General features: G+C 31.4%; 12 protein-coding genes, 2 long non-coding RNA genes, 4 other non-coding genes and 2 pseudogenes across 19 annotated transcripts; 9 read left to right on the top strand and 11 right to left on the bottom strand.

The window, feature by feature from the left end:
* Window positions 1–2,320: 2,320 nt before the first annotated feature.
* On the top strand, window positions 2,321–5,949 carry LOC100801447 (L-tryptophan--pyruvate aminotransferase 1). Its single transcript, XM_003517669.4, has 5 exons — window positions 2,321–2,409; window positions 2,646–2,949; window positions 4,032–4,315; window positions 4,988–5,289; window positions 5,753–5,949. Exons 1-5 carry the CDS (start codon window positions 2,321–2,323, stop codon window positions 5,947–5,949), a joined length of 1,176 nt encoding a protein of 391 aa, XP_003517717.1.
* Window positions 5,950–8,468: 2,519 nt separating this feature from the next.
* On the bottom strand, window positions 8,469–13,216 carry LOC100808175 (AP-1 complex subunit mu-2). The gene is made up of 11 exons (NM_001360370.1): window positions 13,008–13,216; window positions 12,761–12,907; window positions 12,607–12,669; window positions 12,321–12,497; window positions 12,116–12,219; window positions 10,700–10,807; window positions 10,477–10,573; window positions 10,265–10,362; window positions 9,972–10,113; window positions 9,742–9,864; window positions 8,469–8,978 (listed from the first exon to the last, which is right to left on the bottom strand). The coding sequence occupies exons 1-11, from the start codon at window positions 13,134–13,136 to the stop codon at window positions 8,880–8,882; spliced, it is 1,287 nt and encodes a 428-aa protein (NP_001347299.1). The 5' UTR covers window positions 13,137–13,216; the 3' UTR covers window positions 8,469–8,879.
* A 6,078-nt stretch (window positions 13,217–19,294) lies between these two features.
* Window positions 19,295–24,917, bottom strand: LOC100800907 (lysM domain receptor-like kinase 3). Its single transcript, XM_041017827.1, has 11 exons — window positions 24,885–24,917; window positions 23,072–23,759; window positions 22,496–22,705; window positions 21,715–21,854; window positions 21,543–21,632; window positions 21,349–21,454; window positions 21,073–21,224; window positions 20,600–20,697; window positions 20,304–20,442; window positions 19,999–20,097; window positions 19,295–19,459 (listed from the first exon to the last, which is right to left on the bottom strand). Exons 1-11 carry the CDS (start codon window positions 24,915–24,917, stop codon window positions 19,295–19,297), a joined length of 1,920 nt encoding a protein of 639 aa, XP_040873761.1.
* A 1,840-nt stretch (window positions 24,918–26,757) lies between these two features.
* On the top strand, window positions 26,758–28,966 carry LOC100802856 (peroxidase 28). Its single transcript, XM_003517518.5, has 2 exons — window positions 26,758–27,329; window positions 27,972–28,966. The coding sequence occupies exons 1-2, from the start codon at window positions 26,967–26,969 to the stop codon at window positions 28,749–28,751; spliced, it is 1,143 nt and encodes a 380-aa protein (XP_003517566.1). The 5' UTR covers window positions 26,758–26,966; the 3' UTR covers window positions 28,752–28,966.
* A 226-nt stretch (window positions 28,967–29,192) lies between these two features.
* On the bottom strand, window positions 29,193–29,388 carry LOC112997924 (U2 spliceosomal RNA). Its single transcript, XR_003262973.1, has one exon. It is a non-coding gene; the product is annotated as a U2 spliceosomal RNA (small nuclear RNA).
* A 2,570-nt stretch (window positions 29,389–31,958) lies between these two features.
* Window positions 31,959–35,335, top strand: LOC100800371 (uncharacterized). The gene is made up of 3 exons (XR_003265460.2): window positions 31,959–32,234; window positions 33,508–33,656; window positions 34,903–35,335. It is a non-coding gene; the product is annotated as an uncharacterized lncRNA (long non-coding RNA).
* Window positions 35,336–37,018: 1,683 nt separating this feature from the next.
* On the bottom strand, window positions 37,019–37,169 carry LOC112998000 (U4 spliceosomal RNA). Its single transcript, XR_003263051.1, has one exon. It is a non-coding gene; the product is annotated as a U4 spliceosomal RNA (small nuclear RNA).
* Window positions 37,170–38,010: 841 nt separating this feature from the next.
* LOC112997820 (U2 spliceosomal RNA) lies at window positions 38,011–38,206 on the bottom strand. Its single transcript, XR_003262895.1, has one exon. It is a non-coding gene; the product is annotated as a U2 spliceosomal RNA (small nuclear RNA).
* Window positions 38,207–42,055: 3,849 nt separating this feature from the next.
* Window positions 42,056–46,370, bottom strand: LOC100799836 (ribose-phosphate pyrophosphokinase 4). Its single transcript, XM_003517667.4, has 7 exons — window positions 45,889–46,370; window positions 44,576–44,891; window positions 44,341–44,436; window positions 43,883–43,951; window positions 43,585–43,713; window positions 43,359–43,458; window positions 42,056–42,578 (listed from the first exon to the last, which is right to left on the bottom strand). The coding sequence occupies exons 1-7, from the start codon at window positions 46,269–46,271 to the stop codon at window positions 42,445–42,447; spliced, it is 1,227 nt and encodes a 408-aa protein (XP_003517715.1). The 5' UTR covers window positions 46,272–46,370; the 3' UTR covers window positions 42,056–42,444.
* A 14,968-nt stretch (window positions 46,371–61,338) lies between these two features.
* On the top strand, window positions 61,339–68,846 carry ALAAT2 (alanine aminotransferase 2). Its single transcript, NM_001250638.2, has 14 exons — window positions 61,339–61,773; window positions 62,425–62,571; window positions 63,451–63,516; window positions 63,665–63,782; window positions 65,210–65,291; window positions 65,416–65,503; window positions 65,588–65,746; window positions 66,225–66,398; window positions 66,491–66,622; window positions 67,390–67,455; window positions 67,590–67,654; window positions 67,821–67,912; window positions 68,021–68,177; window positions 68,462–68,846. The coding sequence occupies exons 2-14, from the start codon at window positions 62,455–62,457 to the stop codon at window positions 68,589–68,591; spliced, it is 1,446 nt and encodes a 481-aa protein (NP_001237567.2). The 5' UTR covers window positions 61,339–61,773; window positions 62,425–62,454; the 3' UTR covers window positions 68,592–68,846.
* A 6,813-nt stretch (window positions 68,847–75,659) lies between these two features.
* On the bottom strand, window positions 75,660–79,480 carry LOC100799308 (cytochrome c oxidase assembly protein COX15-like; annotated as a pseudogene).
* Window positions 79,481–87,127: 7,647 nt separating this feature from the next.
* LOC100787501 (cyclin-dependent protein kinase inhibitor SMR6) lies at window positions 87,128–88,079 on the top strand. Its single transcript, XM_003517490.5, has one exon. The coding sequence runs from the start codon at window positions 87,492–87,494 to the stop codon at window positions 87,813–87,815; it is 324 nt and encodes a 107-aa protein (XP_003517538.1). The 5' UTR covers window positions 87,128–87,491; the 3' UTR covers window positions 87,816–88,079.
* Window positions 88,080–90,880: 2,801 nt separating this feature from the next.
* Window positions 90,881–91,479, top strand: LOC112997738 (uncharacterized; annotated as a pseudogene).
* A 6,730-nt stretch (window positions 91,480–98,209) lies between these two features.
* LOC100781817 (F-box protein At1g70590) lies at window positions 98,210–101,074 on the top strand. Its single transcript, XM_003517479.5, has 4 exons — window positions 98,210–98,827; window positions 99,324–99,460; window positions 99,669–99,851; window positions 100,446–101,074. The coding sequence occupies exons 1-4, from the start codon at window positions 98,329–98,331 to the stop codon at window positions 100,608–100,610; spliced, it is 984 nt and encodes a 327-aa protein (XP_003517527.1). The 5' UTR covers window positions 98,210–98,328; the 3' UTR covers window positions 100,611–101,074.
* Window positions 101,075–102,143: 1,069 nt separating this feature from the next.
* Window positions 102,144–104,464, bottom strand: LOC100779659 (uncharacterized). The gene has a single exon (XM_003517475.5). It carries the CDS (start codon window positions 104,238–104,240, stop codon window positions 102,405–102,407), a length of 1,836 nt encoding a protein of 611 aa, XP_003517523.1. The 5' UTR covers window positions 104,241–104,464; the 3' UTR covers window positions 102,144–102,404.
* A 2,053-nt stretch (window positions 104,465–106,517) lies between these two features.
* On the bottom strand, window positions 106,518–106,589 carry TRNAC-GCA (transfer RNA cysteine (anticodon GCA)). Its single transcript has one exon. It is a non-coding gene; the product is annotated as a tRNA-Cys (tRNA).
* A 7,858-nt stretch (window positions 106,590–114,447) lies between these two features.
* On the top strand, window positions 114,448–122,298 carry LOC100797729 (protein DETOXIFICATION 29). The gene is made up of 8 exons (XM_003517664.5): window positions 114,448–114,862; window positions 115,942–116,483; window positions 118,651–118,737; window positions 119,238–119,294; window positions 120,070–120,308; window positions 120,534–120,652; window positions 121,780–121,866; window positions 121,996–122,298. The coding sequence occupies exons 1-8, from the start codon at window positions 114,524–114,526 to the stop codon at window positions 122,080–122,082; spliced, it is 1,557 nt and encodes a 518-aa protein (XP_003517712.1). The 5' UTR covers window positions 114,448–114,523; the 3' UTR covers window positions 122,083–122,298.
* Window positions 122,299–125,165: 2,867 nt separating this feature from the next.
* Window positions 125,166–125,864, bottom strand: LOC100817971 (60S ribosomal protein L27a). The gene has a single exon (NM_001252976.2). The coding sequence runs from the start codon at window positions 125,849–125,851 to the stop codon at window positions 125,405–125,407; it is 447 nt and encodes a 148-aa protein (NP_001239905.1). The 5' UTR covers window positions 125,852–125,864; the 3' UTR covers window positions 125,166–125,404.
* Window positions 125,865–127,243: 1,379 nt separating this feature from the next.
* Window positions 127,244–128,126, bottom strand: LOC121172736 (uncharacterized). The gene is made up of 2 exons (XR_005886262.1): window positions 127,751–128,126; window positions 127,244–127,666 (listed from the first exon to the last, which is right to left on the bottom strand). It is a non-coding gene; the product is annotated as an uncharacterized lncRNA (long non-coding RNA).
* Window positions 128,127–129,012: 886 nt separating this feature from the next.
* On the top strand, window positions 129,013–137,269 carry LOC100813359 (ABC transporter B family member 26, chloroplastic). 2 transcript variants are annotated; one of them, XM_014769562.3, is made up of 18 exons: window positions 129,013–129,674; window positions 129,786–129,924; window positions 130,410–130,452; window positions 130,667–130,711; window positions 130,809–130,931; window positions 131,016–131,119; window positions 131,491–131,545; window positions 131,620–131,690; window positions 131,785–131,887; window positions 132,070–132,280; window positions 132,995–133,068; window positions 133,634–133,690; window positions 133,782–133,856; window positions 135,367–135,441; window positions 135,516–135,797; window positions 135,906–135,967; window positions 136,054–136,114; window positions 136,731–137,269. In XM_014769562.3, exons 1-18 carry the CDS (start codon window positions 129,632–129,634, stop codon window positions 136,809–136,811), a joined length of 1,704 nt encoding a protein of 567 aa, XP_014625048.1. In that variant the 5' UTR covers window positions 129,013–129,631; the 3' UTR covers window positions 136,812–137,269. The 2 variants fall into 2 exon arrangements, with proteins under 2 accessions (XP_014625048.1, XP_003517500.1); XM_003517452.5 differs by having other exon boundaries at window positions 129,014–129,674; window positions 129,786–129,913.
* The last annotated feature ends 6,910 nt before the right edge of the window (window positions 137,270–144,179 follow it).

Genomic DNA, 144,179 nt, shown 5'->3' with positions numbered 1-144,179 from the left:
GACACTATCTATTGCCAGCTTGTCGACTCACTGCAATATCTCTCTCACATGCCCTGTTAACAAGCTCTCTCAGTACATGAAGGCCCCTATTGAAATTCACATGCAAGCAGCCAAGCGAGTCCTCAGGTATCTCAAAAAACAATAGATTTTGGACTTCAACTGCGATCTTCTCCCGATCAACATCTTCGTGCCTTTTGTGATGTTAACTGGGCAGGTGACACTTCTTAAATAAGGTCCATAGGTGTTTACCTAATTTACTTTGGCCCAAATGTCATCTCCTGGAGCTGCAAGAAGCAATCCACCATTGCCAAATCTTCCACAGAAGTTGAATACCGCACAATAGCCACAACAGTCACTGAATTGCTTTGGCTACAACAACTACTCAAGGAACTTCACGTTCATCCTGATCGTTCTCCAATGGTGTATTCTGATAACATTGGAACAACGTATCTTTGTGTAAACATGGTATTTCACTCGCGTAAGAAATATCTCGCGATTGACTATCACTTTGTGTTGGATTTAGTAGCCAAAAAGAAACTTGGAGTCTCACATGTTCCATCCAGTCATTAGCATGATGACCTCCTCATCAAAGCTCTTGTGTCTTCACATCATAAATTTCTGATGAACAAGATTGTTGTTGTTTCTGTCACCACCATTTTGTAGAAGCGTATTGGGCTATTAACATGATAATTCAAGTTTATCTTTTAGTTTTTTGTCACTTAAATTCAAACTTAATTTAAGTTATAGATAATTTAATAGATAACTTAGGGTTATGTTATTCTCTTGTACTATATATATACACCTTTTGTACATATACTGAACTGTTGAATAAAACTAAATTTTATCTTGTTTGTAGTCTTTGACTCTCTAAATATTTTGAGTTAAGTTGTCATTTGTTGCAACTAGGACCGCGACAAGACAATGAAAAGAAAATTTAAAACAAAGAGTTGCAGTCTGTTTATTTTTTAGAAAACTTTTTTTTTTGGTAAAACCTTGCAAAGAGAAGATAGTTTTTGAAATCAAATTTTGAGTTGGGGAATCAATTTTATGTTGAGAAGGTTTAATACTCTATGACATTTGTCATAAAGACAATTATCTCTAATTAAATGTTCTTAAATAACCTAACTTTAAAAGTATATATATTAAAATTGAGGTAATATATACTTTTAAAATATAAAAAAAATGCAATATTTTAATATATATATACATAAATATACATCTTTTTTATAATACACTAATATATGTATATATAATTTTTTTAAAATAAACTAAAAGGTTAAACACTTTTAAAGAAACCTACCTAATTTAATATAACTATGCAATTAATGAATTAAGAGGAGAGAATTCTTTCTAAATGATGATACTATAACTAGCTTGACAACCGTTCATGAATTCCTTAATATTGTTAATTTTTACTGGGAAATTTATTTTACTTTCCTCTCAGTAGCTAGTCAAATAAGGAAGTTTTCAGGTTGTCTTTAATTAAAAAATTCAAAAAGACATCAGATGTAGTTTAGGGTGATGATTTTGTAACTACCCTCACCTCCTCTTCAAACTATCCTTAAGAGGATAGTTTAGGTTGATCTGTTTATGTTTATTTCCCATGAATAATAATAATAATAATAATAATAATAATAATAATAATATGAATAATAATAATAATAATAATAATAATAATAATAATAATAATAATAATAATAATAATAATAATAATAATAATAATAATAACATAAACAAAAAGAAAAATATGTATTAATTATTAATTTCTCTCTTAATTGTTAATTTTTTATTTGTTTCCTTAGCCTAATTTATAATATAATTAATCCTATTAATATATATATATATATATATATATATATATATATATATATATATATATATATATATATATATATATATATATAACATTTTAAATGATAAACTTCATAAAAGTATCGTATGCTTCTTTCTCGTTACTCTTTTTAATAGGCCATTCCAACCGTTTCATTCAAAAGATTTACAAATTGAAAATAAATAAAATATTACCTAAAATGTAGGTTATTTCAAGAAAATATTAAATAAATTGCCCTTATTAATTATGGAAAAAGAAAAACGAAATGCATTTGTATCGCAGAATGCATGTTCAAATTAAAAGTTAAATCTTTTTAATAAATATTTTATAATAGTTAGAAGTTAGCTACCCATATTTCTCCTGGTGTATATAAGCACACATCCTAGCCAAGAAGCAGTCACAATCCAAGGTCAAGGGAGAAACAAAGTGTGAGAGAGTGAAGCATTCTTTGTGTTTGTGATCAAAACAAGAGGTAGCATATATTCAATCATGGTGGTGGCAACAAACAGCTTCCCTTCTTCCAGTGTCACAATTCCCCCAACAAATATCTCACCTAATGCCATCCTACCTCTTGAGAGGTATATGACCTCTTTTAATTTTCTTTTTTCTTTTTAGTCTGATTGTCATGTTCTTAATTTCCTGTTATAAATATTGATTTGATGTCACGTTGAAACTCGTGCTGGCACTCTGATGGTTTCAGATGATATCTTCAAGCCACAAAGTCGCGAGAGAAAAAGTGAGAATATTATTAGTTATTGTTATTGTTATGATACGAGACTAACTATGGTTTTGAGGTTGTGACCTTAATTGGCAGGGGTGATCCAATAGTGTTTGGTGAATACTGGAAAAAGATGAGTGAGACTTGCACCGTAGTTATCAAAGGGTGGGAGCTTATGAGCTATCTGAGTGACATGAACAACGTGTGCTGGTACATGTTACCAGAGACGAAGGAAGCCATTAAAAGGCTCCACCACGTGGTGGGAAATGCTGTTACCGAAGACAGATACATTGTGGTGGGGAATGGAGCCACACAACTCCTCCAGGGTGCTGTTTTTGCTCTCACTCCTTCAGAGGCTTCTAAACCCATCAACGTTGTGGTTGCTGCTCCATACTACTCGGTGATTATACCCTTTTGCTCTCCTTATAGTCATATATACAACCTCTTAATTTCTGTCTCCTATGTGTTTTTTATCTCCTTGCAATGAGACATCATTAGAAACTAACGTTTTCTTTGTTAGAGTTAATCAATTAATTAATGACATCGTTGATGATTATTTGACGTTTTCTTCAAATATTAACAAGTATTTTTTTTTTGTATAATGTGACACTGAAACTAGAATATATATATTTAGTATATTTTGCACAAATGTTAACAAGCATTGATTTGTATAATTTGCACAAATCAATTTTCCCTCTCTTTTTATATATATTTAGTATATTAAGATTATTCTTACAAACATGAAACGATTGGCACAAAAAAGAAAGAAAGAAATTAAGAGAAAACTTGATAATATGAAATGCTTCCTTCAATTATTTCAATTATATTTATGTAGTTAAATATTTATTCATGTATGAGTTACATTCATATAATTTTTTTAATATATATACACACACGTTTGAATTTAATGTGCTTTAACTAGGATACATTTAATTGGACTTTTAGGAGGTAGGACAGCCGATCTAAGAATAAGAAAAGGGGGAAAAGTATTGAAACTTAAGCATATTTTATTTATTAATAAAAAAGGATATTTTATTTGTCCAAATGTTTGAATTTTTTAATTAAAAAATCTCAAAATATTTATAAAAAATATTTTTTCAAGATCACGTATATCCTTGTTTTATGAAACTTCAAAATAAAAAAAAAATATTGAAAAGCTTCCATTATCCCATATCAAAATATTTCCTTGTATTTTTTATGATTAAAGTTTTATCAGTTCATTTATATTCCTTTTTCAAAGAAGCACTTAATTTTCAAATGGTTGACTTGATAAACTACTACTAGCTATGGTCGGGAGAGAATTGGATAGTATATGTGAGATCATAAATTTTATTCTCAGTATGATTATTGTACACACACACAAAAATGGTTGACTTGATCTAATTGAGCATGCGGCATTTGCAGATTAAGTGTGGTATCAATTAAATGATTTGATCAGTGTGTGATTAATTGAAGAATTAGTTAATAATGTGTGTTTTGCAGGAATACCAAGATGAGGTTGATATTTTGCGTTCAGGGTTGTATCAATGGGCTGGTGATGCTGCTTTGTATGAGAAAAATGAACCCTACATAGAGGTGGTAACCTCTCCAAACAACCCTGATGGGACTATGAGGGGTCCTGTGGTGAAATCTGAAGCTGAAGGGAAGCTGATTCATGATCTTGCCTATTACTGGCCACACTACACTCCCATTACTCACCAAGCTGACCATGATATCATGATCTTCACATTCTCCAAATGCACTGGTCATGCTGGTTCACGTATAGGGTGAGTCTGTGAGCTTGATCACACTTATTATATAATCATTTCATCTGTCTTTTCATATAACTTATGTTTGAGTTTGTCAATTTCATGACATGATCAAGTGATTAAAATTCCATTCTTGCCATTCATTTTTATTTTTCTTCATACAAAAGAGTAAGTGTGTTTCTGTTGATATATATTCTTTTCGAATCCAAGCACTGTTGCATGAAGGAAAGCATTAGAAATATAAATTAAACTACTTATATAAACTTAGTTTTCAACTAACACATATAGCTTAAATAGTAGTATTCTGTTTCAAGTCTAAGATATGAAGTTACATTAAATAATTAGAGAAATAATTTTATGGTTTATAAAGTCTTATTTAACCTGAATAAAATTGTTTCACTTAGAAGATATATGTAAACTTGCTCATACCAAAAACTCATAATTAGTTTGCATTACATTGTTTGCTCTCACCTTATATATATTTCTTTCTACTTTTTTTTTTATTCTTTTCTTATGATATTATTCATTATATCTAGTGTATTCTTTTTCTTTTCTTCTTATTTTTTATAATTTCTTTCTCCAAATAGTGTGTCTAATATCATTTTTCATGCAGACAAATAAGGAATTAACTAGTTCAGTACACATAGAAAACTTTATACAAAAATGCTTACTTTTGATTTTGTTATGAAGGTGGGCTATCGTGAAGGACATTGAGGTTGCTAAGAAGATGACAAGGTATGTGCAGATGAGCTCCATTGGAGTCTCAAAAGAATCCCAAACTCGAGTTGCTAAGATCATGGGAGTGATTTGCGATGGATACCAAAACTTTGAGTCCATGGAGTCTGAGCTCTTCTTTGAATATAGCAAACGCATCTTGAAGAAGAGGTGGGAGAAATTGTGGGAAGTTATTGATGAAAGCAAGGTCTTCTCTGTGGCCAAGTACCCTAAGGCCTTCTGCAACTTCACTAATGAGTCATCTGAATCATTCCCTGGTAACTAATTTTCCCACTCCTAACAGCCATTATTTCTCGAGAAAAAAAAGTTATTTATTAAAAATGTAAAATAATTTTATAATAAATACTTTAAAAAAATTATACCAATTGTGATCTGTAATTCAATAACAATATAAAATTATTTTACATATACATCATCAATAATACAAAGTCATTAAATTCTTATTATTTTATGAATGAATTTATTTAAATTTAAAAATAAGTAACTTTAAAATAAATGTTTTTTTATAAAAATATTTTTTAAAAAAATAGATATGATTTGTTTCTTAAAATAAATAAATAAAAATTACTTTTTTTAAAAGCAGAAACAATTTAGACAAATATACTTTTAAAAAATTAAAAATACTTATTTTATTAAAATAAATACATATTTTAATAAATAAGTTTAAACAAAACTGACTATATATCTTATAATTTGTACATGTATATGTATATCCTACAGGTTTTATATGGTTGAAGTGTGAGGAGGGCATAGAAGATTGTGGGAGTTATCTGCTGGAAAAATTGAAGATTCGTGCAAGAGGAGGAGAACGATTTGGTGTTAGTCCAAAGTATGCTAGAATTAGCATGATAGGAACGGATGATGAGTTCCATGAATTTTTGAATAGGGTGTCGAATGCTAAAAAAGAATGTGATTGATTAGATGTATTGGAACCATAATTTATGTAGCTCTGGTTCGAGCACCACCTTATCACAAAATTTAGAGTTTTTTTTGGGGTATAGAATTGGGTGATAAAGGATGAGTTCCATAGAAAACAGAATAAAGAATGTTGCATAGACATTTCATAAATAAGTTTAATGTTTACCGAGTTAATTTATATAACGTTCAGTTACTTATGTTCAAATTAAAATTAAGTTTTTACCTTTTTTTCTTTTTTAAATCTTAGAGTTTGATGTATGAAAAACCAAATTAGATTCTCTCCCACTGAACTGTTTTTCTCCAGCACAAAAAACAAAAGTATTAAATTTGAAAAAATGAATGAAGCACGAGTAAATGATGGAATGAGAAAGAAGAATATTGAGAGAGGTGGAGATAAAAGGCTCAATAGGAGCTACAGGAGAGGATTCACGATATCCTAAAAATCACTTTAAATTTTGATTAATTTGTTTGAGGCAAATCGGGTGTGCTCCAAATTAAGTTTTTATCTGAGACATTTATGCATGAAAGCATGGATATTATGCACCAAAAAATAAAATGCATGGATATTAAATACGAAAAAATGACCGCTAACTAGTTAAAACAGTTCTAGTACCAATTTGTTACGTACAAAGTTACATGTTTATATAGGGATTTAACTTTCAATCAGATATGAAATTATGATGCAGTTTTTGTTGGTTCAATTTGTGCAACAAATTGATAGCATTAAATATTTGTCTAATGAAAATGAATATCAAGATTTTTAATGAAAAAAGAGTTGTGAGCTAATTAGTTAGAACAGTTCTAACACAAATTTATCACAAAGTTACGTATTTATATTTTATTGGACAAAAGTTAAATTAAAAATTTAAAACGAATAAAGGATTTGACATATAAATTAAATATGAATTTGTAATATAGTTTTCATCAGTTTAATTTGTACATAGAAAATTGTACCATGGTGCATTTCTCTAATAAAAACGAAACAAAGGATTGCGTTGAACAATTCCAGTACAATTTTATTACAAAGTCACATGTTTATATTTTATTGGACAAAAGCTAAAGTAAAATAAATAAATAACGGATTTAACATAAATTGGGTATGAATTTGTGATACAGTTTTTTGTCAACTCATTTTGTACAACATGTTCGTACCATGGAATATTGTTCTAATAAAAATGACTGTCTTCATATTTGATAATTAAAATAAAAGGCGGGTAATTAGGTAGAATAGATCTGGCATCAATTTATTACAAAGATACATATTTATATTTTATTGGACAAAACTTAAATTGAAAATGAATAATGGATTTGACATAAATTAAGCAAGAATTTATAATATATTTTTCATCATATCAATTTTTACAAGAAATTGGTACCATGGCGCATTTCTCTAATGAAAATGAATGCTTCGATGTTTAATAATTAAAACAAAGTGCGACTAATTAGTTAGAACAGTTTTGAAACAAATTTATTACAAAGTTACATATATAAATTTTATTGGAGAGAAGGTAAATTTGAAATGAACAAGAGATTTCACATGAATTTGTAATAAAGTTTTCCTCAGTCCAATTTGTTAAACAAATTTGTTCCATGACTCATTTCTCTTATAAAAATGAATTCCTGAATATATTCTAAAGCAAAGTACTATTCTTAATTTAGATATTTAAAGCAAAGTACTACGGACTAGTTTTAGCAGCTCTAGTACAAAATTATTATTAGTCACGTGCTTATATTTTTTTTGGACAAAAGTTAAATTAAAAATTTGTCTAAATGCTCTAGTACAAAATCATTAAAGTATGCACAATTTCTTGGCCATTAAGCTTTCATTAGATCAGCTAATAATGACCATCGCAGGCAAACATAATTCGAATGACTAAATGCTCATTTTTCTCCCTCTAGAAATTGTAATACAAAAATGTTATTTATACAACAATTTGCATAAATAAAGCTTTACCTCTTGACATAACCCAATTACTTTACTTTAAGACTGTTGTATGAATCACACAACTCAATTATCAATCACTTTACTTCCTGAGGTATCAAATACTCAATTTGATTCTTAACATTTCTGAAATATAATTCATTTTAATAGATAATAGTAAAACAATTAACAAAAATGATACCCTTTAAAAATAAAAAATAAATAAAGATTTTACTAATTTTTTTTTAAGTTAAAAGACTGAAATGATCAACACTTGCTATTTTAAACTTTAAGGTTTACTCCCATTAAATTGCTAAATTACTCACTTTTAAATTTCAGTTGTTGCCTTTTCCAATGAAAAAAAATAATCCAAAATTCTACTTTATTTAGCTTAATATCCAGATGAGAATTATCTATATTCACTGAAATTTACCTACATGTTACATACGACTTTATAACAAAGCACAATTTTTCTTTTCTGCCATTGACCTGCAATCAACTTTTTGAATGAATGGTAAATAAAATACGCGGTTTTCGTCCCAGAAAAGGATATGGCACCATATTAATACACAAGGGTCAGGTTGTGAATAAAATAAAGAGGGGAAAAAATATTCAATCTTAGTAATACAAAAGCTAATAATTCTCTTACAAATAAATCAAATTGAAGACAATGGGAAAATATTGACAGATCATCGTAAATAAAATAGAAAACAAGAGGAAAAATAAAATCAGACATTTTGCCAACAAACAGATTCGAACAAAAGGACTTACACAGAAGATACAACCTTATACTTGCCAATTCCAGACTTGAAGTTATGAACTTTATGGACAATGAGCAACTTACGATCTGTTGCCAAAACTATCATGACGCCAGAGGAGATATGATCAGGCCAAATACTAATTTCACTCTCAAGAGTCCCTCTCCCATCCACCACTTTAAAACCATTGATCATGGAAGCTGACCCTGTTATTTGGTGGAATTCCAGCACCAAAGAAAAATACAAGTTCTTAAATAAGCCTTAATTCATACTCTCCGGCCATCGTTATGTATCTCACCCATGGAAGAGCCTGATACCCACTTTTCTCAATAACCTTCAAATATCTTACCTATAAAACCAAAACATTTACATGTTGATTACCATCAGCTAACTGAACAGCACCATCAAAATATGCGGTAAATTTTATTTATATCATGTAGCTGCACATGTTTCATTCAGATGGTCTTAGTCTTTGCATTTCACATGGACCAAACAAACTAATTTTCAAAACTATTCGTCATGGACAATGGAATAAAATCAAGTGTACCAGTTTTTTCAATATTTTTCTGATGTCCCGTTATTTTTCCACTATCAATTCTTTATTTTAATATTACTATTTATAAACATTTATTGTGAATTTCTTAATATCAACTGAATTGTGGGAATAATTTGAACTAAACCAAATTCATCTAGTTCACTACCACCCTCAATCCATTGAAATAATCAAAAGAGGAGTGCTAGCAACACACTCTTTTTAACACACTACTATTGATTAAAATTTATTGAAAACTACAAAAGTAGGAGAGAGTCATTAAATGAATTGTGGGACCCATCAAATTTGGTAATTTTCAATAAATTCCAGCAAATAATAAGAGTTTGTGTACAAGAGAGTGTGTTGCTAGCATTTCTCACAATCAAAATGTTAATAGGCAAATGGAGAGAGAAACAGAGGGAAGGGAACTAGGGAAGAGTTATATTGTTGATGTTGATTAAAATAAAGGGAAACATTCACCTAAATTTAATCAGAGATACAAACAAACTTTATTTCTTATGTTGAGAAAATAGTTTAGCAATATTCTGAATATAAGGAAACCATGTTTATGTAGCAATACCTGTATTCCAGATACAGTAAAATATGGTATTTCAAATTTTACACGTATAGGAGCTTTTCTCTCAGGAGTTGCTTCCTCATCCGTTATACTGGGAAGACGAAACTCTGCTCTTAACATATACTCCTGAAAGTATCAGAGAGGAAAACCAGATCCAATAAATCATTATCAAAACGAGGTAACAAGATGGATGTTATTTAATGATTCAATGTCAGTTCCAAGTGAACTCATACCTTGCCTCCAGGGAAGGATCTAATTTTCCAGATTAATGCATCTTTTTCAGGTGCATATGATGCAGATCCCATTGAAGTTCGAACATTAGGATTGGTTGCATCAACAGGCACAGGCAACTCAATCTCAACGTTTGTGGCAGTGCTATAAAATAAACTCTATTAGTTGGGGAAGCAAAGACAGTTGAGGCAGTCTAACTTCTAGACAGAAAAAACCTGATTTCCCTCATCTTCTATCATCTAGAGGGGTGGGGGAAGAAACATAACAAACATAAGAAAAGAAGAAATCTCACTACCTACGTTCCTTAAATTGACTCCTAGCTTTTACCATAATCTCAATCCGACTCTTTGAATGCTTTTCAACACTTGCTTCCACCCAAATTAAAGGCTTAACCTGAAAAAAGAGATGATACAATCAACAGAGACTTTAAAATGCTTTTATTCTCTCTTTCTCTGTCTTTACCGCTCAAAACAGAAACTTATGTCATATCTAGAGAAAAAGATGAACCTGTGTACTGAGCCTATATGTCATCAAATCAAATGACCCATCAGGTGGTATAAAGGAAATTGTTCGATCGTTTTCAAATCGAGCCAAACGCACGCACCTTCATAAAATGCCAGATATAATTTGAGAACTAGCATCAAGAAGAGGAAACATTCTTAAAGAAATTCTATAAAATTTTCGCTCTAAATGATCAGTTTGTAAATACAACAAGGTCAAGCATACATACTGATGAAATTTTATGTCTTCCAAGTCAATAGCCTTTCCCTTGGTTGTTCTACCTTGTGCCTCTAACAATACTCTATCATTTAAGCCAAGTTTGCACTCAGGCATACCACTGCATTAGAAAAGCCAAGAACAACACATTTGATTTTTAGATAAATACTCTAGCATATCAGTTAGAATAATAGATACTTCATGGTTAACACAGTCTTCCAAATAACTCTCAACTGTATTATTTTTAAACAACTTTTCTGCAAACTTACCCAAACAAAAAACTGATCTGATTATAATAGATTATAACAATAATCGATTATTGAAATAATCTAATTTTTGCAGCTATCCCAAACATACCCAATAAAGTAGGGAGTAAAATATGGATTCGGTGGTTGGACCAATCTGCAATATACCTAACAAGTGGGCAGTGGATATGTATTATGTTTAGCAAGAGTTGTAAAAGAAAGCCTCTGGGCTCAGGAGTAACAAATGAATAAAGGCAATGTAAAAAACCCTAGATAGCAATGTGTAGTGGCCAGCCCCAAAAACGCTACACTGGGATAGCCGTTATTTTAATTTTTTAATATAGTTTATATAATGTATAGTATACTAAATACATATAATCTCCAAAAATGATAAAAATTACTCAGAATTAATGACATCCAATTCATAATTAACAATAAAAAGTCATAGGTGTCTTAAACAAAACATTCATGTAAATAACAACTGAACTCAAATACAAGTTTCCTAGATAGGAATCATCAATTATCATCTTCAAAATATTATCCAAGTCCTTATCATTTTTCATTACTATTACAACTGTAGATTTTGTTTTTGGAAATTGAAATCCCCAAAAATAGCCCCCCCGAAAAAGCCCTAATGTCTTTGCTCAAAGGGCATTTTTGGAATCAAGACATAGTGCCACTATTCAGCCGGCTATTTGATCCGCTACGCCAGACCCTGTAGTGAGCAGGGGCCGCTCCACACTGCTATGCCACTATAGCGTGCTATTTAAAACACTGAATAAAGCTATTGACAAGCATGTGTCATCAGCATAAAGTAAAAACAGAAAAGAATGAACTCCCAAGTCCAGATTGCTAATTTCATTTACATTTTTCAAAATTTACCTATACATAATTCAAAAATAGTTTTAAAAATATTCAATATAAAAACTCAGTTTAGGCTTGGTTCTCTAATCCCTAATGCACCTCTTCAGTCCTCACCAATAACCAGCACACATGAGTGAACACGACAACAAAAGCATCCAAAACAGAAAATCAGAAAACTGAGATCACCACATGCTATCCCCTAAACCAACAGATTAGAATTTAGACAGATCAATCAATAGTAGAAAGCCAAGTCAGTTAGCAGCCCATCTCAAACCACTAGCTAGAAATTCAATAGATCTCACGGAAAGTATAAGGCAAACCTCAAATACGTTCTCATCTTCAACGCCCCAACGACGTCAGATCTAATTATTTGTCCATTGCTATTGACAAGTATATTAACACTCTCCACCACATCCAAGAAAACCTGAAAACACGACCGAAAAAGTACAAAAGTACAATTCGACCACTTAGACCATCAAATTACAATTCAAAAAGCTAGAGACTCTTCACTTTTGTAATGTCTACCTCATTTTTCTTATAGTTTATCCCTTCGCTGCGCCACGACACAGCATTAGTCACAGCCATAGGAGGTCTCTGCGTAACTTCCATTCTATAAGCATCGGTCTTAATAAACTCACTAAGAATCTGCGCCTCAGTGTACTGAGGGTAGCCAAAGTCCATAATCTCATCAAGTAGCTCATACTGCCAACGACACAACAAATCCCAAAACAACACAATTCAATTCAACGAATACATTCACACAATTATCAAAAAATATAGAAAGAACGATCTAAAATCGGCGACATTTTACCACGACGACGAAGTTGTCCCTGAGCGATTCCTCTTCCAATTCTTCAAAGTAGTGCTTGAACACCTGCGAGAAACACACGGATCGATTATTACTTATACGAACTAATAGCGAAATTCTCGATTTGGAAAGGTTTAAAGGAGAATCTTTATCGTACATCGACGATTCGGTGCAGGAAGAAGAGGAGGCTGGCGGCATTGCAGTTCTGTCTGGTGGCTATCATGAGGTACACGTTGCTGTGTTGGATGAACATGTAGGTCACGCCGTTGTCGTGCACAACCGGATCTTGAGCTTGCGGATCGGCCTTCAACAAAAAAAAAAAAAGAGCTTAGAGAATGAGAATGAGAAATTAGGTTTACGAGAGAGAGAGAGAGAGAGAGAGAGAGAGGAAAAGGTGAAGGAACCTGTTTTTCGATGAGTTTGGTGAAGAAGCGTTCGGCGTCGAGGGCGGAGACATCGCCGCGGTAGTCGCGCCAGATGAGGACGCGGCCTTTGATGTCGAGGAGGAACAGAGCAGAGGCTGCCCCTGCCATGGCTGTGATCGGATCCCAGATTCTAATCAGATCAACGCCACCGTCAACACAGAAAGAAGAAGAAGAAGAAAGACTGGTATACAACGACGCCGTTGCCACACAAGTAATTAACTAATTATTTATTTTTGCTTATTGTTTTTCAAGTGACTGAGGTTTCAAAAACTAATTAATTACAAATAAATTAGTGTGTTTATTTTTTTTTCTCGTTTTGAGAAATGTTTGAATTAGATTGTTTGGTTTTAAAAATATAAAATTTATTATGTTTTAAATTTTAATACTATTTAATGTATGCGATTTTTTAATAATTACAAGAAGTTATGAATAAGTTTTCTAATGTATTTCTGTTTTTATAATTTCCAACTCATTGAGTGTTAAAAACTAGTACTTCATTGTTATTTTCAAGATTAACAAAAAATAAAATAATAAATAAATAATTTTAAATACTAGTACTTCATTGAATTAGATTGTTTGGTTTTGAAAATATAAAATTTATTATGTTTTAATACTTTTTAATATATGTTTTTTACTACGATTTTTTAATAATTATAATCTGTTTTTTTTTTTACAAAATTATAAGCAATTATGAATACGTGTTCTAATATACCTTTCTGTTTTTTTTTTTTATAATTTTCAACTCATTGAGTGTTAATTACTTCATTCAGTTCATTGTTGATTTTAAGATTAACAAAAATAAAAGGCATAAAATAAAAAATTTAAATAATTGTGTTATACGTTGATCATCAAACAAAATACGAGACAAAAAGATCCCATGATTTAAGTAATTGTCTCATGTTGTACCTTAGTGCATATCAAACATTCTCATAGTTCCAAAAAATACTTATAAGACCTCGACAATTATTTTACAAATTGACTCTTTCAGTTTTAATTATGTCCTAATTTTGAATCCTAGATACCTCTTCTCCCATGCTTTTGGGATGGAGTTTTATTGGCCACATTAATTTATAAAAACCCATATTTGAGGAAACACTGGAACGAGCGTAGTAGCTCAACTACAATGGGCCTAGACAACCCAAGTTAATCATATAGTTTAGTTTCACTTAATCATATCCACAATGACTCCCTCCACATAAGTAATCATGTCATAAAACTCGTCATAGCTATTATGAAATAAAGTTTCTACTAAGGTGATAGCGCCAACAATCACCACTTTAATAACTAACTATCTTAATGATTCTTCAATCACCCTATATCCAACCCACATTCCTTCCTGTTTTGTAAATAAATATAGAAATATCACTTAGTAGAAAAGATCATCTTCATATATATGTATTTTGAGGCTTTCTTAAGTTGGATAAGCTAAGAAAAATTCTCTAAAATGTTTGTGAGAACAACACTAAAGATCATCTTAAATAGTATTATCAAATTATGACCGATGATTGATTCGATCAAAAATATTGTGTTACTATGGATCAGGATTTAACCTAATGAGTCAATGATTAACTCGTATGACTTGAACTATATTAAAAAATACTAAATAATTCATAATATGTAAACTTTTATGCATAAAAAACAATGTTGATTTGATGATAGTACATATATAATATTTGTTACTAGCTTGTAAATTAATTGGCTTGGTTTAGTGGTTCTACTTGTTGCAAATAGCTATAGCTGTAGGGATTGGGTTTCGAATCGCCTCCTGTGCTCTTGGTAAATTTGTTTTTGATTTCTAATACTTAAATGAATACGTGTGGATGTTAATTAGAAAGAAAATCATTCATCTTAATCTTAATAAATAAAATAGTATAACTTGAGTATCTGTTAATAAGGAAAAATCATGTATTTTAATAACTAGCAAATATTTTGTTGATCATACGAGTATTTTAAGTAAAAATAAAAGTAAAAGAACTTCTTAATAAAGTCATTGACAATTTTTTTTCTTGCGATTTTCAAATCACTAAGTGTTAAATGGCCCGTAATTAATTTTGAGATTTTTAAAGACAAATGATAAAATAATAAAATAAAACTTTTAGATATTTTTATTATCAATTTTTGGAATTTTTTTCACTTCAAATCTGTTTTTTTTTATCTATACGCTCTCTATAAGTCTATATATATTTGAAAACGATATCATGGAAAGTTTTAAGTTTGGACGAGAATCATTCTTATAAGGAATAACCTTTTCTATATCTTTTTTATTTTAACAATAAATGACTTTCTTTTCATTGTTAATTTTTTTTCAAATCCTTCTACGGTTGCATTTGGCTTTTGTTAGTAATAAAGCTATTCAATCGCTTTATCATACTTTCAAAAGAACTGTTTCCCCTTTCAAAACCTACTCGCATCTATCACTTTAAAAAGAATCCATGTTCGTCAAATACTCTATATTGTTGTGTACACCCTTTGAATCAATAATTTGCCTTTTCGTGTAACTCAAATAGTTTGGACGACGGATGCCTTTGTTTTGTGATCCTTCTCACTCGTTGCTATGTTGAAAAGGTTGGTTTGTGCATTCATACTTTGATGCCTTTATCAATATGCCTTTCTTTTTGTTTTCAGGGATGACACATGCAAAGTAGTTTATCACTAGAGAGTTTTGTAAGGGCATGGGAAAGTATGGGTTGGTCATATAGAAGCTTCGAACCTCCATTTCCAGTAGGCAAAATTGCTTTATGTTTATAAATAAGATTTATGGTGAGGTAAGTTTGTTTGAGATTTGAGTTTTTATTATTTGTTAAAAGCACCCTTGGTGGTAGGACTAGAATACCTAAATTACATTATAAAGGGAGATAATGAGAATATCACGTAATGATATAACCAACACAACAACCATTGTGTTTTCTTGTTGGCAAATTAACCATTGAATTGTTTTCTAGGGTTTGTACGCAGGTTATGGACATACTTGGTCAAAGCTTATAGGATGTATATATGGAGTTCTTTAGGCCAAGAGTTAGTATAAGCTAGCCCTTATCGTTGTATCTGTTATCTTGTTTATAGGTCTTGTGTTTTAAAATAAGAGATCTTATAAATGATTTTGTGTGTTTATAAACTTTCTTTGTGAAGGATTATATTGAAAGGAGAGGTCCATGATTACTTTCAATTTCTTCCATATGCATAGGTAACTAAATTTATTAAGTAGTGGACAAAAAGTTGGAGTTGCAATAGTAGTAGATGGTCCATTATATTAACTTCTTCGCAACATCAGCCTTAATTTGGTTTTCTTTTCTCCAAAAATATTTGTTTTGGCTTAAGCTAAATTTGATTTCCTTTTCTTTTGAAGTAAATGACCCCTTCAGTGAAGGATTGAGAAAAACGTTGCACTTACTTAAAGACCAGGTAAATAATAGTTTGTAATGAAATTTGTTTTTGGTGGTGATCGAGGCTATGATTTATTAATTTCAACAGTAGGTTGTTGCAAGTTGCTGAATTGAAGACAAGACTGAGTACTCAATCCTAGTCATTGAGTCAATTAAGCAATATACAATTTTAGATTCAAAGTTTGAAGGTTCGGAGTAATGAATAAGAACAAAAGCATCATTAAAAAGAGAATCCGTCCACATACGAAATGTCACCTTCTAAGCCTTCAAACTTTGATCATGAAATTGTAGTTGCTTAGTTGATTCAAAAACCTTGTTCCTTTGAATTGAAAACTTGAATTGAGCCCCTGGTTTTATGTTCAATTTAGTAACCTGTAACAACATCATGTTGAAATAAATTATGATATCCTTCTAAAGTGTTCATTTACATAAAAAAGGAAATCAAATTTAACTCAAGCAAAAACCATTTTTTTGAAGAAAAGAAAACCAAAGGATGACGCCACAAATAATTTAATTAATATAACAGACCATCTAGTACTATTGCAATTTCAACTTTTTTCTTCATTTATTTAGTACATTTAGTTACTCATGCATGCATATGGAAGAAATTGAAACTTAACACAAAGTCACCTCCTATCAATATAATCCTTCACAAAAAAAGCTTATAAACACACAACATCAATTATAATAACTCTAATTCAAAAACACAAGACATATAAAAAAATCAATAATAAATACAAGATTTAAATATCTTTTAGTCTTAACAATTAAGCATTTTTTTAATCCTTACAAAATTATTTTTTTATGTATAGTCCTTATAAATTATGTTTTTTTTTATTTTTTTATTTTTATGATGCTTTAGATAACATTTTTTTTTTAGTTCTTACAAATTATGTTTTTTTATGATGTTTTAGATAATACTTTTTCACTATTCAGATTATTATTTAAAATTTTAAATATAAAAAATAAAATAAATATAATTTAAAAAAGTAAAAATAAAAAATAATTTTACAAGAACAAAAAATAAAATAAAAATTATTAAATTATAAGGATAAAAAATAACTTGCATATATACCCCAAAAAACAATTCAATGGTTAAGTTGACTATGAAAAATGCAATGGTTGTGTAGTTTATACCATTACATAATACTCTCCTTATCTCATTTTAATGTACTTTAGTTATTTCAGTCTTGTCACCATAAAAACAAGGAAAGGCATAAAACTAACTTTGAATGCAAAAAAGACAACCTTTTTTCGAGTTGTAATCGAGCAAGAAGGAACGTGAAAAGAAGGTTTCCACTACCCCAATATTTTATTTGACGAACATGGATCCTTCTCAAAGCAAACAATTCAAAAGGGAAAAAAGTTTATTTTGAACGTCTAAGAGAGTGGTTGAACCTGAATTATGCCTAACAGAAGGCAATGGCAGTCGTAGGATTTGGAAAAAAGTAAAGGTGAAGAGAACGAGTTAATTATTAGCTGATAAACACATTGTTAAAATCTTTCCGAATTTAGTATGGGTATAGAAAAAAAATATTTCTTAAGAGAATGACACTTGTCCAAACTTTTCATAATATGTTTCTCAAATAAGTATAGATTTGTGATTTAAAAGTTTAAATATGGAGATTGATAAAATTTAAAGTATTGTATAAGATGTGATATTAGATTTGAGGGGGGAAAAGTCTTTTTTTTTTTTTTAGTTAAACTTTATATTTTTAGTTAGCCAATTTTAAACTAGACCGACCATTGTTTTAAGTGGGTTGATTTACGAAGTCACTCACCTAAGTTAAAATATTTAAAAATTAAAATAAATACGAAAAATATAGGAAAAATATAAATAAAAAAATTAAATAAATACTAATTCATAATAACAATAGCACAGAATAAGAAAATAAAATAAAAGCAACAAAAAAATTATAACTCAAAAAAGGGATTAAAATTGGAGATTGAGTTAGACTCAACTTAAATTTTATGAATTAAAATTTGAATCTCATCCAAAATTTTAGTTCATTTTCTAAAATCTTAAAGTCAATAATAGGGATTTAAATTTTAAAAAGTGATAGTTAATGATGCTAAGATTCACAGAGAAAGAAAAATTGCTCAGTAATTCATTTATACTAAATGAATTATAGTTTAACATATTAATTATTTTTTTAAAATAAAATAGTGTAATTTAATTATCAATTAAGAAGAAAAAAAAAGCATTTGTCTTAATAACTAGGAAATATTATGTTCATTGTACCGAGCATTTTAAGTAAAACAAAAAAAAAAAAAACCTCTTAATAAAGTCTTTCACTAACATTTATTCTTTTCTTTTAAACCATTTTCAAGCCACTAAGTGTTAAACGCCTTATTATTAATTTTAAAACTTTTAAATATAAAATGATAAAATAAAGTATTAGATGTTTCTATTATTAATTTTGCAATTTCACCTTAAATATATTTTTTTCTAAAATCTTAAAAGTCAATAATAAAGGCTCAAACCTCCAAATTAATTGTTAATAATATTAAGATTCGACTAAGAAATAGAGAAAATATTCTTTTTAATTTGTTTATGTAGCTCATTGGTGAGCCCACTAAGTTAGTGCTCAAGGGCGGGCTAGTGGCAAAATATTAGTTATATGTTTCAATTTTTTTTTCCAACATAAAGGTGTTAGCATTAACAAGTTTTTTGTACATTAATTAAGAAGTCACACTATCCCGATTTAACCCTATAATCTTCTGTTCAAAATCTCTCTCTCTCTGTATATATATACACCCCCAACAACTAGAGCAAAAACTCTAAATGGTATAGTAGCATGATACAACTGATTAATAAGTATATTATAACAGCAAATAAGGAAAGGATTATTATACAATTCATTCCCAAGTAACAAAGAGTCTTCATCTTCCATCAAGTACCCCGCTGAAGACCTCTCTGTCTCCACCTAGTGATGCTTCCCATTCTGTGGAGGACATCACAATCTGTGACAATGCCACAACAATCTCCCTCATCTCAGGCCTGACATTTGGATCTTCGCACAAGCACCAATGAGCTAGTTCTGCCATCTGCAAGATTGATATGGAAGGAAAACACTATGTTGGCGCTTATGTACATAATAATACAGAAGAGTAATGCTATTCTCACTAACACTTTTACCACAAGAAAGAAGATAGGAAGAGAAGAGAGAAAAATATGAGATGAAATGATTGATGTGTTAGATAGAAAAAAAAAAAACTATTGTAGAAAAGTGTGGTATCAAATTTAAGTGTGAATAACATTATTCTAATAAGAAAAGCAACATGTCCCCAACAATATCTAAATATTGACAATAACTTTGTTAAAGGAGTCATTAGCTTGTTCAAGCACAAAATATTTTCTGTGTTTAAACTAAATTATTTTAAAAAATAAAAAAAATAACGTACCCCAGTGCCAAATCAACCCATGACTAACCGTCACCAAGTGACAACTTTATCGTTATGCTAGAGCTCACTCTCAAACTATATTTATTTATTTATTTTAAAAAAAATCTAATTGACTCCATAAAAAGATATTTTAAGTTAAACTGGAGTATGTGAAAGAAGATAAAGATTTAGTTAAATCTAACCTTGTAGACATCTTCCATAGGATAGCTACGTTGAAGATTCCCATCTATGGCATCTGCTAAAACAGTCTCTGGGTCATCATCTTTGAATATTTGGCCAACCTGAATGTGATGAAAAGGAATATCATCTTTCTTCCTTTCAAAGAATAAACATTGTGTGAGAGTATTAAGTCTACTAGAGTTAGGTCTCTCTGAATAAAAGTGCACCAGAGAATTCTCTGGATATCATTTTCATAATACTTTCAACCTTGAATTCAATTTCTCTCCCGTCTTTTTTAAATTTTATCTCAGATATGAGTTTGACTTACAACTGAAGTAAGTGATTTCATATTGCTGGCTTCTTGGTTGTCACGAAATAGTGCACGTTTCCCTGTTATCAACTCTGCCAGAACCACACCAAATGCAAATACATCGGTTTTTATAGTCACTTGAAGCTCCTTCACAGATCTAAAAGGGTAGAAAAAGAAGCAATCATGTCAGAAGAAAAATTAACTGGGGTGTAATTTTTTTTACTTGAGTTTAATCAGATTAGTAATAGCAAGAAAATTGTTTATCTGTTTAACACACCAAGAGTGTAGTTATGATCTGAAAGCACAAAACCTACTCTGGGGGAAGGTAGCCTGGTGTTCCAACAAGCCTAGTCGCTATCAATTCTTCATCGTTGGTTCGTTCTACTAGCTTTGCAAGTCCGAAATCTGCTACCTACATTTCAAATGCCATGTTAATGGTTTGAGTTTGAACTACGAGTGAAGAGACTTTGATTTGATTCAACTTTGCTTTCTTAATTTAATTTTACAAATAAATAAATATAAGTTCATCTCCAGCAAGTTACACTTGGACTTTGAGGTCACTGGCTAGCTGAATTTCTTATAAGATATGTTACATTTAAAAGGACAGGTACAATGTTTGAATACCTTATTGTTTTGTTTTGTTAAACTACATATAACATGTTATCATATGACAACTTGAACAACTGATATAGTTTAACATCTATCTTGTGTAGAAATATCGGTAGTTGCATAATGGGGGCATTTTTGGTCAGAGAAGAAGTGAGTAAAACAAATCAAGGATAAGTACCTTGGCTCTGAGCTTCTCATCAAGAAGAATATTACTGGTCTTTATATCACGGTGCACATATCGTGCTTTTGTGTAATCATGTATATATTCAAGACCTTTTGCTGCATCCAGTGCAATTTGAATCCTAGCACACCAAGACAGTGGCTGGTGACCTGTTTCAATACCGTGGTTTAGAATTCTTGATATTATATAAATATGAGAACAAATATTTTAGAACATGTCTCATAGGTAATAGGTTTACTTTTGGCATACAAATAGATCTTGGAGTCAATATACCTTTCAGTAATGGATCATGAAGATGTTCACAGAGAGATCCATTTGGAACAAACTCATACACCAAATAAAGGTGGTCATCTCCACTAGCATATCCCAACAACTCCACCTGAAACAGTGATTATATCTATAATATAATCAAGCATCAGTTCTTTAAGACTATGCCAAAAGCTCTCTTAATCAGAAACATCACTTACAATGTTAATATGATGTATCCTGCACAAGGCCTTGAGTTCTGCATAGAATTCTTTGGATTTATTAGACCTCATCTTCTTCACAGCAACCTCCTGGAGTTAAAATAGCTATCATTCTCCAACTTGCAATTAGCACATGAAAATATGCTTCAATATCTAGGTGGGTTTTGCATACCTTCTCCTCTAACATTCCGAAATACACCGTACCGTATCCACCTACTCCAATCCTTCGGGTTTCATCAAAGTTATTTGTAGCATCTTCAATCTCCTCTAGAGCATAAATTACTGGTCTTTCTGATTCAAATGTTGTTGCATCTGCACCAATATTTGCCATGAATAAGCAACAGGTTTTCTTAGCCTCCTTGTAGAGCTATTAGCATATTACTAAAAACTTTGTTTCTTCGAAATATAAGTTGTTTTCGGGGTTAATTACGGAAATAGGGAGAATTTTTAAAAAATTATCATGATGGGTATTTTTTTAAAAAAATTACAAAAATGAGTAAACCGTATATAGGATTTCACAATGAAAAAAATCATATATTAAAATACAATTTTACCTTTCATTTGTTTAAAATATATTTTTCCTACTAAAATCCTATGCTAAAATATAATTTGAGTTTTTCTTCTTCTTTTTTCTAATGAAATCGTACGTTAAAATAAGATTTCTAAAATAATTTAAAAAAATATTGAAATCTTTTAACATAAGATTTCAACTTTTAATAATAAAAAAAAACTGAAATTATATGTATATATATGATTTCAGTGTAATAATTTTCTGAAAAGCAAAAATGTACTTTGAAGCATGATTTTTGAATAATAAAATCGTACTTTAAAACACGACTTACCTATTTTTATAATTTTTTAAAAATATATTTATTATTTAATTTTTAAAAGAAATTACACCATTATGGTGCAAGAGCCTTGTTTTTGCTTCCGAAATTTTCTTTTCAAGTTACCTTCAATATATTCTGTATGAAAGTCTCGGTTCTTTATGGAAATAGTTCTATTGGTGATTGATCTTTTAGAGACAACACTTGGATCATTTTTGGCAGTTTTATTGGCTCTGGATCTCCTAAGAACGACACTGAGAATAATCAAGGTAATAATTGAAAGTAATGTCACACCCGCTAAGATGCCAATGATTATCTCCAACTTTTGTTTCTTGTCTGCAAACAAGGGAAAACCAAACAAATACGATTAACACAGACATTAGGATATGAATATATGATCAATTTTAAAAATTACAAGACATGACACAAATATGATACAACAAATAAAATTGTGAGTAAATAATCTATGCAGTGATAATATAGAGAAATTTTATATTATTATCTAATTACAAATTTAATTACAAATTATCATGTAAAATTTTTATGCTGACAGGACAGAGTGAAACTAAACTCAAATTAATTTGAAACTAACAGAATAAAAAAAGTTTAGACATATATTCTGGGCAAAAGACTTTACACTGAAAATGTGTAAAAATCATGAATGATAGAATACAAGTGAGATTGAGGCAGAGAAATCATCACCTTTTCCTTTGGAAAGTGGTAAACCATTCAATTCCCTAGGAACATACAACACCCAAGTAACATCTATGAATGAGGGGTTCTGAGCCAGAACTTCGTTCATACTCACCATGTCATCTAACGTAGCATTTAGCAGAGCAGCAATTGATACAGGTGTATCATTCCGCTGAACCGTGTACGTGACAACAATTTGAGAATCACTTTTCTCTGAACACCCACATGGAAGATGTATTGTTAACTCCTCATTTTGGTCCAATTCTCCGTTAATAGGCCAGGCTTGACCACTGTAAACAAAGTTGTTAATATTCACAAACGTGTCATTGGACTTCACCTTGTAGGTTGTATCATAGAAATATCCGCCAAGTCCATTGGTGTCATTGCAAGAGCAAGGCACTGTTATGAGGTAATCTTGCTCGGTAGTGCGCATTATCGGTTTGATTTGGGAGGTACTAACGGAGTAAAAGGTTGCTATGTCGTCTATGTTGTTGCCGTAGCTTATGTGGTAGAGTGAGGCATTGCATGTGGTGATCTTAGGGGAGCATTTGAAAGGTTCCAAGTAAGTTGTTTTGATTGAAACTTGGAGGGAAAACACAGTTGCACTTAGACATGAAGTTGCAAGAAGAGTGAGGAGAAGAGAAAGAAGTGCCACTAGAGAAGAAGCCATGGTTGTGTGATCATGAAAATTATACTTCTTTGAAAGGGATCAGAAGTACTAGGAAAGAAAATAGTGTGGGCAGGTTAATTTCTGAGTGCATCTGTTGCATGCACTTGTCCTCATCTGGTTGTTGCTTCTCACAAGAACTAGAAACGTTCTCCACTTAGCATGATTTTACAAATTTTGATGATTATTATAAAGTTATTTGGTCCCAATCCTAATTATGGGTGGGGCATCTTTTGTGGGATCTCCGACGGCAATACTGGCCAGATGATACTTGAACATAAAAGCCAGAGACTAATTCCACCAAATAAAAAAGCTATGGTGCCATCACAGGTCACACTCTAGCTCTAGTTTAATGCCACTTGAATGTAGACGAGCGGCAAAAGTTAGTTTGTCATCTGAATTTTCTTTTTTTCTCATGTAAGTCATTTTCATTTGAAGTGTACTAACTTATATTTTTTTTTAAAAGTGTGACAAGAATCTATTTCTTGGTTATATATTATTATGTGATATTCGAAAGGAAAATGTGTGATAGACACTCAATATGTTATCCAACACTTAGAGAGAAAATTATAGATACGACAGAATATGATGTGATAGGAAGAAAGATAGAAACAAAAATGAGAGATGTTTAAATAAAATATGATTTGTGTATCATTATTCTATTCGAAATTAAGTTCCTCAAATTGATACACTATTCTGAATTGTGGTAAGCTTTCTTTAATTTTTTATTTTCGTATTTAAATTTGTAAAGAAAATTTGTTCGAATATTTTTTTTCTAGTTCTATGTTTTTAAAACCATTTAACTCGATATATTAAATACATTTTTAATTTGTTTGAGCACGAATTAAATGAGTCTTTTTGGCCCGAATTTGATCAAATCCTAATTTGAGCTTAACTTGTACAAATTGTACTTGATCTATTATATTCGAGAATTGTCTAAGATTGAACACTCACCCCTCCCCCCTTCAATGAAATGTTTAATTTGGGTTTTAAAATTTAAGCACAATTAAATCTGGACCTTTTTAGTTTGATCCAATCATAGCCTGCTTTGAGTTTAGCCCATATAGGTTGGACTTTCACCAAGTTTGGGCCTAACTTTAGAAGTCCAAATTGAATCTTAGCATTTTGCTTGAACCACTATAGCTTGCAACTAACATTAGGTCTATGAGCAGCCCAACCTGAAACCATTGGGTTGGACTTTATATTTTGAGCATAAATTAAATTAGAGCCATTTTTAGCTCAACTTGGGCAAAAAGCTCATATAAACCAAGCTTTTGCTAAGCATAAGCCTCATTTTAGAAGCAGAATTGAATTTAAACTTTTTGGCCCAATCAACATTGAGTTGTGATTGACTCAATCTGAATTTGCGCAATGAAACATAGGATTTTGGTTTTACATTTTGAACATGAATTAAATTTAGACTTTTTGGCTCGATCCACTATAGCCTATGATTGCATTGAGCCCGGGACTAGCCTAGCATGGACCTTTCCTGATAAAATCTAGGTTTGGACTTTAAAATTTGAGCACAAATTAAATTTATGTCTTTTTAACCCGATTTGATAATGACCCAATTTACATGTGAAAGAATATTGAATTCACTCATCACAACCTCATGTAAATAGTCTCCTCTTTTTAAGGAATTTTTAAAGAAAAATTATAAGATTGACAAGTTTTTAAAATTAAAAACAAAAAAAAAACTATAATTAAACTAATGAAAACTGGTTTTAATTTTTAAAAATCAAGAACTTAAAACTAACAAACACCAAAAAGGAGTTAAGTTTATGTTAAAAAGCAAAAGTTATGGCAATAGTTGTGGAGGGTGATATCCATGGCCAAAACAATTATTACAATGGTGATGCTAATAATATTGATGATTATAATGGTGGTAGGGTTGGATGACAAATAATAATAGTAATGATAAAGATGATGGTTGTGGTAGTGACATAATAGCTATGGTGATGATGACAATAAAGATCATGATGATTATTAGAATATCAAAACTTTGATCGTAGGTGATAATAATGAAAACAATCACAAGGTAAACATATAAAGGAAACACATTGTAAGTGGGAGAGTTGGAAGTAAAAAAAATATTGATAACAATATACCTATTAATCTTTAACTTCTTATTTTTTTTTTATGAATCTTGCAACATTCAATTTTTTGTTCCTTTATTATAAAAATCAACAATTTATTGATTAAAATATAAGTTTTTTAACAAAGACTAATGAGAAAGACAAAGATAAAAGAATTGAATATTATAGAGATTATAAATAAAATTAAGACTAAAAATAAAATCTAATATATTTGTAAGGATGGAAATAGAATTTAAACCAAATTTAATTATCGTATCTTACCTCTCGCGCGTTAACCTAACTTTTGGGGATAAATTTTTAACTAATAAACAATATAGACTACGCTAATAGAATAATCTAATAAAAAAATTATCCTAGCATATGAACTCACCAAAGTATATATTTAAAATAATATAGTATAGTATCCTATTCTAACCTCTTTATGTTTGCTATCAAATAGACTCTTAGTCTTTTATATATAATATGTTTGTTAGGTTCTAAGAAGTTTAAAACCGTGGTTCGGGGTGTAACTTTTGTCAAAGCCATAATTTTGGGTTCTAAAAGCTAAACTAAACATGTATTAATTTTGATAATATCATAAATAGTCAAAATTATTTTATTTAAACATTTTAATATTAATAATTTATTATGTTGCCGATTAAAATTACCTTGTATTATGAAAATATGCACTCATACAGGCTAAGATCAGGAGAAGCCATTAAACATTTTGCATATACGTGGGCTTTGTAACTAATGAATCATCAATTTTTTCTTACACTACTGGCTGGTCATTATTTTACTCTGTTTAGAACAACTAATTTCTCTCGCCATTCCTTTCTTTAACCAAATCAAGTAAGAATATAAAAGGAAAGAAAAATAGAGGTTCAGAAAGTTCTTTGACTCTAACTTTGTTCTAATTTCCCTTCCAATGGTAATGAACGAAATAAGGCCAAGGTATCCAACTACATATAGACATATCTATAACGGTGGCACCCTCAAACTGTTACATTATTCCTTGCAATCACAAGTTGTCCTAGAGCTGACCATGGCTACTTGAATCAAACACCATAACTAAGAGAAAAACAAAACATCAAGAACCATAACAAGTACCTCAAACAACAGTTTCTTTGGTGCCATAGAACATTGAGTTTTTAATCATCAGATGAAAATGACACGGATCTTCCTTACGACCCTTTCATTGTGGCTCTTGGTCCTCGCTCCTTCCAAGGCCGAGGAGGGATTTCCCGACAAACTTCCATCAACATTTCATTCTCTATTTCCGTTTCTCGGTCGTCAAGATGACCTGAACAAGCCACAAAAGGGTCCTAATGACGAGTCTCAACAACAGAACGTGCCTCAACAAGCGGCTGACCAAAATCCTCAGATACTCAGCCAAGATTTCTACATTAAGACTTGCCCTAATGCACAAAAAATCGTGGCCGATGCACTTGCCAAGATTGTTAAGACCAATCCGGGCGCACTCGGAAACTTACTCCGCCTTCAATTCCATGACTGCTTCGTTAATGTAAGTTTTCCCTAACAATTGCACACCATATAGTCTTTCTTCTCCATAATTAAACCATATCATTACCAAAGTTTATAATAGCAATACGTATAACTATAGCCCAATAATGTATATGTATATGTATATACACACTCACACGTTACAACATCAATTTGGTTCAAATATTACAAAACAAAAAAAAGCAGTTAGCCGTCATTAATCAATATGGTCATGAATTTGACATTATAGCTCAATTTAATTAATCTCTGGTTAGTGTGTTAATTCGCTCTTTAAATTGACAAAAGAACTAAATTTTAATCAATACTTGTTGTTTCAACATAATATTGGGGATTTGTTATGCATGTATATACATAATATTAATCATAATTTTTTTCATCGATCAATGACTGAGATTACTTGTCTCATCCTCTAAAGTACATTGTTCACCTTATTCGAGTGGGATCCTTTTGATCAACAACTAAAGTGACTAGTAATATTAATTTAAGGAATCAAATTGACATGTGGTTCCAATTTCATAACCAAATTGATGTTTTGCTAGTATTTATATTGGGAGTGTTTGACTGATGAGAGATAGTTATATGAAATGACATTGTGATGATGAGTTTCTAAACCGAACTTGGTCATGTGGAATCAAATAAACAGGGATGCGATGCATCCATCTTGCTAGATTACTCGCCAAGTGGCGACGCTGTGGAGAAAAGTTCAATGGTCAATGGTCTACTCCTCAAAGGAGCTGATATGATCGATGAAATAAAGTTGAAGCTGGAGGAGCAGTGTCCTCAAACCGTGTCATGCGCTGACACATTGGCATTTACAGCCAACGAGGTAATGACCATGGCGGGTTTGGCCCCTCAGAAACCCCTCGGTGGCCGTAGAGACGCGCTCGTTTCCCTTGCAACCGCTGCAGAAACCGACAACATCCCTATGCCAAACTGGACCATGGAACAAATGGTAAAACTCTTCAACAAGAAGGGTTTCAACATCGAAGAAATGGTGATCCTACTCGGTGCACACTCGATCGGCATGGCTCATTGCGACTTGTTCATTGAAAGGGCATACAACTTCCAAAACACAGGGAAACCAGACCCTTCCCTTACTGTGGAAGTGCTTGAGGAATTAAGAAAGGCATGCCCTAATCTTAATACACCTAAGTACCGGAACCCCCCAGTGAACTTTGATGCAACACCAACTGTGCTTGATAACCTCTTCTACAAGGATATGGTGGAGAGAAAGAGAACTTTGCTCATTACAGATTCGCATATATTGGAAGATCCTAGGACTTTGCCAATTGTGCAACAGTTTGCACATGACGCTAGCTTGTTCCCCAGGAGATTTCCTGAGGTCATGCTTAAGATGAGTTCTTTGAATGTGCTCACAGGGAATGAAGGTGAGGTGAGGAAGATTTGTAGGTCCACCAATTAAGCATGGCATGTATGGAGATCATGTTTAACTAAATTTGTTATTCTTTATTTTTTTTATGGGGGCATTTTCTTGATAGTGATTATGATCGGTGCCTCCTTACTTGGTTTCATTTCATGTGGAATTTCTGTCATTTATGTATTAACAGCCAACGGCATTTTATTAGTTATGAATGTGAAGCACTATAGAAGAAATATTCAAAAGCTGATTTTCATCAAGCTATGAAATGAGTATTTTATAGAAATACTTACCTTACTGTTTATTAAAAAAATATTCATAAATCATGGATATTATTAAATAATTCCAATATGCGCTAATCTTTTAATCCCCATTTTCTTTTGTTTTACGCTTCCTCAGTCAGGTTTGGGCAGATTTACGAATCAATTTTTAGCACCCAAATGTACTTAAATAAAAAAAATTACTAAGACTAGCCTCCTGTTTTGGGTGGGATGCGCCAGGCACTTGCAGTAGTGCAAGACAAGAGCGACGCTCGAGAATCCCAGTAGCAAGCTACTGTTATGGACCCTCTCCCTTAAAAAATAAATTTAATATCGTGTGGACCAATGGTCCACATATCAGATATTAAACTGATAAGAACAGATACTACACTTGATCTTAGCCAAAAGGCCGAGAAAGGTATGCTTTCAACCTTCCAAGTACTCCACTTTTATACTGTCAGCATTAGCTGATTGTCAGTGTTCTGACAAATGTGGGACTTTGTCACTGGTGTCAGATGCTCCTAAAATCTCTACACAAGAACAACATTTTCAAATTTAAATCGGCAGTTGAGTTTATCCAATATTCTTCGAACTTGAGACTAATAATTGAGTTCAAACAAGTAATCTTTCCACAGATATTTTACTTGGATGTGTTACTATTAGTTATTAAGCTGATTCTTCTCCAGGCCCTTGCTAACCATGGATGGTTCAAACTGATAAGACTTGTGATGAAGAGTGGTTAAGATGGCTAGAAGAACAAGATATGGAATCAGCAGCCACTAAATCATTTGAGAGTATTGATTTATCGGTGGTATCAACTTATTGTACCGTTGTGTTGATGTTTTGATGCTTTTTGGAAAGTGGTATTGCGAAAATGTGCAGTCTTTGGTCATGGTAATTCATCTACCTGTTGGCAACAGTCAAAGTAGGTTGTTATATTGGGACATGTTTGCTTATGGTGTGTGTATACTTTTAACAATGAAATTGGAATGACTCAATCAAGGGGTTAATAACATTAATTAGGATAATGTAGCATAGAAAGAAAAATCCTCCTGCAATTTTTAAATGTGGGATTCAGACTTTGTAGTCTGGTTTTGGGATGTGTTATACATCATGTGTATCATTAATCATAGTTGCTCTCGCTGATATATGAGCATGTGTTAATTCTTGGTATCCAAATTCCTTTGATTTGGCTTGAGTTTATTTGGCAACATCTTCACTATCTTGATATTAACATAATGTCTACTTGCCTCTGTACAAAAAGATTGAGCATTGTTGGTTTCAATATATTTAAGTTTCTGTGGGCTTCTAAAAATCATGTGAGACAGATCAAATGATGAGGGACAGTTAAATTAAACCGAGGAAAGCTGTTGATGGTTCCGATTTGTAAATATTAAACAATTCTAATGCTCCATGCCTGGGCAATTTTAATATTATTTTTCTCTTGATGGGCTCTGGTGAGGTCCTTTCTCCTAGTGAATTTGCTATACTCAGCTTGCAAGCACAAACATTGAATATTATAATTTGGATACTATTTATTATGCTATCCATAATCTTTAATCCTTTTATATTTGTATGTTATTTTTCCTCTGAATGTATTCAGCTATATGCTTCAGTCTCATCATTTTACATTTCTTTTAGTGAGAGTTCATTCTTGCAATGATGCATTGGAGTTTTTTTCCTTTTGAAATTTACTGTGTCGAAGAACATTTAATTGATTTTTAGCAGCTCTCCATTGAGAGAGGGGACCAACATACGATCAAATTATCTTGAATTCTCACTTGCTTGGTGTTGAACTGTTGATGGTGCAGAAAACATATATGTGTAGCTCTATATAAGGCCAAAGAGGTCATTGAGAGTGATCATGCTCTGAAAGGCTCCTACACTACCCAAAAAATAAAAAGATTGAATCAAACATATATATTTTTCCTAACTCTTTTTGTGACCGAGTTAAGATTATATTGAATCAAAGATAATTTTAAAAATTATAATAACTTAACATCTTATTCAACCAATTGAATTAGATTGAATTAGATCTCTTAACGATTTCTATTATATTTAATTTTTATTTAATTGGATTTTTTAATGAGTTTAATTTTTATCTAGTGTGAATATAGAAAATTTATACAATCAACATGCAAAAATTATAAATTATAATAAATATGACTTTTAAAGACGTTTATTTAAACTAAGCAAACTTATAAAATATATCAATTTTGATTTAATAATAATGCAAATACAAAAACTAAAAATTCTTCACATTGACATGATATTAGTATTTTTTTTATCATACTATCATATTGGTATGAAATAGTTCTACTAAATATTGACTAATTTTCGTTAAAAAGTATAAATACACATATGATGGGTATTTTTTTTAAACACGGTTTATTTCATTCTCAAAATCAAGATTCAAATTCTAGACCACTTAATTAAGGGAGACAAACCGTTACCACTTACATAACACTTGTTAGTATATGATATATAGTATCTATTGTTTCACTATTATCTTTTTTTCCTTTCTTTAAATGCATTCATACATTACTATGCCTAATTTTAAAAATTAGTCTTAGTCATCTCAAATTAGATTCCTTTATCTTTATTTACATAATTAATACTTAATTTTGTAATTGTCTATTTTTTAATTTACATTTTTTTATCTCCATCTCTGAATTGTATTTCAATAAAATTTTATGAACATTGTTAGTAATTAAAATAACTTTATATCACAGCTTAAATTGTCCATTGTAAATTTAATATATTCAAAAATATTTACTTTTACTAGTTATCATAAGCTTTAAATATAATCTATTTATAAAATATTTATTTATACGGACGAAAATATTAATTAAATTTGTTGTAAAATATTAATTGAATTAATAAGCTCACTCTTTAAGAAAATAATTTTTTATTCATCAGAAAGTAAAATGCAATAGAAATTTCCAGACCAAATTGTATATTTCTTCAACTAATATTAGTAATAATAATTCTAAGTGGACCAGAAAGTAATTGTTAGAACACGAGACAGTGTTGAACACAAGGTTCAATGTTGAAACTTTTTGCTACACACAGCGAGCGCAAGAAGAAGATGAACATTAGGATGAAGACAGAACTCGCAAGCTTAATGAAGACACCAATAGAGAGAGGGTGGTTTAATGGGTTCGCTGTTTCAACTCTGCTTCTTCGGTGTTGAAGGGCATCACCACCCCCACTCTGCTTCAGCCCAGAGTGCTACTTTACGACGCCGTTTCCCATCTCTGCCACAGAGGTATTCATTTCCCTTTCCCACTTCTTCGTTCTTCAGGATCATCACTCTGTTTTAACTTCCTATTCAATTCATGAGGTTTGGTGTTTCGTTTGATCCAACTCGTTGCTTGTTCACTGCCTCGGGTAGAATAAAAATGTCACCTTTATTAATGGGTATGTATGTATCGAAGCTGCTCCAAGAATTTGGCAATTTGGGAAAGCTTAATAAATTTAATGTTTTAAGATAATTAACTAAGTAGTCTGCTAGCATAGGAAAGTTTCTAAATTGCTATTGCGGTCGCAGCAGTTTCATCACAATCCTTGATGTTGTGGGGAATTATAGACAAATGCAGCTGATGCAATCGCCTACGCGGAGACTCCTAAAACCTTGACATTGCGGCCGAAATTGTGGTCGCATACCATTTTTTAAAACCTTGAACATAGGTGACAAATGTTCTAGTTGTTTTTGGAATTTTGTTACCCTCCTATAAGGTTGTTTTTTTTTTCTGTTTTATGGTCGTTATTAGTTTAACTTATTCAGATTCCTTGCATTTTTATACAGCCTTGTGATCGAAGAGAGACAAATAGCTAGGAGTATTCTTAAATCTTAGCTGAGGAGTTGCAGAATTTAGGTCCCTTTAATTGCTATCCATGGTAGATGACAATTTGACTATTCCATGTAATAGGGATTGAAGATGTTTAGATGATGTTGGAGAAATTGCTGACCCTTGTTTGTTCATCCTTTGAACATTTGTATTATTATATTAGCATCTGATAATCAATGTCAACTTGCTGGATTATTTCAGCTGAGCAGTGAGTTTTCCACTAAGCTATTTTCATTTTATGCGGAAATAATCTTAAAGACTAGAGTATAATTTATGTAGTTTCTTGAGGGTAGGTTTAGTTGTGGGAAGGAAACTATCTCTACAAGATAGACTTGGAGAAACTAGAGGTGTTATACTAAGTTTTAGTTGTTATAAAATAATAAAATTATAACACTTCTAGTTGTGGTTCTTTGATTGATGTTTTTAATATCTGACATCGCTGGTTTGTCATTGATTTTCATAAAAAAAATTATGGACAAAAAACAAAGAAAAAACTAGTTTCACCTCCTTTTGTCAGAAAAGTCTTTGCCACTCCCCCTCAACCCTACTCTGGACTATCATAAGCATTGTTCCAGATTTCTTCTAATTTTTTATATTCCATTGCATAGTACAAATTTTAATATGTAGACTTGTGTTTTGTATTACAATTTTATATAATTGTACATTGACAAGAGCGAAATGGGTAATCAGAGCAGACAAGGATAGAAAGATCAAATTTTGTTGTGTTCAGTCTGATGCTGCTGAGCCCTATTTGAGAGCTTGTGGTCTTGAATGAGAGGATGTCCTGCTTTGCATTTTGTTCATTGAAGGCCTCAATGTATACTCTCAGGGATCCACTGGTTAGAATTTTCTTTCTTATTTGATTTACTTCAGTGTTATCCATTCTTTTTTTAAAAAAAAAAAAACTTTGTTCAGACTATTTTACTGCATAACTTTGGCTACACATAAATTTCTAACTTTAATCAAGTGGATCTCTAGTAACTTAGGAAGGACCAATCTGAGATCTGCTCTGTATCATGTGTTTTTAGGTCTTTGCACATGGATACTAAATATAACTAATTCAATTTAGCATTGATAAATTTCTGTGTTGAACTGATCAAGTCAGAAATGCTCCACAATGTGTAGAAAGAGTGGCCTAGTGTACCCGAGGCTCTCACTGTTGGTGTAGGGAAATTTATATCTGTGAAAGAATAGGCATGGGTTATTTAATTTTTAAAATAATATCTAACTGAACTGTAAAGCATTTTGCTTTGATGGAATATTTTTCTTGGGTTCTCTGTTATTATTCTAGGAACAGTCTCATTACATTGTAGAATTTTATTTGCAAATCATCGCATCAATGATTTAGTTCTGCTAAGACTTTTTTTTTTATGATTTTTTCTTATCAAATTTGTTGTCTCTTTTCCCTTTGGGTGCATGGAATGGAAGTCTCAGTCATTTGATTCATTTCAAAATCTCCTTAATTTTTCCATTTTTTGGGGGGAGGGGGAAACTTATTTTATTGATTTATTCTAATACAGTAATACCATATTGAATAAAGTCCCGACCTCACATAATGGGTAAGACTTTTGTTGTACCATATTGAATGAAGTTTAAGCTTGGGCACTTTCTAATCTCATTTTTCTTTCTCATTGTTTTGTTAATAACCAAGTCAGGTTAAAACTGTAGTCTTTTGTCCAAATTAGAATCTTGATTGTTGATAATAATTATCATCTTCAAGTATTTTTATGGACTGTCACTGTTAAACTCTCAACTGTTAACATTTTAGAATTTGTAATTGTTTCTCAAAACCTGTAAATTTTCTGGTAAAGTTCATATTCTGCCATATTTTATGATGAATAAACTCTCAATCTGAATGTAGAGTGGTCTTGCCAAGGGCATCGAGAATCTGGATCATGTTTAAGACAAATTTCAGATAAATATTTAGATTAATATGCATCACAAATGAGCTTTTGTCAATTATATTTTCACCACTATGCTTCTTTCTACTTGGTTTTGTGTGTCAATCTCATTGTGAGTTATGACTCTGCAGCTGCATTGCGAGTACTGTCATACTTGCCACTAACTTACTCTATGATTATGTAGCAAAACGAAGGTACAAATGGTTTGGTGAGGCTGAAGATTATTTGGTTTTGCAAGAGATGAGTCGAGATCAGGATTCGTAGTTTTAGCTGCTGCCTGGAGGCATCAGCCACAATGCACACTTACAGTCATGATTTTTCTTTTGTTAGCTTCCTGTCTTTTACAACGCTAAACTGTAAATTTGAAGTGCTTTCACCAATAGTGTCCTTAACCCAAAATCACTTACCCCTGGATCAAAATACAAACTTTTAAGTATATTTTGGAATGATATTCTTGAGAATTACATAAATATCAATATGGTGTGTAGATATATCATTCCTCATACTTGCAGCTTTTTAGATGATATTGTGTTGCAAATTGGTTTGAGTAATGTTATTTATGCACCACATTTTATACCTTTGGTTGTAAATAAAAATATATATTAATTGCTGTAAAAGATGGGAGCCACACTACTCCATCTCAGTTGTTAGGTGCCACAAAAGAAATATTACAGCACCATCAATTTTTTACCACAGGTTCAAGATAAGTGCATTGTGAAAACAAGTTGTAACAATGTAAAAAAAATGACCAAATATAATTTGTACTGAGAGAGGATTCTTGAAATTTCCTTCGCCTCCTCTCATGTGTTTGAGTTAGTATTTGTGTGTACAGTGTTGCATTGATATTAATTACTCTTTATTTATCGGTATGCCAAGCATTATATCACTAGCTGCATGGGGTGTTGCAGTGAAAGCAATTTCAAGTGTCAAGAATAAACACTTATTTAAAGGTGTTATAATGCCATACTATATGCACCAGCTAAGTTTGATCCTTCGTTTCACGTATTTCCAATCTGTATATGGAAAGCTTTATTTTTTTTTTCTCATTTCAGTTGTTTTTCTCCTATTTTAGCTGTTTATAACTTATTATAATTGATTAAAACAATAATCAATTATCCGTATAATTGATTATTGAAATCATCTAATTTTCATACCTTTCCAAGCACACCCTTATTATTATAATTTTCATTATCACAAAGTAATTAATAACATTTAATTATATGAAGATTACGCAAATATGCTAACGAGTATTTTTTGTATGATAATAGTATCACTTTTCCCGTTAAATATTCAAGCGTTTACACAATGCTTGGACTATATTCAGTAACTGGGGTTAATATATTGGATTCGATCGATTTTGAGGGGGTCATTTAATTCGGTCACTTCAATTTTGTTCTTTGATCATCAATTGGTTTGAATTTATAATCAAATAAATTTCAATCCAAATTATTTTGTTTGGATTACATTGGTTTCAAATTTTTGAAAAATACTCTACAAATATTAAAATTATTGATGAAATAAACAAATTAATCCAACGTCACATCTCATATATAACTCAACATTTTAAAATAATTGTAAGTTAAAGATAATATTATAATCTCACAAAGAGCAAATACAATAAAATATTAAATTTCTTTTCATACAAGTTCTTTAATACATGAACATATAATTAATTATTGAATGATCTTGAATACACAACAAAATTCAATTCAGTGGATTAGTTTTCAACATAGGATATGAAATTCAATCATTTTTTTATTTTTCAATTTTATTGTTTTTTTTTTTTTTACTTTTTCAATTACTGATTTTTCAGTCTAGTTCCGAAGGTTTGTAATATATTACAGGTAGAGACGTTTATCAATATATCTAGTCACATGTTCGGAATAAGATTCTATATCAATCATGTTATATAATATGGGTGTTCTTTACTCAACTTAAAAGAAACAAGTCTCACAAAATTTAGGTTGTTTATTAACTATTTTTAAAATTAAAAAAAAAACCATAAAGTTCTTTTTTAAAATAGTTTTAAAACTATGTTCAATTTGTTTTTAAAACTGGGAAATGGGGGAACAACTAGATTGTTTTCGTTTTCACTTTTTAAATTCTAGAAGAAGCAGACAAAATATGTTTTTATCACTGATGACACATTTAGAAAATTAGAAGAAATGAATGGTGCATAAATTAATGTCTAAAATGAAAGTTGGAGTAGAAAAAATAAACTCCATTAACATATCAGGTTTAAGTAATGATATTATTATAAATTGATGCCATAAACAGAAAAATTTAACTAAACATTGTAGGGCTTTACCCCTAAGGGAGCCCTTCCAGAAATTCTCGAAGGCCAGGGCTGAACCCAGGCCTAAGAGGGGGTTTGGAAATAGTTTTCAACCAGCAATAGACGCGCCTCGGTTAGAACCTCACTAGCTGCGTCATTGCCCCAAGCGCAAAGATGCTTTGCCACTGTGTCTGATAACTCCTTTTATAATAGCGTCTGTCAGTTTCATCTCTTGCTTTAGTCCATGTGGGACTTCAGCCAACGAGCCACCTCAAGCTGACCTGATTATTATTTTTACCATGGCATAGTGCAGTGGCTTTCACTATTTTTGTCAATATATTCATTTCGGGACATGTGAAGTATCCAACAATAGCCTCTTAAACTGTATTCAGGACCATTTTCTTCCCTCTTATTCAATTTCTCTGCCCTTTGAACTTTCTTCTATGGTAATCTCTCCCTGGCTTGCTGAGCTTCTGCAAAAGCAATCTCGTCCTTACTAATTATCATTCAAACTATCAAAGAAGGACCCAATGGTCAACTCTTGTTTCACAATGTTTATCCAAAATGTGCCAATACCCTACTAGTCTGCAATGCAACTTATATGTGAACCTCGACCATTTGCTGTCACAAACTAAAACGTTGCGTCCAGAAGGATGGAAATGGATAATACAATAAAGCCCCTTATGAAAACAAAGCCCAATTTCATTAATGATTGCTGCCCAATTTTAGTTTGTTTTTTATCATCTCTTGCATCCTTATGTTTGTTCAGACAACATGAGGCTTCAAGACAACCATAATAACCAGAAATCAAAATTGATGTCTTGTTTCAGAAAACCAATGTTCTAGTTATTGTACTTATCCTCTTAGTGGAATGACAACCTACAGTAAATGAACACTCAACAAATCTTGCATCAAAAGTGGTTTATGCACATAATTTAACCTTATAATGGATCCTCGACACTGGGCTGAGTACAGATTCTCATCGCCAGAAACTGTGGTCAAATTGAACTGTTTTAGGTGGGATGCGCCAGGCACTTGCAGTAGTGCAAGACAAGAGCGACGCTCGAGAATCCCAGTAGCAAGCTACTGTGATGGACCCTCTCCCTCAAAAAATAAATTTAATATCGTGTGGACCAATGGTCCACATATCAGATATTAAACTGATAAGAACAGATACTACACTTGATCTTAGCCAAAAGGCCGAGAAAGGTATGCTTTCAACTATCCAAGTACTCCATTTTTATACAGTGAGCTTCAGCTGCCTGCCAATGTTCTGACAAATGTGGGACTTCTTCGCTTGCAACATTCCTAGCCGAGAGCAACAGTCAAAAATTTAAATCAGCAATTTTATCAAACGTGAAACTAATAACTGATTTCAAACACTTTCGTATCTTCCAAGTATTTTGCTTGGATATGTTACTATTGCCTACTATGTTGATTCTTCTCCGGAACGTTCCTAATCATCATGATGGATGGTTAGAACTGATAGGATTGTTCCCTGCCGAATTAAGGTTTAACTAAGAGAACATGATTCTGTGAGTATTTCTTATATGAATTTCTTATCCATATTGTAAATTAAAAATTCATGCTAGTTATTTTGGAACAATGTCCGTCCACCTACTTGAGTCCAGGTTTTTTACAAAAGAAATGAAAATGGCAACTATACAGTTTTCTCAGATTTCAAGTACAGTATAGAATGAGGAAGAACTATGGATCCATATGTCAAACCTCAAGCATGGGAACAAGCACACCATAGTGAATTATCAGTGGTATCAACAACATAACCTAGGAGAGTTTTGTTGATGTTTGTATGTTTTTTATTTAAAATTTAAAGAAAAGTGGGTTTTATGAAAAGTCCTGTCTTTGGTCATGGTTATTCATCTTTTTGTTGGCATCCAGCAAAGTCTACTAAATGTATACTGTTATTTTGGTAAATGTTTTCTGATGGTACTGATATCTTATCTGTGTAACTGTACTAGTAACAATGAAATTGGAATGGCTCAATGGTTAAACATGTTATTTTCTCTGCAACTCCCCATTTATGAGGACAAGGGAGCATATAAAGAAACATCCTTCAGTAATTTGTAAAGGCGGGTTCAAACGTTGGCTTTGGTCTTCATCTTGGGATGTATATTGCTACTCATCATTGCTCTTCTTGGCATATGAAAATGTGTTAATTCTTTTTATCCTACTTGCTTTACTTTAGCTTGAGTTTATTTTCCAACATCTGCACTATCTTGCTGTTAATGTATGGCTTGCTTGCCTTTGTACAGAAAATGGAACCTTGCTGGGTTCAAACCGCAATTTGGTACTAATTCATAGCAAAGTTACAGCTACAGGCACAAATATATAGAAAAATGTGACAATGTGATAAGGTTTGTTTTCATAAGCTCTGCTAGTTTGAATTGGTCGAAAATAAAATTTTGGCACAGCCAGAGTTTGTTATAGCAAACAATTGTTAAGTTATTTTAATTAAAAAAATCCTGCTAATGAAGGATAAGTGTTTAAGAATTGTAAATTACACTTGTATCTGTAGTGATGGACATTTAATGAGTGGCTTAGTTTAAGAATCAAATGCTAAACTTGTTATTTGATCCTTGTCTTGTATGCTAGCAGTCTTTATTTGATCTCAGCTAAGGGAGAGCTTAAGGGCGAAGAGTAGATTGCTAAAGCACAAGTGCAAATGTTAAATCATGGATGCATTTTGGTGAACCTTATGTTGGGATTCTTGAGAACACATGGTGCTTCAAGAGTACATTGTTGCTGCAGTTATTATTATGAGAGTAAATAATTAGATAGTTGATTAGTTAGTTAATTTTTTCATAGTTAGTTACAGATACATGTTCTATAAATAGGATATCATTATATCCCCATTCATCATTTTTATCAATTATTATTACAATGAGTTACTTCTTTGCTACTCCTCTTTTATTTTTTGAGATTTATGATCATTGGCCACATCAAATGGGTGTGACTTGCATTCCCTATCAATATTCTGATATGTAATCAAAGCTCTCCATTGAGGGAATGCAAAGCAAGAGCAAGTTCCATTGTTGGAGGGAGAATTCATCAAGTTTGGGAGCCACCGTGTGCAAGTACAGATGTCGAAAGAGGAAAATAAAATGAAAATGGATGTGATTTGCATTCTCTATCAAAATTCTGATACTTATTATATCTTGTTAAGGAGAATCTTGTTTGTTTCATGCTGTACATTGGATGCCACCCAAGCTTTGTCGATTTAGCTATCTTGGATATTTAGGTAGTTTACATGCCTCATGTAACTTCTTAAAATTATTCTTAATTACTTAATGAATAAATAAAAAGTGCAGAGATAGTTTTAAGAGAGAAAAGAAAAACATTTTACCAAAGCAAATTTTTATCTCTGGTACTCAATATAGCTAGCTATGGATTTGGAATCGTATTTTAGAGTTTAGTTGGCAATCATAAGTTGATGACTGGATTTTTGTTAATTTGATTTAGTCTTATTTATTTTTAACTAAAAAAATGTTAGAAAATAATCTATTTTATATATAAATTAAAGTACAAAACTTAGAATATGAGACTCCCACCTTTTTTCACTCTCTCAAGTCTCTCAATTAGTTCATTATTTATATATTCTCATTTCTCTGTGTCTGACTTTCACTTGCAAGTTGCAATAACTTAAAAGTTAAAAAAAAGTCCTTTTCACTTTTCTTATCCTCACGTAATGTTTTTATCTTAATTTTGTTTTAAACTATAAAAAAAATAATAAATTACAAATATTTTTATTGATACAAAATTTAAATTTATCCTCATCAAAATGTTATCCATGTCATTTTTAATTTATTTTAAATAATGAAAAAATTAACATTACAAAAATTATTTTTTTATATCTAATACTATTCACATGACTTTTCTATTTTATTTTAAATTATAATAAGCAAACATTTTATAAATTAAAAGGTCTCCTTATCATTTCACTGTTTTCATATAAATTTTGAAATCTATCATCTTTTATACTTCATCTTTTATTTTCAATTGATCTTTTTTTAAAAATTTTATTAAAAATATTAAGTATTAACAAAATATGAAAGTTACCCACACTTAGTATGAATTGAAATCCTAATTATTATTTAATTGTCAATGCTAGTAGACTTTATAAAATAAGAATGCAGCAGGTCTATGGAGCTTCATAGAACCCTTGATGGAATCCTCAAATGGTTTTAAACAGCTTATTTTCCATCTTCTTGGCACACTTCCAACGTACCACAAAAGCAAGGTTGCCATCATTCTTTGGAGACTTTGGAAAGCCAAAAACCAATAAGTTTGGGAGAACTCAGAAACTCAACCATCTTCAGCAATCAATCTGCCCATGCAATTCTTATCAGAATGGCACGCAGTTTGACAGAACAGCAACATCAACCAGCAAAGTCTTCCGCCAATGCAACTCCAATGATACTTTCATTAAGGCCTGAACTTGCTCTTTCCAAGGCATTCCACATACATCTGAAGCAGAGGTTTTCGCTCTATGCCAAGCTCTTCAATGGATTTCAGAATTGCAACTTCATAATATCATCTTTGAGACAGACAGTAAAATGATTTCTGATAATCTTGTATCCACTGCAACTAGTCCCAACACTTACCATACCATTCTGTCCAATTGCTGGCAAATTTTATCTTCTATTACCAACTCTAGGGCGAGTTATGTAAGGAGACACGCTAATGTTGTTGCTCACAATCTTGCAAGGGCATCAAGATTTTATGCTAGCAGTCATGATTTTAATTACATTTCCTCTTGTATTTTCTCAACCATTATGAATGAAATGATATATGATCTTCCCCTTGTCAAAAAAAAAAAAAAAGAATGCATCTATCATTAATTTTAATTAAACTACCTTAAAATCAACGGTCAACAGTGGATAAAACTTTCCTTTTTTTCATTTTACACCTCTTGTCAATTAAGAGGAATTAAAATCTATAAACTGTAATGTTAGGACCTCAAACAACTTTAAACTAAAATGAAGCATTCTTTTAGTACTTGAGAATTTGGATCTTCAGAAAGTTCTTTACAAAAATTTTAAGATGGACATTTGAAATCATAATTTATTTAATTTGACAAGATAGAGTAAGGATGAGACACACGATTGATACTACCAAAATCCACAAGATAGAGTACATTGTTTTTAACACAACAGAATTCTATGGACTACCATTAAGCAGCAATAATTTCTAGATGAAAGCAACCCAGGTAGATGTTGCAGCAACAACCTTGGCAAAACTAGATGACAAAGTTGAGGGGAGATATTATTAAAGATTGAACCAATTTGTGCGGTCTTCTACTCCCTTGTCTACCTGTTACTATAAGCCGCATACTAATGTCTAAGAGCTCAACTTTGACTATTATTATTAACTGGGTCGCTTTGTTTCTCCATATTATTTTGAGCATGAAATGAAAATGACAGTATGTTCCTGTCAGATTTGGAGACTGGCAGATATGGAGCTTGCAAGGCTGAGAATCTCAAATGGTGGCCTATTCATCACGTCTTTCACTGTTAAGGGGCATGAATCTGTGATCCAGAAATAAGTAAATGCAGACTCTGGATGCCCTGTGCATGAAAGTCAGAAATGGCTGAAGGTGAGAAAGAAAGTGTAAATTGTAAGCCATTAAATTAATATTAGATTGACGCTCGAAATAAAAGCCTTGTTAACACATGGAAGTGTATCTTCTTTCCTTTTAACCAAATACAGTACTCAAAATTCAAAAGTAATTACTGGTTACTGAAAGCAATACTAGATTTGTGAGAAGGTTCAATCACAAGAAAGAATGGTTCATAATAGTGTGAGAAGAACAACTGCTCATCCTAATATGTTAAAACTCCTCCATATAAAACAACTAACCAGACATCAATGATGAGCCATCTAAATGCCTATTCCACTCACAAGTGGAACAGGTACCGACATGAGTTAGACCTTGGCAAAAACTAGAAACTTGACTATAACTATAACAACAAAATCATGGTAAACATATGGTCAATGGTCAATGGTCTAAAAGACAATTGATTGGCATCTGTTCTAGGTTTGGCATATTTGTGCCAAACAATAAATTAAAGGGTTCAAACTGGCAGGATCTTAAAGATAACTGACATCTGACCACATGTTAATAGAAGAACTTGAGGCCCACTAAAATGTTAAAAAAAAACTACAAGAAATTCAATTAAATCAAATTAATGTAAGAAAACAGGTTAACATGTGGCACCTAGTTGATATCAGCACAAGTTCATCAATTTGTATTATTAATTTATAAACATTTAAAATGAACTTATTTTTCTTTATAAGAAAAAAAAGACAATGAACTTGGCTTTATGAACAAAGTAAAGCAAGCATACCCCCATTATCATGTCCAAAGCGTGCCCATGATTTATTTGGGAAAATACCATGAGTCACGTAAGCACTAATCTTTGTTGCTCCATGAGCTGCCAAGACTTTCTGAAAGATGGTAAATTACCAAGTTAACAAGATATACAGAGAAAGCACCTTTACTACAATAAATAAAACAGCATAACATTTCACCTTGTGTGCCATGTAAGAATCCATATACACAGATGTTTATACCTGGCATTCTATCAGAGTTCCACCTGATTGAACCAAATCATCAACAATTACAATATGCCGACCCCTAGGGTCTCCCTCCTTAATACGAACTATCCGTTGATCTCCTTCCCGAACCTTTGCACAAACTATCTGCATATCATATCCACTGTGTAAGTGCTAACAGATGGAACCACCATAGCAAGTTAGTCTATGTTCAGACTTCAAAGCTCAAACTAGAAGCCACTAGACTAGTACCGGTTTGATATTTATAACTTTTGCTGAATTTGAGAAACATTGTTAGATTAACTATATACAATACCGTTGGAAAATGCTGCAGTTGCTTATGAAATCGTTTCCAAGCACCATCATCAGGAAAAGCAACTGATATCTGAGAAAGAAGAAAACTACAGTTGTCATTGAATTTGAGATAGTATAAAAACAGTGATTCTCATTCACTTTTCAATTATTATATCTTATATATTAAATATAAATATCAGTCTGTTTCACTTTTATAACTTGCAAGCTAAAAGATCAGTAATTTGTTATGAGTTCCACATTGAGTAGAATAGGAAGCTCAGTGAGATAATAAGTTATGAATCTCTCCCCACTTAATAGACTGGTCTTTTGGGTTGAGTTTACTCATGTGCTTAAGTCATAACATAATTTCCATAATCAAAATTCACAAAAGCATACTGGAAAAACCAGAACTATATGCCAAAAAATAACTATAAAAACAGAGACCCAAATAGAAGAAATAAATACACGTAAAATCCTCACGTTATCAGAATCAGGAAGATCCTGGAGCCTTCTTTTAAGCAATGGTATGCCACTCTCAAAGCATGGTAAAATGTTATCACCAAAGTAGAATCTCTCCTGAATTGCAACAAATAATCAAATAATTAAAGCCAGGAATTTCACAACTGAGAAAGAAAGACAAGGAAAACATGACAAGGACCAACCAAAAAATGAGAGAAAAAAATAATTGTAGAAAGTAATTCCACCCATATTAGACCTGCAAGGCATGAATGTCAAATGTCACCAGACTGGTAGGTCCTCCCCTAGAAATGGGTATGTTTGACAAAAGTCTGGCCAAAGTAAAAGCTGTGGCAATATCTCCTTCATCCTCCATACGTTCTGAAGTGCCCGTAGGGAAAAACGGAAGGACAAGGGTAAATGAAGCAATGAACAGTTTTGGCAACGCATAAATAACAGGAATCTGCTCAAAAATCACTGCTGGAGAACTGAATGAGGCCAGAAAAGCCACGTGCATCCCACGAATTCCTTGAGCATTAGGAATGAAAATGTTGGGGAAGCCATCAGGAAACTTGCTGAAGTTTTCAGTTGCACAGAGTACTTCAGTGAAACAAATCATACACAATTTACTCAAAACACAAACTAGCTAGAACAAAACAAACAAACACAAACAGGCCTTAAGCTTCAATCTCAGGCATCAAGATTTACAATGAGAGAAGCATAGAGTAATGTTATATCCTCTTACTAATACAATGAAAAAGTAATGTATTTAATGTCTTGGAAATATAAAATACATTTAAGACTTATCCTACAAAGGAAATAGGAGGATTAGTAGGATTTAGAACAATTCTAAGTTTCTAACCGTAACGGGAATTTCTAAGTTCCTAAATTGCAACCACGGTGACATCAATTCAAGCACAACAGAACAATTAAGCTAAATGGGGCACTCGAAGTTGATGAAAAACAGGAGACAAGGGAATATCCAAGTTCCTAAATTGCAACCACCAGGAATTAATTCCAACACAATACGACAATTCACCCAAATGAGGCACTCGAAGTAGACGAAAAACAGACACAAATCACTACATTGATCAAAATCGAAACCAAAACAGAAGAGAGGAACAAAGAATGCATGGAGACATCAATTCCAAGTTCCTAAATTGCAACCATGGAGACATCAATTCGAGCAGAATAGAGCAATTTAGCAAAATGGGGCACTCAAAGTTGATGAAAAACAGAGACAAGGGAAAATAACCGTAATGGGCATATCCAAGTTCCTAAATTGCAAAGACCAAGACATCAATTCCAACACAACACAGCAATTCACCCAAATGGGGCACTCAAAGTTGATGAAAAACAGAGACAAGGGAAAATAACCGTAATGGGCATATCCAAGTTCCTAAATTGCAAAGACCAAGACATCAATTCCAACACAACACAGCAATTCACCCAAATGGGGCACTCGAAGTAGACAAAAAAAACAGACAGAAATCACCACATTGATCAAAATCGAAACCAAAACAGACAACGAATGCATGGCGAGAAGTGCAACGTGAACGAAAAGCAACGAACCCCCAAGAGATGCTACGAAGTTCAATGGCATCAGTTTCGGCAGCGATTTTCTCGGCGAGGGCCTTGGTCTCGGCGCAGTAGAAAAGGACAACTTTTTTGGCATTTTTGGTGGGGAATTGGGAGGCGGAGGTGACAGCGGAGACGGAGAGCAACGGAGAAGAAGGGTTGGTGTGAGAATTGGTGGAGTCTTTGCTCATGTCGGAGACGCGCTCGATGGTCCAACCACGGTGGCTCTCGAAGTCAAAGCCTTTGATCTCACACCTCAGATTCGAAGTGAAAGAGAAAAAGGTTCTGTTTTTGTTAGAAGAGGGGCGAAGCAGAGAGTGAGAGGGTTTGTTTGAATGAAGAACCGAGAAAGACTGAAGGGGTGGCGTGGCCGCCATTGTCGGCGACAACCGCCCGGTTGTTCACTGGAAGATCGCTTTCGCTTTTGGGGACAGTTGGAAAATATTTTGCTAGTTAGTTCGGTACTAGTATATTGTATTCTACAAAAAGTTTAAACAATAAATAATATTTCATGCTTGATTTAATAGTTCTAAATCCTACTTGTACTAGTGTAGATCTCTTTTTAATTGTATAACATGATGTAGGACAAAACTTAGATTAGTATTTTTAATATTTTTTTTAAGAAATACATTGTTGTTTTTATACATGTAATTCAGCAATTGCATATATAAATATTTTTAACATAAATGGTTTTTTTGTAGTGTAACATAAATGTTTTTAAATGTATATATTATATATTGAATTTATAGTAAATAATTTAAATTATAATATAAAAAAATTTAAAATTGAAATGGATAAGAAAATTAAGTAATTTTTTGGATACTAAAATTTAAGTATGTTGTCTTAAAAAAAATTAAGTGTGCAAATAAATATATAAAATGAGTAATTTAAGATGATCGAGAGAGTTAAAATAGCTAATTTACCGAGTTAGGTATTCTAGTTTATTTAATTTTTTGAAGAGAGGTATTATAATTTGTAGTATGAGTAAATTATTTTTAAAATATCAAAATTAAAACATGACACATGTTTTTATTAATTCATATTTTACCGTTTTCACTCAACTTTATAGTTCTAATAAAATTATATTACATAAGAATATAATATAAGTGAGGCTTAATTACTTATTTAGTGTTATTCTTTTTTTATTCTATTATTAATAAACAGTTTATTCGATTCCTTAATTTTAAAAATAATATAATGTGATTCTTTTTATCCAAATTGACTTAAAGCTATTAGAGTTTACTAATGAAAAGGATGAAATTGCATCATTTAAAAAAAAGGACTAAATTGAACCATTAAATGACCAATTGAAATATTTATTAATATTGAGATAAAATTGAAAGCAACAAAAAAAAATAGCAACATTAAAAAAAGTAATTAAACTACAAATAACATATAAAATGTTTTTAAAGTAAGTACAACATGAAATTAAAAAGTTATAACTCATTCTATTTGGTTTTTTTTTTTTCTAAATGATGGAATGAAATCTTTGTTTCATTCTATTATACAATATCTAAACAATGAAATGACATTTTTAATCTATTATATTTGTATCATTATGTTCTATTATATTTCGATTCACTCTATTCCATTCTTTATTGTCAATCAAACATAGCCTTAATTTTTCAAAATTGAAGCAATGTTAAATTTTTCAAAGGAGATTTCTATGTGGCCATACCTATCATTTTTTTATTGTGTTACACATACAGAAGTTAACATTATTTTTTGCAATTGGACGGAAAGGATAACATTACATTAATTTTGAAAATTAATGGACCAAACGGCACCTTTTAATAATAAAATTGCTCAATTGAATTAATTAAATAATCAAAAGAACAAATTAACAATTTAGAAAACTTTAAATATATAGATTATTGATATGAAATTTTAGTTTTATTTAATTTCTTTTTTAGTATAGTAATTTTTTAATTAATTACTTTCTTAATTTCTGTTCTCTATATCGTCATTTATTCCCTAATATATTGACAATAAAATTCTCCTAAAATAATTAATTTTTTATTAAATAATGTATTCAATCTTTATAAAAATTGAATTGTCAAGTAGGTAGCTTCTTTCATTAAATAAAATATTAATTATTTCTTTTACCTTTAGATTTTGAGCATATAATAAAAATAATTTAAGGAAATGTATGAATATGTTTTCCATTAAATTTATTACTTCAACTTATATGGATTTTTTACATTGTATATTAAGACTTGGACTCGAGACAAATAGTTAAGTTAGAACAAATTTTGGTCGATCAATGTGCTTGGTATAATTTTTTTTTTACTGCTAATTATAATACTTAAACTAAACTTATCTTTTTTGTTATAAATTCAAGTTTTTATTTTAATTTTTCTAGAACATTTCAAATACTAGTTAAAAATGTTCTCATTCAAAAATAAAGAGAAATATTTATAATGAAAATAATATTAATTCAGTGTGATGTATCATAATCAACAATAATAATAAACTTTAAAAATAAAGTAATAATTGTAAAATAATACATTCAATTAATTTCTTTTATGCTCATAATCTTAAAATACAATAAATAATTGGTACTTTTTTAATAAATAAATTAACTATACTTAATATATAGTTAAAAATTAAAACTTTATAAATAAGGAATACATTATATGAAAAATTATTAAGTTTTTCTGTTGAAAAAATATTATTAAGTTTTAGAGAAATGAGTTCATTTTGAATATATAAGGAGATAGATCAAAACAAAAAGCATACTATTAAGAAAGTAAATAAGAAAATTACTTTACTAAAGTACTTGTCAAATAATCCAAATTCAAAATATATAAATAATGATTTTTTATTTAATGAGAAAGGTATATAATTTTTTTTTCTAATAAATATATAAGGAAATGAATCAAAACAATATATTAATTTCATTTACATGTCAATTACATTAATAGAGTATTTTTAATTATTTTCCATTGTTTGTGATTTTTTATTTTGATTCATCCCCTTATATATGTAGAATAATATTCTTTATCTAATTTACTATTAAAAAATATTCAATGTTTATAAATTTGAATTTCAATTATTTGACAAGTCCTTAAGTCAAATAATTTCTAATTATTTTCTTCGTTGTTGTTCTTTGTATTTTATTCATTTTCTTGTATATTCAAATAAATTCTTCTCAAACAATCAATCATTTTTTATTATATAATGTATTCAATATTTATAACATTTGAATTGTCAATCATATAACAAATGAGTGTTGTCTCTTGTTTCAGCATACGTTGAGATAGGATAACAATTTCTAATTATTTTCTTAGTTGTTGTTCTTTGTATTTTATTCATTTCCTTGTATATTCAAAATAAATTTCTTCTCAAACAATCAATCATTATTTATTGTATAATGTATTCAATATTTATAACATTTGAATTAACAATTATATGACAAAGGAGTGTCGTCTCTTGTTTCAACATATATTGAGCTAGGATAACAAATAACCTAGTCAATTAAACCTTTATATGACAAATTCTATTGGAATTTCTTATGTCAACATTAGAAAATATCAGTTTGGCTTTTTTTTTTGTATAAAAAAATGTCAAATAATGGTTAAAAACATTCTTATAAAAAATAAAGAGTGGAATTTATAATATAAAAAATATTGCTTGAGTATGATGTTTGATCATAATATCAATTAAAAATAGTCTTAAAAATAAAATAATAATTATAACAAATCTAATTTAATTAATTTCTTTTTATGCTCAAAATCTAGAAAAAAATTGATATTTTATTCCATGAACAAATTAACAACTTTATATATTTTTGAAAATTCAAATTTTATGAATACAGAATATAAAATTTGAATTTACAACAATGTATCAAGTAGTTATTTATTTTATTATAAATTGGTCAAAAATAAATAAATAAATAATACATTATATAAAAAATTATTAAGTTATAGAGAAATTAATTTATTTTGATCATATAAGAAAATAAATCAAAATAAAAATCACAACTATTAAGAAAATGAATAAAAAGTTAATCTACTTAAATACTTGTCAAATAATTAAAATTCAAAAGTTATAAATGATGAATATTTTATTTATTAAAATGGTATATAAAAATTATTCTATATATAGAAACTTAATCAAAATATAAAGGTAAATAGTGGGAAATGAAAAAAAAAATACTCTATTAAAATAATTTACAAATAATTAAAATTCCAAATTTATAATAAACAAAGATATTTTATGATAAAATAACTACAAAGAAAATTATTATGAATTATAAGTAAATAAATGAAAATTAAAAATAGCTTATAAAAAAATATTTAAAAATTATTATAGTAAATGAATTGACAAATAAATAATTAATATATTATTTAATTAAAAATTTAACTAAATTACATAAATAAAATCTATTTTGAACATGTTGTGTATAAGTAAACAAATCAAAATAAAAGAAAGACTAATGGAAAGTAACTAAAAATACTCCAACTTAATAATAAAAAAATGCTCCAACAAAGAACCTTAAAATTAATTCAATTCCATTAAAAGATCTTACGATTAATTGAGATTCATAAAATTTAATAAACAAATATATTACTAATTAAATGAAATAATAATAAAGATTTCTAAAAATATATTTAATCTGAATAGGAATATTGAGACTATTGAGAAAATAATTGCAAAAGGACTTAAAAAAATATTGAGGTTCAAAATTTATAAATATCACAAAATATTATTAATAAAAGGATGATTAAATTTTATAAAAGTATTTTAATTTAAATACATAATGGAATAAATCAAAATAGAAAACACATTTGTTTGAACAATTAATTGAAAAAGTACATCCTAGAAGACTTAAAAAAAATTCTTTACATATCGCATCAAATAAATCTAGTCAATCTTAATATGCTAATAAACTCATAAGATTGAAATATAATACGAAATTTAGTTACAAAAGAAATAAGGGAAGAACTTAATGACTAGTTGTAAAAGAAAATTTGTTTTAAACTTTATCTTTTAATTGTAATATTTCATTTTAATTGTTTATATGATAGTGATACCTTCCACTATTCTAAGATTTAGAATTACTCTTTAAAAATCTCTTGAATATTTAAAATAATAAAAAAGATAAATGAAAGAAGAGGTTGTTTAATTGGGTTTACTTTTGTTTTTCATAAATATGTTTAAAGCACAATTAAAAACAAATAATACAAAAACTTTGAGAAGAAGAGAAATAAGTGGTGACCATATACAATTGAGGGGGAACATTTACACCTGGTGACTTGAAGGTAATACTACTTAGTTTATTGTTTTTAAAATAAATTATTCTCACTACTTAGGATCAATTGTATAATAAATCAGACCAATACCGATAATAGTGTTATTCTTTTTTATTCTATTATTAATAAACAGTTTATTCGATTCCTTAATTTTAAAAATAATATAATGTGATTCTTTTTATCCAATTGACTTAAAGCTATTAGAGTTTACTAATGAAAGGATGAAATTGCATCATTTAAAAAAAAGGACTAAATTGAACCATTAAATGACCCAATTGAAATATTTATTAATATTGAGATAAAATTGAAAAGCAACAAAAAAAAATAGCAACATTAAAAAAAGTAATTAAACCTACAAATAACATATAAAATGTTTTTAAAGTAAGTACAACATGAAATTAAAAAGTTATAACTCATTCTATTTGGTTTTTTTTTTTTCTAAATGATGGAATGAAATCTTTGTTTCATTCTATTATACAATATCTAAACAATGAAATGACATTTTTAATCTATTATATTTGTATCATTATGTTCTATTATATTTCGATTCACTCTATTCCATTCTTTATTGTCAATCAAAACATAGCCTTAATTTTTCAAAATTGAAGCAATGTTAAATTTTTCAAAGGAGATGTTCTATGTGGCCATACCTATCATTTTTTTATTGTGTTACACATACAAGAAGTTAACATTATTTTTTGCAATTGGACGGAAAGGATAACATTACATTAATTTTGAAAATTAATGGACCAAACGGCACCTTTTAATAATAAAATTGCTCAATTGAATTAATTAAATAATCAAAAGAACAAATTAACAATTTAGAAAAACTTTAAATATATAGATTATTGATATGAAATTTTAGTTTTATTTAATTTCTTTTTTAGTATAGTAATTTTTTAATTAATTACTTTCTTAATTTCTGTTCTCTATATCGTCATTTATTCCCTAATATATTGACAATAAAATTCTCCTAAAATAATTAATTTTTTTATTAAATAATGTATTCAATCTTTATAAAAATTGAATTGTCAAGTAGGTAGCTTCTTTCATTAAATAAAATATTAATTATTTTTTTTACCTTTAGATTTTGAGCATATAATAAAAATAATTTAAGGAAATGTATGAATATGTTTTCCATTAAATTTATTACTTCAACTTATATGGATTTTTTACATTGTATATTAAGACTTGGACTCGAGACAAATAGTTAAGTTAGAACAAATTTTGGTCGATCAATGTGCTTGGTATAATTTTTTTTTTTACTGCTAATTATAATACTTAAACTAAACTTATCTTTTTTTGTTATAAATTCAAGTTTTTATTTTAATTTTTCTAGAACATTTCAAAATACTAGTTAAAAATGTTCTCATTCAAAAATAAAGAGAAATATTTATAATAAAAATAATATTAATTCAGTGTGATGTATCATAATCAACAATAATAATAAACTTTAAAAATAAAGTAATAATTGTAAAATAATACATTCAATTAATTTCTTTTTATGCTCATAATCTTAAAATACAATAAATAATTGGTACTTTTTTAATAAAATAAATTAACTATACTTAATATATAGTTAAAAATTAAAACTTTATAAATAAGGAATACATTATATGAAAAATTATTAAGTTTTTCTGTTGAAAAAATATTATTTAAGTTTTAGAGAAATGAGTTCATTTTGAATATATAAGGAGATAGATCAAAACAAAAAGCATACTATTAAGAAAGTAAATAAGAAAATTACTTTACTAAAGTACTTGTCAAATAATCCAAATTCAAAATATATAAATAATGATTTTTTATTTAATGAGAAAGGTATATAATTTTTTTTTTCTAATAAATATATAAGGAAATGAATCAAAACAATATATTAATTTCATTTACATGTCAATTACATTAATAGAGTATTTTAATTATTTTCCATTGTTTGTGATTTTTTATTTTGATTCATCCCCTTATATATGTAGAATAAATATTCTTTATCTAATTTACTATTAAAAAATATTCAATGTTTATAAATTTTGAATTTCAATTATTTGACAAGTCCTTAAGTCAAATAATTTTCTAATTATTTTCTTCGTTGTTGTTCTTTGTATTTTATTCATTTTCTTGTATATTCAAAATAAATTTCTTCTCAAACAATCAATCATTTTTTATTATATAATGTATTCAATATTTATAACATTTGAATTGTCAATCATATAACAAATGAGTGTTGTCTCTTGTTTCAGCATACGTTGAGATAGGATAACAATTTCTAATTATTTTTCTTAGTTGTTGTTCTTTGTATTTTATTCATTTCCTTGTATATTCAAAATAAATTTCTTCTCAAACAATCAATCATTATTTATTGTATAATGTATTCAATATTTATAACATTTGAATTAACAATTATATGACAAAGGAGTGTCGTCTCTTGTTTCAACATATATTGAGCTAGGATAACAAATAACCTAGTCAATTAAAACCTTTATATGACAAATTCTATTGGAATTTCTTATGTCAACATTAGAAAATATCAGTTTGGCTTTTTTTTTTGTATAAAAAAATGTCAAATAATGGTTAAAAACATTCTTATTAAAAAATAAAGAGTGGAATTTATAATATAAAAAAATATTGCTTGAGTATGATGTTTGATCATAATAATCAATGTAAAAATAGTCTTAAAAATAAAATAATAATTATAACAAATCTAATTTAATTAATTTCTTTTTATGCTCAAAATCTAGAAAAAAAATTGATATTTTATTCCATGAACAAATTAACAACTTTATATATTTTTGAAAATTCAAATTTTATGAATACAGAATATAAAATTTGAATTTACAACAATGTATCAAGTAGTTAATTTATTCATTCATTTTTTTATAAATTGGTCAAAAATAAATAAATAAATAATACATTATATAAAAATTATTAAGTTATAGAGAAATTAATTTATTTTGATCATATAAGAAAATAAATCAAAATAAAAATCACAACTATTAAGAAAATGAATAAAAAGTTAATCTACTTAAATACTTGTCAAATAATTAAAATTCAAAAGTTATAAATGATGAATATTTTATTTATTAAATGGTATATAAAAATTATTCTATATATAAGAAACTTAATCAAAATATAAAGGTAAATAGTGGGAAATGAAAAAAAAATACTCTATTAAAATAATTTACAAATAATTAAAATTCCAAATTTATAATAAACAAAGATATTTTATGATAAAATAACTACAAAGAAAAATTATTATGAATATATAAGTAAATAAATGAAAATTAAAAATAGCTTATAAAAAAATATTTAAAAATTATTATAGTAAATGAATTGACAAATAAATAATTAATATATTATTTAATTAAAAATTTAACTAAATTACATAAATAAAATCTATTTTGAACATGTGTGTGTATAAGTAAACAAATCAAAATAAAAGAAAGACTAATGGAAAGTAACTAAAAAATACTCCAACTTAATAATAAAAAAATGCTCCAACAAAGAACCTTAAAATTAATTCAATTCCATTAAAAGATCTTACGATTAATTGAGATTCATAAAATTTAATAAACAAATATATTACTAATTAAATGAAATAATAATAAAGATTTCTAAAAATATATTTAATCTGAATAGGAATATTGAGACTATTGAGAAAATAATTGCAAAAGGACTTAAAAAAATATTGAGGTTCAAAATTTATAAATATCACAAATATTATTAATAAAAGGATGATTAAATTTTATAAAAGTATTTTAATTTAAATACATAATGGAATAAATCAAAATAGAAAACACATTTGTTTGAACAATTAATTGAAAAAGTACATCCTAGAAGACTTAAAAAAAATTCTTTACATATCGCATCAAATAAATCTAGTCAATCTTAATATGCTAATAAACTCATAAGATTGAAATATAATACGAAATTTAGTTACAAAAGAAATAAGGGAAGAACTTAATGACTAGTTGTAAAAGAAAATTTGTTTTAAACTTTATCTTTTAATTGTAATATTTCATTTTAATTGTTTATATGATAGTGATACCTTCCACTATTCTAAGATTTAGAATTACTCTTTAAAAAATCTCTTGAATATTTAAAATAATAAAAAAGATAAATGAAAGAAGAGGTTGTTTAATTGGGTTTACTTTTGTTTTTCATAAATATGTTTAAAGCACAATTAAAAACAAATAATACAAAAACTTTGAGAAGAAGAGAAATAAGTGGTGGACCATATACAATTGAGGGGGAACATTTACACCTGGTGACTTGAAGGTAATACTACTTAGTTTATTGTTTTTAAAATAAATTATTCTCACTACTTAGGATCAATTGTATAATAAATCAGACCAATACCGATAAATAAAATGAAACAAGAAACAACATATAGTCACAACAAATGAAGATCAATTTTTATGTAAGAAACCTTTATAGTAATATGTTTTAAACCAAAAAAGTTCTAAAAACAATAGCATCTTTTTTCCTTTTTATGATGGATTTTACAAAACACAATGATGTGAGACCTAAATTCATGCCTTCAACCTCAATTAGATTAGTAGACAATAAAATGAGTGAGAGTTCATCTCTATTTAGTTGTTAGGATTTATCAAAATGTTGTGTATCAAAATTGTCAAATGGAATAACAATTTTATAACCTCTAAATGAATCCAAGTACTTTAATTTAAGTACCAAGTAATAACTCACCAACATAGGCCACTTAAATCATATGTCCAAATAACAAATGTACATGAACATTTTTTATAATAATATAACACTAATTTCAATAGTCAATATTATTTGAGAATTCAAAGTATGTAATTAAAATAATTTTTTAACAAAACATTAATTCCAATGGTCAATATTACTTAATAATTCAAAATTAATATAATAATTAAATAATAATATTTTTAACCTAACATTAATAGTATTTTTTACATAGCATTAATTTCAATGGTAAATATTATTTGATAATTCAAAATTAATCTAATACAAAATAATGATAAATAATAACACTTTTAACATAGCATTGATTTCAATGATATTATTTAATAATTCAAAGTTAATATAATAATTCAAAATACTAATTAAATAATAATATTAATTTCATAAAAAAATCAACAAGTTTTCACTTGGATGACACCAATTAATTTAACTAATAGGGATTAAAAATGATTACTATAACCAAAGATCAATCATGTACTAAGAATGATCTAATTTAGTTGGTTGAATAATGAGTTATTGTAAACTCTCTAGTTCCTAACTTCAATTCTTATGTATCAAACAAATAATATCAATCATATTTAAAGTACATATCAATAGCCTTAGAAATATAAGCTTTAACTTCACAAAGAATAGTATGTTATAGGAATACATATTATAAGTCTATATTTTCCGCAAAAGATAGATAAACAAAAGCATATGCAACTAAATAAGATAAATATGCAATTCTCACAAATGGTCCAAGCATATTGATAATGTCATAAGAGATATAATAACAAAAGTAGTATTATCAAATATATGATATGCATCTCATGTTAATAACCTTAAGTAATAACACAATTTCAAACACCTACTAATTTAAACATCAAAAGATTTAACTCAATCCATGTGAGCTAAAAGATTTCAAAAAGGTCAAAAATTAAGGCTTTCGTTAATGAATCTATCAACATGCACTCTTTAACAAGGTGCTCAATTTAAGTATGGAACTCTAGAATTTTCTTTAACAACAATTTTTTTTTATATCAAAGTGCTATAAACAATAATAATTTTTATTAGTTTGAGATAAATGCACACTACCACTATTGTCACAATTAAGGGTGTCCATTGTTTTAATCCAATATGCTGAACTTGAGAATCTAATCAAATCTAATTTAATTAGTTTGAAAATTCCAACTTGTGTAGATCAAACCTAAATCAAATCAATCTCAACTAATGTGGATTATTTTAAGTATCGAGTTCACACTTTTGAAACTAAATATTTAGTACTCGAATCAAACATATTTTATATTTTTTTTAACTTGTGGTAATTACATATATAGAGACTTTAGGCATATTAAGACTTGAGACAAAGGAAGTCATTAATTGATTTCACTGAAATTTAGTAGGAAGTGTGCCTAAGCAAACAAAGACATTCATTTCCATCTGCGTGCATGACCTCATTCTCTTTATTAGTCATCCCTTATGACAACACAACCTCATTATGTCAATCTCTCACAATAGTGTGACCTCATTTTCTTATAATGTTAATCCATCATAGCTTTATTTTTTCATGATCACTCAATGACTTTAATTTGATGTCTTTATGATTTTCTTATTTTCATCTTTTGCTTACATGTGGTTATGATGTCTCTTTTGCTTATCGTGTCTTTTTAATTATTGTCATTATTAATTGTTGTTGAACCTTGTAAATGTGATGTCTTAGTATATTAACTTTTAGATGTGTTTTAAATTTCATATATGATGGTTTTGATTTCTTACACAGTCAAATTTAGGTATTAAGATAAGGGTTTGTTAGCACAAAGTGACTGCTTAGATTACTGACTTGTGTGTAACTTGTGATAAGTTATGCAACTTATATTCTCTCAAAATAGTTATTTATTGTAAGTTGTATTAAAAAATGTTAATGTTTGCATGCTGCTCTTTAATTGTCCCATTTCTTGTGCATAATTTATAATTTTCTCACTAGGAAATCTTGTTTTCTTTAATCTCTTTACATAATGAACACTTACATACCAATGATGTATGGATTTTATAAATTTTCAATCTTTATTAATAAATAAAACCAAAAAATGGAAAATAAGTTTGTTAAATTGATTGAAAAAAAAAACAAAACCAACTCCAAATTGAATGTATTGATGTACATTCATTATCTTTACAAAACCACTTCTTTCATCATTATTTTGTGGAATTAAAGTCAATTATCTTCTTAAAAAATTCAATTATGATCCTCTTTTATAATGGTGTTTAAACATGCTCTGGTATATGGATACAAATCCTCTCTCGTGGTTATCACCAACTAGAGGTGCAATTGAGAGATTTTTGTTTGTTAGATCACATGAAAAACTCTAATTCTGCTACGCGTTTCACATTAGTTTTTCTTTTTATTTATTTTCCACTTTGTAGTTTCTCTCTCTTCGTAGCTCGAATTTTAAACAAAATAAAATAAAAAAACTCTCTCTCCAATGTTGTCCACACAAAGCGAAAGTCATAGTGTAACTAAAGTTCCAAAGTCACACTAGGCGAAACAATGCCAAAGTGAATCGTGAAATGAAAGTAACAATTCCAATTATTGAAGAAAAGTTTTACATTATAATTTAAGTCCAATTGCAATGAAGAGATCATTTTCCGATGCAAGATTCTCCCTTAGCAAAAAGGAAAATGAGGGAGTTCCATAGGTGGTGGCGATCTTGGAAGGGCGGACATGGTGGTCATTGCTCCGATGACAATTTGTCATTCTCCAATGACCAACATTATAGACCAGAGAGAAATAAAGAAAAAAGATTTTTTTTTTGTTTGAAATTGAGAGCAACGAAGAGAAAAAAATCAAGAGAGCGGAAAAAAAAATCAATGTAAAACACATAGCAAAATCAAAATCATGCATATAATCTAATGAACAAAACTCTTTCAACTGCATCTCCAGTCGACACCAAGTATGGTAGATGATTCGAATGATATTTCATTTTATCTTGTTTATTGACTTCACTTCAAATTTGTTATCCAAACATGTCATGTGTTTATTTTTCAATATCACCTTTGATTTTTTTGGCTTGTGCAGACTAATAAACAATTTCTAATAATATAATATACATTATTAATAACCATAATAAATCATAACAAGATTATCATATAATTCAATATAAATTATGAAAATAATTAGCAATCATATACAAATGATAAATGGAAATAATAAAATAAATGAGATTTGGGGAATAAATCTCTCACATAAACCCAAACCCTTTGATGAAGTAATAGTTATGAAATTAAATATCCTACTCCCCATTACCCGGCATGATTCTTACACTACTAAAAAAAGGGCTTTTTACGACACCAAATTTACGTCGGTTATGTAGGAACCGCTCTAAAAAGTTGAACGGTGACATTTTTGTAATTTTTGTGAAATAATTTGCATTTTACGACTTGCAATCTAAGGCGGTTATAAAAAACCGCCTTAGAATGTTACAGGCTATAACATTTACGCCGGTTTTCATTAAAAACCGTTGTAGAGTTAAACAAAAAAAAATCAAAATTAAACCGCTTGCCTTCAACGTATTGTCTTTTTTTTGAACCCCTATAGACAGCACTGAGACCTAGCATTGAACCCTTCAGCATTGAACCCTGTAGGCAGCCTTGTGACCTTCGATTGAACCCTTCGATTGAACCCTTCACCATTCTCGCTTGCCCTCAACGTATTTGCTATTTCAATTTCAAGCATTGAACCCTATTGACGAAGAAGCCCTGTACATTGAAGTGGACGAGGTTCAAAGTTCTCGGCTCGAACTGCCAGTTCGTGAAGAACAACATTGATCTCACTTCGAAGAAACCAGGTTACGTTAATAAGGTTGTTAGGTTAAGCTTCTTTTAGGTTAAGCTTCGAAGATATGGGGTGGTTTGTGAAGCAAGGTTGCGGGTTTGATAAAAAAATTTTAACGTTGATGTTTGCTTATGGTGGTTGCAGGAAAGACGCGTGCAGCTCATCGAGTTGTTGTTGAAGAAGCTGGAACCTTGTTTACTGGCTGCAAACGGGTCAGTGGCCATTTCTGATTTTTTGTGTGGTTCATGGTTGTTGGAATTATTTTTTATCAATAAAATATATCTATATTGATATATTGGTTAGAATGTTAGCTTCACATGATAAAACTTGCACTATCTCCTTCATAGCTGATTTCACCTATTTCATTTAACTTAAAGCTCCCATTGCTGTGCTTTAGTAGTTGGTGGCATTGTCTGCGGAGTTTCTCATACTCCTTTATGCATTTAAGGATTTAGCATAAAAGCAACATTATGTTAAACTCAACAAACAGAAGAGGGAAGTACACACAAATTAAGTTTTAAATGATGGATCGAGCATGAATTTGGGGATCCAATATATATGTTTACCTATTTTGAGTTCTTATAACATCTCTTTCTTCTTTTGTACTGTCCAAGTCATAGCTGTATAATTTGAATATGTAATCAGTAACCATAATACATATAGAAAAGGTTGGGGAAAAAAATTCTATTCACATAAATGAGAGAAGGAAATCAATGTCCTTCCCAATACCTAACATGAAGCAAAGAATCAAGTTTGTTGTATTATAATTTATAAATGATAGATGACTAAGGTTCTTCCCAACCAAGTAATGCAGCCTCATGTACTAAAATTTCAAAAGGAGAAAGGCACTTCAAATTGCCCCAAGTAACTGAATGTCCATTCCGTATCTCCTGTGTGTCTAAAGTTTCCATAATCCATATGTCCTAGATCCCAAGTATTTAAGAAAATAAATAGTAAACATTATTTAGAAATGAAAGATAAAGGATAACATGCTAATGTGACAAATAGTAAACATTATTTAGAAATGAAAGATAAAGGTAATTACCAAAGACAAAGAGCTAATGTGATAAATTTTAAGAATTAATTACTATTTTTATGAGAAACAAAATAAAAGAAAGGATAAAACTTTGCCATAAAATTGATGATTTATTCAAAATTAGAACTAATACAAATCATGAGAAAATTATACATTATCATAATTCGGGTTTAGATTCATCTTGTCATTAATTCGAGTTGAACCCATGACCACTCTTAAAATAAAATAAAAAGGATCATACAAATTATTATATAAATTGTTATGTGTGTATAAATTTCTTCCAATATTTTTTGGTTATTGTGACATTGATATTAATAATTTATCAACTTTATCAATAATTAATTTCTAAAAAAAAACATTTACATTGTGTTTGTGTTTGAATGACGTTGGAAACATCCAATGCACTCAATTTCAACACATAAATAATTGCTTCGTCAATTTCAACACATAAATAATTGCTTCTATGTTATTGACACAGTTTGAATGTAAATTTACTTGCAAATACAAATCCAAAATACTAAATAAAAGATTAGAGAATTTGGTAAAAACAAAGAAGAGAAAGGGAAATTGAATTGAGAATATGCCACGGATCTAAACAATAAAAAGAAACCAACAAGAACCACTCCCCCAAGAGACAATGACACATACACACACTCTTCAATCAAATTGAAGCAGAAAGCCAAAGGCCAGAGAGAGCCCTGTTATCTACGGAGAGACCCTTACACTCCAAAGCTTGGCCACAATTGAAGGACGAGCATTATCCCTTTGGATTAATAAAGCCATCTCAAATCTCAATTCCAATAATCCGTTAGCACTTTTTTCAGTGGCTCTGGTGCTGCCATTGCGTTCCACCAACCGCCACTGCCACACATACACTTCACTACAGACAAATAAATTTCACACTCTTTTGTCTGACACGTATAACATTCTGAACTAAAACTACTTGGTTTTTCCCACACCGAATACTCTTCTTCAATCAAGCGAAGGTGGTCTCACTTGACTCGATTGCAAGTGATCCACGACACACTGTTCGCTTCACAAAAGCTTCGAATCCAATTCCTCAGGTAACAAACATTTCTCAACTGCACTCGATCTATATGAATACAGCACCAAATGACCCACTTGCAGTAAAATACTAAAAATCGAATCTTTTGCCTTTCGTGTCAACTGGGTTTGTGTCAGATTCTTGTCTCTCTCTCTTAAAAAAATGATTTTTGGTCGCAAAATTGAAGGGATTTTTTCAGGAATCTGGCCTTTTTTTTTTGTTTTATATTTTCTTTTTCATCGTATCATTGCGGAATTTTGACTAGGGGTGAGCACAGATTCCTGAGGGCACAGTGCACACGCTTTTGCTTTTTATACTGTTATTGTTTAATTTTGTTATCTCTATTATTTTGCAAACTGGTTGGTATTGCATTTGTTAAGCCATATGTTATGTTCCTTTAAGTATTCTGTTATGTTCCTTTAAGTATTCTAAGTCTGCATATCAGTATTTACTTCACTAGTTAGCTTGAATTCTGTTATTGAAGAAATCTAAGTTCCTTAACGAAAACACTTCACATGTAGTAGAGTAGGGTAATTTTGTGGTGCTTTGTTTCACGAGGCATGGCTACGTGACAGTTCTCATTTTTTTTTCCTTTTCCCTCATTGAACTGTTCTGGTTGGCAATTGATTTAGTTTGTTGGTTTTTTTTTTTTTTTCTCTTTCTTATTCAGTAACATCTGCAAGAAGTCTTCTCCTTCACCATGCCACCAAAGCCTTTAGACTATGGGTCAATAAATGAAAACGTGAAGAAGAGTCAATATGCTGTCAGAGGTGAATTATACCTTCGAGCTTCTGAGCTTCAGAAAGAGGGCAAAAAGGTAGGTTTTAAGTTATTTTCCAGGTCATTTACAAAATATTATATTTGTTTGACTTGCACTTTGCACCCTTAGGTTGGAGGAATAAATTGATCCTGATCATAAAATTCCTTCTATTGAATTTGTCTTTTATTTGGTATTATAAAAAACTGGGTTTTCAAAGTAACTTTGAAGCCTGCTATTGCGAATTGTTCGAAGATTCTCATATGGTTTTAGAGGGGACCACAAGTATGCACCATGTTGAACAAGTTGTTGTGTCCTAGACCTTTATCACATGGCCATCATAGTAGTGGTAGTATGTTACTTATTACATGTTTAGCATTTGAAACTTAATAGTAAGCACTTTATAATACCCAGTTTTTGTTCTTAATGGCTTGTTGGCAAAGTTGTTGTTCTAATCTTTTTACATTGAAGTATCTTCCGTAAAGCAAATCAGTTGTTGTTAAACTCTTTAGCTGTTTGAAATTAAACATATTTATATTTTTATTATTGTTAACTTGCATTTGCATATCCTGAAAATGGATTTGCATAAAAATACGAGCATCATTACCAATGATGTCTATGCAAACATAGTCTTATTATGAATACTGTCAGCTTACATTACCTTCAAGCCAAATTACACAAATAAAATTACATTTATATTCATGTCATCATCTATACATTTGTGTTCCTGTACTTAGTCATGGATTTAGCTCCTCTAAAATGAACAAATGTGTAATGTGAAGAAGAGTACATTAATTTGAATTGGACTACCATGTAATCTTAACTAACTTTGAATCAACAGTAAATGTGATCTTACTAACACTTTTACACATTTGCTAACTTTAGAGGAGCCAAATTCCCTACTCATATTTACAGTAATTCATTTTCAATTGTTGGCAGATTATATTTACTAATGTTGGCAACCCACATGCATTGGGACAGAAACCACTGAGCTTCCCTCGTCAGGTTTACCATTACTGTCATATTTCTTCTTTTACTGGATCTTATAACTTTTCTAATGTTAACAGCTAAACATACTTCTTATCTAATTAAATAGCGTTAAACTATTTTATTTGTTGATTATGCTAACATACAGCAATTTTTCTGGTTGCAGGTTGTTGCTTTGTGCCAAGCTCCATTCCTACTTGATGATCCTAATGTTGGACTGCTATTCCCTGCTGATGCAATTGCAAGAGCTAAACACTATCTTTCATTGACCTCGGGCGGTTTAGGTATTCATATGTCAACTACTTTGTTTTATAACATTGTAGAATTTTACATATTTTGATCTGTTTTAAAAGTATTGCTCTGCAACCCTAGTTTTTATCCTATTCTTGTCTCTTGATTTCTGTTGCTAAAATTAAGTAGTAATGCTGGTAAGTCAAATAATTTAAGCAATACCTGGCAACAAAAAGCTGCATTATTTGTTAAATCTATTTTCTTTTTTTGGTTGTATACTGCCCATGATAAAATTGATTAGATATAGTTTATCAGTTGCATAGTGGGGGGAGCCTTGAAATGAGGGTAAGGTTAGCCTTGTAGCCAACATGCATGTTTTAATTCTGGAAACAACCTCTCTGCTTGCAAGGATGAGGTCCTCATACATCTGGTCCTCCCAAAACCGCACATAATTGAGCCTAGGAGCTTCATGCACTAGGAATCCTTTTACACTTATCAGTTGCTTAATGTTTAGTGTGTAAAACCAGCTTATTCAAAATTCCTACATGGAAAATACTAAAACTTAGTTTATGAAAAATAAAAATTATGTACTGAACACAAATTCTGTGTTTTTCTCTTGTTAAAATATTTTTCTGAAACATTTAGACAATTTCCATTAACTGAGTACACAAGTCAAAGTTTTAAGGTGACTTTTATATCTGTTTGCTGAATTTTCCATTTAATTATCCTTTTTGTTTTTCTTGCATAAGGATCTCAGATAAAGTTTTAGTTGACCAAAGAAGAAATTGCCCCAAAAAGATGGTTGCACTTAAAAATATTACGGAATAATTTATGTTATAAATAAACTGTCTCAAAAGCTTAAATGTTAGGTGAAGGATCATAAATGATATTATATATAACACGCCCCCTCACACCCAAGTGCACTTTGGGATTGAAGCATGGGCAAATGCACATGCCCACTCTACGTTGTGCTGAAATTCACATTAGTATATAAAATGGTGTGACAAGGATCAAACTCTTGACAACTCCGTCATAGAGTTCTGCTACCTTGTCATAAATCAACTATCCCTAAAGTTTAAACTGTTTGGTGAAGAGTCACGAATTATTTTATATCTAGCCGTCAGCAAGTTTTTATATATCATTAGTGGCCTTCTGCTTTCAATCTATCACATGTAAATACACCTGGAATTGAAGACTTAATCTGATAAAACAACAGCACAAGCGAAAGAATGTTTCAAAGTCTGAACCATATTAAATGTTTTGTAATGAGAACATGTGAAGTTTTTAGGCCTAGCAGCATTCTTCTTAGCTTGCAAAATTTCTTGCTGTTACCATCTAAAATTTACATGTTACTATTACTATTGTAGTATTGTACCATTGGGCATTTTACCAATTCTTCTACTCATAACTGACACAGGAGTTAAGACTTTTCTTTGATATGAGAATCTTCAATAATGAACTGCAACTAATGGTGATGCAGGCGCTTATAGTGACTCCCGCGGCCTTCCAGGAGTGAGGAAGGAAGTGGCTGAGTTCATACTCAGGCGTGATGGTTATCCAACGTATTATACTCTATACAGTCTCATTCTGTTTTCTAATTTATCTTGTAAAATCTTTCTTTAAAGGGTCTCTTAAGTTTCCAATTTGTTATGCAAATGGATTCATTGCTTCTTGTTCCATTTACAGTGATCCAGAACTCATATATCTCACTGATGGTGCCAGCAAGGGGGTGATGCAGATATTAAATACTATCATCAGAGGTCAAGACGATGGGGTAATATAATTTTTTTCTTGTTAGTACTGCAGTTTTCTATATTCAGTGTCATTGAAAGAATTGCCCAACACTTCTTATTGCCAGATTTTGGTTCCAGTCCCACAATACCCACTCTACTCAGCAACAATTGCTCTGCTTGGTGGTACCCTTGTTCCATACTACCTTGAAGAGACAGCAAATTGGGGTCTTGATGTTAATGAACTTCGTCAATCAGTTGAGCAGGCTCGCTTTAAAGGAATAACTGTATGTGTTTTGTCTTTACAATGTTATGTTTCCACTCTGTTTCTACATCAAACTCACAAAACCAAACACTTACATGTTTGGAAGATGCTGAATCAATGTGAAGGGAGTGAATCTTGTCATATTGAAAGTATTTGTTGTTGATACTTCTCTTCCTATTTCTTCTAAGTTGATTACTAGAAATGACTTTGCTGGTTGCTTTGTGCAACATAAAAGGGAAAAGGAAACAAAATAGCACATGGCTGATTGATAAACAATGTTCCCACATGAAATTTTACAATATCTTGGCTGTTTCTTGAAAAGTATTTTCTACCAGTGAAGAAATCATGTAATGATGAATTATTTTTGTTATGCTAAAATTTGAATTGCAAAACTTAATATCCTTCTTATGTTCTTTGTATTTGTCAAAATCTTTTCTTATCTATTCATGTAATGCTTTATTTGAATGAAGCAACAAAATCATAAATTTAATTTTGAGTAGGTTAAAGCAATGGTGATCATAAATCCTGGAAACCCTACTGGTCAATGCCTTAGTGAAGCTAATCTAAGAGAGGTTTTGCAATTCTGTTATCAAGAAAATTTAGCCTTGCTTGGAGATGAGGTTTACCAGACAAATATATATCAGGATGAACGACCCTTCATTAGTTCTAGAAAGGTATGCTTGTTGTGCTGCAGCTGCTGCTAAACTGATATTTTGCCTCAGTCATTAATGTGAACTAATAATATATACTTTTTCTACATGAGAAGGTTTTGATGGACTTGGGGCCACCTATAAGCAAGGAAGTCCAGCTTATTTCTTTTCACTCCGTGTCAAAAGGTTATTATGGTGAATGTGGACAGCGAGGTGGATATTTTGAAATGACCAACATTCCTCCAGAGGTTTGCCTTTTCATATCTTGTGTTACTGAATTTTCTTTTTGAGTTTCAAACTGGTATTTCTTGCAACGTTTGCATTATGTTAAAATTTCAGGACAACTTTGTCACGAATAAACTATTCTAAAAGCTTAAAAATGTGAGGTGAAAACTCATTAATGGTTTTATTTTTGACACCCCCTCTCACGCGAGAGCCATTTAGGCTCCACTTGAAGCATGAACATTGCTCAGGTTCACCCAACCTTGTGCTGAAGTTTAACTTCTATTTAGAAGAATGAGGGTGGTAGACTGGCAGTGATCAAACTCTGGGCCTTATGGTCATACTATGTCATAAATGAATTATCCCAACCTGTTAGATGAAAGCACATGAATGATTTTATATCTATCAAGATTTATTGCATCTAATTCCAGTTTAGTGCTTCAAAGTTTAAACCATTGACAGGCCATGTCAAAACATAGAGGGGTAGAAAAGCTGTTGAACATGAACAAAGAGCACTGGCAATATACCTGAATATATGTCAATGACTATAATGCTCCGAAAATTTACATTATTACACATTAACCAATGGGTTAGGTACATGGGTGCCACATGTAATATGGTGAAATGAATAACTCTTTTGTCGTAAAATACTTTTTTTTCACTCATTGCCTGTTGTCTGGATGTAGGACCTTCTGACTCTACATGTAAGGTGTTCATACAAATTGTCACCTCTTCAATTTTTGCAACAGCTACACTGACGACGTTTTTCTTTTATCCTGATTTTCTTTTGCAGACAGTTGATGAGATCTACAAGGTTGCATCAATATCACTTAGTCCAAATGTTCCAGCACAAATATTTGTGAGTTTGATCTAAATGTTTCTCAGATATTTTAATTTAGACTTAATATACTTGTTCAAAGTGTTATTTTAGTGAGTACTTTCTCTTTCCTTGGGAATTTCCTCATTATTCATATTTCTTACCCTGTTCTACAGATGGGAGTTATGCTCCATCCACCTCAACCTGGAGATATTTCTTATGACAAATTTGTTAGGGAGAGGTAATCATGCTAAGGCTAATTTGATAAATGTCAAAATTTTTGTCAAGTTAACTTTGATTATTTGAGCATGAGAAGTTCATCATTTCTCCCGTACCTTCCCAAATGTCTAAAATCATAAGAAAAAAGGGGTCATTATGTAGAATTGACAATTACCAATAACTTGCAGCACCGGAATACTTGAATCACTGAGAAGAAGAGCAAGGCTAATGACTGATGGATTCAACAGTTGCAGAAATGTGGTTTGTAATTTTACTGAAGGTATAAACAATAGCATTCCAAAACAATTTGATATGTTCTCATGCTTCAATTTCAATCTTCGATTGTCTCGTTCTTAGTACAAAATTAGTGATTCCTCAAGTTGTTCAGGTGCCATGTATTCATTCCCTCAAATACGTTTGCCGCCAAGAGCTTTAGAGGCTGCTAAACAGGCTGCAAAGGTTCCAGATGTTTTCTACTGCCTCAAACTTTTGGAAGCCACTGGCATATCCACTGTTCCTGGTTCAGGATTTGGACAGAGAGAAGGGTACATACTTATACATTTATTTTCTGATGTTTATAAATTATCCCCTTTTCTTTGCCTTTCTTTAGAGTGATCCCACTTGCCTATTCCCATGTTTGTCATGCAATGAGAATGTGCTTTAATTAGGCCATATATGATGTAGTAACTATGGAGATTTAGTACTTGATAATATATTTCTGAAGTATATATACCTTCAAGAACTACAACATATATGATGTAGAAAGAAATATTGCACTGGTTTTCTTTTACTACTTGCTAATGATTCTGTGTCAAACTTTTGCGTACAGGGTCTTCCATTTGAGGACTACTATTTTACCAGACGAGGAAGACATGCCCGCTATTATGGATAGTTTCAAAAAGTTCAATGATGAATTCATGGAGCAATACGAAGACAATAGAGGTTATTCAAGGTTGTAAGAAAATTATCGTAAAAGATGCATTATACTCTTGTGCTTTTGTAAGAAAAACATAACCTCCCTTTCTACTATTTGTCCTTGGAGATAATTCTTAAACCTTACACTTTCTTCTATATCATCTCTGAACTTACAATATTTCGGCTGCATATTTAATCTCTCTTGAACCTTTATTATCTTGTGGCATAGCAATCAAACAATCGTCTTGAATGTGATGGTTCTGTCATGTGTTTAAATGTAACAACCTTACTCCCAGAAGAAGAAAAAATATATTTTTCTTTATCTCAAATATAAGAAAATTTTAACTAATTTTATTTTATTTAATGCTATTATCTCTAAAATATCATTCATTCATTTAATTAAAGTTTTATTTTCAAATGACTTTTTTTATTTTTGATATTAAGTTGCAATGAGGTATACATTAGGAAATTTTTTTTAATTGAGATTAATGTAATTAAATATGATTAGCTAATTTTTTTAATTAGCATAAATCAATTTTTCATATATTTTTGAGACAGAAGAGAGTATTAGTTTCATGTGTTTAAATGTCTAAGAAAAAGGTTCAACATATATATATATATATATATAAAAGGTGTTACAGGATGTTGCTTGTGATCTAAAACCAATACGGTGCTATACAAAGAGGACAAGTTACTTTTTAAATTCAAACTCCAATATATTTCCTTCGGACTCACATATATAAGTAAAAAAGTGATTTTTTTTATGTTACACTTAAATATAAATAAACTTAATTAATTTTGTCTTTATTTAATGTTATAATTCTTAAAATACTTTTTATTTAGTTTTAGTTCTATTTTTAATTATATTTTTTTATTTATGATAGCAAGTTTCAATAAAAAAATATTTTAAAAATAAATTTATTTTTTTTACTTGAGATTAAAAAAATTAAATGATATAAATTAATTTTCTTAATAATGTGAAATTAATTATTTTTGTTTATATAAGAGTCTAGAGGAAGAACTCCATCTTTGAAAAGAGGAAAATTATAATGCCATACACACCCTTCAAAGTGCATTTTTCTATTGTTATTGTTAGGGTCTTGCTAACTAATGTCATTGAGATATTTGTTAAAAAATTAAAAAAAGAAAATGTTTATTGTGCAAAATATAGGAGAACCTAAAAAAAGTTATAGAAAGTGTAATTGTGTATTCGAATAATTTTTTTTTAATTTCTTAACGAATATTCTTACATTTATCTTATCTTATTGTTAATAAATGTATAATGATGATGTTTTCAAATATTTAAAGATTCTCAGACACTGGATGTAGTTGTCTCCTTGCAGAATATTGCTGCTAATACAACTGAGAATTACGAAAATTCATAATCTTTTATTATAAATATTAATCAGTGTTATTAAGATATTATATTACGTTTTTTCTTAAAATGAAAAATATTTTTATTAAAATGCATAAAATTATATTATTTATAACTTTTTTTTACGTTCTTTCTTTATAATGTCTATTATAAATATTTATTTCTTTTAATTTTTTAACTAATATCTTAAAAGTGTTACTCCTCAAAACTTATCTGTTATTGACGTAAACAAAAGTGTTACTTGATTTGATACCTTCATCTACTCATCTTCCTATTTTTATTATTTTTCCTAATTTTTTATTAAATATTATTTTCAGGTTTCCCTTTCATGGTTTTTGCCTTTAGTAATTATAACGATAAGGTATATGGTTGAGTAAGGGGAAATGAAAGAAAATTACAATTTTGGAATACTGATTTTTTTTTACTGTGTTCACATACAGTTAAAATTAGTACTATTTTAGTCTGCGTAATGTACAAAATAAATATTTATTTTTTATTATTAAAATTTATAGTAAATATAATTATTTTTAAAAATATAAATTATATTTTAGATTTACGATAAATAATTTATAATGTGATACAAAGTTTTTTTTAACCATTAGATAATTTCTTAAAAAATTATTGAAATTTAATTTAGAAAAAATAGATTGAAATATAGTGATTTGAGATAATTGAAAAAGATTTTTTTTTTAGTTGGTTGAAAAATTTCTTTTGTTTGAAACCTTAGTTTAATTGCATATATAATATTTACTTGACTTTTTCAAGTGTGTGTGATAATAATTTAATAGTTAAACCTTTCACATCATCTCTTTTATCCAACACTTTGTGGAATGAGAAAATAGTTCAAACACTAAAACAAAATCTTTGGATTTAATGAAAGAGTTTGCAATGTCATAAAGTGTTAAGGTTATCACAACTGATAGATATATTACTCTAGAATTTATATCTTTTTTCTTTGTTGACCGAAAATTTTTGGTGAGTTGAAAACCGGAAGCTTATCAGGTTTATAGATTACTCACTACTAATGTTTTCATATTAGCAACGAAAAATCAAATTCACACCTCCTTTTGAGGTATAAATTTATTCCTTACTGATTGGACCAACATTTGTTGGTTTGTAGGGTTTATATCTAACAATTTTCTTTCTTCATCTTGTTGTTTACCTTTTATGTTTGATTTGTTATCATATTGTGTTCTCTCACATTATTAATATCGAGAAGAATAAATTCTAAAATATTATGTAACTTTTCAAATAATCCTTGACTTATATAATCACGAATTTTTTTAAAATCTACAAAGAAAGAAAAACTTCTATTTATATTGGACTTGCAGGTTTTTAAAAGAAATATCTTAACAAATTATCGTTTCGACGTATTTTAAGAAGATGAAAGTTATAACAATTTAAATGCACATTAGTTCTAAAAGTAAAAACATGTGAATTTACATTAACCTTCCATGTATATAACATAAAGAGTAAATACTAGTTAGTGATATAGGAGAATCTAATAAATTCTTTTACAAACTGTTTAATTAATGTAGTGCATATATATATATATATATATATATATATATATATATATATATATATATATTGTGAGCATTAGAAGAAAATAGGTAGCTAATGTACAACAAAAAGTAGCAAGGAATTATGTTTACATTTATTAGAAAGAGATAGAGTGCCGTTGTCGTGGGGCTGGTTTTAATGACTAATAAATGATCATTCAAATTATGTTTTAAGATATTACATATCACTCTTCAACTAATTCATATTCTTAAAAAAATTATAGTTAATTAATTACAGAAAATTTATCTATAACTTATATTACTCTTCTAAGATTATCTTTCATTTTTCTCTTTATTTAATTGTTTCTCATCTGATTAATTAATGTGATTTCTTCTATTATTCAATCTTAATAAGAGAGAGTGTAATTAATTAAAAGTATTATAGGAAATAAATGTTAAGCAATGTCCTTCAGATATTAATTAAAAAATTAATTTTTTTTATAGTTTAACTATTGTATAAACCGATAATGTTGTTATTTTATTAAATATCGTACCATTCTACTATAAAAGATCTGTCCTCTTGGTTAATAAGATTCATCTTATAAAAAAGGGCAAACAATAAAATAAAGAAAGTCTTATACATAGATACGGATGTAGGAAGGAAGAAATATGGATAGTAATTACGTAGTACACTGGTTTTGGATTATGTCTAATGGCATCTCTTACTGATTTGGTACCGAGTCCTATGTTGTTATTGGTTATATTATTATAATCGTTGTCCCTATCTTCTTATTGGACATTGGACCTTGCTTCCCTGCCCTATAGCTTGACTAATTAAAGCATTAAATAGTATACGTCACTATTAATAATCAATTATCCTTGACGTGACTCGTGAGTGGTAAGGTTTTCCCTCTTAAATTGGGATAGCGGGATTTGATTCCAACTCTTTGTAAATAGAAAAAACCTAACCTAGAGGGCTCTACCCTTTTATCTTCCATACGTCAGAGAAAGTTATGCCCTAGAATCAGTGGGAGACACTTCTCACAAAAGCAAAAATACAATAGGCCAATAATTGCTTCAAGAAGTTGCAAAGACGTGATGGAATTTGCATTTAATTTGTTTCTTTAGAAATTGGCCTGATCCTTGCCCTTTTTTTCTTTTTCTTATTTCAAGCTGTGAGGTTTTTTTTTTTTTTTTGCATTTCAATCCAGACGGATAAAAAATCATTTCCTTTTCAAATTGGAAAGCAATGGGAATCGAGATGTTAAAAAAAGGTATTAAGATATGGAATATATTTAAAAGTAAATTTGATGCTTAAAGCGTTGCCGTTTGTTTTCAATTATTCCGTTCTTATCCATATCGTCTGATTTTTACCCAAGAAAACATCTCATTAGCTCTTCAATTTTTCTTTTCTTTTTTTAAATAATAGGAACGGGAATCTCTCATATAGACTTGAAGTTGAACCAAATTAAGCGACTGAAACGTTCTTAGAATGCCACAAAATAGACGTCTTTCCCAAGCAAGAAAGGAAAAAATTTAGAGGTTGATCATGTAATGAATAATGCTATCTTATTTATTTATTTATTTATTGACAAATGTTAGTTGTTAGTTTTGTTAGAATATTAGTAGGAATAATTTAAATCTTTCACCCCTCTCTTCTTCCTTCAACCAATAATAATGTTATCAATTTAACTGTCTATCATCATGTTTGGAACGAATTATGTAATGTGGATCGGATATTCTCTCTCTACGTCCAATATTCTCATCACGCAGAAACAAGTATTTGTCATTTCTGTTTTGACGTAGTTAATCACAATAAAGAATTGAAAGCAAACACGCACTATATTTGTAGGGGTGTTTGGAGATGAATATGGCATCATTAGAATCAAACAAGGGTTTGGAGAGGAAACATGAGGGGATTGTTTGACAATGAAAAAGTTCCCTCCCTCAAGGCTTTGAATTAGAATGAGAGCTCTTCATGCATGGAGTTAGGCTGTAAACATTGAGCCTCATATCTCTAACTTCATAATTGTCCAAACAAAAAGTATCAAAAGTAAAGGTTGAAGTGGTGAAGAGGATGCAAAAAATAAAAATAACATTGGTCAGGTCAATGCTAATTCGAACTGTAATTTTTTTTTTTAAAAAAGGAAGTATTGATTGTTCTTAGTGGCTAATTAAAGCATTGGTCTCAATCATGACTTACACTAAAATAGTCACTAGTGTAGGCTTTTGTGAATGGCATTGGCGCAGTTTTTAACCGATGCTAATATGAGTTTTTATTGTTCTATACTTTCGAATTAGGGCTATCAACTTCATTAATAGTTAGTGTGCTTGCCAAGATATAGTGAATAAAAATCATTTATTTCGCTATTCACAATTAGGAACCTCTTCCTATTATAAATATATGAGTACATTGCATGCAAAGGAGCTACCATTTACATATTTACTTTGACAATTCACTTATTGACTTAGCATCATAGTTCTTTTTGCAGGTACCCACCACCGTCTGGAGGAACTTGACATATCGAGTAAGAGAGATAGAGATCAGTATGAAGAACACTCCAAAATTTGATAAGAACAGTTAGCATTGGTGCTTTCATTGGGAGTTAACAATAACTGACATACATTAAAAAATTATAAAATAGGGAAATACATGAAAACTGTTAAATTATAATTTAAATGATTTTCACAAATCTTTTTGAAGGACTCTGTATCTTAATATTTTAATATTTAAGATGATGCAAAATTGTTTTAATATAAGATTTGTTTTAAATATCTTATCAAAACCTTTTAGGAAAAAAAGATCAAATAAAAATTTGGAACATATTGTTAAACAAATATAAGATAAGAGAACAAAGATAAAAAATACACAAGATATTTTATATTGGTTCATCTCACTCCAAAACTACATCTAGATTTTGATACAAAACCAATTTCTAGTATAACTTTGAACATAAATCATAAGTATTCTTCCTATTAGCCTTTCAAACTTAAACCCAAATTGTATTTCACTTGTTTCTAGATCTAAGCAAACACTCAAGTATTCTTTCTAACAAAGTCTCTTCAGGCAGCTTCAATCATAGTCACAGAAAAATTGGTTACGAGTATGGTTCACTAATTTCTATTATTTTATTAGAGTGATGTACAAGGTAAGCTCAAGATTTACAATTGCAAAAGGTTGCTATAAGATTAGAACTTAAGTTTTAGTGCAAAGATAGGATTGTTAGGCTTCAACAACTTTGTTGTCTTGTACAAGGCATCTCTGGTATTTATAGGAAATCTTTGAAAGTATCTATTGAGATTTGAAAAGAATTTTCTTCAAAGAGTGAACATATTTGTTGAGGTATTAAATGTCTTTCACCAACTAGTCATTTTGTTAAAGATGAAATAGGCTACTTATGTCTCATTTCTTGTATAGAAAAACTTGCGGCAACGAGCACATTTGCTTTTGATTAGAAACTACAATGTAATACTCTTTCTTATAGGCATAAATGTATTTTCATGAGTTAGGTAGCTTGTACCTCATTTACCTAGTTTTTTGAAGTTTTTGAGTGCACTTCTAAGTCATATAAGATTGTAACACATTGTCTTTCTTGTAAGGCATACAAACTATATAACATTTAATTAGTATAAAAAATGTTTTTTTGTTCATAAGACTTAAAAAATGCATTTTATTTGTTACTTTGAAAAGTTAAATAATTTGTTTGTTAAATCAAGACGTTAAGGACTCTTCATTCATTTTTAATCCTAAAATATTACCTGGGCAATGACCACACATGAATCATCTTTTAAATTTCTAGCATCCATGACTACATGAAGATGGACAACACGACTTCATGAGTTTCTACCTTGAGTTGTGATCCTTATCATTATTTACTATTACAAAAAAGGTATTCAAAGATGGTTATTTTAAGCTTTTCACGACGGTTATGAACTGTCTTTGAATATGTTATCGTGAAAAGTCAACACTTTTCATGACAGTTTTTAAACTGGCTTAGAATCCCGATTTCTACATCGATTTTCTAAGAAACCATTTTCGAATGTGTTATTTTTTATTTTAAAATTGTTAAAAATTAATGATTTATGATTTTTTTAGAAAGTCGTCTTAGAAAGTATGGTGTTTACTTTTTTATGTTTATTTTGTTTTACAGAAAGGTTTGCAACCAAATTATACCAAGTTTTAAACTTGTAGAAAATCGAATTTGTCACAATTGTACCAATTTGTCCCAGTAATATTAAATGGTAAGACCGAGTGTCAAGTCCACATTGAACTAAAAGTTTGTATATATGAAATTTTAATCAATGAAATTACTAAAAGCGAGTATATTCAGAGTAATAATGCAGAAATGTAAAATTCAATCATAATAAAGGACATAGAAACAGAGCAAAATCTAAGAGATGAGAAAAACAAACACTTAGGTATGGAAAATCATACTTGGGGCAACTTTTGTAGAAGTGTTGGGTGTTTGGTCTATCGAAAGTACTTGTGATGCAATGTTAAGGATTTTTCAGCATTTAAAGTTATTTCAACTATTATTTTCATCAACTAAACTACTCTAACCATGATCTCTCATGTGAAAGAGTCTAAATCACTTGATTTTAATCCTAATTCATTAGAAAGCTAAATCAAGTACTTGCTTTAAGAATAAAAATGCATAAATAAGACCAACTAAAACTATTCCGTCCCTAAACATGGATTACTTAGAAGTTCCTTCCCGTCCTTTAATTATGGGAGCAATTAATAAAAGTACGTTAAACTTGCCTTAGTGTAACTTATAGTTGATGCACTTTAGACAATACGTAGGATGGCAAATTCAAAATTTTCAATATGAATCATCAGGTAATTAAGCTAACATAGAATCCAAAAAACTAAGAATGTCTAAATTATTTAATTCAACAAAGCATATAATTAATTAGCGCGATTGTGATTCAACTAAGAATATCTATAAGAAAGGCATGAACTATAAATACCAACAAGTCAATTGACATTGGTCAATGTGCCTCTGATTGTGATTTATGAAGCAATTGTTTTGTGGAAATTACCTAGTCAACAAACATTCATAGTGGCCACGTAATATTGTGTATGCATTCATAGACCACATGTAAAATGCCTGAAGAATAAAAAAGAAAGATAAGTGTTCCCAATTGCATTTTTACATCTAATTTAAAGTTAAAATAAGTAATAAAAAATTAAAGGAAATACATACTTTCACAAATCTCATGCATGGAACAAAAACAAGGGTTGAATCTTGAGTGGTGGCTAGTTAAAGAGGTTTGTTTATTTGCAGGCGAATTATTTCAAAGTTTACAAGTGTGTCACAGCCAGATTCAACATCCCAAAACCTCAATCTTGAATCAGACCTTGTGATACAACATCACATCAATTATGGAGATGAGAGAATTTAGATATGAACAATATTTTGATGAATTTATTGAAAACAAGAAACAAGAATAATGATTTGTTGTTGTTGTTGCTGTAAGAAACAAGTTTCATATAAAGTTCCATATAACATGATTATTGCATAGATATTTCTTTGAATTCTATAGTATAACAAGTAATGGAAAAACAATCTGCACTTAGTAGATACATGTCGAGAGATCTCTGGGAAATCATATACTAGACCATTAACAAAAACAAACACCATAAAGTCTTTCTTCTTATTTCTATTTTATCTATTTATTATCATCATCTTATTTAGTTGAAGAATCAGACAAAAACACATTGAGTAACAGGTCTGAGTATTCATAACTAGACAAAGGAGGCAATATATTGAAAGGCAGAGAGCTAGCTAGAAACAACAATATAAAATGATAATTATTACTGTAAAGTATATAAAATTGGAAATGAAACTATGACTTGAAGAGCTGACATGCCAACAACACCTCCAATCACAAATCGTACTACAGGATGTATCTCCAACTTTCTTGTTGACCACCATAAAATGCTCACGAAAATCAGAGTTGCAGTTGCAAGTATATGGTAATCAAGTTGTTAAGAGCAATGCAAAACACTAATTAAAACTTCATGTTGTTAAAACTTTGGCTGCCAAACCACACTTATGAGGATATTACTATTTAAATTTTTTAGAGATATCAACATGGATTAATTACATGTATAATTGTTGCATTCTCAAAGAAATTTCAAAATCAGAGGCTTCATTTCAAAAATGTCTTTCGGTGTCCATGTATCACCCATATTTGGGAAAGTATTAAAGGCATGCCCTTGACAATCAACATGTGAGCATAATGATGATCTTTATCCTTACCAAAGGCTCAACTATCATTTCAAGTTTAAATATGAAAGGCAAGAAACTATTGAATAAAAGAACATACAACATCATTTCCAGTAACAAATGCACCAGGAACTGTAGTAAGACCAACAAGTATGCTGATAGTCAATGCAAGTCTCCTCACTTTAGCTGCTCCACGAACCCATGTTAGTGATTCAACTGGTGGTTTAGGCATAACAAACATAAGTGTAATCCAAAAGAGGCAACAGTAAATAACAAATGATGATGTAAGATGAGTTGCAAGACGATAAGGGGTTACCCTTGGCTAAGAATATTCAAACGGTGGTTCCTAAAGAAAGAAAATGTTATTAGAATCTGACAGGGCAGGTCAATTTAACTTCAAATAAAGAGAGAAATTTATTTTATTTATGTTCCAACCTCTAAACCACTTTTGACCACCCACCAACCTATGAGACCCTGCCCAACACCCAGCTAAGGCAAACATAGCAAAGAGTCTTAGCACCAATGTCAAGCTAATATACCCCTTTATGAAGAAAATATGAATATGGCAAAGCAAACATAACTCCTAGTGCCCTTCCCCCCATACGATGTGCATATTCCATCCAGTATATGAATTTGAATTCTTCAATCTTCATGCCTTTGTTAACACTGCAACAAGGGCAAAACTAATTATCATCATAACATTCATAAGAACTAATAAGCTCTCTTAGAATGAGTGTTAAGTGTCGACTCACTTCCAGTTAATTAATCCCTTTGTTTTTCATGTAATAAATATTAAAAATTGTAGATTGTAATTAGAACTTGAAAGATAAAACAAGTTTGTCCATTGGAAAAGTTACAAAAGGCTAATTTAAAAAATTGATCTATTCAATCAATTATTCTCCACCATTCCTTCATTTTTAATTATCTATGTTTCATCGTTTCATTTTAACATTGGCAATTAGTTAGTCAAGTTCAAAAGGACTTATTTACATGTGTTAACGCATTTGTATCTTTTTCTCTATAAAAAAATAAGTCCCTTCTTGCAGTTCATAAGTTAATGGAAAATAAAAGGTGTAGAAGAAATGCATTTAAAGGTGGTAAGCTATAGAAAGTGTTTGCAGTTTACCGCTTGTTCTCAGGTGATTGCTTATATTTGTCAAACTCTTGCAAACATTCTTCATCTGAGAAAGGATAGAGAGTATTGATGAATTTCCAATCAGTCACTGAAAGACCAGATCAGGTGAGTCTTGTTAAACCCCCGAGCACCACCATGCTGAACACCCATGCCGCTAACCCAAAGGACCATTTTCCAACCAATTTTTTAGCACGAACCCCGTTCATTAACAGCTTTAATCCCTTCTTTTTTAGCATAAACCATCTTAGAAAAATTCCTCATTTGTGGTACATGACCATGATGACCATAAATAAAAGCATCATTTCATTAGAACTAACTAAACATTCACACTCACATAATAGCATCATCAGGGACAATGAGAGACTCAAAAAGAAGAAAAGGATGGCTTGGAGTGATTGTGAATATATAAAAAGTAAAGGAACAAAATCATGACTACATAAGATCATACATGTTTAAAAAGGATAAAAATTGAACATTGAAGAGTACCCAAATCAAAAAGTGAGATAACCTTAGAGATTAGTTGGGATCAAAAAGCATGAAAGTAATGGGTGGAGACGGGAGGGGTTGAGAACTTGAAAAGTGTTGAAGAAGAAGAATAGGAGAAAGGCGTTCCTCTCAGCTTGTGAGTTCTGCCACATTCTTCTTTGTCGCGCCCCAACACTAACCATAGTGTTCTCCTCCTAAACATCTCTCCATCTCTCTCTCTCTTTCCTGCTCTTGCAATGCAAATTTAAGTTTGGGCTTTAACCAAGGTGGATGGAGAGATGTTCTAACAAGAGGGATTCGAGATTGGAAGTGCCATTACCGATAACTTTAAAGACGAGGAAGCCCTAGAGACTAGTGCAGTTGCCTGCGAGTATCTGAATGCGATCCAAGCACAGATCTACGATCTCTTTGCCAACTAAAATTGGGGAAAATCAAAATTAGGTTAAAAATTGAAAAAATAGGTCAGAGAAAATGAAATTGAGTGAAAATGTGAGAGGGAGGAATCGGTGTAGTGGCCTCTGGCGAAGTTGTTGGTAACATCTTTCCTTGTCGGAGATGAGTTGTTCGGGATGGAAGAGTGAACCGTAGGTGCCGTAGCGGAATTCATTGATGATGGTGGGTTCGAGATCGACAAAGACAACACACGAGACGTGCTTTCCGAATTCGATTTCATTGAAGAAGGCGTTGTGGGCCACACTGAGGGTGATGCGTAGGCGAAGATTGCACTGGTCTGCTCCCGCAACTATCAATATCACGCAAATATGAAAGTGTGGATTTCTGGTCATGGGAGAAAACAAGAAGAAGAACTCGATATCATGACGATTTTAATAAAATTGATGTTGTGTATCTTATTTCAATGATGATTTTAACAAAAATTAAAATCGTCTTTGAATACTACCGCAAAAATTAGAAGAACATTTTTGTAGTAGTGATTGTCTTCCTTTTAAGTGAATCGTTTGCTATCATTGGACCTTATGGGATCTCAGTGACACTTAAAATTAGAATTCCACAACTTGAGAGTATATCGATGTTAGCAGCAGTAGAAGCAGGAGTGAAGATTCACCACCTGCAACTCACGAGGGACGACCACGAAGAAGCACCATGCGACCTAAGCACTTGGACGATTACGTATAAGGACCCGAACACGTGACTGCATCCATGACCATGGGTTCGTTAGTTAGTTAGCATAAGCAGTTACAAAATCGTTAGAACCGTTAGAGTTGTTAACTCCCTGTAACCAACATGAACGTATTGTATAAAAGCTTGACCATATTGGAATAAAACAGAGAAAGCATTTATGAGAAACTTAGTTAGCAAGGAGGATCCTTGACCTCAAATCAAGGAATTATAGCTCATTCACCATTTCACTTCTTCCCTTTCCCCTCCACCAGCGCATAACAATCCACCTTCTCAATGATTTTGGGTTGTTCTCATTAACATAATACTACAAATAGGAAACAATTTGTTCCTTCTTTTTGTATGGATGGGGCAACTTTATCTTTGTATCAATAATGGATCTACCCGAATGGGTAAATCTGTTCTTGGGTAGGCTTTCTTAGAGTTGTGTAAACTAAGTTTTCCCCCTACGCATATGATGGCTTTTGTGGCAACTTGTTCAGACTCACTCAATCCACCACAATTTATGGTCATGTCAATGAATTTGAAGCTCACGCTAATTTGATTGTTGGATTACCACCTTTTTTTTTTTATATTCCATATAAAAATTAATAGGATCTATTCTATAAGAATGAGAGATGTATAAAGTGAAAATGTAGATTAAAGTCATATATAAGAGGCAGATCAATATCACCAAAGGTGTGACACTTTGATTATCCTTATTGATCAAGCTCAAGGTGTAACAATTAATAGTTTGAAAATTAAGTCAGTAAAAATTTTCACACAAAAAAAAACTCAATAAAATTCATATATACTATAAAATTCCTCTCACTCGACGTAAAAATATAACAATTAATTGAATTGATTTTATTGATTTATTTTTAAAAAAATATTAGTAATGTGCCAATATTATCCTTATTAATAATTTGTTATGGAGAATGTGAAAACATAAAGTTTAAAAGTATCATGTATCATTATCAATCAAAAAACACATATACTTAGTGTGTTTAATAAAGACAATTAGTGAAAAAAAAATGAATTCCTTATATTAAGGATTATCGATTATTTTTAAATGGTGTCTTATATTAAGAACATGAAGAGGTAATAAAGAAATGTAACTTATCCCAAGAGTGAGAGCAAAGTAACAGGTGACAGTTATTGATAATTAAAATTATTATTTCTCATGTTCTTAATAGTTGTAACTTTCACGCATTAATATAATTGCTTGAAAGTGATGACCAACAACTCATTATTTATCACATCGTTGTAATTAATTAACTCCTATGCACCAACAAAATTACTTAAATGTGAGGACTGAAATAATGATGGAAGAATCTGTCGTTTTTTTTTTGAAAGACAGAAGAATCTGTCGTTTACACTGCGTAAAGGACAAAGTTTTGAAAAAATCATACTAATTAATCACGTCAATTAACTACATCAACTGTGCTAGAGTCGTCTTATGTTGTCAAAAGCTACTATTTCGTAATCAGAATACTAGTAGCATGCCAAATGTTACTTTCACACTGCTAATATGATTGTTAAGACTTTGTTCGATCTGAATAATTTATATTTGGGTATGTTTATGTTAGGTTAAGTGGTGAAGCTAAAGTTGTTTTGAGATAATCTTATTTTATTTAGATAATCTAAAAGAATCTTTTTTTTATAGTAAAATTACAAAAAGAAAAGGGTTTGTGAAATTAGTTGTGATAGTTGGTTTTATTCTGTTACAGAAACGAAGATTGTGAAATTTTAAAAACTAATTAAACCGGACATAGTGTATAAATTTATAAAGGTGAAAATCATAACGAATATGCAGATCGAAACATCACTCAATAATACAAGGTTTTGGTTGCATATGGAAATTCTTTGGAAAACTTTTGATTTGTTTTCAAAATCAAAAGCATGTGTTCAAAAGGGGTCCCTCCAATGAAATCATAGATACAGAAAAGAAAAGTGCTTTGTATCGCATCACATGAGGCTTTTTAAGAATAACATAGGATTGATTATATTATTATTGGTGATCCCGAAACCCTAAAAACTTGGCGCCAAAACCCAATTGCTGCTCTCTATTATGTCCTGCCCGACGGTCAGCTACTATTACGGGCACCCATATTTCTCTCTTTTTCAGTTCTCAGTCTTTCATGCTTGTTATTTAATCGATTGTCTTCGCTTATGTCACCACCTTCCTCGGGTTTCACTCATTTTCTCTTTTTAAGTTGCTTTAATCAAGGGACAAGTGACACTTAATGGCAAATGCTAAAGAATATCTCAAGCTATTGGGTAAAAAATTAGAAGGAAATATTTGTTTATTGAGATATATAATATTATGTTATTTATATTTTTTTAAGTTTTTATATGATTTTATAATAATTACTTTTATTTATAGTTTCTTAACTAATATGTTAAGTACCTTAATTAATAACATTGATTGATATTTATCGGTATTACAATGAAAGTTTACACGCCAAAGTAGTGCTCCCGTAAAATAATCAAATTTTAAGAGATAGTAATTAAGCATCTGTGTCTTTGAATTCTGGGTGATAAAATTGATTTTGAATGAAATTGATTTTACAAAATTAATTATGGTCAGAATTGATTATAAGATAACATGATTTTTGTTTGGATAACAAATGTAAAAAAAAAAATGATTTTTTTTTAAGAGAATGTTGTTTGGATACTTTAAATCAAAATTGATATTGGGTACGTAATTACTAAAATGGGTTTTAGTTATTTGAACATCTCTTGTGTATTCTTATTTATTATTGTATTTATATGTTGATTATTAATTTAAAATAAATAGGTAGGTTTATAACAGGTTTTTTTATAATAAAATTAATAATTAAAATATTAGCTTGAGAAATAAAATGCATCTCTTAAAGATAATTATTGATATTGATATATAGATTATTATTATTATTTTAAAAAAACTAGGTTTTCAAAAACTACAATGAAATTAACAATGTTGGATTGTGAAAACTACTTTCTGGAAGATTAGATTATGAATATTAATTTGTGATATATTAAAACATACTAAAACTAATTTCTATAAAAGTATTTTTACTACAATTTTTTTTATAAAAAAAGTGAGATAGTATGGACCAAAGCAACAGCTTAGATGGATGTTTATCCTTATGAGTTTCCCTCCCATAACTTTTTGAGTTTTAATTCTAAAATCTGAAGCTCTTCGCAAGGCTTCCCAAGTTTTTCGTAATTCGTGGTTTGTACTCTTTCTATTACATGTGTGAGTGTGAGTGCATTTCTGCTCTATTCCTTCTTTCCATGAGATGCACGCGGTTGAGAATGGATAGATGAAAGAGGGATCAAATTGGAAACCAAAAAAATAGCCATTGAAAATCAATTATTTTGTTGGATACATAAGCATCAAAGAAGATGCATGTATCTTAAGCAAAATCACGTAAACTGAATTACTCAAACATCTCGTTCAACAACATAACCTACGTGTGACTGTGATGAACACACATTCAATGGAAAATAATACACAACCAAACATACACTTAATTGCCAAAAGATACTTTATATCAAAACTTATTCGTATTATTTAATTAATTTAGGTTTAAGAATAATTTTAAATTTTGTTTAATATTTGTTTACTATTAGTTTTCTTACTAGCTTATTATAATTATTATTAAATGTTTTTATATTTTTAGGATATTCAATGTATGAATTTTTATTTAATGTTTCTATGAAATATTAATTTATAAAATTTGAATAAAATATATTTTTTGTCCATATAAAATTATCGAAATACAAATATCATTCTTACAAATATTTTCATCTATTTTTCATCTCTAAAACATTATAATATGCTAGTAAGAAAACTACTAGTAAACAAATTATTTTCATCTACTTTTCGAATTTCCCCCACACCCAATCCAAATCCATCCCCTCCACCACCGCCACCACCAACTTCTTCACTACTTCTTTGTGTTGGCAGTTGGCACCGTTGTCACCCTCCCTCTCCTTGCCACCAGTCATCGCCACCATCTCCACCGTGCCCTCCTTTCCTCCCCAATCCGCCGCACTAGCTTCAGGACCTGGTGCATGCTGCTACAATCCCTAACCTCGACCATGGAGTATCACCCTCGACCTCGACCATAAAGGGTCTTTTCAGCACCCGCAACATCAACTCGTTTTTAACCAGCCCTACCCACCATGGTGATGATTGACGTCGTCGTCACTTCCATATCCTCCAGTAGTGGTGGGGTGGGAGAAGATCTGAAATGCATGGAGAAAGGAGAAAGAATAAAAAAGAGAAAGTGAGAATATAACTACATGGGTCACGTTTTTAGTGGACAGACTTCAGACGCATAACTTTGGAATTACCAACCTTAACTTTAGGCTAAAAAATAATTCATTATAATTTTATTGGAACAAAAAATAAGTGAAAATTTTGCAGAAATTAAATTCAAACTTTGATAATTTTATAGGGACAAAAATATATATTTTAGCCAAAAGATTATAAAAAAATATAACATTAATTTATTTTCAAATAATCTATACAATAATTAATGTATTTATATTTCTGATTCTTTAGTTTTAACGGTTTTATTAATAAAAAATAGCAATGCTTTCATTAATTTATGTCACTTTATAATATTTAGGCTCTATTTGAATATATTTATTTACATAAAAAAATGAATCAATGTTTTCATAAATTAAAATTAAATTATATATTTCAGTTCCTGAATAATAAATTAAATAAGAAAGCTTTTATAAAAATTAAAATATATAAATTAATTTTAACTTGTAAAGAATACCAATTATTTTATCCTCTTTTTTATTTTTCTTTCATAACTAATTGTGAAAAATAAAACCAAAATATTGCCTTATAACTTTCAAGCATTTTGCATTTCTTGTCAGACACTTCCACGTTTAAAATGCACCTCTCTCTTCTCTGTTGCAAATGTCGGGAGTGTTAATGAACAATACGTATCTTTTGGTGAGCATGTGGCAGATTTGATTTCGTTAAATTAATTAAATTGAAATTAAAAACAGTTTATGCTTAAATATTTTTATTCCAAAAAAATTACCTATATTTGAAAATATAAAATGAAATTGATCAGTACTTATAAACACTTCACCAAACATGTAACATGAATTTGGGTACTTAAAATTTCACCAAACATGTTAAAATAAGAATATCGGAGGTTGTGGGCAAACATGCAACCTCACAAACATGGAGATGCCACGTTGATTTTGGAAATTGATAACTTGTTTTGGGATTGCTAATATGGGCATTGCTAGACTAATATCTTAACATTTTCTTAAAAAGTTTTCTACTTTTTTATTTCAGTAAAATTTCATACGGCTCGCTCTAAATAGTGCTCACATTTGTCCGAACCTTAATAAAATAGAGGTCTTATAAACATTCTAGTTAAATTAATTAATTAATTAATTAATTATTCTCTGTCTCCATATATTTATTTAGGGCAAGTTACATTTAACTTGTCAAATTTTATACTCTTCCAATTCCCTTCTTTATTTTATTGGATTAAAATTAGAATTTTATGCTCATGCACAAATAGTATATAATACTTTTTTATATTGACCATAATTTATTATTAATATAATTTTTAAAGTAATTAATTATTATAAAAATTAATAAATTTATCATAAATAATAAATTATAATTAAATAATAGTGTAAAACTTTTTACATCTCCATGTATAATATTTTTCTGTTAAAATTAAGCATGCTTTTAATTATAGTTACCATATTTTTTATATTAATCCAGCTGTTACTGTTAGAGGGACTAAATTGATAAAATATATTAAATACAACGTTGGGAAAGGTAAAATTAATCATAAGAGGATAAAGTATAATTTATCCAATTATTCATTTTTTGCAAATATAATATTATTATCTGCTCGTCGATTTTTACTGTATTAATTAATATGTTGAAAATATATTTTAATTACCTATAAATTTATCAAATAATAATATTGTATGACTATTTATTACATCATAATTTTCAATTTAAAAATACATTAATGACAATAAATATGTATAATTATTTAATAATATATAAAATGCGGTTATAATAAACAATTTTGGTTGTTAATATATAAAAACATTTTATGATCAACCAGAGTATTGATAAAGACTTGGAAATATATCAGTTTTGTACATTTACTCATTGTTAGTTAAAATTCATGCCTGGTCATCTTATATTCTCATAAATTTAGAAAATGCACCATGACTAAAATTTGATATGTAAGGAATATAATGTTATACATATTAATTACTTGACGCACCTGTTTAATTTTTTTTGTTCAATATGTTATATAGTACTAACTATCCATTAATTTTATGGATAAATAATATTTGTTAAATTTTTTTGTTAACTATCTTTAATAAAATCTATTCTTTCAACTATATTTTTTTCCTTTCACTGTTCACAGACCCCTACCATCTATCTGACTATTACAAAAATCTATCTCATTTGGTTAAACAATATATATATATATATATATATAATATTATAAATTTTTTATATTTATCTTTGATTCTCATTTCATAAAAAAACATCAATTTAATTTTTAAAATTTAATTTATCTCATTTTATTCTCTGCACCCTTTTTATTACAATTACTGTATCAATTACTACATGCGTGAAGGAGTTTATCATTTTTGGAGTAATTAATTTCCATATCCTGTAATCATTTTACACGTTCGCGCACCAAAAAGCCCTTATAAAAGTCTCTAATCTCTTTAAACATCACTTTTCCTTTGTCCCCTCACCTTCAACAATCTTCAAAGAAACACTTCCATTGAACCTCAACCAAACCCTCCTTTTTCTCTTAATAATCCGTTTCTCCATCTTTCTCAGTGCAAAAGTTTTTTCTCATTTCCCCTCTTTATTCCTCATCTCACTCTCTTTTCCCCAGTCAACACTTTCCTACTGGTTTCATCTGATTCCTCAACCAGTTTACACCCAAAAGAGTATAAGTCTATTGAACAAGAAAGAAAAAAAAGGAAAAAGAAGAAAGAAAAAAAAGAAAAAAGAACCATCTTTATTCCCTTATTATTCCTTCCTATACATACATATTCATATATTTCCCTTTTGGTGGTTAAATATGGGGTTCTCAGAGAAGCCACAAGTGGAAGAGTCAGATAGTACTAGAAAATGGGTCATCGCTGGAATCCCTTCACGAGCGCCATTGAAGCCAATATTCACCACCAAAGAAGAAGAAAAAGATGAAGAAGGTGACTTGGAAGAGTGTTCAACGACACCAAAAGGGGAAGAAGCAAAGATTCCAACCACGTTGAAGTGTCCACCAGCTCCTAGGAAGAGAAAACCTTCTTTGAAGTGCAACTATCGTGGTGGTGGAGCAAGAGAGTTCTTCACTCCACCGGACTTAGAAACTGTGTTTATACGCCATGTTGAAAGGACTAGCTAATTGATATCATAGAGGTGGGAAAAATATATAACCCTTCACCAATTAAAACTTTAGCTAGTTATTAGTTAGAGCTAGCTATAATTAATTTAGTTCTGTTATATGTAACTTTCTATATATTTTATATTTTATTAAGTTTTTAAGTCGTTTTAATTCTCTGTTATTAATTAATCTAGCTAGCTAGAGCTTAAACATTGCAGGAGTTTAGAGATTATTAGGGTATTTGTATTTGTATAAAGAGCTGAATAAACAAATTAAAATTAGATATTTGCTTGCTTGTTGCATGCTTTGATCTTCTTCTAGTTTTAGTTGCCTGTGTTAATTTTGTTTCATTTTGAGTCTCTCTCTCTCTTGAAGAAGAGATGGTAATATGATGAAGTAGCTGACGTCAAATTGAATTGACATTGTCTTGTCTGCTGCATGTTTATCTGCTTCGTTTGGTATTACATAAAAGACATGTTTCCTTATCTGTAAATTTACAAAGGAATAGTACTCTTTCTATTGATTCATGTAAATGTACAGAAAGCCATCAAAGATTCGTTCGATAAAAATAAGAATTGACTTATATATATATATATATATATATATATATATATCATAAGAAAATAAATTTAAATTAAATGTGGTTGTGTGATTTAAATATCTCACTTAAATAAGATTTTGTTGCTATTGTGATCACTGATGTGATAATTTTATTGATAAAGAATTTAAAAGTAATTTTCTAAATGTTGATAGTCCTGTGTATTATGACCTTGGCGAGCTCTTGAAGAAACTTAACTTATCTAAACATTTATTCAAAATTTTAAAAAATGTAAATGTACAGAACTGAACTAGCTTAATTCCTGTATCAATGAGTGCCTATTTATGTGTGCCACTGTTGATGACCATGCGCAAGAATGAGAAAATCTAGGTCAAAAATTCAAAAAGCCAAGTTAAGCTAAGCATCTGAATGTGAGAGTTTAAAATGCAAAGTGGGAGTGAAATCCTTTTCAATGGGGTAGGCAGATGCTACACACAGATGCGTCGATCTTATTGTTGATTGACTGAGAAACAAAAGCCCCACTTAATTGGTCCTCAAGCCATAGCCCCAGTTTCTAGCTTCATAGTCTTCTGTCATCTTGCTCCTTTTAGAGTTTCAGGGTCTTGCATATAGTGTCCCACATCTCCATTAAATAACTTTTTCCTCAACATTTAGTGCACCAACGACTATACTAGTAGTAAATTAAGTCTACGAATTTTGATATAGATGTCTCTTTCATTTTAATTATTTATAAAAAAAAACTCAAGTTTTTTTTAAAGCTACTTTTTTAAAAATTGTCAAAAACTTTGTTAGAAAACTTACAATTTTGTTTTACAACATTGCTATATATAGTATATGATAGCCTCTAAAGGAATGGGAGGAAGGGTAACATGGAATGATGGTTTTTTAAAAACAAATGTTGCTTTAATAAGTTAGAAAAATGTAGAATGAGAATTGATGGGAAAGATAGTTTGTATTATTAAAAAATTAGTCTCACATATGAATAAAAATGATAACAATGTTATTGTTACACTTTAATTTATTCTTCTTATATTTAATTTCTTCTACATTTCCTTTTTATGGTAAAAAAAAAGAAAAGAAATAAATTAAGTTAAATTTTCCCTTAAGGGTGTGATAGTAACGTATAAAGGTAATACGAAATTACTATAAATATGACAAACAATATTAAAAAAAATATATTAAGAAGTTACATAACTTCAAATGACCCCCCACCTACCTCATCAGATTCATGTAGAGAGTGGGAAGGTTCTCTGTAAATTATTTTGTGATATTAGCTCATGGAGCCATGTGGTGTAAAGCGACAAATCACGTGGAGGTGAAGATTAGAATCCTATGCTAGTTGAATGGCTCACATTTCTGAACTTGTAAAAGCTAAAATTTGAAGGTCAATAATTGACCGAATGAATGAATGCTAGCTACTATAGTAAGTAGTCATTGTTATCTTATCCTAATATCCTGTTCTTGTACTATCAAATAATGAATATATTTATATATATATATATATATATATATAGACATAGCAAAACTCCAATAGTGGGAAGATGCAAGAAAAGGCAAAGCAAATGTTACAATAGTGGTCAGGGGGAGTTCATCATGGAATCGTGCATTAAACAATAAGGTTCTTGGGATCGGAGCCTGTTATTAAGGGAATGGCATTCTAACACGTCTTAAAGAAGACTGAAAGATTTGTACCCTAAAAGAAACAGAAAAAGAGTGCAGAATTTGCTGGGCTCACTATACCCTAATTCTTAATTGAGTCTCATTATTGGAGTCCACATGGAGAGGAGCAAAGTTGTTTGGCATATACCCACACATATGTGTATTAATATTTTAGCAATTCGTTTATTTTTCTTGGTTTTTCTATCGAGGGAGACAAGGAACAAAGAATTTTTTTTATTATATTATTTCTTTCAAGATGTTCTAGAAAATATTTGGAGTGGTTGGTGGTTCTACAACCATGAACCAACTTACCATGATACCATTTTAATGCTCGTCATTCAAACAAATCTAAACTAATTAACTTTATACTCGAGTGTCTAGTGGCTAGTGAAGTGTGGAGTGTTTGGGATATATTATATATCATATTATGAAGCTTTCATAATAAAGAAGAATGGAATTTGATTTGGTATTTTATTTTATGGTATATATGAATCATTGAAACTAGATTCTCTTTTCATACAAGTCCATTTGACACAAAATGGTAATAGAATTAGGGTGTGTTTGGTTAAATTTTTTCACAAGTACTTCTAAAAAAAATAGGATAAAAAACAAAATAAATTTTTCTATGAGTTAAAATTAGTTTACACATAAACTAATATGTAGAAGCACTTCCATATTAGTTTATCTAAAATACTATTTAATATTTATGTATAAATTAATTTTAGTTTATAGATAATTTATTTTATTTATTTTCTTATTTTTTAAAGTATTCATGCAGAAAATACCCAAATGTAATTAAGAAAAGAACTTGGGTCTAGATTAAGTGGAAAATAAAATATATTAATTTTGTACCCTTCATATTATGGGTATTGCATATAAATTCTATGGCTTATGGGTATTGCATATAAATATATTAATTTTCATTTTGTCTTCGCCCGAAAAAGAAAGGGGGAAGACGAAAGACAAAGAAGAAGAACCATTCGTCTATGATAGAAAAGGTACCTTTGGTCATGGTCGCGGTGTTAATCTTGGTGGTGCAATCCTCTCTAGTGTTCCACGGTAGAAACAAAATCATGAAGGTCCACCCTGTTCCTTGAAAACGCAACATCTCCATCCAATTCGGTGGCAACGGGGGGAACCCGATGTTGGAGGCTCAGGGCGTTGTTGGGGATCGCTAGGAAGAAGCTCCAGCGACTCCCGCACGTGTTCAGCTGCGTCCTAGAGCTTCCCTTCCGCTTTGATGCCGACGTGGCGGTGGAGGAGGCCCCTAACTTCTTCCGGTTCATGGCGGAGACTGATGGAATCGACGATGTTAGGGCGCACACAGTGGAAATCCACCCCGGCGTGACGAAGATCGTGGTGAGGGAGGGTGGCTCGGTGGAGCTCTCGCTCAACTAGTTGGAGCTCGATATGTGGAGGTTTCGGTTGCCGGAATCGATGCGGCCGGAGCTTGCGAGTGCGGTGTAGGTGATAATCACAGCCTAGGGTTCTTCTTAATTAGGGAGTCCCACAGGAGAAAGAGAAATAATATATATATAGGTGCAAAATATTCTAAGACGATTTTGTAACCGTCTTAGAATGATAACTTTTTAAGGCGATTTTTCTAAAACCGTTGTAAAATTGTTGAATTTAATTACAAAAATGTCACCGTGTTTTTTCTAAGTCAGTTTTTTATCAACCGATGTAAAAACAATGTTGTGAAAAATGCTTTTTTTAAGTAGTGATTTAACTTTTACCTTGTAAAATAACATAAATATTGGAGGATGTAAACATAAAATGACAGCATTGTGACGTAGTTATTATGTAAGTATGATCAATATATTTGAATGTCACTGTCTAGGATTCTAGTAGATTAATTTTTATATCCATGCGTGTCATTTAATGTATACAAGGGTGAGAAGATGTCAATTTTTGGCATGTAAGTAGGGTTTTTCGTCCGTAATTTGCCACTTGATAATACTTAATTACATAAAAGTCCTCAGTAATCTACAGGCAGGAAGGAGTCAAAAATGATTTTTCAGTATGAGTTTTTTGGTTGGTAATTTGACCTTAGATAATATCAATAGCTAAACCCTTGATAATCCATGTGTAATGAGGAAAATTTGGATCTTGGGTGGGATTTACCAAGGTAATTTATACTTGCCTAAGGCCACTCAAATTATTGATAAGAAATTGATCTTTAAATAACCTTAAGTGATATAAATTATACATAATATTTAATAAAATACCATATAATAGTATTTATTCATTTTATTAAAAATCACATGTGTAATGATAGATCGATAAATTGTCCATATAGATAGTAACTATGAACATAATTAAGAAACATAAATTAAATAAATTATTTATATTTATCTCATCTATATTACTTTGTATATTTATCTTATAAAAGAATATCTATTTTTATATATTTTTAGCAATTAAAAAATAGGAAAAAGGGAAAAACCTCAAGTTCATTGTATTTTCTGACAGCGATTGCATGATGATGGTGAGTGGTGGGATTTCAAACGTTGAAAACGGGGTGCACTCGACAACGATTTCCAACATAAACGTGAGAGAAGAAAAGGAGGAACAAGAAGAAAATGAGAAAACCCGAAGAGACAAGGCTTTTATTTGTTTTCATTGGATATTATTGTTGGCTTATCCCATTGTAAATTCTCATACTCAAATTGAAGTTTTTAGAAATTCAAAAACCAATTATATCAATGTTTTAAAACTTAATTAGCTCGAATTAGCCCATTGGTTCAACACAATTATTGGATAAAAAATGTCAATCACTAGGTCTAAACATCATCAAACCGACCAAAATTTGCTCACCAAAAGTCTTACGTCAAACTTGCCAGCAAAACAAAAGCATTAAGTTGGCACTTGGCAGGAAGTGAACCCAACCACGAAACTCACTGTTATTAAATTATTACAAAAATATTATATTATATTATTGTCTTTGAAAGATAATACAGTACTGAACAAAAACAATTAACAAAATTTTATCTTTAAAAAAGCAAAAATATTTGTTAAACTGGTAATTAATTGCAATCGGATACAAAGGAATGCAATGTTAATTAGGTAATAGGAGAATGCAAACAAAAAATGACAGCATTGTGACGTAGTTATTATGTAAGTATTAACCAATATTCGAATGTCACCTTCTAGGGTTCTTGTAAATTGTTCTACTCAATTACCCGCGTCTCATTTAATTTTGCATACCACTAAGGTCCAGTAGATTGTCCTTGGAACCGACAATAAAAGGAGGAATTTACAAATTATATTGGCAAAGATATATGGATTAAGAATGAATAGTCTTAACCTAAAAAAAAAATGAATAGTCTTTGACACTTCTTTTACATTAGAGAAATGTTAGTTGTATAATTATTTTTACGACAATTTATACAATTAAGAGAAAAAAAAGAAAGAAATAAATAAAATTTAAAACGTAATAATTGATGTATCACATTTCTTTACATTATACCTTTACTTGTAAAAACTTACATTAAAAAGTTTTTTTTTCTTTACACCATACCTCAACAATAACAGTATCATTGTTGAAGGTTAATCCGAAAATATATGAGGAAACATGTAATTGAAATGAAAGAGATAGAGAGGTGTGAGGGGAGTGTTTACAAATGAACGCGAAAATGTTAAAACCCATTAAAACGTATGAAGAATTGGGAAGGTAAAGGTAAAAAATTAAAATAAAATAATTCAAGTTTAAATATTACTCATAAAACATTAATTTATTTTGCAACAAATCAGAATGAATATATAATAAAGTAATCCTCGTTAATAAAGAAATAAAAATATATTCATTATTTTATCTTTGACCACATGCAAGGGTGATTTTTATTTGAAGTCAATTAAAAAAGTTAAGACTCAAAATGAGATAATACTGATGACTTTTGTTAACAAAGAAAAATGACAAATTCTCATTCCCGATTATGGTATGGAATCTCTATTTAGGATTTAAAATTTAGAATCCCAGCAGCCATCCACATCTTGAAGCAATTGCATATAAAACTTATAGACCCTGAGCTTATATAGGTGTAGAAAAATTTAATTAACAAATGTTTTTTGTTTTACCCTTTGAAGCTTCTCAAATCATTCATGAATTTTTTTCAAAGAACACCATTCTCATTAAATCCATCTTTCTTATGGTAAGTCCAAGTGACAGCTCAAATATGCGACAACCCTAAATTGAAAAAAAAAAAAAAGAAGTTTTGGAGACTTAATGCTACAAGAATAGTCATCAATTTCATTCGACAAACACTGCAAGATGCTCTCCCAACTTTAGAAAATTTGTCAAGGCACAAAATTTCTTGTGATATATGCATCGTATGTAGGTGCAGCCAACAAGAGAAATTAACCTGATATATATACTAGTTTTGCCAAAGCAAAGGTCGTTAATTTCATTCAATATCAATGTAGATTTCGTTTGGGCCTAAACCCAAAAATGGCTTAAGCTAATGATACATGCTTGGGCCTGTATTTGGTCTAAAGATTAGATTAAGTTCCTGTGATATAACATTAATCATTAATAATTAATTAATAGTAGTTTGAAGAAAAGTGTTAGTATTACGTTCTTTAATACTCTTTGTGTACCTTTTTCTTAATTTATCCATTTTTTCATTTTCCCATTCTATTTAAAAACTATTTTATTTATGTCATTTTAAAAATCTAATATATCATTAATTACTTTTTTAATTATATTATAATTTTCACCTAATTCTTAATATTTTACACACTTACCATAAGCATCAATAAGCATGACTAGTTGGTTCAATCCCCTTAAACAAGACTTTGGATTTAAGTTTTCTCCCCTAAAACACACACACTTGTAAGTAAATGAAAGATAAATACTAATAAAAGTCATATAAATTTTTTTGAATAAATTTAACATAAATAAATATATTAATTATATTTCTTAATTTGTTTGCGATTTCAAAATGGATAAATAAAAAAGAAACATTTGAAGTATTCGTAAAGAGGAAAATACTAACAAGTGGCTACGAAAATTTGAATGAATTGCCTATTGAAAAGAATCTTTCAGACAATGGTTGCCAAGAAACAGTTTAACATGTTGAAAATCTAGGAAACAAATGTTGTACGTTCTGATGACAATCATGGAGTGCATGAATTTGTTGGATAAGTTGATAAAGTTGGAAATTCTGAGAGCACAAATTTTATATGTTCTGTTGGTCAATTTTTTTTATTTTTTTTTATCGGTGTGGAAGAGACACATTCTTTTAATAAGTGATATGCATTTCAACTAGATGCCAACTTTTTTTTTTTTTTTTTTGTGAAGAATTTGATTCTCAACTTGTAAAGTTAGTTATGTTAAACGAAATGAAATTATGATCAGACGAAATTTTTTGTTGCAAAAGAAAGAGTCCTCAACATGTAAAGTCCCATGAGATATTTCTAAGTGAGCAATGTAGGTTACTAAGTTAGTTGCAGAAGCAGAACATAACTACCTGTTATCGACCGAATCAGAACTGCGTTTTTTATCTGAACATATTCTCTTATGAGGATCATGAACATATTCTCTTATTATGAGAAGATGGATTTCTGTTAGACACATTGTTAAGAGTCTATGAACATTTTGAGAAGGTGGCTTTCTGTTACACAAATTGTAAGAGTCTTGGAACTTGAGAAAAAAAATGCGAAATATGATGATCTTCCATTTCTTCATACAGTGGCCAAGAAAATAGGTTGAAAGAAGTCAAGTTATAGATTTTATTTTTTTTAGAAGTTATAGATCTTTTTAATAATAGTAGTTGTGTAAAAAAAACAATTGCTCTAAATTTCGATATGACTATATATATATATTGAAATTTGTATGATAAAAAGAGGTTCAAGAATTTTTTTTACATTGTCCTTGTTTTAATTGGTACCAAAAGTATGTGTTGTATTTGATACCACATCAAGAGAAATGTTATATCAGTCGAATTTGACAAGCAAAAGAATAGTCCCGTCCAATAAAACTTTGATAGTTAGAGCACCATCGTGTTCTTATATCTTCTTTGATATAAGAATGGATAATAGATGTTTTTACACCTTGATCTTAAATGGAAGAATTAATTTTACTAAAATATATTCTTGGAGTGATGATTGATTTCTAACATGATAAAATTATTCTTGTAGAAGAACACTCTAAGATTAACACTTGAATTGGAAAAAAACAATAAACAGAAACCTTCATTATGGACTTGATTTTTTTTATTATTTTAGTAAATATTAAAAGGTGGATCTTTTGTTTGTGGGACTTAAAAAAAGTGATATAAATTTACAAAATTTGATTTTCTATTAGACTAAAAACTTAGAAAGATCTTTACATTGATATAGCAAAGCAGGATTAAAAAAAAATTGATTAACATCACAAATCTTAATCTTCTATTAAAAATACTCTTATATATAAATTTTATTGTAAGATACTCATTTCACAAATCTTGATTTTCTATTAAAAATACTCTTATATATAAATTTTATTGTAAGATACTCATTTCTTTTAATAATTAAAATTTGATATCTTTCCAATGTTGCCCCTTGCTACACGACAACACCCCTTTCCCACGAATCCCACCACCAGACCCTTTCCCTTGGAACGAGGTAGACATCTAAAAGACGGCGATGCGTGATGCTATGATGGGATTGCAACTGAAATTCAGAAACTTAAGTTGCAACTTATCAAGAATAATAGCATTAACATTATTTTTTTTTTATTGATTTACTAGTCGAGGAGAATTGGGAATCTGAGTATTGATAGCTCCGAATCCTTATCTTAGTGGCAATGGCTTATAAAAGAAATTCTTGTTACTTTGAAAATCTTTTTCAGACTAACAACACTTCACTTAGGAAACATATTCTCATGAAATTTCACCATTGCTACCAAATAAATAAAATTGAACCAACTTGCCCAAAACGATACATTGAATCATTTTATACAAATGTATTCATAAATTGACATACATATAGAATAGAATTGGATCAATAAGAACAATATAATCAGTTTTATGAAGAAGAAAAAACCAATCTTAGCCACTGCCATCACAACACTGACCAAATAAACTATATAGGTAACAATAACTATGATCAAAATTGTAAACCCCGACACTATAGCAAGCACAACACCACCAATAGTGACAACATCAACGAAACACGGTAAGCTCTCTTAATCATTTCTCAAAAGGTCAATTCAATGTGAAATGCTACTTGAATTTTTTGTCGGTACCAAAAGCGATGGAAATGAGTGTACTTTTTAGAGTTGCACTCTTATAATGAAACAACAACAACTACATTTCATTGATTAATGAAGATAGCTTCTAAGCTTACATAGTTATTTTGATTGTATCTCGATCTTGTTATTATGGTTTTGGTGTTTTTCATGTATACATGTATTTGTTTGTCTTCTCCCTGTTTATATCTTGCTTGTTGATATAATTTGTTGTTCTCTTTTGAGACTTAGCTCAGGATTAGTGTAATAAACAATATAAACCATATAATTTCACAATTCTTAATAAATTTTCCTCTCAAATAATAAAGAGTAAATGCCAAAGAATACATTTTGATGATATAATATTTTGTTAAAAAGAAATAAAGGAAATATGTTGAGCTTTCACTGATATGAAAGGATAATGAACTTTACAGTCACATCTAATGACTATAACTGTTGAGTTGACTATAACTGTTGAGTTATGAATAAATTGTGTTAAAAATGTACTAATACATTTTTTATTTTTTAAAATATAAAATAGATAAATAGTTAAATTTATTCTTGAAAATATGATGTAATGATAAATTGATTCTTAAAAGATGAAAAATATAAATTTATCATTAAATATGAAAAAATATGACAAATTAATCTTGTCGTTAAATTTGTGAGATCATTTTATTATTAAGATATAATGTTTAAAGATTAATTTGATAATAAATTATATTTTTGAGGATTAATTTGATATTAAATAATAAAATTTAAGATCAATTTATCATTTAATTATTACAAAATTAATTTATTATATTTTTTACACATTCAAAAATTAAATTTAAATTTATTATTTTTCATTAACAAAATTATCATATCCTCGTACTTTCATGCATATATTTCACTATTTACCTAAAAAAATTATACTCATACATTATACTTACACTAATAATTACTATATATTAATTAAGTATAGTTTGAAAGAGACTAATATTCCAATAAACTTTACTGATAGATAGATATTATGCAAAATAAAACGCGTGAAGCGAATTACCGATACCACCCATTCACCAACGCACTCTCTCTTTCTTTCTTTCTCTCTGACACTCACTCTGCAGCAGATGAAGCACCGAACATGGCCTCGCGCCTTCTCCTCCCTCCCTTACTCCAACCGTTCCGAATTCTCCGCCGCACGCTCCACGCGCCTCTGTGCGCGTCCTCCTCCGCCGTCCCCTCCCGGCGTCGGCGGCGAATTCTCGTCGCTCCCCTACGACGTGCTGGCGAAGATCGCCGCCTCCTTCGACGACCCCAATCTCCGCGCGGCGTCGCTGGTGTGTCGCGCGTGGTGCGAGGCGCTGCGGCCGCTGCGGGAGGCCATGGTGCTGCTCCGCTGGGGGAAGCGCTTCAAGCACGGCCGCCGCGGCGTCCGCCCCAACGTCGACAAGGCCCTAGACTCCTTCACCAAAGCCGCCGTGCGCGGCTCCGCCCTCGCCATGGTCGACGCCGGCCTCATCTACTGGGAGCGAGGCGAGAAGCCGAAGGCCATGGAGTTGTATCTTAAGGCCGCGGAACTCGGAAATCCTTCTGCTCAGTGCAATTTGGGACTTTCCTATCTCCAAGGTTTTTCATTTCTTTACATTATACCCTAATTTCATGTCCCACATCGACTAGCAATATGAAAATAAATAGTGTATATAATTGCAGGGCAATTCTCGTTGTGTTGAAGTTTTATGTTTCATTTCCTTCTTCGTAGGAGAGAATGGAAGGGAATCTTCCTTATCACATGCACTTTTTTTATTCTGTCTATGTTTATTGGTATTTTCGGACATACTTTAGGTTGTGTCTAATATCCTTGTTGTTCTGTCTCCTTCCTCTTACTCACTGCATACTTGCATACTATATATATATATATATATCTTAAAGTTTTTTTTTCGTCTTCGAGACTGGGGCTAGAAATATTTTTTTTGGTATTATTATTTAAATAAATGAAAGGGTAAGGTGTTGCTTTTTATATCTGTATATATGTATGTATTTGTTTGGGGATTGTTAATGAATATATATACATTATGTTGATGCTGATAATTGGTGTCTGAAAAGTTATATCTATGTTACGCAGCTGAACCTCCGAACACTGAGAAAGCTGTGAAATGGTTACGTAAAGCTTCTGTTTGTGGGAATGTTCGTGCTCAGTACCAGCTTGCACTTTGTCTGCATCGAAGTGGTGGGAGGGTCCGTAGCAATCTGAAAGAAGCTGTTGGTGCTCTATCCTTTTCCTCTCCTCTTCTAATTTTGAGTGAAGTAGTGAACCTTTTCTTTCAGGGGTGCGTGTGTGTGTGTTAAAGGATGGGAAATCTGCTTGGTTCTTGGTTTGAGAGTTGGCTTATGATATTGGGTGTTTTTGGTTCTGTTGTTATTGTGATGTGTTGTGATCTTTGGTTTTAACAAGTTTTTCCTGGAACAGGCTAAATGGTATATGAAAGCTGCAGAGGGTGGGTATGTCCGTGCTATGTACAATATCTCCTTGTGCTTCTCCTTTGGGGAAGGACTGGCAAGTAATCATCAACTAGCAAGAAAATGGATGAAGCGGGCTGCAGATCGTGGTCATAGTAAAGCTCAATTTGAGCATGGACTTGCTCTCTTTTCTGTAAGTATTTTTATCCCTTTATGCTGCTCCTTTGTGCTTTGAATGTTTGCCAGAGAACAAATTAAACACTTGATGTCTTTATGAATTTTTCTCTCTTTAGAAACCGGACATCATGGCACTTTTGTTGAATCTGTGATTTTGCCTGATTAATTTGTTTCCGAAGCTTGTTAATTTGAAACTGAAGCCATTTGCTAGATGTTTTTTCTATGACTTTGTCATCTCATAAATTTGGTTCTTGTCAGTGTTGCTTGGTTACACTCTCTGTTTTGATCTCTGTTATGCAAGTTTTCAAGTGCATTACAATAGATTTAGACTTACACATTGACTCTTGCAAAATGTGATTTTGCACCTGGACACTGATTGTTGTTTGTTTGAGGTTTTATTTCAATCTGGCATTTTGATACTTGCTCTTTCGGTTAAAGTTCCATTGTTGTATCAGTTGCCTCAATTTTTATACTTTGGTTTCATTCTTGTGTTCTTGTCTGGAATATGTTTATACTATTAGAATGGCAATCAGCAATGACTAAAAGTAATGGTAGGATTATGGTAATGATAATTAACAACTAAAGGATTACTGGACAATATTTGGTACAGGAAGGAGACATGATGAAGGCTGTGGTATACTTGGAACTTGCTACTCGTGCTGGAGAAAAAGGTGCTGCTCATGTCAAGAACGCAGTTCTTCATCGGCTGTCATCAGTTTCACGTGATCACGCTATGCATCTAGCTAACAGTTGGCGCGCATTGCCATCAAGTTGACCCAATCCTTATGCGGTTTGTGATGAAGAAGTTGCATGACCTTGATCAGTCGTAAGAGTGAGAAATCAACAAAGAATGCCTAAGCATAAAAGCAAGGAAAGCAGGAGGAGCTGTCTAAGAAACTGCCTTTGCCTACTAATCCTGAATATAGTGGTTTTCCTATAATATATATATAAAAAAAAACTAGTTGGTGGGCGTTTGTAAAACTAGTTTGTAAAACGCCCTATTGACTAGTTGAAAGTTCCTCTTAAGTTCCCCCCTTAGAACTGTGCAGGGTAGAATGTGGTGGGCGTTTTTTGTCATGAATGGCAAGTAGAAAATTGCAACGTCATACTACTCCATATTATATAATGGTTGAAAAGGTTTACCTAGCTGTGTGTCTGATTTTACAAGAGAATCAGTTTAACCTCCAGTGTTGTTCAATTCTAATCTACAATTAATTAACCATGTCCAATTTTATATTATTTTATGACATCGTTTAGTGTATCAATATTCTTCCAATTATACATGAAATAATATGTTCACCCTTCCCTAGCGTGAAAGTTTCATATACTCTGGTTAATCACGAGTTTCGTTTAGGCAGGTGCCTCACTGGTTAAGGATGTCAAGAAAAATACACGCTTCTGTTTGCCCTCTAGATGGCATTTGCCTGTTCAGCTGGACAAACAATAGATAGATAGAGATGGAATATCTTGAATGTGGTATTCATATTCCCAAATGGTTCATGAAATCAAATAAATAGCATGACTTGCAAGCATAGCCAGTGCTTTGTCGATGCTGAATCAAATTGGATCATAATGGGCATAATAGATTCTTACCATTCAAAATTTATGTCAAACATGTGTTTTTCAGGAACGAAAAGGGGACAAGTAGAATTTCCAATTCCATGGAATCTGAACAACCAGTTTAAAAAACATTTAGAAAGGAAAAAAAAAAAAAAAAGAAGAGATTCCAATGCCGTGTTCAGTCACCATCTCTGAAGTAACGGAATCCTGCAGGCTCTTATGGTAGAATTATCATTTGGCCGACCAGAACATGCAGACAAGTTCTTTCAATTCGAAACTTTTTACACGAGCGAAATACAGAATAGCACATAAAAGCACTTATTAACATAACAGAGCTCCCACTTACAAATTATGAACATCACAAAAGATAGTCAAGTCATAAGCTCCATACTATGAGTGGACAAGAAGGGCAATAACTGATTCCTGTTGTCATATAAGAATGATGCATACCCATTATCATCGGTATTGATCTAACAAGCGCTCACAAAATGTAAGTTCTTCTGTTAACATAAAACTCCAAAGACTGAAGAACAAAGCAGATTCGATTAACAAAAATTGTGCAATTGAAGTATTGATCATTTCAAGACATGAGATCAGAGGTAAGCTGTTAAACAGACTTCCAACAGCAAAGCCACTGCAACATTTATGAAGGAATCAAACCTCCAACAATTCTATCCAACTACAAGAATTTGCATTATCAAAAAGGCAATGTAGAGAACATGCTTAATGAAAAAAATAAGTACTCAAGTAATAAAATCAAATGACTAAAAATTAATTATTAATTATACAATAAAAATCTCTGCACAACTGCCAAACCCATTGACTAGTTTTATGAGGGGAGAAAAAAAGAAGAAACTGTCTAAGCTGAAGAACTAATGTATTTTCTTAACTATGATTTGTTCCTATAAAGCCCCCTTATTCCCCAAAGAGTTGACCAGATGCAACTAACTCGACACTATACTGATGAACCCACAAAAACGCAGGGTCCACAAACAAGCTAAATTTGCAGTCAAGGCAAGTATGATATCCTTTGAGAATTCATTCCTGCATGATACAAATTGAGGTGGATTATTGCCCTGGAGACCAATTCCTTTATATGCGGAGGAAGAACTGTTCTGTCTGCACCCTCTAGAACTGTCAACACCCTTGCTTGTTCCAAGGACTCACTGTTGCCGGCATGCAGTGCCAGGTAGCAAAGAAGTGTTAGCCCGCGATGCATTTGTGTAACTTCATTACTCCTTAGCAGTCTCATCAGTGCCGGGATTCCATTGAATTCAATTATCGTCTTAGAATGCTCGATGTGTAGGTAATTATCCGGAGAAGCAAACTTGGTAAGTGCAGCCACTGCCTCATCTGCTACTTCTGTGTTTCTATTACCCATCTGTGTCACTAGAGGTTCAATTACCCGGGTCTCTCTAACAGGAAACGTCCTAGCCAATGAGCCAATGGCCTTCATTGCTGGAATTTGCAATGCCGGGCTGTCCACCTCTTTAATTATCCTCAGCAGCTGTTCCACAACAGCTTTAGCAGGCGGAGAGTTGGTCTTAAACGCTGCACGACGAAGATCAGCATTGGATTCAGCAGCAGCGGTTATCTCCATTATTGTCATCAGGCAATTAAGCTGCAGCTCCCCTTGCTCCATCTCAACAATCTTAGCCAAACAAAGCATCCCTTTGGTCTCGGTTATCTTCCTACTGTTGGTCACGCTCCCTCTGGCAAGCATCCACAACGCCTCAGCGCAACTAACCTTCAGCTGAAGCTTCACAGCAGGATCCTCATTCCCCCTCTCCTTCCTATGGTTCCCTCCCCGGCTACTCCCCTCCATAAACAAATATGAATTCGAGTAGGAACTCGTGAACTTCCACCCTCCCTGACCACCCTTCCCCAACTCTTTATTAATCTGAACAATAGAGTGAATACTCTGCTTCCCCAAATGCCCCAATGGATCATCCACAAAGGTATCAAACGACAGGAGCGTGACGAGCGGCCTAATGGCGTTCTCCCGAGCGAAATCCTCCTGTGCGACAGGGTCATGCTTGGCCATCCTGGCAACCAAATTGGCAGCCAGGGTCTGAACCCTCATGGGGGAGTCACTGAGAATCTGGACAACAGCAGGCACACCATGCTCACTCACAATGACTCTAACCCTATCCAAATCATTAGCCAAATGACACAAAGCATTAGCAGCAGCAATTTGAGCAAGAGGGGAAGTGCCTTCCTTGAAAAGCTTCAACAAAGGAGGCACCCCACATTCCTCAACTATGATCTTTTTGTTCCTATCATTGTCTTGTGCTAAAGAAGCAAGTTCATTCGCAGCCTCAATTCTATCGTTTAATTGACCCATTTGAATGGAAGCGATGAAAGACCATACCCAAGAGAGAATAGGGTCGTTACTGGCGATCGGAGGGAGGGAGACGACAATGCCGCCGCCGCCGTCCAGGATGCTGAGGAGCCACTTCATGTCGCCGCCGGAGGCGTCCAGGTGGGTGAGGACCTTCAGGAAATCGGCGGCGCCGACGATGGAGACGACACGGCGGAGGATGCTGCGGCGCTTGCACTTGCTGACGAGGGCGAGGGCGCGCTCGAGGTTTTTCGCCGTCTCCGCGGCGACGCGGCGGATGGGACGATCGTAGAGGGGCGGCGTGGCGGCGGAGGTGGCGGTGGCGGTGGCGAAGCGAACGAGGGTTCGGAGCATTTGGAGGATGCGATCGACGTGCTTCCCAACCTCGGAGCACTCGAGTTTGAACGAGTCGGACTCGTCCACCGCCGAGCGAACTCGCTCCGCCACCATAATAGGGTACGACAACTCGTCCTCCACTCGCTTCTCCTGCTCCGATGATGCCATCGCCGCTGCGCCGAGAAAAATAATAATAAGAGATTTCTTCGGTGGTATGATATGATGGTGGTGTGTGTTGCTGCGATAGAAACGAGTCAACCGAGTCGACGCTGAGTCTGATAGAATCCAAGTCGGGAAACGGAACGGGCGTTTATGTTATTGTTCATTTGACACTGTTGTTGTTCTGCCACGCATGTTTTTATGTTTTTGTTTTGTCTTAACTCCAAACGTTAGCAGCACACAAGTAACTTCTTCTCTCTTTACTTTAAAAAAAAAAAATTGAAAATTATACAGTCCTTTTTTTCTATATCGGGCTCTAATTACTCTTTTTAATCGTGGATTTGGAAATTATATAGTACTAAATTACTGATTTTATTAATTGAAGTAATTATCTTTAAGTTATTTTTGTTTGTTTTGCTTTGCGTGAAGGACAAATAATAATATGGATTTCGTTGCGAATTGCGAGGAGAGCTTGCAAGAATTGATTAGGTTTAAATTAGTGTAAGAAGAAGGGATTAAGGGATTTGAGTTTGCTAATTAGGATTTAGGGGTTAGGAGTCAAATTGACTCGTACGTAACGTAACCTCTGCTCACAATACTTGTTGTTTATTCTTCTGTCGAGCACTGCACAGTTCATGGCACTCGCTTCCGAGGAGCGTGCTTTTCGACACTTTTTTAACATACTAATTTTACAAAGATTGTATATGATAAGTTATATTGTTAATGTTGATATATAGTATTTTTATAATGTTTTTATTTGTTTAATCACATTATATTATATTATTTATTACAAATTTTTATTATGTAAGGGTTTATAAAAAAATATAAATAAAATTTCTCTTGTAACTAGACAGTTGTATTTTTGTTGCCCAAGTTTGTTAATAATATTTCATCATTAAATTAGTTTTTTAATTTATTATTTAGATTTAATTTAATTTTTAAAATTGATTCAATTTGATTCTTTAGTATTTTTTTTAGTTTAATTTAGTCTTTTAAGTTTTAAAATTGACTATTTTTTTTTGAAAAAATGAATTTTGTATCGGTTTAAAACTATTTAGTAACAATTTTAAATTATCATAAAATGTAATTTCTTATCATTTAAATTGAATGATCAAATTAAATCGATTTAAAAAATTTTAAAAATCAAATCAAATTTTAAAAAATTAAATAATCAAATTGACTTAAAAAATAAATTAGACTGCAAAAATTAAGACGATAAAACACTATTTATTTATTTATTTGTTTTATTAAGGGGTGAGTTAGGTCCATGGAGTTACTAGATGAGGATATTCTACATTTCTAATGATTAACTTGCAAATAAATCTTTTAATATATTTTCCTTGTCATCAAATCTTTTTTATATCTTTCCTTGTCATCATTCTTATTTAGTTATTGTCTTCTTATTTATATCAAATTTAATATTAAATTATCTTATCTCTAAAATCAAGAGATTGAGTAATTATTTGATTATAACTTCATCACTATAAATAAGTGTCTCGAACCTTAAATAACATTTATAAAAGTATATAACATCACCTACTAATAAGATTCTTATATGAACAATAACAAAATTTAAATACACATTTTTATGAAATATAAGTCTTATTTTCATTAATTGAATTAATCTTTGTTAACACAAAAGAATACTTTATTTAAATAATTTTGATCTATTTAAAAATATTAAGACTTAAACTTAATTTATTACTTGTTATAAATTATTTTAGACTCAACTTGTGAATTTCACATAATAGGGATAGGGAGGTTTCTCTATTTTTTTTATATTTTCATATTTATTTATAAATTTTGATAATTTTATAAGTTTTTAGTTTAGAATTTGAATATAATAAAATTATATATTTTACAAAAATTTGTTATAAATAATTAGTCTTTTTGAAAGGCTAATTTGACTTGTTAATCTACTTAAAAATTTATTTTATATTAAAATTTTAGATAGGTATAATTTTTAAATAAGTTAATCTTTCTATAAACTTGTTTTTAAGGTTTAGTATAATTTTTAATCTTTTTATATCAATTAATAGGCAAAGTATAAATAAATAGATTTTTAGCATTTAATTTGAAATATTATAATTCATTTTTTCGATTTTATTCTGTTTATTTTTCTTATTATTATTTTTTAGTTTTACAATGTAATCTAAAAACCTTTATAATTTTAAAATCTAACATAATATAATAAAAAATACATAAATTCATTTACACCCCTGAATATATTATAACCTAAATGTATTAACTATATTACTACATTACGTTATTAAAAATTTAAGTTTAAGGGCCCAACCGGGTTCGAACCGGTGACCTCTTGATCTGCAGTCAAATGCTCTACCACTGAGCTATGGACCCTGACGATGCCTAGTAAGCATTTTTAATTTAATCAAAGGTATGAATATTTCATTTGAAATTGTAACGTCAGACACCTGAGTAAATTTCCTATAATCTGTATTAATGAATGTGACTGAAAAAACAAAAACAAATATTCACACAATTTTTTTAAATATTGATGCAATTAAATTTTTTAACATTTATTGCAATCGATATTATGAAACACATTTTTTGTACAGGTTCTGTGACATTTTGACCTCTGACAATTACTTTATCTTCACAAATGTTATTTCACCAGTTATAAAATTTTATGATTCTCTTTAAACAATGAACTTATTTCCATTTAGTCTTATTCAATCTTACCGTTGTCTTTTTTATTACTATTATTTTTATTCACTTGTTAGACATTTAAATTTGTATTTGGAATTAGAAGGTCCTGTAGAAATTTCCAGACCCTATCAAATGTGCAAATGGACATGTTGAACAATGAACACAGCACACAATTATAGCAACTAGTGCAAGACACCATCATATATGATTGAAGGCCTCGAGTTTGAATCTCCACACATGCACGACACCTCTCAATTCCATTATCCTAGTGAAAAATAAAATTCCAAGTTTGTCTAACTACGACCACAGAAAATAAATTAAAATGGACACATGAACTCTGAAGTTGTATGGTAACTTGAAGCCACATTCCTAACAATATACAAGGAATGTGCACTTTCCTAGCAAGTAATAATACAATAGTCAAGCCCCTCAATCCACGTTTATCAAATAGATAAAGACAAGTCATTCCTTCTCTAATCCAATCCCTCCTTGTTTTCTCTTTCTCCATCCCTTCCTTTTACTACTTCTTATCATTATCAATGTTTTCCTATGTCCTTACAAATATACCATATAAGGGATAATTAAAGATAAGACACCATTCAAATAATAAGTTGCACACTATTTACTACTAAAAAACAGATAGATACTTTAAAAATAAGGTGCGCATAAACTAAGACACATATAACAAAAGTCTTAACTGCTGAATTATAAAAATTTATGATGTGTACAAGTTATATAAAATCAACAAAAGAAACACAAAGTAATCTAATTAGTTCAGTTGATTAAATAATAATGTGAATTATTATAAATTTTTTATACATATTTTTTTATTCATACTGATAAAAAAAATTAATAAAAGAAAATGATCACATTCAAGTAGTGCAACTACTGATACTTGGTTGCAACAAGTAGTGCAACTACTGATACTTGATTGCAACAACAAAACTATAATACAACAATGAGAATGGAAAAGAATAGAACCATTATTCCCTCTCTAGAAGCTCCCAAACCTAATAACATGTCACAACTTAAAAGAATTTTTTTTGTGTTGCGTGTAATTTAACAAAACTTATTTCACTTTCAAAACTTGTAAACGCAGTTATTCAGTTCGGTATTTAAATTAGTGGACAATGATCTCTTCTATTAACTAGATATTAACATTAAAAACAATTTTTAATACAGCACTAAAAATAATACGTGCAAATAATTTATTCAAATTTGTAATATAACTACCATTTTGGTTGAGACAACATTATCGTCAACAAGATAATGTTTGTGACGGCTAACTGATATCTCTATATTAAATTAATGCACCTGCGATGGCCATCGAATCAAATTAAAATATTTTCCATATTAATTTGCTTAACTACTAAATGAGTCTTAAACTACACGTCTGTTCCCTAATTCGACGATCCTTGGAGCAATCATAATCATACCAACTCATGATGGGTAGGAATCTCGAGGATTTTCATATTATGGGCCATCATTTGGATGGTTTGGAATGGTACTAATATTTTGTGGGTCTTTTCTTTCTGTACCCTATAAAAATCAACCTATATCCCTCTTCGATATGGAAAGGTTAATCTGAAATAAAAGTTTTACATTTTGGATTACTTAATCCGAAATTTACAAAGAGTATCTCCTTTCAGTAGAGAAAAATTAAGAATGAAAGTTTTACATTCGGAATTACCTAATCTGTTATTCACAAGGGGTGTAGGTTGAGATGGTTGGGATGCAGAAAGAAAAGGCCTATTATGTGAAGAACTTTGCTATTTTGTATTGACGAAATTATACTAATCCATGTGTTGCATATATAAAGAATGAAGAAATGGATTTTTCATACTACTCAAGGTGTTTGGTTTTGCATTTAAGCATCCAATCTGAGATTCACTCTTTATGAAAAGCTGCATATGTTTGTTTGACAAAAAGTGATTTTCATCCAAATTGAGGTTTATCAAGTTACCCCTTTCTCGTTTGTCTATTATGAACGTAGAAAAGTCATTTCAAACATAAATTAAGTTGTATTAAACTTACTTTTAACTAAATTTAAGTTTATAAAATTAAATTCAACAGAACTCCACTTTTTCAACTATATTCCAAGCACACGCTCAGTATTATCCTTGTGTAAATATATGGAACTGAATTTTACCAGGTGCAAACAGTATATATTACATGGGAACGTATTTTAATCCAACACATTCCACTTTCTGACGAAAAGAACGTCGCATCAATTTAGATTTCAGAGAAACCAATAAAGTACTATCATTTTACAATTACATGACATGCATCACGTAAATAGCTATTCTGTGAACCACAAGAAACTTTGTTATTGAAGATTTTTAATTAATTAAAATGATGCACTCACTTAGGTGATGACAAACATAATCAAATGGTCTCTACTTTTGGTCCTTTTAGAGCAAAGCAACCATCCCATTCTGAATAGGCTTTGCAGACATCCCATTCTCCTTATCATCCAAATCACTTGCACTTGGGGGAAAATCTACAGCTGGGGAGCAATTGAAAAACCCATGTGGCTGCATCATGAATAGCAGAACAAAATTAATTGCAACAGTATGGACAGAAAATTATCCGATGCTACTGAAAAGTGCTCCCAAAGACATGATGTCTAATTCTCAAACATAGCACAGTTTAACAATTTCGAAGATGAACTTCAGTTTTGGATTGGGAGAATTCAAATGAGATTGATAATGAATAACTACATTGCACTCAAAACTTGTTGTGATAGCCCTAAGCATGTTATAGTAGTTTAATATGAATCTCACTCTACTTTTGCACAGAAAGAATGGCAATGAAATAAGATAATTTTGAGAGGAATACCATAAGCGTAAAGCTAATGCGTTCCACAGGCATAACTAGCCAGTCTTCCAATCGGGGAATATGTGTCACACCAAACACGTACCTGGAGTAGTTCTCCATATCAGATAACATGTATAAAGAATGAATTAGAACAACAAAAGCCCAAAGAGTACAATTATCAGTCAATGATGTCTTATAGTGTGTTTGGATTAGATTCATGATGAGAAAATTATTATTTTTCAAGGTGAAGGCAAAGTAACAAATAGTTACTTCTATTTTTTCCTGGTACCACCATGATTTTGAGGAGTAGAATTGATTCTTGGTGTTTTCCAAACACACTATTTATATCAGACAGTCATCGTGAGGATGCCTATAAGATGGGAAAAATTGCCATCCCTTAATGTGTATTGGATGTGCAACATACATAAAGCATGCTTATATACTTAAGAACATGTGCAAATTATATATCAACTCTCATAGAAATAGAAACAAGTGAACTAATCAAAGAACTCTCCAACGCGTGGATTCTGATTAGAGAACTCTCCTCCAGGATGCATTTTGTCGGGAGCATAAGGAGTGACCCAAAGATTGTGCTTCAAGAAAGCTGATCTCCTCAGAAACTTGGCCTCTGAACCAGCCAAGGGTAAACAATTTGAACCAGGTACCTTCCTTGTGTTCCTAACCTAAAACAGGAAGTTCACTTGAGCAAAAATTGTTACAATATGTCAAAGAGTGTTTTCTAACAAGTGAACCATCCCAGCTTTGATAATTTAACTGCAGAACAACTCAATATGCCGGTATCTAGCAGGAAATATGCACATGGAAAACATGAAAACTGAGAAGGTAGAAGAAACAAATGATAAAAAGGCAAACATACATAGGAATTTTACTTATATAGAGAAGAATAAAAACAGCAGCCAAATTTGAAAATTTCACTGACTGTCCCTGCTAGCACAATAAGTATAGTTACAGTAATAGAGGTGGATGGAAATAGTCACCAAGAAAAATTGGAATTTTGCATGTTTCATTTCTTCTTCTTTTTGTTATTTTTCTTATAATATACAAGTGGTAGGAACTTACGATCCAGTGTCGAGCAGATAAAGGGTTACAATCACGCATTGCTTCCAATTCTGATTTAAGCAGTTTTTCCTCTGCATAAAATGCATTGTTGTAAACATTATTCTTTCCTGGCTCTTCAACCTTGGCATCCACCTCGACAACCTGGAGAGGGAAGAGGACTGTTACTACTTTGTCGTATTATTTATGAACACATACTAGCAGTGAATTTTATAGTTTTGATGGAAGTGGAAGACTTTTTTCCACCTTTTTTCAAAAAGGAACCATAGAATGATGGACTATTAAGTTATGAAAGAATTTCGACTAATAAAATTACAGTAAAAGGAAGGGAAGTAAAAAAGAACAAAAACTTCATACAACCATGAGTGGCTATGTCAAAGATCATGTTATTTAGCTAATATGATATTAATTATCAAAAGAGATACTACTATGTACTCTTAATATTAGGTATTATTCAACACACAATTCATTGTGGTGCTTAACCTTCTGTTACAGAATGCAAGCTACATAAACAGTAGATTTTCATGCAATTTTTTTTCTTAAGAATAAAATTTGAGATGGGCGGCAATGTTACACGAGCTAAAAACATTGAAGTATGAGTCAACCAAAACATTCCTTCAGACTTCAGCATTGAAGAATAAAGACATTGCCAAATGAAAAGTATAGTTGCACACTGACCTGATTAAATGCTTCACCGGGCTTGCAATCAACTGCCATGTCCATACAGGTGCATATAATCCAGGTGCAATAGTCGTGCCATATTTTCGACTTTCACCTGGTTGCAATGCTCCTAAACTGAGAATTCCCGTGAGCTTGACCTCAGCTTCTATTTTTCCATCCTGAAAGAATGAGAAAGCAAATACTCAATTAGTGATTTAACCAATTAATATGCTTATGTTTGAACATTGAAATCCACCACAAAGCCAATATGAATGCCTGGATAGAAGTAGGATAAACAATACAGAATAGATTTCATAATCATGCAGTTAAGATAAAATCATTTAGTTACTTTGTGTTACTTTAATGGTATGTATTACTTTCTTTTGTTGATAAAATCATATAGTATTGTTTGATTGCTAGGAGTCATAATACCACCAACATTGTTTTTAGTAAGAATTTGATATTGGATAACATTTTTTTCATCCTCCTTACTCGCATTTAATTGATTAATATCCCTCAACAACATCACAGACACTCCAACCTTCAAATTCAGTTTTATGAGGAGAAAATCCAAAACAATTAATATCATTTAGATAAAATTATAAATTTGGTCCTCAGTTTATCTCTAATTTTGGATTTGGTTCCCCAGTAAATTAATTCACAAATTTTGTCCTCCTATTTTCTAAAATCATGCAATGTTAGCCCCTAGGTCACGGTTGGACGTTAACCGTTAGCAAGTGATGTTGACTGTCACGTGTCACGTTTTTATTGGATGACGACTGTCACATATTATGTTATGATTGGTCAATGAAAACAACAATGCATTTCATCTTTCATGGAGTTGGCATTCAATCAGAACATGACACGTGGCACTCGTCATCCAATAAGAACGTCAACATCACTTGTTAACGGTCAACGTCCAATTGTAGCCTAGGAGATTAACATTACATGATTTTAGAAAAATAAAATTTGTGAATTAATTTACTGGGAGACCAAATCTAAAGTTGGAGACAAAATGAGAATACAATTTTGCCTATCATTTAAGATCTCTAATGAAAAAGTCTTTAACTCACATTTGATATTTATTTTTTCAACACCAATTGATTCAAAACTCAAATGTGTTTTCCTCTCCTACAATTTTATTTATCATGTAGTTGTTAATTTACTTGTGTTACAACTTACAACATCCAATGTAGGACACAAGGTGCTTCTTTCCATGAAATATTTAGGATTATTCAAAGTTTGTAACGCATTAGAATATGCAAAGTCAGTTAATTCATCCAAAGCATTTTTTGAATTTTTAATCAACATATCTTGAGGTATTTCAATTTCACACTCTCCTTCAATGCTATCCTCGGCAAGGATCCATCTCCTATTTACAATATCTATTCACTAAATTGTTTCAATTCAGCATGGTTAGATTGACTTCAGGATGAATTAAGTCTCGTGTTTTTTGAAAGCCTCAACAATTGAAAGGAAAAAAAAAAAACCACAAACATGAAGAATATTAATGGATGCATTAGTATCTTGCCTTGATCTCCTAGAAATAACATATCTCCCAAAATAACTACCTTTCCATCTAAAGGTAATTCATAATTGAAATTGCTAGCAAATCTTGAGATATTTTCCAAGCATCTATCCGATGCTTCAAAACTTTTGGTTAAAGTTGTTTCCAGGGAAAACATTCAAATGATTGTGAAAATATAAAATTGGTTGAGAAATAAGTACTTAAAAAATGTTGACAGTTATTTTAGTGATAATCCGTTTTTTTGTGTTATGTGAATTATTTTATTAATAATGACGAACAAAAATTAACGAATAAATATATTTATTGTATTTTTTACACTTTTGAGACTAAATCTTATATTTTTATGTAGTTGTCAATTAATTACACATTTAAAAACAAAATTAACTATTATTTATCTTTAAAGTTTTTTTAGATGGACACTTATGACGATTAAAACCGTCAATAATTTTTTTATTTTTTATTTTAATAAGTAAGAACAATTATGAAAGACTCCTCAATGCACTGTTATTCACAAAACCTAACCTAATCCTAGTCCAATCCCTAAATTTGAAACCCTCCCACCCCAATCCCACATCTCCCGAGTCTCCTCCTTCCCAAATCCTTCAACCTCACTTTTAAAACCACTCAAATCTTGGTTCCAAAGTCAGATCTCCCTCTAGTTTGAGGTGGATTGGGTAACAACGTCAGTGTCCGCCGCACGTGCCGGCGAGGAAAGTTGTGACCTTGCTCAAGATTTTTTGCTCCATGTGAGGGTGGTTCATGAGGAGCCATAAGAACAAGGTGAGGGCCACCCATGAGGTGTCTCCTACTATCATAATCAATAGGTGATATAATGAATAGTAAAATATATAATATTTGTTATAAAAAATTTAAAAAGGAAAAAAACACTTTATGACAATTTTACAATCATAATTGTTAGAAAAAGTCAAGGAAAAAAAAAAGTAATTACTGGTGATTTTTAACAGTCATAATTTTTCAAACAAATTTACTTATATTTAACTAAAACCGGTCACATATTGTTTCTAACGTCTGAAGTACTGATAGTTAATCCTAACTATCGAAAACAGAAATTGTGACAATTTTTAACCGAAAAAAAAACTTATTTAGCTGTCACAAATCATTTATTTTTTGTAGTGAATCAAGATATTAAATAAGGACATTTTAGTCCAAACTTAATAATCTTTAATTCCATTAAATTTTTCTTAATTCATGTGGAATAATATTAAACATCAAAAGATATGAAATATATATATAATTCGCGCACAAGATCGACTATGAAAAAACATGAAAATATAATTAACATCAATATACTTCTTTATACATTTTACTAACATATTATTTTCTTTATGTTTTTCTTATACATCTATATGATCACTCCCCCACACACTTTTCTCTTTTACATGATCTCTTTCTATTAAATAAAATTAAAATGTTGATAAGCCAGGTCATATATATAAATTAACCTGGTCTGTAACACTTGCTGTTGAGCCTATCAAAAAACTCTGCTCTGTCATTTCACTCCAACTCTCTCTCTCTCTGCAATATGAAACACTCAGATGGCAACTCCTCCACACAGCCACTTCTCACGGCCAGGGCCGACGAACCCCATCAAATCCACCCTCACCCAGCAGAAACAACCGCAGTTTTTAGCGCCGGCACCCCTGACATAGCTCCGATCACCGGCGCCGGCGACTTCTATAGGGAATTCATGGTGGAGTCAAAGAAGCTCTGGTACCTCGCCGGCCCCGCCATCTTCTCCTTCGTCTCAAAGTACTCCCTCGGCGCCTTCACTCAAATCTTTGCCGGCCACGTCGGCACCATTGACCTCGCCGCCGTCTCCGTTGAAAACTCCCTCATCGCCGGCTTCTCCTACGGCATAATGGTAAAATCCTTCTCTCCATAATCACATAACTACGGTTCATGATTGATGAAAGAGGCTACATCATATACACACCCTGATACACATGAATACTAATAGTATCCGTGTCTAGCTAGCAGCATTTTATAATTCTACATTTTTATTTTTTAACAGTACATATTAAAATACTATGATACACATGAATACTTCTATAGTTTTTATTTTAATTTTACACGATATTTTTTATCTTTTCTTAACACTTACAGATGCAAAGTGTTTGTTGAGTAGTATAGGCCAACAATTACATGGTACAATGTGTTTATTAACGATACAGTATTTTCTTACAAAAATCATCTTTCTATTTTCTGAATATATATATATATATATATATATATATATATATATATATATATATATATATATATATATATATATATATATATTAAAATAAACAGTATCTTAGTTTTGGCTTTCTTTTATCATGACCAAAAATATTCCGTATCTTAGTTGTTTCACTGGCTGGCATAGTGGACCTAGTACTACTCCTTGTAGGTAGTATCATTAATTACTTGTTTCATCACTAGATGTAATAATGCAGTTTTGATTAGTCAAATAAAAAAAAATACATAAAAAAATATAGATCAGTTAATTAAAGAACACAAAACATATGGGGTGTTTGGTTTTATTATTTTGTGTTTTTATTTTCATTGGGAGTAAAAAATATGATAGAAATGTGTTTTTAAAATATTTTCTCAAACGAACTAAAAATTGAAAACAATAAAATCTCGTTTTTAGTTAAAATCAGGAACCTCATTTTGGATTAAATAAAAATACGATGATAAAAAATGTAATTTTAAACAAATCTAAAAATACATTTTTTTTAAAACACAATTTACAGCATTTTTATTTCTTGAAAGCAAAAAATAAAAAGTCAAACTAAACATATTTTCAAAATTCTAATCTTTTGATAATCAAAATAATTTTCAGAAAATAAAAACAAAAAATAAAAATAAAAAATAAAAATGCAAACTGAACACATCCTAAATTATCATAAATATATTTTGATGTTTATTTTGGATAAAAAAAAATGTGATTCCGAGCAGCTAGGGATGGGAAGCGCGTTGGAAACGCTGTGCGGACAAGCGGTGGGGGCAGGGAAGCTGGACATGCTGGGAGTGTACATGCAACGATCATGGGTGTTACTCCTCAGCACGGCCTGTGTACTGTGCCCTTTGTACATCTTCGCGGGACAAGTTCTGAAGTTGATAGGGCAAGACACCGAAATTTCGGAGGCTGCGGGGACCTTCGCCATTTGGATGATTCCGCAGCTGTTCGCTTACGCGCTGAATTTTCCGGTGGCGAAGTTCCTGCAGGCGCAGAGCAAGGTGATGGTGATCGCGGCGATAGCCGGGATGGCCATGGTGCTGCACCCGGTGCTGAGCTGGCTGCTCATGGTGAAGCTGGAGTGGGGGCTCGTGGGCGCCGCCGTCGTGCTCAACGGATCGTGGTGGTTCGTGGTGGTGGCCCAGTTGGTTTATGTTTTCGGAGGGTGGTGCTGGCCGGCGTGGAACGGGTTCTCGTGGGAAGCGTTTCGGAGTCTTTGGGGGTTCTTTCGCCTCTCTCTTGCTTCTGCTGTTATGCTCTGGTGAGTGCTTGCAAAACACATCCACGTACGTGTTTTTTTTTTTTTTATCATTCTCATCATCTCTTTAAAATATGTAACATTAATTTCATAATTACAAATTTAATGAATATATGAAATAAGAGGATGAATTAAGAAAATAAATGAGTAATTAATTCTTTTTAAGTTATTTTTCATTCTTATTTTTATATTTTTAACATTTAATATTTATAATGAGTAATTAATTTTGATTATTAGATTTTAAGAAAATAAATAATAAAAATAGAAATAATTTTCTTAAAATTACTTTTGAAATAACTTAATTTCTTCCCATGAAATAGTAAATTAATATTCCAATAGTGACTCAGTTAACTACAAATGTTTAGTTTGTAAGAAAAAAATTTAGTGATAAACGTTAAATGTTATTAAACTTGAAATGATGATTATTAGTCATTATAATCCGTCTAAAAGAATAAAAATTATAAAAATATTTTATTTTATTTACCAAAATAAATAAATAAATAATAGAATAGAAATATTAAAAAATGATAAGTATTAATGTTGAGAGCAATGTTTAAAATAGAGTGTTCAACAATGGTGTACTATTTTGACTACTAGTTTAGATTGTAGTAGTATGTGCACCACTTGTTGCACTTAAAAACAACAAGTGCAGGGAATCTGGTCTGATACCTGCGAACATATTTTCATTTTATTATTAAAAATTTAACTAAAATATATGAGATAATAAAATGACATGATTTAATTAATAGGAAACAAGAAATATAAAAAATAATAAGTGTTTAATAATGAGATGTTTAAAATAGATAATTGCCCATGGCTAGTTGCTCTTTTACCTACTAGATTATATATTGTAGAAAGTAGAATGTACAGCACTTGCTTTAAAATAAACAAGTGCAGGGAATCTGGTCTAATACTTTTTAAAGCAAGTGCAGGGAATCTGGTGATTCTGGTCTGATACATGTACACATATTTTGTTTTTTCATTCAACAAAAAAAGAAGCATTCCTACTATGATACTAGTATATTGTTACCACAGCCGTTTCCAAAAAAAAAAAAAAATTATTGTTACCACATAAGGTATTATTTATGTTATGTTATATTGGGAAATAAAACAAAAACTTTTGGATCTTTGAAGACTGAAGTTACAACCAACAAAAGCCAAGTGGTGTGGACGTGAAAGCTACAGAACAGAGAAAAGATAATTATATTATCTTTTAAGTTTTTTTATCATAGCATTTATACTACTTTTTAGTTTTTTTCTCATTAAATAATGAATGAGAATATTATTTTTTAGTTTTCTTAAAAAAAAAAAAATTAAAAGTAAAAGTGTGTGATAAGAAGAGACATGAAAAGTTATAAACATTTGCGTATTGATATTTCAGTATATTTAAAACAACATTATGTAAGAGAAAGATTAAAAAAAGGAAAAAGTGTGATATAAGATAAATAATGTGATGGAAAATGGTAAAGACTAAAAATAATTATAAAGTATTATAAGAATTTGTTATATATGTATTATTATTTTAAATATTAATTTCTTCCTCAATTTTTCTATTAAAATAAGAATAGTATAATTTCTTATTTGAAGAAGATCATAATTTATTGTAATAAAGAGATCGATTTGTTATCTTCTTTGTTATCAATAGATTTTTAATTATTAATTTGTGTAATTTAAATCTTTTATGAAACAAATCACATGCAAAACAATTATCAAAAGCTTTTAATGGGTTTTATATGGTTAATAATGCTGTATATATGTGTAATGAACCAATTATACACAAAGTAAATTTACTTTATTTCTTATTGAGAATTTTCTTTTATTTTTAAAAGAATGAAAGTATATATAGACTGTATAGTCTTTGTAACTCTGATAACATATTATATGTCAACTACTTAACAAATTAATTTAAGTTATTAAATAAGTGTGAGAAGGTACATAAAATATCTAATATCAGTTATTGAACCAAAAATTAAACAATACTATAAACATAACTAAAGTACGTGTGTGATGCAATATAAAATTAAATCAATGTTAGGTAAGAACATCCTATTTGACTAGTATTCCTGTTTCATGTTCGATGGATATCCATTTTTTTAATCTTAAAAGACTGGAATATTTAATTTTATGTAAGAAAGTTATGTATATTTTCTCTGATGCATCATGTGCGCAGCTTGGAAACATGGTACTTTATGGCTTTAATTTTGTTCGCTGGATACCTCAAGAATGCACAAGTCTCCGTAGACGCCTTCTCTATCTGGTGAGTGAGTAATAACAAGTTGTGTTTTCTTAAGTTCTTGAAGAACATGCGATAGAGTATATTTATTTCCATTTGTCAAGAAAAAAAAACACCCTAAAAAACTAATGATCTAGATTTTGATAAATTTTAAGAATTAATAAAAGAAATAAAGTGATAGGATTTGTTTGCTAATTCAAGAGTTAATTAAAGAGCATAAAACATTTTTCTTGTTATAGATAATTCAGCCTGCAACTATACAAGCTTATATTTCTCAGACAAAATTATTAGTGGCAGATCCACTAACCAGAAATGTCCAAAGAAAATAACTCTTTTTGTATAACTGGGGTTGGGTATTTATTATTTTATTTTGTGTCTTTCACCATTTGTTTTATTCACATTATTGCTGACTTTGTAGCTTTTGTTATAATGTTATTCTCTTTTGTTCTCACTTAGCTTATGCTATTCATCATTTGTTTTTGTTTTTCTTAGCAACAATCATATTTTTATTTTTTACTTGGCAGCATGAATATATTAGGCTGGACCATCATGGTATCTTTTGGGATGAACGCTGCCACAAGGTTTGCTTCCGTATTACCTACTTTATGCTAATGAGAAATTAATTGTATATTAAAAGACTTAAATATGTTTTGATCTATGATAAAGACTGAATTTTTATTTTGGGCTCCCATACTTTTTTTAATATTTTGTCCCTAATAGTTTTTTATTTATTTATGGTCCTCAAATTTGTTTAAGTAGCGCTTTGAAAATTTATATATATACGGCTTAGGGAAAACGAAACAAAATAAAAATATTATTAGGAATCAAAAAGTTAAAAAAATTATTAGGTACCAAAGAAAAAATGATCATTTATCAAGAATTAAAAATATATTTAAGACAGATTAAAATTAAAGATACATTAACAAAAACTCTAAAACACTTAATATTTTTTTTCATTGATTTAAATTTATCGGAAATATTGCAAAATTTTGAGTTTTACTTATTTAACTAATCTTATTAACACTTTTATAATTTTTAATATTAGAGTGTATTTGAAATAATATATTAAAAAGTCTCTTCTTAATACTCCTCTTAAATTTATACAACATTTTATATAGAAAATATGGATAAAAATAAAAGAAGATGTGTAATAAAATAGATGACGTCATTAAGAGAGAATAAAAGACAATACAATAGAAAATGTTGTAAAATCTGTATGAGTAATTTATTCAAGATATATTTATTAATCTATATTGATAAAATCATGATATACAAATTTTAAAAAATAAATAAAAGGATTGTACTATCATGATAAAGACTATTGTTTTTTTATGTAAAGTTTGGATGAAATTTCAGTGTGAGAATATCGAATGAACTAGGGGCACGCCACCCAAGAACAGCATTATTTTCCCTAGTGGTTGCCGTGATTACTTCGGTTTTGATCGGAGTTTTACTCGCTATTGTTTTGATGATCTCGCGGAATGAGTACCCTTCCCTGTTTTCAAACGACACAGAAGTGCAAGATCTAGTTAAGGACCTCACACCATTTTTGTGCTTCTGCATTGTCATTAATAATGTTCAGCCTGTTCTCTCAGGTAACAAAATTAATTAAGGTTCTTAATTATTTCATATATTCTTTCAAGTTACTCAGTCATTTTTCTTTGATATGAGAGTCTAGCTTAATTGTTTGAGTATAACTTGTGAATTATTATAAATCTTTCTATATTTACCTTTTATTACCAAGAATAAAAAAATATCATTTTTCTTTTAATTATCAATTAATTTTATGTATGACATTTTTAAATTTTAATTTTGTGCAGGAGTTGCCATTGGGGCGGGATGGCAGGCTCTTGTTGCCTATGTAAACATTGCATGCTACTACCTTTTTGGAATTCCTGTGGGTCTTGTATTGGGTTACAAGCTTGACTGGGGAGTCAAGGTATGCCATTCTCAATTCTCTCCTTTATTTATAAGGATACTAATTAGAATGAATTATATCTTCCAACAAATTTTAGTGAAGGAGAAATCAAGACCAATCTTAATACTTGTGGTGCCCACCAACAACACTGTATCAGAATCTTTCCTATCATTATGAGCAAGATTTGCTTCATCATTCAATCTTTCCTTTCCTCCTTTGTTACTTCTACATTCATCTTCAAAGTGCCTCCACTTGTTAAAGTTGTAGCACTAAATCTTCCTCTTATCAAACTTCTTTTTCCAACTCTTATTTTTCTAGATTGGCCACCATTTGTTTTATTTGAGAATTTTCCTTCATCATGATCGTACTAATCTTGACCATTTGTTGATTCACTGCTCCTTCCCCCTTTCCATTTGCTTTTTCCTTTCTTGTTCCATTCACCTGCACCTTTATTCTTGAAATTGTTGAGCCTGCAGAGCTTGTTCTTGAGTCTTTTCATCATCTCCTCTCATTGATTCTCTGCACATCTTCTTCAAGAGAGTTTTGCAGCTCCTCCACCTTCATTAAATTAAGATCTTTTTATTCTTCAATTGCCACTACAACATGATCAAACCGAGGTGTCGAGGTTCTTAGCACCTTGCCAACAACTTGTTGATCTGTCAACTCTTCTTTGTAGGCCTTCATGGCATTGACAAGCATTTGAACTTGGCTGAAGTAGTTAGCAATGGACTCATGATCAGACATAAACAATAATTCATATTGCCTTCGAATAATTTGTAGCTTCACCTTATTTGTCTTGCCAACCCCTCCATATGTTTTATTCAGAATATCCTAGGCTTTTTTTGCTATAGTAGCTTTGGAAAATTTTCAAAAGATTGCAATATCAACACACTGATGCAGAATATTCCAACTCATTATACAACAAACACTAATTGACTAGATGACACACCTACAATCAGAAAAACAAATTATTATTATTCTTGAGAACAGACGAGCTAATTACTTAACGACACACCTACAATCAGACTGTAAAATTATTATTATTTTAAAATGGCTAAATATAAAGGTCAAGTAAAACCTAACATGTTCTTCAAATTCAAAAGGCAGTACACAGTTCTTTAATATTGTTGATAATTGTTTGTTTTCAGGGAATCTGGTTAGGAATGATATCAGGGACTATCCTCCAAACATGTGTTCTTTTGGTGCTGATTTACAAAACTAATTGGAACGAAGAGGTAAGATATTATTATTCAGTATTCTCTCATGTATATCAACAAATTGCAAGTTCAAGACAATGTTAATTTGCTTTCAAGCATATATATAATTAATTATGAAGTGGTGACTAACACAAAATTAAATCGCAGGCCTCCCTTGCCGAAGATAGGATACGGACTTGGGGTGGACATAAAAAAGCGACTGTGAATGACACAGAAAACACACAAGAAACATGAAATTGCAGTAGGAGAATTGGTACGATATGAAGTATGATACTTGAATTGTTGACAGAAAAGCTTTAGTTGCTTTAGAATATTCTATAAAAAATTGTTGCAAGGCCATTATTCAACTTCTTATTTATTTTAGAAAACACAGAAGAAGGGAACATGAAATAGTAGGAGAATTTCTTTTTGGTTAATAAATCGCAGAAAAAGAAATGCATGGTACCATACAACATCACGACGTACTATATTTGAATTGAGGACAGACGAGCTTTAATTGCTACAAAGCCATTTTTTTAATGATTTTATTTAGAAATTAATACGCACAACCTATTTTTCGTGGATAATAATAGACCCATATAGGTTTGGCAAATCAACTTAATTTCACTAAGAAAAATATTTAATTTGTGCTAAAAAAAATTTTTTTTCTATCAATTTAAACTATTGGTGGGGTGCATCACAGCGAAACACTGAACAGCACCAAGACACCAAAATTCATTAAAGAATAAAAAGGGGATTACAAAAGAAGGAAACATAGACAAATCCCAACTGAAAAGCTAGGAGAATCTATAGTTTAGAAGAGTAATCCAATTTCTAAGGTACTCATTCCTTGCAAAATTAGGAACAGAGTTCCACGAAAAAAAAAAAGGAGTTGAGGTCCAAAGGAAAAAGCTCCAAAGTTAGCAAGCCTATCTTCACAAAAGTTTTCTTTCTTATAGATGTGAGGAAAAAACAAAGTTATATCTTTACAAAAAAAAGGCAATTCTTCCATTTTCTTTGCAGGCACCAGGGAATTTATTAAACCTAAGTGCATTCCTGCAGTTCCAGATAGCCCAGAAGGAGTTTATGATCAAAGAGCTAACCGCATCTTTAGCCTGCCCACTCTAAAAATTTCATTTTTTAAAAATTCCAATTACGATTCTTTTAGAAATTGTACAAGTGATGTTTCAAAAGTTGAATTAAAGACTCAAAAGACAATAGTTATTGATCATTACTCAGGCCTTGGAATTCAACAAAACAGATCTTGGGAAGGATCTTGGAGCACCTTTACTTCATAAAAGAGTGGATAGAGTAACTTTTCAATGTATTTTTTTATTAACAAATGTTAATTGTTAGTTTTTGTTAGACTATATTCTTGGCAAGTTAGAAACCTCTCTATAATGGGTCGGTTGACTAGCTATCCTTCAAGCTCTTCCCTCATGCATCATGCAATCTATTTGGATTCGTACTAGTATTTGCGAAGCTCTTGATAAAAATTGCAGACAACTTATTTGGGGTGATACCAATGACAGAAAAAATTCCGCACTGTAGCTTGGGGCGAATTTGCCAACCTAAAATTTCCAGGGCTTTTGGGGGTTGAAGATGAGTTGAGAAATGAATTCCTCTTATATGATTAAAGCTGGGGAGAATTATGTACGAGGAACGATCAACCTTGGGTGCAGATTGCCTTTAGTAAATATAAATGTGGGCATGACACAAATCCTTATGTTAGAGAATGTAAAAGTGGCTTGAACTTCTGAAGGGTATATGCAAGCATTTGTCCTATTTTTGAAAAATCAGTGGATCCCCTATGGATCCTAATATTAACTCTTGGGTTGCTGACTTTACCGGATGGTTTTGGGCATTGGAATCTCCAAGCTATTCCTAACCGCACTCCGAACCAAATTGTAAATAGAATTAGTGCCATGGTGCCTCCCTCACCTTCTAATGGCCCTGACTTTGGAAACTCACAAATGGAGTTTTTTCTCTCAAAATCTGCCTATGAATCCATATGTGCCCGTAAATGGAGACAAAGGGACTCTATGTATCATCTTATTTGGAGCTGGCCGGGGCCCGAAAGATGTAAGATCATTCTTTGGAAAATTGTTAGGAATGATCTCCTCCTAACAAATGACCTTAGATGTTCAAGGCACCTCATTTCCCACCTTTGGTGTCCTGCGGAAGTGGAATTTCGTTTATATGATTATCAAACAGATAAAAAATTATTCTCTGTATCCATACTTACATTACATCTCCCATTACTGGTGGGGTGACAACTTGTTTTGGTATGTTGGAAGATATCATTATTGCAGAACCAAACACTTCGTTGGTAAAAGAGTATTTCAACAAACATTCCAAACACTTATATTGCATTTGTTGGTAAAAGAGTAATTGAACAAACATTGTTTTTAAGGACTGTTTATTTGCTAAAGCCATATGGAACAAGTTGGCTTTCAAATTCAACACTCCTTTTGATTTGAATGGACCCTTCCTCTCATGGTTTAAGTTTAATCTCCTTTCTAACACTCGGCAACAGCGTACATGGAGCATTATTTTTGGGATCACTGTAGCTGCTATCTGACATGCCCATAATGAATCCATTTTCAAAACTAAACAATCAAATCCCACCAATATTGTGGCTATTATATTGCATGCTTCCAAAATGCTACAGAAGTCCAAAACATAGATTGAGTCAGATTCTCCTGCTATAATTTTTTTTTAAGGAGGATGTCCTCCTCTGCATAACAACACGTCCCTGGTTTCTCACATTGAAGAACATGTTTTCCTTGAAGATAGACCAGTTAAATGGTTACATGTGCTTAAAAAGGCAAATCAAGTCAAATGTTCCTTTAAGATTTTTGAATTTCCTCCAGATTTTGTTCTTCTAGCTTAGTTGAGGGACTACTGTTTTCCCTCGGGGATTTTGAGTTTGTTTTGAAAAGCCAAAGTACGAAACAAGGAGATTTTTTGCGATGGAAATAATAAGAGAAATAACAAACGAAGGCGTTCATCAATTAGCACAAGGTTATTACAGTTTGATCAAAGTTCTCGAATTCAAATCTGAGTTAGAAACCCATAATTGCAAAAAACACAACCTGCAACTGGGAAAAACTAATGAGTATCGCATCATTGCCAAAACTACATTCTGCCACCTGCAAAATTAATCCATATATCACAGCATCGCGAGAATTCAACTGAGACCAGTCTAAAACCTTCTTCCAATACAAATTCAGACACAGCACCACAAGATTGCAGGTCATTCCATCACTCGTTGTTATGTTCGTGGAACACAGTAGTTAGTGTAATCGACAAAACTCGCAACAAAATATTGCCCATAATTATAATCCTCCCAAATTTCGTTTCAATTATTCCAATAAATTTCCTATCACAACAAGGTTTTTAGGACATTAGCGCAAAATTGTTCGCATAAACCTTTTAATTAACCTGAATCCGACAACAACGAAACAATAAAAAAACACAATGTATTACTTGCAATATGTAATATAAAAAAGTCATCCGAAACAAAACACACAAAACAAAAACAACAACCTCGAATGTATGGGAAAAAAAAATTAACCTAAGCCGTAAGAAGAACAGCACCACCGGCTTCCTTGATCTTCTTCTCCGCGATCTTCGAAATAAGCTTGGCCTTCACAACAATGGGCTGGTTTTGGGGCAGCACACCTTTTCCGAGAACCTTGAAGTACCCGTGCTGAGTGACGTCGATTAGAGGGGCAGTGTCCTTCGATTTTAGGGCTTTGTCCTTCGCGTCTTGGGGTATCAGAGACCATAGCTTGTCGATGTTGACGATGGGGGAGTAGAATTTGTTGCGGAGCTTATGAAAGTACCTCATCCCTACCTTCCCGAAGAACCCCGGGTGGTACTTGTCGAAGAGGATCCTGTGGTGGTGCATGCCGCCGGCATTTCCCCGGCCGCCGGGGTGCTTGCGGTGCTTTCCAATACGGCCGTGGCCGGCGCTGACGTGGCCGCGCTTCTTGCGGTTCTTCTTAAATCGGGTTGTCATCTCTGCTTGCGGCAGGATTAGGGTTTGGGGATTGGGGGAATTTATTGAGTTAGGGTTTGGAGTTAGTTGTTCGTGGCTATGGGCTACTGGGCCTCGTCTTACTGCATATGGGCCAATGAAGAAAAGTACTTAACTCACCCCATTTCTTGCTTGGTACACCTCCTAATTCTCTAATATTCTTTTTAACCTTCTTCCTCCTCTCTCCCACCACCTTCCCTCCCTGTTGCGTTGCCACCTCCTTCCACCAGATCAGCGTGCAACTTTGTTTGTGGTACTTTGATAGAGAGTCTATTGAGTCCAAAGACGTTTCTGCCTAAAAGACCGCTTAAGATCCATAATTATTTTAATTAGATGTAAACAAATATAAAGAGAATATGTTATATGATGTGCGTATGATATTTTCAAACGATAGGTAGATAACATCAAAATTTGATATTGTGTATAATATTTAATACTTCATTTATTATTCTCTGTCTGAAATTCTGTCTATAAAAATATTTTCTTAAGATCTATCGAAATTTATGAAAAATAAATGAAGTCAAGATAAGATATACCATTAGAAATACGAACTTTTGTTATACATGACTTGCTCTCACACAAAGATGTGATCAATCTTTTGTACACACAAGCTTTAAAGGTAGAACTCTCTGTATGAAGAAAAGACATGCATTAAATGCACCCAACGACCTCCTTTCTTTATTAGACGAAAGATAAAAGCAACACCTACTCGTCATGAGACAACATATCTCTAAAGTCGAAGGCTTATATAAACCATAAGTTTTTGAAGATTGATAGAGTTTATCTTCTACGCATAATTTTCTCTTACTCTTCTTCTTCAACAAGTCTTTCTGAATATTTTCTTATAAAATTATAAAACTCTCAAAACACCTTGAACATCTTGAGAGAAAAAGGTTATATGCTTAGATAATTTATGTGTTTGTAAGACAATTGAGTGTTAGTCTTTGAGTCATCTTTCATCATAAATTTCGTCTAATGGCTTGATAGAAGAAAGAATACTGGATGTTGATCAAACTTGGGATAAAGTTTGATTTGTAAGAGCCAAAAGTGGTTATGACATAATACTTGTAACTTGTGAAAAAATTAGTAGAACTTGGTAGTTTACTAAAAACTAAATTAATCTCCGTGGTAGAGATGAATCAATATAAAATCTTTGTGTCTATCTATTATTTCTCCCTTTCTATTTGATTAACTGAAGTTGAATTTGAATTGCGTTTCAAAAGGTATAAGATAATCTGCATTTCTAAAAATTCATTTTTCCTCATCATTTGAAGTTTTCTTGTGATAAAAAAATTGTCTTTCTTACAAAGTTGTCTATACAAACAAAAAATCTTGTTTTCTGGAAAAGAATTAATCTTTTGTAATAAATCACAATTCAACCCCTCCCCTTCGTATGATATTTGTCTTTACAAAGTCAAAGGTGGAAAGGCAAGGATGATACAATTATCATCAAATCAAAGGTGGATAGAGATTCTTACTTCTTTTGCGAAAAACCATTCCCTTAATGAGAAACAAAAATCCTTGTACCAAAAGTCCCCTAAATGAAAAGCATATAAGCTCGCTCTACTTCATCAAATAAAAGAAAGAGAATATAAACCCGTCACCTCCACAATATAGTTTTAGATTGGGCATTTCATAATATATTTGTATTACGGATTATTCAATCCATAATGTATTTTTTTATTATGAATTACTCAATATGTAATAGATACCAATTTGTGTTTAAGCAACCATAATGCTCCTTGAAAATCATCATTGTGGTTTGATCGAAGCCGCCACCATTCCAGTCGAGAGGATCTGCACAAGTGCCACTGTGGTGAAGAGGAAGATGGAGAGATGAAGAGAGCGAGTGAGATGAAAAGGGTAAGATGAAGACTTTACAAATTTTTGAGGGTACACCAAGCCAAAAAAAAATGATGTGCTTTGAGTAATTGCCGCCAATGAGTAGGTGTTTGGAACTGGCCCAATTGCAACCCAGTGAGGCAAGAACTTCTTCGGGACTTGAGAAAGGGCCCCAAAGTGGAAACTTGTGACTTGTTTGGGAGTAACGTAAACTATTTGAATGGTGTTTAAGGAGCCTTGGAGGGCAACTCCACTAAGTGTTATAAGTTTGCACGCCTCTTCTTCATCTCTGCTTTCAGTATGTTGCTTGCAAGTAGTTTTGTCCCTTGAAAAAACTCCACTCGCTAGAAGTTAATATAATGAAACTAATCAACACATTTTTGTAGACACTTCACATCACACACTGCTGAATTATTGCCATTATGGATACTAATCCCGGATTATTAATCCGTGTACGAGGCAAACGCTGTCAATGCCCTATTTTGATTGTCAAATATTATCAGCAGTATATTACACAAACGAGCAGTGATATTAACGAATTCTAGTTCTAGTTTTAATATGGGTTTGAACATTGCATAGATAATTAGTTAATAGGTGAATAAATAATAGCTTGTTATGCTGGAAATAATAATTAATTTTTATCAAGAAATTATAACAACATATAAAATATTTTTTTTTTACTTAACATAATCTATTTCACATCAAAAACATCAATTAAAATTGATATCCCGAATCACTTGTATAAAAGATGTAAAAGACAATCACTTGTATTAATTATTGTTGGTTAAATTATTTAACATTTTCATGACAACATTAATAAACAAATTGCTTGCATTTTCTTATTAATAATCAGTAATTCAAACTGGAATTTCATGATGAATAATTTGGTTTAAATATATTTTCAATTACTAATAATGTTTATTTTTAGTTTTTTTTTTAATTCTTTTCCCTTCATTTATGTAAACCCTTATATAAATATGCAACTCAATTGAAGTTTATAATATTATACAAGCGCTTATATACAAGTTACTTTTATAATGAAGAAATAAAATTAAACTATTTTTATGGATACTTTGTAATTTGTACTAATATATCATATCATAATGATAAAAAGAAAGTTATTTACATAAATTTTCTTCAAAAAATTATAAACTTTTTTATAAAACAAATCTACACTAAAATATATCATTTTAAAGGGAGCCTCTTTAACAGTTAACACTCAATTGTTAGTAGATTAAGAACTCTTCATTTTACAAGTGCTTCACGTCTACAGTCAAAACCGATAATGTCGTGTAGAAATCTGCAATGGGTCTTTTTTATGAAGATCGAAAACGGCGTCGTTTGATGACATGTGTTGTTTGTGGTAAACTAAACACCACCAAGTCAGAAGCTGAAGCAAGCGCAACCTTGCGATTCTCTGTTCTTCCTTCTCCGCTAAACATCATCACACTCCTCCTCTCAAGCTCTTAGCATTATCCGAACCTCATCTTCCTCTTCCTTCACCACCATGCCTCTTCTTCTCTCACGCACCCCACCATCTTCTTTTCCTCTAACCCCTCTTAGAAACGCACGCGCGCCTCTAATCACACCCTCCCAGAAGCGCTTCACTCTCGCCGCAACGCGAATCGTTCTCTTCACTTCCCGCCGCCGCATTCTAGCATCCCCTCCTCCTCCTCCCAAGTGCGCCTCCATCAACGGAATCTCTGTCCCGAACAACCCAGAAGCTTCCGGAGAACAACAAGTCTATAGTGCTTCCGGGCTTCTCGACCGGATTCGGAAATGGGTCGGGTTTTTACCGTCGATTCTTCCCGGCGGACGGTGGTGGGAGTTCTCCGGCGACGTCGACGTTCAGGTGGTGGCGCAGCCGGTGACCGTGTGGCGCGCGCTCGGGAAAATGTGGGACCTTGTCGCGCGTGACAGATGGGTCATCTTCGCTGCATTCTCTGCTCTCATTGTTGCTGCAGTGCGTTCCCTTTTCTTTCTTTCTTTCTTTTTTTTTTTTTTTGCCCATTTTGTGTTTCTCGAAGGTGGGGGTCAAAGTTGTGAGCTTTTGTTATGTGGGTTTCACTTTCAGGTTTCGGAGATTTCGATACCGCATTTCTTGACAGCATCCATCTTCTCAGCACAGAGTGCGGACCTTGCTGTTTTTCACCGGAATGTGCGGTTGTTGGTTCTGTTGTGCGTGGCTTCGGGAATATGCAGGTCAAAACCTTGTATGGTCTAATCTCCCTTCTAATTGCTGATACTGATGTGATTTTTTCTTCTTCTTTTGGTTCTTAATTGCTGTTGCTGAAAGAACCTTCTATGAAAAAACGCAATGGATTTGCTCGTTAATCCAAAAAGCATTATCTTTCTATGTGTTTTGCTTTATAAGATTCTGAGGAGTGAGGACATCTGTTTATTGAGATTGATCGTAAAGCTGAGGTTTTACTTCTTGTAGCGTGTTTGGTTCCATATACTAAGATGTGTTTTGTCACGTTTGTTTGTTAAGGAGCTAAATAGTTATACCTTCCAAACACGTGGCTTGTTGTGTGATTTCTTATTTCTCAATGGGTTTCCAATCATACTGTTGTTAAGTAGATAAAAGTTGAACTATTTTTTGAATGATTAATGATGCTCATAGTTTTGTTTCATTTGAAACTTTTTATGTTGCCGGTGGGGTGTGACCATTCTTAACAAGCATTTTCTTGTGCTTCAGTGGGATACGAGGTTGCTTTTTTGGCATCGCAAACATGATTCTGGTGAGTTTCTTTGTCTGATATTTGGGGATGGGGATTTCTATGGTTCGTGTAAAATACACTTGAGTGTAATGGAATAAGAGCTATAGTTTATCAAATTAAGACTAAGTACTTGAGCAATGACCATTTTGCAGCCTCCCCATTCCTGTGCTTTGAGTTTGTGTTTTCTTCAACTCTTTGGTGTATATGACTTTTCAAACTTTGGAAATATGTGCAGGTTAAGAGAATGAGAGAAACACTATACTCATCTCTTCTTCTGCAGGTTTGGTTGCACTTAATAACTGACCTCTCTTGCTGCATTCATTTATTTCCTTTGTTTGGTGTATGATTTAACTCATTCTGCAGTGCCCTTATTGTAGGATATATCGTTTTTTGACAATGAAACAGTAGGTGATTTGACAAGTAGGCTTGGAGCGGATTGCCAACAAGTGTCAAGAGTTATTGGAAATGATCTTAATTTGATAATGCGCAACGTTCTTCAGGTTGATTTAGTTATGATAGATGTAATTCTAGTAAAACTCATCTCACATGTTGGAGGCTTTAATTGGGTTTTCTCATCTTGTTAGGGGGGAGGTTCATTAATCTACTTGTTGATTTTATCTTGGCCACTTGGTTTATCTACATTGGTGGTATGCTCCATATTAGCAGCAGTTATGTTACGTTATGGAAGGTAAGCTCTTGGTTGATTTTCTTCAAGTTCATCCTTTTAAAACATCATTTTTCTAGTGCTTGCAATCGACTAGTTGAGGCAGCATGTCTGATGGTGAAAATATCGGCCATAATATGCATCAATGCCCATCATGTCAGCTTGTTCTTAATTAATTCAATTAGTTGACTCTAAATAATTGTCATTTCTATATGATATGTCACTCCGTAAAAGCTAAAGGAATCTCTGCCTTATCCTTACCTAGTGGGATAAGGCTTTGTAGTTGTTGTAAAAAAGAAATTTTGATGCTTGTGTTCCCTTCTAGGCTTCTACCTCATTCCTTGTTTGTCTCCTTTATATCACTGGTATTGATTTGGTCATATATTTCTGCATAGGTACCAGAAAAAGGCAGCAAGGTTGATCCAAGAAGTCACTGCTTCTGCAAATGATGTAGAATAAGATGCCTTATACTTTAATTCATTTTATATTTCCTAAATGCCATTGTGATGACAATTTTCTCATAGGTAGCCCAAGAGATGTTCTCTCTTATTAGAACTGTGCGAGTTTATGGAACAGAAGAAGAAGAACATGGAAGGTGATGATGCTATTACAATTATGTCATATTTATTATATTTTCATTCCTGTTATTTTGCTGTCTTCACATGCATCTTGTCCATTTGTATCTACAGGTATAAGTGGTGGCTGGAGAAATTAGCTGACATAAGCTTGCGACAAAGTGCTGCATATGGAGTTTGGAATTTTAGCTTTAACATTCTTTATCATTCAACTCAGGTTAGCTAAGGGTTTCTAAAATCACGTATTTATCAGTTTTTATTAATTTATTTATTTCCGTTTTTTTTTCTCCTTTAAGCCTATAATTTTACTCTTGGAAGAAAGTCTGCTAGGATTTCAGTTTTTATTAATTAAACCTTTAATATTGACTTGTGTTTTTATTGAAACATTAAATCTCATAGGTTATCGCTGTGCTATTTGGAGGAATGTCTATTCTAGCGGGTCATATCACAGCTGAGAAACTTACCAAGTTTATATTATACAGTGAATGGTTAATTTATTCTACCTGGTGGGTGGGAGACAATATATCCAATTTGATGCAATCAGTTGGGGCTAGCGAAAAAGTATTCCACTTAATGGATCTCTCACCTAGCAGCCAATTCATAGAAAGAGGCAAGCATTTTTCTTCTCAAATATTTCATATGAATAAACACCTTCATATTAGTTTAGTCCTTTTTGTGCTTCTTTTTATTTTGTCAAGTCATCACCTATCTCGAGACTGCATGTTCCCTGCATGTTCAATTCTTATTCTACCAGTAGATTGAGCATGGATACTTCCCCAAGAATTATGTGGGATAATTATAATTTTCTTAAACTATGCATTAAATAAACTCTGTAGTTTATTACTTATTTGCTTGTAAGGAATAAGGTTGCTCACACTGATACAACAACAAAGTCTTATCTTATCCCACTAGGATTGCTCACACTGATAATAACTATAAGTGTTTTAAAACTTCAGATACTTTCTACGATACTTGATACTGGTTGTTACAAGCAATATTGGAATTTTATTTTTAAAGAAAAAAAAAACTAGTGACACCTGTAGTGAACAGACTGGGTTGTCAGTTGAAGCTGACTCCTGCAGTTATGCCATGTGCAGCTCTCAATTTATTATTATTTTTGTGATAATAGTAGTACTTATTAGCTAGAGCTAGGTGCCCCTATAGTATGCAACTCCAGTATCTGCATCTATTCTCATTCCTCTACCTACTGTGTTAATAAATAAGAGAAAAGAAAACCTCATGGGAAACATGATGAATTCCTGCATGACTTTTTGCCGTTGTTTTAATTTTACTATATTGAAGTTTGAGTGTAACTTTGTTGCAGGGGTAAAGTTGCAGAGGTTAACAGGGTGTATTGAGTTTCTAAATGTATCTTTTCACTATCCTTCAAGGCCAATGGTAGACCTCTATTTCTAACACCTTCACTTTGTCTTTGAGTTGAAGCTTGTATATTTGATACAGTTTTTGTTCCTCAGTCAGTGAAGGATGAATGCTGCAATAATAAGAAATTAGGAATAAAAAAGTTAATCCCCTAAAAAATAGTGGGTGCACACATTGTTCTCTTTTTAGTAGTGTAAGTTGTGTGGGGAGATATGCAGTGAATTTGTATAGCATCTTACATGCACTTTAGGAAAATGCATGTTCATTATATAAATTAATGCTGATGGGATTTTTTACATCAAACTGAAATTTCCGTTTTCTATTTTTTTTTTCTGGGGGATCATAATGTATCAGTATTCTTCCTCACTAAATACACACCTTGTGCATGTATGTATCATCAATGCAATTTTTCAAGTCAGTATTGTGGATATTTTTATCCTGACTTCTGAGCTCTGCAGCTCTTCCCTCTTTGCAAGGCATTTTAACCAGTATATTCAATTTGATTGTGCATCTACATGGTATTGAGATTATCATTGTTATTTGTCAGTTATACTGGCTTCAATGATGTCAGCTATTGTAACAGGCATCTGTAGTGCAACATGTGAACTTTGTTGTCCATCCTGGAGAGGTGGTTGCAATAGTAAGAAACGGCTTCTCATCTCTTCAATTCATTCCTTCCCTGCACTATGGGTAAGAGATTAATCTGTTTTTTCCTTTCATTTGTGGCATAGGTTGGACTTAGTGGTAGCGGAAAAAGCACATTGGTGAATCTTTTGCTCCGTCTCTATGAGCCTACAAATGGTCAGGTAGAGTTAGCTTGTCTCATTAAAATAGAGTGGACTCGGATGGTTGGTTTAAAAAATATTGGATTTACAAGAAAAGGCTATGGAAATGAAAAAAAAGATACTGATATTTTTATTATTTTTTATTGGAGGGGGGTAGGGAGTATTTTGTTTTTGCTACATCTATTCAAGTGGGTAAAATGAATTTATCTTTCTACCTTAGTAAAATGACCATATTCTCTTCAATTAGATAATTCACATGACATAATTGGATTAACCTCTAGAGTTGGAACAAGAAGTTCAAAGAGAGCAAATGGTTTTTTGTTTTCTGCTTTCTAAGAATGGGTTAAGGATATCATGGGTTTTGAATCCAGATTCTAGATTTCTTAATAGCAAGTTATCACATTTCTCTTACAGTTTTACTTGATTGTATTGCTTTCACCCCAAAATAACTTTGGTAGATTAAACTTTAATTTTCCATTCCAATAATGTGAACATAATAAAGTTTGAGTCGTCCTTTTTCCCAACTGCAGATTTGATTAGGGCCATTGTTTCGGTGGACCAGTATCATAAGTGGTCCAAAATGGACCAAGATTTTTAACCATTAGCTTAGCTTTATTAGTATAGGTCCTTCCACACTAGATCCCCAACTCCACTAGCAACCTCTTTGACAACCGCCGTTGCCATCGCCGAAGGAGATTTCCGACGGCAATGTCTTTTTTCTTCCTTTCCTCATCACCTCCACTCCGACACCAACAACCTCATCGACTAGCAACTCTAAGGAAGACCAATATTGTGAGATCGGAATCCCTCTCTCTTCCCCTCGTCAACCTTCGTTCCAACTCCTCGCGTTGTCCGTTGAGGTCTCTTTTGTCCTGTGTCGAGCCCCAACATATCCACCTTGCATTCATGGAGCAGAAGACGTGGTGCACGTGATCTGGATTTGGATCTGGTTGGGAGTAAAAGCAAAACTATGGGTTTATTTGCAGATTATTGATGACATGCATTGTGCCTGACTGTGGGTTTGACTTTGGGTTCCGATTTTATGGTGAGGTTGTTGGAGATGTTGATGTGGTGGCAATGATGGAGGAGGAACCTGGGCGCAGGATCAGGCTGTTTGGTGGCCGGATGATGGTGGCGAAGTTCTCCTGAGGCGGCTGTTGCAGGAGGTGGAGGGGCAGTGAGGTTGGAGCGGTGGCAACCAGAGAGGAAGGAGGAGAGGGAGGGTTAAAAAAAAATGAACACCACCGTTGAAAATCCCTCCAGCGGCAAAGAACCATGGTCAGAAAGAAAATGAGTGGGAAATGATCTAGTGTATCATGACCTATCATATAAGATTAATCTAATGGTTTAAATTAATGGTCCACAGAGGACCTCTTATCAAAGTGGTCCACCCTAGCCTTGGCCATTGATTAGAGGTTTCTTTCACGAAATTAGATATGTAGTACCTATTGCCAGTTATGCTGCCTGGTAGTATTCTTAGAGCAGATATTATGTTACTTGAATATTATCATGACACCAAATTTTGTTGCAGATTTTGATAGATGATATCCCTCTTAAAGACTTGGACATCATGTGGTGGAGAGAGAGAATTGGATTTGTGGGCCAGGTTCTTAAGTCACCAACATAGACAAAATTCAGTGAATATATATAGCTCCTCTTACCCAATTTTTGTTTGTACAGGAACCGAAACTCTTCCGGATGGATATTAGTTCAAACATCAGATATGGATGCACCCAAGATGTAAAGCAGAAGGATATTGAATGGGCTGCAAAGCAGGCCTATGCCCACAATTTTATCTCAGCACTTCCCAATGGTTATGAAACACTTGTTGATGATGATCTGTTAAGTGGAGGACAAAAGCAGCGAATTGCTATTGCTAGGGCCCTTCTTAGGGACCCAAAAATATTGATCCTTGATGAAGCCACTAGTGCACTAGATGCTGAAAGTGAGCATAATGTTAAGGTGTGCCTCTGAAACTAACAGAAAGCCAGATGGCAATTAGACACGCTAAATATTAAAGTGTGAAAAAGATTGCAAAGATATTGATGCTTCTGTTTCCAAAATATGTAGGGTGTTCTTCGATCTGTTAGAAGTGATTCTGCAACCAGAAGTGTCATAGTCATTGCACATAGGTGATAATTTTGCTTTTGAGTATCAATTAACTGAAATTAAGTGTTATTCCAACTATTAGTTTTGAAGTGTATGACCTTCCTTACAGGCTTTCTACCATACAAGCAGCTGACAGGATTGTGGTGATGGATGGTGGGGAAATTGTTGAGGTTGGTAAACTGTTGATTCATTTTGAATGCCCTAAAATATTCATGTCAATCTTCCTTTTTGAAACTTATCCTTAATATTTTCATCAGCCTGTTTTTAACAGTGTAAAACTCACATGAAAAGTTGGGTTTAGAAGGTTATACATGTTTTGTGTTAATGAATTTGACTCCTCAAACTCCTCTGCTGGATCATGATGGATATAGCATAGGATAGGACCATGAAGACAGTAATAGTTGCCATATTTTCATTTGGTTTAGGCTATGCCTTGGTGCATCGGTAAGGTTGTAGTCTTGTGACCTAGAGGTCACGGATTCAAAACCTGGAAACAGTCTTTCTTCTTACAGGGATAAGAGTACCCTTCCTAGACCCACTTGGTGGGAACCTCGTGCACTGAATCATCCTTATATTTTTATCCGTTTGTTCGATAATGGGTAGATAAGACTCGCGTCAAGTTGCCCTCACTGAACTTACGGGTAGAATAAGGCTTCTTTAACATCCCAAGCATTATTGAAACTGTTTGGATTTTGTGTTTGAATGAAAAGCTATGCTTATTATATTTTCATATCCTTTCTCTGCCCTAATCAGAAAAACAATTTTCATTACCTTCTGTCCATGCAGATGGGAAGTCACAGGGAACTTCTCTTAAAAGATGGTTTGTATGCACGGTTAACCAGAAAACAGGCTGATGCCATGGCATGATTTGGGTTTCTGTAGCAGATATTCTATTTTTCCTCTGGCTTCTTTTTAAAGGCTGTAAAGTGAGGCAGCAATTTTTTTTTCTTGTTGCTGACCAATGTATTTATAGTGTTATACAAGAAAATTGGTGAAGTTCTCAGCAAAGAAGGAAGCTGCAGAAGTTTTGGTTTAAAATGCATAGCGGCTTCAGAAAGATTTCACCCTACAGGTTCTAAAGCAGATGCAAAAGCATGTAACTAGGTCGTTAGGGGTATTCAATATTCACAGTCAAGATGCTGATAAGCATCAGATGTACTGTCATACTGTAGTCCCAGTGACCGTATAGACTGTTCATTTTATACATGTAATTTAAATATTTAGCTCTTGGAAGACATTCTCGTTGAAGAATACCTCCTGCCCATGTTTGATGGCACTTTATACTCATGTTAAAGTCTATTAATATAAATTGAGTTTTCAAATAAGGAACTTGGTGATGGAAAGTGATTTATTTGTTGATTGGTACCAAATTAAGCTATATATACAATCACCTGCACATCAATTGTCAATAAATATATAAAAATTATTTAAGCATATAAATAAGTATATATTCTCAATTTTCTCATTATTGTGGGTTCAGTACATCCATATAATGTTCCTGTCTTTTGCGGGGAGAAACGGTAGAATTTAGAAATGGAGCTACGTCTTGTAATTTCATCAAACTTGGCATTATCTTACCTTGTAGGATATTTATTTTCAAATGGTGCTTGTTTCCTTGGACCTATGTCATGAGAAAATGTCAAAGTAGCCAAGTTTATGGTAGTAAGTTCCTAATACAAGAATGTGCACAAGGCACAAGCGATGGAGTTAATTTCGAACGTGTAAAGCCTCGTTTTCATCACTCTTATGGGGTGAAGATATCAAGTTTTACACAGCCGGCCATAAGAAACAAAAACCACCTATAGTATATAAAGTTTAAGCAGTATTTCACTTTCTCATGCTCATTCATTCCTTGCCAACCTTGTGGCGAGGATGAAGCATTTGGATTGCACAACTTTCAGTAGTTGCACGCTATGCTGAAGCGTGTTGTTCACTCGTTAGGCCTAGTGGATAAAAATCCAAGAAGAAAGAGCAAAGTGAGAGGAACCATGACACCTTCTGACTTTGGCTTGAGATCAAAGGAGTTATATGTGAGGGTAGTTCATCAGGGTGGACAACAAGAGGTGTATCACCATGCATTTCCGGCATCCAAGTTGACGGCGAAGTATCCCGGTATGTGTGTTGCAAGAGCACAAGTCTTCATGGCTCCTCATCAGGCAGTGCTAAGGCCTGAAGAGCATTTGCTGCTTGGTCACAAGTATGTCGTAATCTCGTGTACAGATGTGGAGAAACTGAAGCGTAAGCATCCTCAGCAATGCAAAACCAAAGAACATAATGGGGTGGTAACATCGGAGGTAAACATCATTAGTGAATGCCATCTTAGTGGACACAAACCAAAAGAGAATGACAAACTCAGTGTCCCAAATGAGATGATTAACACAAGGATAACTCTATCTCCTACTCCCAGTGAATGCAAAATTCATGAGAATGGTGAAGTTAAAGAGCCAAACATTCTAGGGAAAGAGAAAGTGAATGCAGAGAAGGATGTGTGTCAAGGTGGAGAAGATGTAGAAGTTCATTGCTCTGCAAAGGACTTTTATGTAGGCAAGGATAAGTTATCAAGATATTCAAGAAGAAAAGGAATAAAAGTGAAGAAGCCTTTTTTGCCACCTCTTCCAAATGGAAGATCATATAGGGGTTTGGGATGGCAACCCAGCCTTGTCACTGTGCAAGAGCTCTCTCTATGATAGTATTTGTTATGGTTTTTCTCTTACAAGTTACAACTCTTAGTAATATTATGGTAAGGTATTATTCAGGCTTACCATTTTTTAATGTTGTTAATTTATACATTGGATCTTTGGCAGACTTGAGAAAGGATTATGCTAGAGGAGACTTTTTTAGGTCCTCAGAAAAAAAAATTGCGTATTGATGTCATCTACATAGGTCTAATAGCATAGAACTGAGGCTGCTGCAAACTCAGCAACAGATCCTCTGGTGTAGGTACTGTTATTTTCCTTCCAGTTGCAGCTAATAAAAGTGATTCCATATTTTTTCTTTTGAATTATCTTGGCTTGGTGCCTCAAAACTCACTGATCAGGTTCACCCTGAAATAAGGGGACTTAGGAGTATGTGTGCACTAGTTTTTTTTTTTTGTCAGCTATGTGTGTAGTAATGTACGTGCTGCTTTGAAGAAGCAATACAATATACACCTACAGCTTCAAAATTCAAAATGAGATATGTATAAGAGACAAGCTGTTTTGTCCATACTAATACAAATCTGTGTTCTATGTTCCATTCTCTTCAATCATTTAAAAGAAAAAACAACGTTTGAATGTGAATACTGAGATAATTTAGTTTTCAAAAGTATGAAATTAACCTTATATTTTAATTTATTTTCTGGATGCTCTTCATGTCCTTTTACTTTCTGATTACAGGAAAACATCTGAGAAACATAGATTACTCATATCTTTTCTTAAATCATTCTACACCCAGTGATTATTTTAGAAAAAAAATCACTTACTGTTTCAAGATACTTTTTCAAAGCAAGGCATACACCAATGTCTTAGGAATAATTGACGAAACCAAACGCCAAAATGTAGTAGCCTAGTAGGAGTGAACACTACAAAACCCTTCATTGCATTAATGCGATATATCTTGCATATTTTTTATGTTTCCTTTTCCACTTTTTTCTCCTTCACCACTAATATGTTACACTATTGATATAATAGAACAATTAGTTATAGAGTTGTTACAATTTAAATTAAATAGTCAGTTTTTACTTTTCAAATTAAATCACATTGTTTTCCTATTTACAGCATGTTTGGAATCTCATATATATCTCCTTTTTCACATCATTTTAAAGAAAGAACACGAAAGCTACTGGCGTGTTTGCTTTGTCATCATGGACGTGGTTTTCCACATCAAACTTGAAACTCGTGGTCACTTGTCGTGATTTTTTGAGTTGGGACGCAGTTCCAAACATGGGCTACAAGGAGTAGCTTTACCAATATGACTGAATTTTTCACATCCTAAACATGAGTCACAAGGAGAGTGTGTTTGATATAACATCCAAAATATAGATAAACATGCAAATTCACGTCAAAAGAAGGACATGCAAATCAAAAGTAACACTAATGTTGTTTGGAAGCCTGATGGTAACATGTGTGTCTCTATATTCACGTTAATTTGATAAAAAAAAAAAAAAAAAACTACTCTTGGTAGCTTTTGGTTGAACGTGGATCTAGTATTACGAAATCTAAACGGGCTATAAATTGTTTAAAGTTGACACACGTTCATTGTCCTCAATGTCAAACCAAATAGGCTATTAATGAAGAAATTCCTTTTGTTAGCTTTGATTTTTAGGTTAATTATGCAATTCTTGTTTTAGCCATTTGACATGTTTGGATTTGCATCATTTTCAAAATCATGGTGTTCTTTCATTTAACATAAACTTGTTAGCTTCTGATTTTTTTACGTTAATGCGTAATTTTTTTTTCATGTGAACATCAAATCAAATGTTATAAATATCTTACATCAATATAAAAAAATTAAATAAAAAAGGAACTCCCAAAATTAGAAAGTACTTTTTTCCTCGTTACCTTATTCAAATTTGGCATTATATTTTTTTGTGTGTGTGATATTGCCCATTTGATAAACTTAAACCCAAAGGCTTCATCTCTTTTTTCTTTATTTTGTAAATGCTTTTTAATGATGGTTGAAGTACTAATCTTACCATTCTTATGTGGGATAATTGACAAATTATCTAAGTATGTCGACGACTAATTAAAGATAAATGAACAATGCTTCAATTTCTGGACAGGAAAAAAAAACTATATAATACTTCTATTTTTTGGCTGTGTTACATCGGGCTGGAGAGAACCAAAAACTTAATTCACTTACATATATGATTCGAAAAATAAACGACAACAGAAAACATACTTCTATGATCAATTGGCATGAAGCGAAGTGAAAAAACAACAAAAATTGAATGTAATGTTGATGTTTTCCATCTAGAGCGCGTGCACTTTTCGTTGAAATAAGTGAAGCAAACTTCCTAAAACGGTGCAAGCAACTCGTGCATTTAATATGTTCTGTGCTTAAATCTTGAATCGTTGTCCACATAGCATTCAACGAGCCTGAATCCAACCCAAAGAAATTTCCATCTTGTTAAATAATTACCATATCTTTTGAAAAGACAATAAAAAAACCATTCCTCAAATCTCTCGAATAAAAAATAATAAAAAGAAACTTATCAGAAGTGCATTGTACCTCTAGATGAATTTTACTTGAATAGGAGTTAGAATATTGTAGAATTATTTGTTATAAAATTATTGAGTGAATTATAGAGTTGTCATTTTTTTCGGTTGGACTTGAGTTGTACAGCACGATCTCTAATCACAAGCTTTCGATAAGATATTTGAATGACTATTCTGGTTGTCTGGTGCTCCTAGCCAAAGCAGGGAGAAATTAAGGTCACTTGCAATAGCTTGGATGCTTAAGTTAATGAAAGTCAAAGGTATAAGTTGATTAAGCATAAAAATCATACTTGAAAAGTACCAAGAATAAATAATTATTTTACTTATGACAAAATAGTCAGAGTCTTTCAACTATTTCCCAACTATTAAGGACTTCTAGCCTTATTGTATTGATTGTATTATCATAGGCCCATCGAGTCAGGCTTTTTGCTTATGATCAGATGGAATCTATTGAACCTAACTCAACCTATTTTAAGTAATACTACTTTGTTCCTACTCTCTACAAAAGTTAGTCTCACTTGTATCTACGGGGATATACCTAATATAAAAGGATCCATTTAGACATTATTTCTTATTCACAAATACTTGTGTCAGTCTTATTATTATACATACATTCTGCATCACACTTATAAATTGGTGTCACTTTGAGGATTAAAGTTCCTTTCGCATGTTGATAATTATGAAATTTGGGTTTAATTGATAATCAATTTTAATTAAAATGATTAGAATTTTTCTATTTTACTGTTGTTTTTAATGAAATAATGAAGATTTTAATTCTTGACCAGCAAAATTCAAAAAAAGAAAATTACAAGTACTTTGGAGGAAAAATTAATACAAAAACGTGAAGAAAAAGTTAAAGATTAGGATAACTCGTTCAACACACAAGACAGGCCTATCGTGTCAACTCGCTAAGCGATTAGCTCAAGCTTAGCGTGAAGAAGGCCCATAAAGAATTCCAAAGGCGCTCTTAGCGCGTGATCGCCACCATACTCGCCCCAGATGTCGTTGCACTAAGCGAGTGATCATCGAATCGCAAAAGGGCGTGATTAGTGCGAGGTCGCATGAATTTTAAGCTACTTTGGACTTATAAAAGGAGTAGGAAGCAAAATAGGAAGACACAACGAAACTCAAAGCTCTCCATTGAATACACCCAAAGTCTGAGCATCTCTAATAGGAAAAACCATCTTTCTTTAGCCATTCTCCCCTCTTCCTTTATCCATATTTTTCCTTCTTCTATCCCTATCAGTCCTAAAGTGAAAAGTCTCTCATGATTATGAGAGGCTAAACCCCTATTCTTGGGAGCTTGCAGGTCAAACTCTTATAATGTAACTATTCATTACTATTTATTTAATGCAATTTTAGTTTTATTGTTCTTTTTTATGCTTTATTGTTATTGATTGTAATCTGATCACCCACACTCATGTATTGTTTAGGAAGTAATGCTTTGTAAAATGGTTATTTTTTAGAGAATTGGGAAAGAACACCTAAATGAAATCATGTCTAGAAATAGAGTGATGTTTGTTTAGCTTATATCATGCATTTTTATACTTAATGTGGTTTACTATTTATCTTTACAAAAGAATTTGGGAGAAAAAATAAATAAATTAGGCACCAAAGATAGAGTATCATAGTAAATGCGGGTAAAAATTGGATAACATTATATAGAGAAAAATTATTAACATTACATCACAATTAGTTTTGACATGTTAGACTCCAACACATTTGCATTATGAATTCATCCTTCACATTTAAATTATTGTTTATTTTCTTGTCTTTTACTTTTCCCTTTAATTTCTTAGTTACAATTTCTTATCTCTTTTACTCTATCAATTGCTTGAAAATTAGATTTGCATCAATTTAATTATAAACAGAGTTTATACAGATTCAACACTCAAACTTTCGTTTTATTTTACTAATTATAACAAATTGATATACTTGTCAACGAGTTAACACATATAAACTTCTTTCATATGGAAGTGCAAATCATGCTCGGAAGGCTGACCCAAGCAACAAGATGGCTAGGTTCCAAAAATATCATTAATTGTTAATATTGTTTTTACTAAAAACATTCCGAAAAAAATTATTGATTAGTTTATGGGCAGTATTAATTAAGAGAAAAGATTTTTCTCTTAAAAAATAAATTTCACGTCTTATTATAGCTCTCTTTTTTAGTTGCAAACCATTATCGCAACAGTTCTCAACATTATCAATTAAACAAATAAATATCAAACAAAAACAATTACAAAAATTACAACAATTATCTTCCTTCCTTCATTCCTTCAAGTTGATCACAATTCACAAAACAAGGAGGGTAATCCTTTATGCCATTCATGGAACCAAAAACCAGATAGTGCGGCCCACACCATCACACAACCAATATCCATATTCCTATTTGGACAGCAGCTCCCCATATCTGATCACTAAGTGGTGCAAAAGGAAGATCCGAGAGGTATATTCCAGCAACTCTCCAGAATTATATAAATATATATAATCCAAATCTAATAGTATATATGGCAGACACTGAACACTTAAAGTTTTTAGATACAATTTATGTGACTGCGTCTGAGTCTAAAACAATATTCCAACTTCTAGATATGGAGGAATGTCTGCATGGGATACGATATATAGTTGGAAATCTCCAGGAAAATTAAACCATTAACCAACAATCTCTGAATTAAGATGAGGAAAGTAGTAGCAGTAGATGGTGGCTGTTCGTCACCTCCATTCCTTCATCAGCATTACAACAAGTGTCCAAGTGACTAGTTATGAGGCTCATCATCTTTGTCGTGTGATTTACTAATTCTAAGAGATTCTTAATTAAACATCACTTATAATGTTATTTTTACATCCTTATAATTTTTTTTTTACAGTTGACAGATATCAGTAATTATGTTCGAGCTGTATTAAGATATAAACATTCTAAATGGTAAAACTCTTTTTTTAAGTATTAAATAAAATTGTATTTTTAAGAATTTAATTTGATAAGTTGCATTCTTCTCATAGTTATACCTTTTAAGATATTAATATCAGGTTTATTTTA

Source organism: Glycine max, chromosome 1, assembly GCF_000004515.6.
Source record: "Glycine max cultivar Williams 82 chromosome 1, Glycine_max_v4.0, whole genome shotgun sequence".
NCBI lineage: Eukaryota > Viridiplantae > Streptophyta > Magnoliopsida > Fabales > Fabaceae > Glycine > Glycine max.
This window is presented reverse-complemented; position numbering and strand designations above follow the sequence as displayed.

Excerpts from the sequence above, each read along its gene's own strand:
- LOC100813359 (XM_003517452.5), top strand. The coding sequence starts at position 129,219 with ATGCCTCTTCTTCTCTCACGCACCCCACCATCTTCTTTTCCTCTAACC. Across the intron at positions 131,691-131,784 it reads GAAGAAGAAGAACATGGAAG|GTATAAGTGGTGGCTGGAGA; the intron begins GTGATGATGCTA and ends TTGTATCTACAG. Across the intron at positions 135,968-136,053 it reads GTCATAGTCATTGCACATAG|GCTTTCTACCATACAAGCAG; the intron begins GTGATAATTTTG and ends CCTTCCTTACAG.
- LOC100799836 (XM_003517667.4), bottom strand. The coding sequence starts at position 46,271 with ATGGCGGCCACGCCACCCCTTCAGTCTTTCTCGGTTCTTCATTCAAAC. Across the intron at positions 43,459-43,584 it reads GAACTCTGATAGAATGCCAG|AAAGTCTTGGCAGCTCATGG; the intron begins GTATAAACATCT and ends ACCATCTTTCAG. Across the intron at positions 42,579-43,358 it reads CTTTGGACATGATAATGGGG|GGCATCCAGAGTCTGCATTT; the intron begins GTATGCTTGCTT and ends TTTCATGCACAG.
- LOC100808175 (NM_001360370.1), bottom strand. The coding sequence starts at position 13,136 with ATGGCAGGGGCAGCCTCTGCTCTGTTCCTCCTCGACATCAAAGGCCGC. Across the intron at positions 12,670-12,760 it reads TCCTGCACCGAATCGTCGAT|GTGTTCAAGCACTACTTTGA; the intron begins GTACGATAAAGA and ends TGTTTCTCGCAG. Across the intron at positions 12,498-12,606 it reads GGGACAACTTCGTCGTCGTG|TATGAGCTACTTGATGAGAT; the intron begins GTAAAATGTCGC and ends TGTCGTTGGCAG.
- LOC100781817 (XM_003517479.5), top strand. The coding sequence starts at position 98,329 with ATGAAGCACCGAACATGGCCTCGCGCCTTCTCCTCCCTCCCTTACTCC. Across the intron at positions 99,461-99,668 it reads GTAGCAATCTGAAAGAAGCT|GCTAAATGGTATATGAAAGC; the intron begins GTTGGTGCTCTA and ends TTCCTGGAACAG. Across the intron at positions 99,852-100,445 it reads ATGGACTTGCTCTCTTTTCT|GAAGGAGACATGATGAAGGC; the intron begins GTAAGTATTTTT and ends TATTTGGTACAG.
- LOC100800907 (XM_041017827.1), bottom strand. The coding sequence starts at position 24,917 with ATGGTTTCAGGTTGGGCTGCTCATAGACCTAAT. Across the intron at positions 20,698-21,072 it reads ATGAGAAGCTCAGAGCCAAG|GTAGCAGATTTCGGACTTGC; the intron begins GTACTTATCCTT and ends TTTGAAATGTAG. Across the intron at positions 20,098-20,303 it reads TGAAATCACTTACTTCAGTT|GTTGGCCAAATATTCAAAGA; the intron begins GTAAGTCAAACT and ends CATCACATTCAG.
- LOC100817971 (NM_001252976.2), bottom strand. The coding sequence starts at position 125,851 with ATGACAACCCGATTTAAGAAGAACCGCAAGAAGCGCGGCCACGTCAGC.
- LOC100779659 (XM_003517475.5), bottom strand. The coding sequence starts at position 104,240 with ATGGCATCATCGGAGCAGGAGAAGCGAGTGGAGGACGAGTTGTCGTAC.
- LOC100787501 (XM_003517490.5), top strand. The coding sequence starts at position 87,492 with ATGGGGTTCTCAGAGAAGCCACAAGTGGAAGAGTCAGATAGTACTAGA.
- LOC100797729 (XM_003517664.5), top strand. The coding sequence starts at position 114,524 with ATGAAACACTCAGATGGCAACTCCTCCACACAGCCACTTCTCACGGCC. Across the intron at positions 118,738-119,237 it reads GTAGACGCCTTCTCTATCTG|CATGAATATATTAGGCTGGA; the intron begins GTGAGTGAGTAA and ends TTTACTTGGCAG. Across the intron at positions 120,309-120,533 it reads TGTTCAGCCTGTTCTCTCAG|GAGTTGCCATTGGGGCGGGA; the intron begins GTAACAAAATTA and ends AATTTTGTGCAG.
- LOC100801447 (XM_003517669.4), top strand. The coding sequence starts at position 2,321 with ATGGTGGTGGCAACAAACAGCTTCCCTTCTTCCAGTGTCACAATTCCC. Across the intron at positions 2,950-4,031 it reads TTGCTGCTCCATACTACTCG|GAATACCAAGATGAGGTTGA; the intron begins GTGATTATACCC and ends TGTGTTTTGCAG. Across the intron at positions 5,290-5,752 it reads GTCATCTGAATCATTCCCTG|GTTTTATATGGTTGAAGTGT; the intron begins GTAACTAATTTT and ends TATATCCTACAG.
- LOC100802856 (XM_003517518.5), top strand. The coding sequence starts at position 26,967 with ATGAAAATGACACGGATCTTCCTTACGACCCTTTCATTGTGGCTCTTG. Across the intron at positions 27,330-27,971 it reads TCCATGACTGCTTCGTTAAT|GGATGCGATGCATCCATCTT; the intron begins GTAAGTTTTCCC and ends TCAAATAAACAG.
- ALAAT2 (NM_001250638.2), top strand. The coding sequence starts at position 62,455 with ATGCCACCAAAGCCTTTAGACTATGGGTCAATAAATGAAAACGTGAAG. Across the intron at positions 63,517-63,664 it reads CACTGAGCTTCCCTCGTCAG|GTTGTTGCTTTGTGCCAAGC; the intron begins GTTTACCATTAC and ends TTCTGGTTGCAG. Across the intron at positions 65,504-65,587 it reads TCAGAGGTCAAGACGATGGG|ATTTTGGTTCCAGTCCCACA; the intron begins GTAATATAATTT and ends TCTTATTGCCAG.